The sequence below is a fragment of the Thermobia domestica genome, chromosome 6 (assembly GCF_964235325.1).
Source record: "Thermobia domestica chromosome 6, izTheDome1.hap1.1, whole genome shotgun sequence".
NCBI lineage: Eukaryota > Metazoa > Arthropoda > Insecta > Zygentoma > Lepismatidae > Thermobia > Thermobia domestica.
Genome location: NC_137459.1, coordinates 75731824 through 75868074, shown reverse-complemented (window position 1 = coordinate 75868074; position 136251 = coordinate 75731824). Strand labels below are relative to the sequence as shown.

General features: G+C 36.2%; 1 protein-coding gene across 2 annotated transcripts; it reads right to left on the bottom strand.

Annotated features, from left to right (window-relative positions):
- Window positions 1–52918: 52918 nt before the first annotated feature.
- LOC145688057 (glutaryl-CoA dehydrogenase, mitochondrial-like) lies at window positions 52919–111803 on the bottom strand. 2 transcript variants are annotated; one of them, XM_081761761.1, is made up of 9 exons: window positions 111209–111524; window positions 105046–105081; window positions 100509–100643; window positions 99037–99270; window positions 85665–85794; window positions 70397–70613; window positions 63921–64150; window positions 62174–62334; window positions 52919–53241 (listed from the first exon to the last, which is right to left on the bottom strand). In XM_081761761.1, the coding sequence occupies exons 1-9, from the start codon at window positions 111300–111302 to the stop codon at window positions 53177–53179; spliced, it is 1302 nt and encodes a 433-aa protein (XP_081617887.1). In that variant the 5' UTR covers window positions 111303–111524; the 3' UTR covers window positions 52919–53176. The 2 variants fall into 2 exon arrangements, with proteins under 2 accessions (XP_081617887.1, XP_081617888.1); XM_081761762.1 differs by lacking the exons at window positions 105046–105081; window positions 111209–111524 and adding an exon at window positions 111679–111803.
- Between the last annotated feature and the right edge of the window lie 24448 nt (window positions 111804–136251).

The window sequence follows — 136251 nt, the reverse complement described above, 5'->3', positions numbered from 1 at the left end:
GCAGGGGCGGATCCAGGGGGGGCGATCAGGGCGATCGCCCCCCAGAAGAGGAGATTTTCTTATTTTTTATATATAAATAAAACCCATCCCAAAGTTTGGAGCCCTTAAAAGTAGCAGTATGACAACCCACCGCCCCCCCAGAAGTCGGTCCTGGATCCGCCCCTGGAGTGCAGTGTTTCCAATGCGATGACACAAAAAGTCGCTAAACGAGAAATGAAAATAGGTCCTACTCCAATTTGGCATGAAAAGTCGCTAAAAAATATTCGTCAAATTCCTCGTCTATATGCACTGTTCTCTACTTTGAGATCTACCTAATTTATATGGCTTATCATATTTTCAACAAGGCCAAATGTACTACTACTGCTACATACACACACACATTTTATAGGGACTGTGGTGGCTCAGTGGTAGAGCGTTCACTTCTGGTGCATGGTTCTCCAGGTTCAAACCCTGCTTCCGCCAAATGAACTTTGTGGTGGACAAACACCGGGTGCGTGGAGAGCTCCTCCGTGGCTAAGCGGTTAGCGTACGCGCCTTTGGCGTGGGAGACCCGGGTTCGATTCCCGGCGGGAGCTCATGTGGTTCGGATTCCACGTTAATCAGTAGGTCCACGTCTCATATAGCCTCGCTGCTGAAAGGGACGCTAAACTATAATCAACTCAACTCAACTCAACCGGGTGCGTGGGTTTCCTCGCTTCCTCCCACTTTCTTCATACCGCCGTTTCATTCATTTCTCATCATCACTGTCTCCTTTAGCCTAGTCGGCATGACCGTAGAACGTAAGACTCTAAGATTTCATTTTATTTTCACATTTTCTAGTCACGTTTCTTTCTATGGGCAGGGGCGGATAGGTACTACAATCGGGGCCCACGGAACACTGTAGTACAGGGGGCCTCCGATTCTCCACAATTTATTCATAAGAATATTATTATTTTATTACTTATAAATAATAGCTCTAAAGCTGCAACTTGCGTTCATGTTTAAGAAAAACAAATTTCAGCTTCCAACGTAGCGGTGGATAGGTAATGAGCTATTGAAAAATGTACTACCGGGCGTTTTGTCTCAAAGTGTGGCCGAGCCGGAGTGTGACGTTATACTTCTAAAATGGACGCTAACGTCGACCTCGATGTCTTTTTAGCGCTATACAGGCCAAAGTTCTACACCGATTTTCATGGGGGGTAGCTCATTTTATTTCTTCTGGCTGCTGCACTTGTCTTTTGCATAGATACTTGCCAAATAAATAGTTTCACTACTTCGAAATTAAGAAAACTATGAAAACTAGGGTAAAATTAATCGCTTTTTCAAACTTCAATGGGCATACCGACTAAACTAGTAAATGGGTTTCAAAGCTAGCAAATTGTTGTAAAATTGAGTCTTTTTAAAGGTATGCAGTCAAATATCGACAACGAAAATCGTGTGAGGTATAAAATGTTAACAAATCATTATGTCGATAAATATGTTAAATTAAACAAAAGTTTCCTATAACAGGGTAATTTACAAGTATTTTCGTATTGTAGTGGACTACTTCTTATTACCGTTAAGAAAAAATACCCATCCTAATTAACCAAAAATTAATATTAGTAAATATGTTGGGTTGTAAAAACAAAACAAATAGTAGAATGCTTCAAATACACAAACAGACCCTTTTTATTATTACACAATTGTTTAGAAAGGAAACTGATAATAGAAATTTGACTTATGAGTAATTATCTGAGTCCGACAGTTGCATTTGGTCGTCATTTTCACTGTTGTCACAATGCTCTTCCTCTGCTCCATATTTACACAATTCTGCACATGTAATTGATTGAGCACGGCAATTGCAATTTACACAAATGACAGTACATCGTCCTTTGACACAACCGCAAAGTATTAATATTAAAATAGCTTCTGGAACGCATGATACAGTAAAGGACACTTCTGGATGGTACACTTTTGCCGTAAATTTCCATACGGGTGTACCATCCAGAAGTGTCACTTACTGTACATGACTCATGATAGGAAAAACAAATGAAATCTTTGAGTTTTACGTTCCGCGGTTATGCTGGTTAGGCTAAAGGAGACGGTGATAATGAGTAATGAATGAAATGGTGGAATGAAGGTGGAGAAAACCCACGCACACGGTGTTTGTCCACCACAAAGTTCACTTGGCGGGGGCTGGGATCGAACCCGGGACCCCAAGCACCAGAGGTGAACGCTCTACCACTGAGCCACCGGTTACTATTTGGTACCGAAATGTTTACCATCCTCTTAGGTATTGATCAACATCAATATCATCTCTCTACAACTTATGGTTTCCGAGCTATAGCTCATTAAATATCTAGAAATTGGACATTTTTGGGCCAATATCACGTGGACGGTAAGTCATAGCGAGATGATATTGGTGTTAATCAATACCTAAGTGTATGGTAAACATTTTGGTACCGATATTAATTGGTGTCCAACTGGCCATTGGGCAAACGAGTGGCCAGTTGGACAGTGGCCACCGGTTACTGTTTGGTACTAAAATATTTACCATCCTTTTAGATATTGATCAGCACCAATATGATCACTCTATGACTTACGGTTCACGAGATATGGCTCTTTAAATCTCTGGAAGTCGGCCATTTTTGGCCAATATTTCGGGAACGGTAAGAGTGACGCGAAAAATTTAATCACTTTATCTTATAGTTTTGATGCTCTATCGAATGCAGGGTTCAACATTGAAAAAATCGCAAATGACAGACAGACACAGACAGAGAGAATTCAGTAACGAACATTTTCAGTTCGTTGAAAATAATCAAAAATATTAATATAAAAATATTAATGTCCAAATTATTAAAAAAAAAGTTAGTTATGAAATGAAATCTTTGAGTTTTACATCCCACGGTTATGCCGGTTAGGCTAAAGGAGACGGTGATGATGAGTAATGAATGAAATGGTGGAATGAAGAAAGTGGGATGAAACGGGAGATCCCCGAGAAAACGCACGCACACGATGTTAGTCAATAGTTAGTTACTGCTATAAAACCTCTTGTACACATCCCGTTCTATGCAAAACATAAATAACTCATAGCATAATTGCAGTACTTCAAACTCCCGAACAGTAAATAATCGATTCTCTGATTAATAAATTAATCCACTTCTTCATAGTTTTTGTTTTCTGCATTTGGCCTGTAGTGCCAAGCCCAAGTAAAGAAAGAATACATAAACTTTTAAGATGTTAACTTTCTCATCATTCAATGATATTCCTTTACATACAGTAGAAAGATATCTACGAAAAAATTTCCACTAGAAAGACAAGCAACACAATTCAAACAGACTTAAAGCCAAAGTAAATAAAGGATTGTTTGCTTTATTACACGTGTCGTGCGCTATGTTGAGCTCTGAGTATTACTCCCAAGATATGACAAAATAGGTTGGGAGAGCCTTGTTTAACGCTAAATAATATTGCCGTATTCATTTCATTCTAAAATTAGATGCATCAGATGTATGTGACAGGAAGTGATGTTTCTGTTGTGTCGTTTTTACAAAAGTGGCAAGAGTCTAAAAAAAAGTGCACTTTCACTGAAGTCTCAAAAAAACCGTGCAATGCCTATAGTAAATCTTAGCGCGCGAGGCAGACGACATGCTCAAGCATTTCGAGTGACGTCAATGTACACTTCTCCAAAATATAATTGTATGCCCGAATTTTTCTAACTCCATTAAAATTGTAGGTTTAGCAACAACGCAGTCGACGTAATGGTAGGGGAAGTCAAAAGAAAAAATACTGAGACTTCTCAACACAGCTCACAGTTTGCTGTTTGAAATACTCAGTTCTTTACATCATAGTACTTGGTAAATGCAGAAAACTTGGTTGTAAGTAAAGTACACACGCTTTTCGACCACAATATTCGTTTAAAAAAGGGAGGGGTAGCTGTTAAGAAATTCGTTCTCTATTAATGAAATAGGAATGGAATTTCATAGTTGTTGCGATAACCATTCGTGTTAAGTTCTTGCTTTCAGTGCGGATTGAGTACCTTTGAACCCGGTTGGAATCCCACTCGATGCTCTTACTTTTTCATTTATTTGTGCCGTATTGTCTGTCAAACAAATAAATGCTTGTTTTCTATGGGATAGTATCTTGCCTCTTGCTGCTATAAAAATAAAATACTACACATTACCCCATATCATTTTGCCAGTAGCTTCCTATTTGCTGGTCAGTTAAACAGTATTCCTGGGAATCGTGGCGAAAAATGCATTTGCTTTTTCGTGCATTGTACGAAAAACACAAAGAGTGAACGCAATAAAAACAAGCAAATAAGGAAAAAATACAATACGATGTAAAGTGCTTGGATTCTTCCAACAAATCACTCAATATAGCGCTTTCCTTGCAAGCAGGTCTTGATGGTGTAATAGGTAACACCGTGGGCTTAAGTTCACGGGGTCCTCAGATCGATTCCTCCTGCAGACATACGTTTTATTTTCTTCACAAAATAGAACTTATTTAAAATTATCCAGTTATCCGAGAAGAGGAAATTGTGTAGAAACACAATATTTCACTTTTATATTCATATTATCGCGAAGAAATATGATCATTTCTTGCAGTTCAAACCGTAGACAATAACTTAGTTAATAATGTTTTTCGGTCTTTTTATAAACAATGTCCAGTGCGTTGTCGACAGAGCTCTACACTGTAGACCTTAAAGTCGCAAGTTTCTGAGGAAAACATTGTCCATTTATTATTATTATTATTATTATTATTATTATTATTATTATTATTATTATTATTATTATTATTATTATTATTATTATTATTATTAGAATGACAAAAGAAGGAAAGAAAAGGACACATAGTCGAAGCTCTTGATAGGAACAGAAGAGATATACTTTATATCAGAGTCTTTTTAGGTTTACACATGAACTTAATAATATTATTAAATTTATGGATTGACAGATAGAATTGTTATTTTAAGATAACAAGAAATGGAGTATAAATATTTGTTAGCTGATAGCAGTAATGAATTTTGTTTCGCCGTTCTTCTAGATAGGTTGAGTTGATTTTTAGTTTAACGTCCCTTTCAGCAGCAAGGCTATATGATACGGGACCTACTGATTAACGTGAAATCCCAACCAGATGAGCTTCTGCCGGGAATCGAACCCGGGTTTTTCTAGGTAGGAAGGTGAGGTGGTACCTTGAATAGAATCATTCTTGTGACTAGAGTTGTAAGTTCGATCACTATTTGTAATTTGTGTCATTCCTTTAATGCTTTATCAACATTGCATGTAGCGTTAAATCTAATAATAACTTACTGGCGAAATCACGTGTAAAATTCGAAGACCGATTTAGTTGCGTAAATTCGCACACAGATCGAGGTAACGAAGCTAGAGTAATGTGCGTATGCCTCTGCTCTGGCCTTTCTCTCTCGTAGAGTATTCGATAGCAAGGTGGTCTGAAGATCTTGTAGTCCACGAATCGATTACCGTGCACTCAGAACCATTTTTATTTCTTGAGCACAAGTAGAGAAGGCAAAGAAAGCGAATCGAGATGCATGAAGTTTACAGATAACAAGTAAGACCAAACCAAAGGTATGGGTCATTATGTGATTTGTTTAAAGAAATGATAAAATGGAGGAAAGTTGTTTTGTCTGTCTAGGAACGGAGTATAAATAAAAAAAAAAAGAATCTACACTTCTATGCAGAATTTCTGTCGCATGTCTTTCAAAACTACATAAATAGAAATAACTCTCTTTCTTAGGATAGAAAATGTTAAATGTCTTCTTAGAAATATGCAGAAAAAGGAAACCAATATTTTCAAACAAAAAATCTGCAAAAAATTAAGAAATAAAATTATAATTAATAAGAGTATTCTCCGAAACTCATCGCCAAATTCTAAGTTCCGTTTTCGTAAGCGTTGCAAATTCGCGACGAAATTTACAGAGAGAGAAAGGGAACTTTATGCTTTGTTAGAAATACAACGTAAATCTTTCATAATGTTAGTTATTTTACTTACTGCACAGCTCTAATAATAATAGGTATTAAACATTTTATACGTAAAAAACAAATAAGAAGAAATAAGCCACAAAATATGCCAAACGATCAGGCAGTTTGTGGTAATGATTTCCTGATATGCGTCTACTAAGAGAGCGAGCCTTAACATGCCTTCATAGAGTAAACGCTCCTAAGAGTTCTGTTTTCATCCACGATCATCAGTTCGAATCCCATATCCTGCGTTGACTTTTTTTCTTTAGAAAAGCTTGATTCTGTCAATTTCTTAAACAGCAATATTTTGTTCTAACAATGTTGCTTAGTATTATCGTCTTCATTCTAGTTTATTTGAATATTTCCAAATAATCCAGAATTACGCCCTTTAAATAAAGTATTACAATTACCAAGAATTTTATAAAAAGAGGAAACCATTTCTAATCATTATCCTAACCGGAAGAGGAAACTTATAAACATTTGAAATGGTAATTAACATATGACTAAACTTTAATGAAACATTACTAAAATAAAACATTTACTCCGAATAGTTTCTGCAAGTAATCTGTAGAAAATGGACAGAAATAATGAATATAAACTATTAGTTGTCAATTAAAAGTGTAGTAGCGATAGTTCTAAACCCAAATAGAATATTCACTGTTTGCTTCATGAAAATAATAAACATTTTACAAAAATAATGATCTTTTGGCTGTATCGCATATGTTTTAGTAAATAAATAAATAAATAAGTAAATAAAATACATATTGTGTATAGTTTAATCACCTTGACTCGATAGCTGATTGCGAGGGTGAAGATAATGAATATTACTACAAACCGTTACAAAGTTAGGGGCCGCAGTGGCCCAGTGGAAGGCGGTGGGTGCAGCCTGAGGTGTTAGGCTAGTTTTAGACGGAAGCATTTATCGTAGCAAAAATCGTATCATCGATATCCTACCGTGTAAAGTAGCAAATGCTATAGCATTTCCCATGCCATGGCATATCCTATGGCATTTCTTGTCGATAGAACCTGCTCTATTTCGTAGCATTTTCCCCAGCATTTCTGCTCCGATTGCAGCGCCGTGGTGTGTTAAAAGGAAGCGATGTGTGGGAAATTGAATTGTAGAGAGTAGGGATACTATTATTATGTTGATTAAAAAAATATGAGGAACATCCTTGTTTGTACAAAGTTAAAGCGTGCAGTTTCACTATACGGATACATACAGAAATTCATTTTAAAAAATTTTCTCGTTTCATTTATTGGTGTGCTCTTGCATTCTCCGGTGCAGGTCCACTTTAACAGGTGGTAACGTGTAGTTTTACTATACGGATCCATAGTATAAGTAGTAGTAGTAGTAGTAAGAGGAGGAGGAGGAGGAGTAAGCAGCAGTAGTAGTAGTAGTAGTAGTAGTAGTAGTAGTAGTAGTAGTAGTAGTAAGAATAATAGTAGTAGTAGTACTAGTAGTAGGAGGAGAAGTAAGTAGTAGTAAGAGTAGTAGTAGGAGTACTTAGTAATAGTATCAGTAGCTGTAGGTGTAGTAATAGTAAGAGTAGTAGTAGTAGGAATAGGAGTAGGAGTAGGAATGGGTAGTAGTAGTAGTTGGAATAGGAGTAGTAGTGGTAGTAGTAGTAGTAGTAGTAGTAGTAGTAGTAGCAGTAGTGGGAATGGGTTAGAAGCCCCGATGGGGATGGTTGGGTTCTGTTTTCGATACAAAATGGGGAAGTTACAGACCTGTCAAAATGTTATGGCAGCTTATTGAAAATTACGTGCATTTCAGGTTCGACTTTAATGTCTATATTTCCACATAAATACGCATCTCAGATGTAAGTGCACACCACATTTCCATTACTTATACACTACTCTATTAAAACATTAGAAATTTCTTCTGTAAATTTTAAAATCTATGGATCTGTATAGTATAACTGCACCGTTAAAAGTCCTTTGTATCATAATAACCATATACGAAAACGGGCTTTAGAAGAAATAGTGACTGAAATATCTGTTTTTAGTTTTGGAGCCATAACTGCGCTCTTCTCCAGTGATTTGTTTGCTACGTCACGACAAAATGCTTATCAAAATGGTACCATGTAAAAGCACAATATACTTTTCATGCCATAGAATATTATACGAGATTTTTGGCAGCACATCTGCTACGAGACATTCTACGATAAATGCTTTCGTCTAAAACTGGCCTTAGGCTATGATCCAGGTGAAAATATTGACTTCAGCTGGCTGATAGTCCGAAAAAACTTACTAGAATCACGTTGCCAGGAAAGATTCAATTCTTTCACCACGTGATTATGTTGTAGCAGTTTCAGTAATCGGGCGATACCAGTTATATACGAAAATCACGTTTTCAATTATTTTAATCTAAGATAATTCCTGCACTATACTTAAGCATATTCGAATAGTATAACCATAGGAAAATATAGTTACTCCAAGCTGGAGAAGCTTGGGGAGCCACACACCATATATTAGGGGCTATATATTGTTATATGTTTTTGAGATTGTCGTTATGTGTTTTTGAGATTGTCGTTATGTTTTGTATACATTTTCTTTCGTGAAATCGTATTTGGGATCACTCCTCTACTCTCCACCCAGTATGTCAAAGTTGGTACTGAGTCCAACTCCCTTTAAGCCTCCGTATCGGGACGTCTTAGGCTTTACTGGTTCGAAGATGATGAGAAAGTGCACTAAAAGTCTCAATAAGGGGGGGGGGGAGACTTGTATCTCAGAGGTAGAGCTTGTACTGGAAATCGAAACCCAGATAACTAATGAAGACTGTGAACTGAATCCAAATAGGGAGGAATAGCATGACTAAATTAAAGAGACCATTTCCATTGTTAATTTTATTTATAAGAATAAAAGAAAAATAAAAATGAAAATACAAAGAATTTTACAATTCGGATATTTGAAAATACAACTTTAAAGTATTACTACATGACATGTATGGGCACAACCCCTACATTACAAACTGGGTGCTAGAAGGTTATCACGCTGAGCCGCGACTTATTGAAAGTAGTACTTTTGATGATTCGTACCTGCAACTTGCATTGGCCAAAGGGGAAGTGGTAATTTCCTAAGTGGAAACTTGGTCTCATTTTTTTAAGTCGTAACTTAACGTCAGTTTGTAACAAGTCTCAGGTTGCTCGTCCCATATCGGGAGGGACTTAGAAAAAATAATCACATACCTGATCTTATGATGAGCGTCCGTGACAAAGAGTCAAGTGCACACGTTGAACGCCGGAGAACAACAACCTGAGCTCGGCGAAGGGCCTCGCTTATATAGCGACTTCGTCCCACGCATTTTCTGCTAGTTCTGACGTAGCTCGAGAGCTACGTCACGAGCCTTGACGAGCTTGGAGAAGCTTGTTCACGCGCATGCCCAATAGTGGCCAAGACGTCTAGTTTTTCTATGATTTTCCCCATCACGCCGGGGCGGAAGTATCTATTTTACATTTACTAATACATCTCTATTTCACGTTTAGCTCCAAATACATAATGTTTTATGTACTTATCGCTTGAGTGATGTTTAATAAATTTACAGCCGCGACCCAGCACTTGTGATTTGGGTAAATCAAAGCCAGGGTCATACCACTATTACATGCGTGTGGGTTGGTGTCAATGAGGCATCAGATTGCTAATACAATCAAAGCCTCACCTGACTCCGTTCTCTCTTCCTCTCTTCTCTGCGACACACACAATTAGAAAAGCACGGGCGTCTCACCCCATAATTTGAGTCCGGCTTAGGACTTCGAAGCTTAACTGTGTAACAGTTATCCGCCGACCTCAGTAAAAAAAAAAAATTTTAAAAAAATGTCGAAAGTTATCTTCCTAATAGAATGTATCCAAACACGGAAACGGTTATCCAAGGCAAGTTGCTGGGATTTAAAGGGTTAATATAGAACGGGCCTTACTTAAGGCGCTAAGGGACGAAAAAAAATTACCGAGAATCAGGAGGTTGTGAACGAATGAATTACGAGAGAGTGGAATTGTAAGATTTCATGTCTTTCGACTACACTACGTTTAAATGCTACAATAGTTTCATTAACAAAGTAGTAGATTAGAGAACCATGTCTAATATTACTTTCAGTAGAATAGGTACAGGGTGCGGCACGTAAAACCGGCCCGTCGTAATATTGTGGTATATTGTGTTTTTGGGAACACTTAAATCATCTACCTTCCTACCAAGAAATGGCGTGTCGAGGTCGGGTCGACTTACGTGACCTGCAGCAGTCACGTGCAGCCGCAGCCCGTGAAACTTGTCGAAACCAGTCGAGAAAAAGGCCTCGTTGTGTTAAGCCGGGTGAGTGTCAGTGTGTGCTAATGCCGTATTCGATACCCGAGCGTGTTGCCATTCTTGAAGTGTTCATTCTCACTGGATCTTTTGTGAAAACAAAGAATTTGTTTCGGGAGAAATTTCCAGACGTTCTGTGCCAGCAAAAAGCACCATTCAGGAATTGATTGAAAAATGGCGGCGTACAGGATCGATTCAAAATGCTCCCAGGAACAGACGACCATCTGTCTGCACACCTGAATTAAAGATGCAGGTGGAGGAGATAATGACAAGAAGTCCTCGAAAGTCAACCAGGAGATTGAGTCAACAGGTTCATGCGAGTGAGAGAAGTTGCAGACGTGTTTTACATTTCATTTTATGTGTTCACTTTACGGGCCGGTTCTACGTGCCGCACCCTGTACATAGTATATACGAAGCTGTATGATTTGAAATTTGTAAACTGAAACCTTACAATCATGGTATCCTTCTAGCTTATAATTGCCAAGAGGTTTCGTGTGAAATCAAAAATAGTAGATTTTTTAAACCAATTTCTAACCCTAGTATTAAGCATGAATTTGAACCAATTACGAGTGCAACCGTTAGTGTCATAAAGAAAATTAAGATTTTGTGAATAAACTGATTTGCTAAGTACAATCACATTTACTGGCAATTAATGAGTGAAAAATAGTACATAATTGAATTACAGATACGTGTAACCAATGTTCTTTGTGTAGATAGTCACACGTGTTAAATGTGATTGTCTCAGGCTAATAACATGATTCAGCAAAAAAATAAAAAGATCAAAATTAAGTACACCCAAGAAATAGCGTGAAGCGCTTTAAAGTTTGACTGATCTGTACAACAAAATTACAAGAGCAGTTTCCCTTGTCTATAGTATACCAAATGGGAAACACATAACGATATAGAATAGTACACTCGACCGTTTTTGCCCTATTTCTGAAAACCTTGCGGGGTTGTGCCTTACAATTAGTGAACAAAATTCATTATGTTGTTTCAATATACCATTTATAATTAACAAAGCATAGGCGATACTCTACTTTCCTATGAAACAAGAATCAAGTGAATGTTGAATATTTATGGCATATAAGAAAAAATATAACTTGAAAATTATTTAAGTATAATGTTACATACCTTGTAATACATTTCTTGTAACACAAGAATCGATCGCATGCTGAATGCTTAAAGCGTATATGTAATACAACTTGAATGTGGTATTGTATGTTGAATAATGAGCAACTAACGATTATTAAACAATGCTTACTAAACTTTTCGAGTTCGTTTATAAACATTTGATGTTAAAATTAAATCTAATTTTATCTAAAGAAAAAAAATATAACTATAACATTATTAGCTATTACTATCTACATTGGTTGCAATAAGTGTAATATATTACAATCTTACTGCATAACTCTGTCCTATACCAGTGATCAATGTATATATGAGGAGCTCCAAAGCAAAAAGCGCTAAGCGCCAAATAATTTTTTTTCAGGAGAGCAGAAAAAGTAATAGCGCCTTAACTGTCATGAACTGAAGTAAACTGCTAATGGTAAATGTAAGATAACGTAGTACAAGTTCAGATGGCATGATTAGAAAAATCAGTTATTCAGTAATAGCCGACTTATTGTTAAAAACATTTTGGACATACTGCATTTTGATGCGAACACACTGAAAATGATATATTTGAGACTCTATAAATGAAATACAAAATACATTTAAGCATGTTTTATTTATAAATGCTACACACAACAGTATATGGGATCTTATATAATTCTCTCTCTGTATATATATATATATATATATATATATATATATATATATATATATATATATATGTGTGTGTGTGTGTGTGTGTGTGTGTGTGTGTGTGTGTGTGAATATGAAAGGGTTACACGTCATGAAACGAAAACATACTATTGAAAACAATGTACTCCCATGCACAAAAAAAAATTGCGCGTATACTGTAACTCAAGATTTTTCACATTTATTCCATTTTCCTTACGTTTATGGGTAAAATTCAGTTATTAGTATGTGGAGATAATAGAAAGCAATTCATCTAAGGAGATATTTCCAAAAAATATAATAAAATAATAAAAAATATAAGCAAAAAACAAAATTATGCTCGGTTTTGTGTATACTGGCAACGATGATTTCTAGGGATTTTTCAGTAGCAGATCACAATTGCGGAGGGAATTCAGTAGGGGAATCGAGAAGTTGGATCAAGGAACTGGATAGTGGACTAAAATGTTGCATTTATTGGTTAAAACCTAGTGTGTAGATTGCCTGCCAAATATAAATTAGCTTCTGTAACTAAGATGTCGTACGAAAATATAGAATTAAACAGAAAAACTCTTATCTTAAGGTTCGAAGCGATGCGCACCATGGTTATGAAGATTATTTCTTTAAAAAAAGAGCCAACACAACGTAGCCTCCGTGGTTAGGTGGGTATAGTAGCGGAGTCGTAGTTATTTTATTATTTTGACACCACATCGAATCCCATCCCATCCCATTCCATTTTTTTTACAAAACATTATAGGAAGTGTATAATTTTGATGTTAATAAGAACCGAAACAATATAATAAGGAAATAATTTATTGGTAGTATTCTTTAATCGACGTATTTATTCAGTATTAGAATACGTGTACTATTGGAAACAGTTATTGTTTTCAGTTTATAGTCTTGCATGTTACTTCCCGTTCTTGAACAGCAGACAACTCACTTCGGGTTTGTGTGTCAGGAAGAACATACGCGACCTTGAAAGTCTGTCCAGTCTTACCCCTTGTTACATCGACCTGATGTTAAATGATCGTTTATGTGTGTGTGTGTGCTTGTTTTTTGCTTTTTAGAGTATTGACTCTCTCTCTCTCTTTTTTTTCATATCCACAAGTACAAGAATGCTTTCGTTGAACGTAACTAAATTATACAGATCTATGTAGGGTGAATGTGCCAGTACTCAGCCTTCTAACTCAAATTTTAAGTTCGAATGTCATTTTTGATTTTAATTTTGAACAGAATGAGACTTCTTCATGATATATGTATTCATTATTTAGTCTAGTTTACAATGAAAGGAGTGTTTTTAATGTCATTATTAGGATTTTAACAATATTTATAAATTTCCTAAAAATGCCGAAAAATACCAGTACTCAGCCACTACATTCTAGAACTCAGCCATTAACGAACCTAAAGTCAGCCAACAAAATTTGAAACTAATGATAAAAACAGATGCAATATCATGGAGCGTTTTTTATTTTGCTACATGACACTACAAATATAACAGATTACATTATAATTGTCTAACAAAAAAAATACATTATTTATTTCTCGGAAAAACAGGAAAAAAATTGTATTGAGCGGGCCCTTCGTAAAAATATAAGCAACCATGAAGCTAAAACATTTCAAATAGAACTAAAGTTGTTAGATTATAGCTAAATTTCATGACCAGTATATCGCAATATCATTTGATCACTCCAGTTAAAAGTTAGAAAACGCCAAAAGAAAAAAAACTCATAAAAATATGAAAATAAAATCGAATTATGTCTTCATAAAAATTCTACGAAGTTAGGAATATTTCTCATAGAACTAGAGTAGAAATATGTCACAGCCATCAGTTTATCACCATGTTTGAACACCTTTATTGTTAGAAAACGCAAATAAAGCATTTACTTCTCACAAATAATAATAATAATAATAATAATAATAATAATAATAATAATAATAATAATAATAATAATAATAATAATAATAAAATTATAGTAGTTGTCGTTTCACAAAAATTCCAGGAGGTTGGAATTTTCTTTTTTGCTCTTTCTTTCTTTCTTTTTTCTTTTTTTTTGTTTGGCTTTAATTTCTTTCTTCCGTTCTAAGATCTTGGCTATCATTATATTTCTCCATTCATCTGACGATATGGCACTTGATAATTTATTTTGCTTCGTTGCCTCTTTGAAGTCTTCGCAATTGGTTCTGGCCGAAATAAATTATTTTCAAAATTTGGTGAGACTTGTCTACTGTTATTTGAACTTATTTCGGCAGCTTTATCTATGCCTGTCTATGACTTCTCAATATTATCGTTGCCGCTTTGAACTTGAAGTAATGTACCATCTTCCATTACATTATGGACCAATATTTCAGTACGATCTACTTGACAAGGAAATAGAGAAGGAATATGCGAGGAAATCAGTCAGCCGATACACTGCAATCTTTTTCCAAACGTCTTTTCACTAAGCTATTTTTAATGTATTTAGAGGAGTCTACAGTATTTGCATTGAAGGGATACAAGCCACATTTCCTGAAACCATTTCTAATTGAATCGGAGAGAAAAGAATGGTTTACTGCTGTTGACAAGAGTGAAGAGAAATGAGATTTTGTTACATATTTATGTTTTTGGGCTGGCTTTGCCAGTCATGAACTGTCTTCTTTCATTCTATCTTGAGGGGTTTGAAGACACTAACATGTGCTGGCTGAAGAATGTGTATTGTATTAGGTGGTAAGGCATATAGAATTATTCAGTTTTCGATGCAAAACACATTAAGTTCCATAGTTGGATGTGTGCGATGCCCTTCAGCAAATAAAATTATTGGTCTTTTAACGTTACTTCTTCCAGCCATTTGTTTATACCGTTTACAATATACTCATAAAAAGTATCAATCCTCATCCAGGCCTGTTTCTGATCTTCCCCAAAACCAGACCTTTGGCATACTTTCTATGATGTCAGGCGATGGTTTAACATACGGGAAAATAACCATTGGAAATACAGTTTCGCCTTTTGCCAGAGAAAACTAGAAGAACAGTGATTGTTTGTCAATTGCACGTCGGACTTCATAAACATTTTTCAAACCTTTCGATACGATAACTTTACCAGTTTCGAGACAAAGGCTAAAACTAGCTTCATCACCATTAAAGATTCGGGTGGGATCTTGCAGAATATCGGATGCGTTAATGCTTTGGAGGAACCTCGAGTTCTTTAAACCACTTCCGAATAAATTCTTCGGTGACTGTTGCTCTTGCCTTCGGGAACTCTGCAAACTAATTCTGGGTTTCCTCGTAAGAACAATTTATACCATTTCTCTCCCAGATAGCTCTCTTTGAAAAGTTTCTTCCTATTGTCACTTTTTACAATATTGTATACTGTATTCAATATATCCATTTTATTTTGCCCAAATCCAACTTTGGCTATTTTAGTGTGTTTCGAGAAACATTAAATGTTCCACTAGCTTCACGTATAGTCATTCCATTTTCTACAGCCCTCAGTGCATTGTAGAGAGACTCTTCTAAGTACTGGTGAATTGACCACCGTTTTCATTTCTTAACTTCCATTTTTCTTCCTTTTTCATTCATTTATATTTACTTCCATGAAATGAGTAAGTGGGAACCTGGTTTTAGCAAATTTGGATGTTGATATTTAAAATTGCAGTAAAATTACCAACAGGGCTGACTTTTGGCTTTCGAGGCACCAGTACTCGGCCTTTGCATTTTTACCGGGGCTGACTACTGAAAAAAACAAAGATTTGTGAGTCATGCTGTATGTTATTAACAGAAGGGAAGTGAATACTTGGTCTGGGCATGTGATGGACGAAATTGCACACATATGCGATAATTCCAGTACTCAGCCCCGGGGGCTGACTATTAGAAAATCACTCATTTTTCAATTCCAGTACTCGGCCCCCCTATACAAACGAAATGCTCAAAATCTACAAAAAAAAATTCTGTTTTCATTTCCTTAATATATACAAATTAAAAAATAAAAAGAATATTTATTATTTTTACATTAGATAACAAATACACACTTGTAACAAAAAGTCTCGTCTGTTATTTTTTACGTAGCAGATTCACGCATTACAACATAGTGTCTTCTTTGTCCACCTATTGCTGCGACACTAGGTGACATTTCGGTGTGACATGTGATCGGCTGTGTAGAAGATGAATGTCTAAAAGCTAAGTTTCATATTGATAAGGGTCAAAACGTAACGTTTTCTTATTTTTGTTTCGAAAATGCGTAAGTGGCCGACTACTGGTGAGGGGCTGACTAGTGGCACATTCACCCTATACGGAACACGAATATTTCCAAATATAGAATGAATATGAACGATAATCATACCATATTTCTACATTATATAGTAGCGTGAAAAACTGATATTAAAATGATATAACAAACAGGCATAAGCTTTTTTTTCTAGCATGGCAACACATTAAACGTAACTCATTAAATTTTGGGAATTACAAATTATTACCTTACGTGTCGTTGTATTCCTATTCTTTTTCACGTTCAAGCGACGAAAGAAGAAATTGTAGTAATAGTGATAAAAATCGAATTCGAGATTTCAATGAATTCAAGTTTCACGCCCCCACATATCGAAAAAGTGATTTTGATGTCTGTCCATCTGTTCGTTTGTCGGTTCATCATGCTTTTACATGCATTCAAATAGAGGCCATACTGTTCGACGTATCTGGACCTAAGTCTAGACATGAAGCTTTTATAACACTTTATCGTTTCGAATTCTATATTCTCCGACACATAAAAATAAGGGTAGTTTACTGAAGGATGAAAATTTAAAATAATTAAATTGTTTCAAAAATAGCTGTAAAGATTTTGCTTATTTTTTTACAAATATAGTTTGAATCATTGCTCTGAAAAAATACGTAAGGTGTAATTTACTGTATGGGATGCGTTTTTTCGAACAATTTTCTCAATCACATTTTATAAATAAATGTATCATTAATAACCTAACAATATGACACAACTCGTTCGTCCTGTAAACATTCAGAAGGGTAGTTTAGCCTACTCTTCGACGATTTCCCCATTAGCGACTGACCCAATTTTGTTCATATTTCATAAATAAATGTCACATAAATAACCTAACGATACGGCATAATTCCATCATCCTAAAAAGCTAGAAGTGGTATAATACTTTTCGGAGTAAGATTAACCCTACGATTTTGTGGAGAACGACTCAGGCAATTTTGTTCGTATTTCATAAATAGCATAACTCGTTTGTCCTGAAAAGATACACAAGGGATATTTTATTCTTGGGGATGACGTTTTTGACGATTTCTCAGAAAGTACTCGGACGCTTTTGCTCATAGTTCACATACAATTATTTCCTTAATAATTCTAATATATGGCATAAGTTATTTCTAACAGAAATATGACCAATGGGTACTTTACTTTTGGACATAAGTTGCTTCGAACAAAGTTTTCCAAAAACACATTATTTTATTCGCATTTCCCAAATAAATGTTTCAGTAATAGCTGCAGCCTAACACGAGTCAGTTTAAGAAATTCGAGCGAGAAAATTCAGTGCGTTTCATCCGTACCCATTCTTAAATATATTTTTAAATGTTACACCTAATCACAATTTTCCTAACAAAATCGAAACTTCTATTTAAATGTGCCTTGTTGTTGCCAAATGGTTCAAGTCCATTGGTTCTGGATTTGATTTCCGGTGAGAGCTAGTGTATTTTTATCCAACGTTAAGGTATAAATAATAAGTAGGTGCAAAGAGAAAAGTGTTGAAACAAGCCTAACCAACCTAATAAATAATACAAAGAAATAATACAATATTACGAAATTATAGAAGAAACGTTGTTAATATTAGATATTTGCGTGTGAGATTGTCCAACCGATGACTGTCAACTCCAAAGGTAAGAAAGTGAAACATCCAATACCAGGTTAATCAGTGGTCTCTAGGTTAACCTATCCTACTAGGAAGTGATTGAGATACCAAAAAATGTTGTAATCACTGGGAGACATATTAGGAGAATACATTGAGTGAGAGACTTTAATTCATGAATAGTCTGCACCTTCGTTGGTGTATTGAAGTGCGTAGGTGGTGTGTGTTTAGCACATCGGGTTCCTTTGTTGTTAGTCCCAGCTTTCTAGACCGGATGCAGTTATTCCCGGTAGAAAATACAAATATATATATATATATATATATATATATATATATATTACTATTAAAGTAAATAATTACACTCATTCCCTCAATGTGATACTTGCTTGTTTAATTGTATACAGAGAGCTGATCCGTGGAAAAATCGTTCATAATAATAAATAAAATGAACTCGACAAATATTCTTGTAAATAATAGGTAAAAGTTTGCGTTACACTGTTCATTTTGCTGGGCACGCCAGTGTGCCACGTTATCCGGTTGTGGCACATTGGAATATAGGGTATGGCTTTCTAATTTTTCCCAACTATTTTAACTGCTTCAATTGAAATGAATTTATAATAATAAGAGAGTGAATTTAGTCTTCTTACCATTCGATTTAGAAATAAGGTCCGCTAGAATTGTATATATAAAAAATAATAATACTCAGAATTTTATAGAGTGGTTTGTTTTATTCGAAATGACATACTTCGTGCAACTGTTTGGGTTGGAATTATTTGAAATCAAATCTTTAAGTTTTACGACCCACGGTTCTACCGGCTAGGCTAAAGGACACGGTGATCATGAGAAATGAATGCAATGGTGGAATGAAAAAAGTGGGAGAAAACGGAAGAACTTTGAGAAAACCCATGCACATGGTGTTTCTCCACCACAAAATTCACTTGGTGCGAGCTGGGGTCGAACCAAGGATCCCATGCACTAAAGGTGAACGCTTTATCACTGAGCCACCGCGGCCCCTCTGAAATTATTTATAGGAGAGAGTGACTACTTTTATGAAAACTTGATATCGAACACATTTGTTTAAAAATACCAGCTTTTTGTGAAATATTGCTTAATATTCAGGAAAACCTAAGTCAATAATAAAATAATAATAATAATAATAATAATAATAATAATAATAATAATAATAACAACTATTATTATTATTATTATTATTATTATTATTATTATTATTATTATTATTATTATTATTATTATTATTATTATTATTATCTTAAATTAAAAACTCTCTGGACCTAGTGCATTGGCACAATTCCACGAATCAAAAAGAATGTGTTTACTTATCATATAAGTGTAGAAGGACTTAATCCCTGTTGCTTTCAATATAAAAAGAAAGTGTCCAACTGTCAAATGATATGCTACATAAAATGCCCTATGCAACATAATGTAGTATAGAGTCATCATTCCAGGTTGTCTAAAGAACACTTTCGTTTTAGCAAGAAAGGAAGAAAATAGAAAATACTGAGTTTTAACCTAGTAGAAAGTTTGCAGATTTAAGGGAAAATGCACAGAGTTGTTGGATATAAAATGTAGTTCGGATTAATGGAGTAAGACACCGTAAATATTTTATTGTTTGAAATATACTGGGAGTGACCAAGCCATTACATATGGAAATATCGAAAGAGATACGTTAATGGTGTTAGTTGCAAACTTTTTTAGAAATGAAAAAAATTAAGGAAAGCTCTAAAACTCTGATATCACAGATCCAAATTGACTGACTGTTAAGTAAAACTGCTAAATCTGAGTAAAGCAAAAAAAAAAAAAAAAAAAAAAAGTATTAATGACCTGTGTTAGTTTCAGACATATCATTCTCATATCAAAACTACGATAGAAGTAAATTATGAATAAAGGTGAATTCACAGTTCTGGAATACCAACAAATGATTTTGATAGATGTAACTTTTCAGAAAACTTTTTTATAAGGCTTTAGATTTATTATTATTATTATTATTATTATTATTATTATTATTATTATTTTGTTTGTTTATTAGCTTCCCTATGCCGTAAACGTCGCCAACTTCTAGTGGCTCACTTGCCGGTAAATGGCGATTATCGATATAGCGACGCGTCGAAGGATTGCCGTTAGCGTGCCACTAGTGGCAGGGATTCGTCGAGTTGAACCAGATATCTAGAATCGGGGGTATTGAAGTTACCACAACGTAAGAACGAGGACTTCATTTTGGTCCACGCTCGTTTAATTTGTCACGGAGAATAGTAAAGGGACTAACATGAACTATCGCCAGTCATGTGCATGCGGTTATTATTATATATTATTTTTCCCTGACGAATTGTTATTATAAGGACAATATTTGAGCTCCGGGGGTCAAGAGTAACTCCTGCCTTTACATCATGAAGTGAAAAATCTTGAGGTGGGTGCGTATAATTGTATGATTTTAGTTGGCAACTGTCGCCGATCACTAGCAAGTGAATATGGGAGAACTATGAAAAAAGTAAATAGACGCTTGCCATTTTGTTATAAAATTACATGACGAGTGCATTTGATTTGATTCCGAACAGTTGTCTTCAAACATACACGGTTAAAGAAGCACTCTGATTAGAAATATTAAAAAGACTTCAACGATTTATCACTCTACAAGCTGTGTCTTCATAATCGCCTCCGTGACGAATTCGGAAGAACACGCAATTAGTAACCCTAAGGTTGATGGTTCACGCCCAGCTCAGGGCACTTTCGTTTTATTTTTTTAAAAATGTTTTTAGACTCATCTTGATGCAAAGAAATTACGCATATCGGCGATTTAACGTATTTTAGGGGAATAATTTTGTGGTTCGTTGGCGTTCCGTCGCTTCTCTGCCGGTGGTGGTATAATTTTCAAAACGGAAGTGGGACTAATTTTTGGCTGCGGGACCGCCAATTTTTGGGGACATGTCACTAGTTGCCTATCGGTGGTCCACCGACGCTTACGGCATGGGATTGTCCCCTCACGAGTGAGGCAGATTGTAATCGACCAAGAGTGTTTTGGAAAAATGGGAAACATCTTCCGACTTCGACTTCTGAATAATCCGTTTAGGATCAAGTCGAATCAAGGCTGTGCCACGGGAAGGTAGAACAAGTGAGGCAATCGTTCCAAGCACTACGCTCGGCAGCTTCCGTCTCATTCACGACTTAGACTCTTCAGGAAAAGTAACAAGTTTATTACTTGTAATTTATTCTTTGAGTCAAAGTATTTTGCAATAAACCATCGTTTTGTAAGATATTTTTACGATTGTATACTATTAATTTCGAAAATTGTACTCATAATATAATTTCCCATCATGGATTTGAAAAAATCAAAGTTGGAACAAAGACAGATCTCCGATCCACATGTCTCTTCATGTTTGATATGGAAGTCTCATCTTCATTATTGACCCTTAATTTATTTTAGTCCTAGGCAACGCGATCGACGGGATGGCTCTAAGTGAAAACATTCATTTAGATGGTTAAGTAATCAGGAAATTCCTGCTGTTATTTCACGAAACACAACAGAACTTGAGGAAAAAAAAAAACAATTTTGCTTACCAGGGGGAGGGAGTAAATCATCTGCTTACGTTTGCTTAACTAGGAAGAAGGCAAGGGCGCCGATCCTGGGGGGCCGGGCCCGCTCAAAGCTCATGCAGGCCTCCTTTGTATTTATGAATATACAATATTTGGCATTATTTGAGTGTAATTTGTCTTAAAATTCTCATATATATATCTTCTGCGTTTGAATGCCTCCCCCCCAAAATTTAAAGAGAAATTGGCGTCCTTGGAAGATCTAGTGAAATGAATAAAAATGTGATAACGTAATACTTGAACAACTCTATCTAATGGAGGAAAGTAAATTAGTATTCAACACTTCTTTCAGTTTTAAGCATTTCAAAGATTCTCGTAATTTAGTAGCGTCCCGGATTTGCATTTTTGAAGTACGGGAACTTTATCTATACCTTAACGTGGGAATCGGTTTCGGACCATGCACTTAAGCCGCTTTGCCACAAGAGGCACAAGGAGTTTTTCTTTCGATTTCCTCAGGAATATTGCGAATGGTATAACTTTTAAAACTATGTTTAAAAAAGAGTACACATCGACATAATAAGATGATAATCTGATACCTAGGAAATATATTGAATTGTTTTTAATTTGTTCTCACCCTTCCAAATCAGTACTTATGCTTTTTTTATTCCAGCCTTTTAATATAAGCATTTCAGACTATTGTCTGTTCTAGGACGATACAATTCTAGTTCATGTATATGCTAGCTTTGGAAATACAGTAGAGTTTCGCTTATCCGACATAAACAGGCAGGCATAACGCTGGATAATATGGATGTGTTAAGAAAAGACCTATTAAAATTAAAACTTATGATATAATTTTACATATTACGCATCTAATAATAATGTTTTATAACAAATAACTGCACTGCACTGAATCAGGGACGTATCCAGCGTGAGAGCCTGAGAGCTGTCTCTCTCCGAAACTCAAGCACTTTTTAATAAACTTGCCTTTACCCTTTTGAGGTTCTTTTATATCAGTTTACTAGTAGTCAGTGTCCAAACTTTGGGCAATGTGCTGTTGTCTTGTTATAATTCTAAGAACATACCATAATGCCATTATACCAGGTGCAGTGGCGTATTTAGGGGGGTGGCTTCCGGGCTTAAGCCCCCACGAAATCTTACTTAGTATAGTAAAGTAAATGAAATATCTTGCAGAATTTTCACATTTCCAGGCAAAGCCCCCCCTGAAAGTTAGCAAAGCCCCTCCCGAAACAAAATCGTAAATACGCCACTGACCAGGTGGAATTAAAGAACAGTTTTAAATAGGATTAACATTTCGTTTCCGTTCTGGTTTTAACTTTAATATATTAGAACGATACACTCCATGTCTTCTTGCTATTTTTGTTATGTGATATACGTAGCAGACAGTTTCCTTTAGTTACATTTCTCTCGAAAATATGTTTCATTTTGTTTGTGCTATAATGCAGTTTCCAAAATAAACCGGTTTATAAATGAAAAGTAGGAAAAAGTTTAAGAGAGGTACAGAACTGCTGCATTATTATTATTATTATTATTATTATTATTATTATTATTATTATTATTATTATTATTATTATTATTATTGATATTAAGACCACAACTTGCAGATCTTCTTGCCGATTGGTGCTATTTGCAATGATATATCGGATCATATGGTATGTGGAACAAAGGATGGTCGGATAAGCGAGACCATGGTGTATTGGTGTTTCACGCACCTAAACCTGTAAAATGTTTGTATAAACAATTATCTTTCACTCCCTAGCTAAATTTGTTTGTATGATCACACACCTTGCCTCATAAAGTATAGTCTTTTAAAGAATTTTTTTTTAGCTAAAACCTAAAGAAAAGCCAACTTCAATTTTTTTCTTTTTATTAATGGCAAACTAGTCCACTTCATCACGATAAATCACGTTTGGTACTAAGATGTCTTTTTCTGTCCGTATATATCCTTCACACTTCGTTGGAGACAAAATTGTTTTTTCCCCAAGAAAACAGGATGAGAGAAACTATACAACAACATGAACAGAAAACAATAGCTATTAACAATAGTTCTCTAATACTGGATAAATACGTCATTACAGCAAAATATCAGTAAGTTGTCCTTATTATATTGCTTCGGTTCTTATTAACATGAAAATTATAATGTTTGTAAAAAAAAGAAAGAAAGAAAGAAAGAAAAGAAAAAGAAATGGGATGGGATGGGATGGGATTCGATGTGGTGTCAAAATAATAAAATAACTACGACTCCGCTACTCTACCCACCTAGCCACGGAGGCTCCGTTGTGTTGGCTCCTTTTTTAAAGAAATAATCTTCATAACCATGGTGCGTATCGCTTCGAACCTTAAGATAAGAGTTTTTCTGTTTAATTCTATATTTTCGTACGACATCTTAGTTACAGAAGCTAATTTACATTTGGCAGGCAATCTACACACTAGGTTTTAACCAATAAATGCAACATTTTAGTCCACTATCAGTTCCTTGATCCAACTTCTCGATTCCCCTACTGAATTCCCTCTGCAATTGTGATCTGCTACTGAAAAAAATCCCTAGAAATCATCGTTGCCAGTATACACAAAACCGAGCATAATTTTGTTTTTTGCTTATATTTTTATTATTTTATTATATATTTTGGAAATATCTCCTTAGATGGATTGCATTCTATTATCTCCACATACTAATAACTGAATTTTACCCATAAACGTAAGGAAAATGGAACAAATGCAAAAAATCTTGAGTTACAGTATACGCGCATGGGAGTACATATATTTTTTTTTTGCGCATGGGAGTACATATATTTTTTAATATACTCATTTTGTTTGCTGACGCGACCTTGATTTGGTTTTCTCATCCTGTGTGGTATGCATCACGCCAGACACATTGACATTTTATACCTATACTAACAATATACAGACATTACAAGCTCATTAACGCACTTAGGGATTGAATACAAATAAATATGGAGATACTCTCTATGAGAGGTTCTGCCAGCAAGAAGGAGACTTAATAGTTGAAGACCTGGCCCTATGGTTAGTGTGTTAGTCTATGCCCTAATGGCCTACGCTAATAACAGGTACAAATTCTAATGGTCAGGGGTGCAGTTACATTAACCATACTAGAGTACATGTTTTGAAAGGGACTGTACAAGGAACCGCTATAAAGTTTCTTCGTAATTAGGGGGGATGTATGGGTGGTCTATAGGTTAGTATTGTTAGTAGGGTTATTCTTATTCTTATTATTACTAGTATTAGAAATAGTATTTGTATTAGCAGTTGTATTTTATTATATTTCTCTAAATACAAAACGAAGTCAAGGGGGATTTCTTTGTAGTTAAAAGGAAATCTACGTCGTAAAGTTACAGGGATCGTGTTCCGTCATGTTGGTGGTTCCTGTTGTTTTATAGGTTAGATTTTAAACACAAAAGTTAACCACAACCAAACTATGGTTGTGATAGAGGATTTTACTTTTTTTTTCAACACCGGAAGTATGTTCCGTTCTTTCTTTTAAATCAAATAACCTTGATTGATAACAATCATATGCTTCCTCTGTGGCGAACTTTTCTGTTGTAAACTTTAAACACATATTGTAAGTGACTTAGTTATACAGAGAATAATTCAACATAGATACTAAATACATGGATATATATATATATATATATATATATATATATATATATATATATATATATATATATATATATATATATATATATATATATCCTGTTGTTGAGCAACAGTTGAATGCAGATATGATTAATTTCAATGTGCAGTGGGTAATTCAATAAAATACTTCCTGGTTCTTTTCTCCCTTTGTTTTTGACAAAAGATAAATATACAGGGGTTACAAAAGTTACGGTCTCTAACGTAGTGGAATGAGAATGTGGAGATACGATTACCAAACTCACATATAGGCTTCTTCAATTGTCTGAAACGAATCTTGTGCTTTCACTTGACCAAATAATAGGAATTTGAATTATATATCATGCGACAAATTTCAATGGTTTTGGTACATTATTATCGTGGTTATTACATTGAAATTGAGTTATTCCGAGTAGAGTTTCATGGTCTCTTGACGTTTGCTGTTTGTTTGTCAGTACAATCTTCTTATGATTTGCCACAACGCCGATTGGAAAGAATTTTTATTCCTTTTGCTTATGAGAATTATCACTTGTCCAACTTTTGTGTTTGTTCTGGTACGAGAAGAGTTTTTCACCTGTAAGAAATGAACTGATGTTTGTAAATGGGAGTCTGTCTGTAGATGGAAGAAATTTCCTTGTCACTACAGAAGTTAATAAGTTTTTTTTTTTTTTTTTTTGTGGCACAGAGATGTTCTGTATCCGGATGGAGGTTCGGATGTTAGAGAACTGTTGTCCTCTAATAAAAAGTGATGGATCGCAAAAAAAAATCGATTTCCATATTGTCCCTCTGAATCAGCCCTGGATGGGGCCGGCAAGCTGAGATCTGGATCCTTTGGTATCGCCAGGTACTAGGACTGTGGGGACCTTACTCTAGGCATCACACTGGGAAAGCAATGAATAGAGACCTGAAATCAAAGAGACTATTAGACTACATTGTCATTAATGCTTTACATAATAACCTTGGTTTGTGCGGAGTACTTGTTTATAAGGGATGATCAAACGTATCTTTCTCGGGAGGATAGGTGTAATTGTTCATCATTAATGCATAGCATAGGTATTACTTATGGTGTGTGTCGAGGATTAGGACATTTGAGCATAACAAGAATATGTTGACTTAATTCGGAAAATTGTTTTTGTTTTTAATGGGGCTGACCACACATCAGTTTAGGAAAGGTATAGTGATTGATGGAATCTGCGACGGTTAACAATAATGAAGCTATCTGACAGTGAGAGTCGAACGAGAAAAATGTTTTTATCCAGATGTCCTGAGTGTGCTGTCCACACATCGTCAGAGATTAGGTATAGATACCTGTTTAAATAGTGTATGTGATAATATTAAAATCAGGATGAGATTAAGAATTAATTTGTACCATGAACGAATGGAACCGGAAATCTGGAAATATGTGTATGTGCGCTGACCACACATTACTATTAGGATGTCTCTTGTGTTCAAGCTGTGACTGTGTGCGAAGATAAAGATAATACCACGGTAGAACAAGTTCTTCACAAGATGATTGATTTACTTAATCTGGTCTGTTTCTTCGTGAGTGGAACAATAATGATGGAGGAAAGTGGATTATCAAATATAATTTTCATATACTGGAATGATTAATGGGTGATGAGTCATATGGTGAGTAAATCCAAGGTACTTTACAAGATGGGCAATACCTTGTATGTTATTAAAATGTCGGGACGTAATTGTCTTATTAACATACATTTGCCGTATATTTTGTTTTCAGAAATGGTCAGGTTGAGGAGCAGAGTGTTAAAAGGAAATTTGAGTTGCGTCCGCTTGGCGGAAGTTAGCTAATTATACAGCTTGGTGTAATGATGTGTGGTTTGTAAATTATCAGCTCTGCTTACGGGGTGAATGTTCGGGGGTGAGGAAAGTAAAGGGGACTTAGCAACGCAACTGAGAGAGAATATCTAGTATACTTATTAAAGACGCCCTTCTACTCTACCAGTTCGCCAAGCACTTCAGACCAGGGACATAATAACATTGTCAGATAAGTATATTTGTATTTATTTCTAAAATAGAGAATGGGTGTGCTTTGCATGAGTACAGAAATTGTGTTGTATACGACATTTTATACCTTGAAATGTTAACATTATCTACACTTTTTAAAATTTAATTTTAACAAAGATAAAACTTAACGAGTTGATGAAATGCTTTCAAGTAACTTAGTGAACCATAGGACTGTTAAGCAGATCTTAGATTCAACAAGATTTAATTGAATTTCTTTATACCTTTGCAACCATGCCAGTTAGGGGGTAGTTCCAAGGTATCTTGAAAAGTTATGTCAATTAATTAAACTAAAAATTAAAAAAAAATCCCAAGAAAGCTGATATAAATTTGAAACATGTAATATTTCATAATTGAAATTCATTTCTATTTTCTCGCCTTATTACAACTTGTGTACGTATAGTGTTCAAGATAAGACATATCCCACAAGAGGGCATAACAAGCATTTGAGAAATTCTCAGTTAACGTGCATATTTTTCACAATTGTATGCCGATTTTTTTCTTTTTTTTTCTTTTTTTTGAATAGTGTCTCACTAGATCCTCAATGATACGTTATCTCAATTGCTATTAATTTCTTGAATTAATATTATAGGATTGTTTCTTAAGCTTTGGTGCAACACTGTAAAGTTAATTATTGGCAAATTAGGCCCTCAGAGGAGGAGGCAGTCTTGTCTTGTGCACATTATGATTTGTTCATTATATCTGTATGCCTTTGTAGGTAGCTTAGTAAGAATAACAAAGAAAAAGTGTGAAATTTCTTTTAGAAATAAATTAATAATTAAATGATAAAAATTAATAATGTTTAACTAAAATAAAAAGGAAATTGAATACTCAGTTATCTCCAATGCGCAGGTTCATTCACTTCTCTCACCTGGGCAGGCGTCTGCTGATAGGCTTCTGGAATGAAATTTCTGGAACGAAAAATTCTCACACACAAAATAGTATTGTAGATTGAACCCGGGGACTCGAGTGTGTCTGTAGTGTCGCGAGGTTCTAGTTCCGAGAGTTTGCGTATTTATTTTGAAATGAGTTGTAACCGAGAGTTTCATGTGGTGGAAACATTAGTACTATTTTCTACCACTTATTCATTTTCCTATATTCGTTTCCTGTCTTAGATTTTTTTTTAAATAATCGTCCCTCAATAACCGTTTGTTGCAATATACTGGAGCTGACAACTTAGATATGTTTGTTTGTTAATTTAGAGGTAATTATCAGTCGGCGTGTTATAATGATGTAATATAATTATTAGTCGAAATTTAAAGAACTTGTTAGTTAAAAATTTGCTGGATTTAATTAGTAGTTACATTTATCTATTTCTACACTATGCTAATTATTAGGTATAATAACAAACGAGTTTAAATAAGTTCTTAACTTTGTGTTTCATGTTTTTTCAGCTTGTTGGGGTATACTTATCATCTTTGCTCGACGAACGTGAAGAAAAGAAAAGGGGAGACTTACGTTTCCAAAGACAATGTGGGGAGGTCTCCTGTTACCAGAAGAATTTCTTGAAGGAGAATAAAAAGAGAAAAAGAGGTAAGTACTATCTCCCGGGTTTTTAGTGTAATATACTGGAATCATGCATTTTCAATTACTTCACTTCAAGTTACCAATTCATTTAGCTATTGAGTGTTAACATAGTTTTAGTGCTGAACTCTAGTGTGCAACGAATTCGAGGTTCGTATCCCGGGAGTATCCCATACCGATTGCTATTATCGCTGAATTAAGTGAAAGCCACAACGAAAGATAATGTCCGCAGTTGCAGTTTAACAGTGATTACAAGGGGTGCGTTTTGCATTACCGATAGTTGAAGTCGAGGCTTTTGATAGTGTACTACTTTGTGTGACTTCGATAGCTATGAATTTAATAAGTGTTTCCCTAAGGAAAAACAAAAACGGTGTTTACCAGAGTTTAGAGCGTGTCACGCATACAGAAAGTGCGTGAGTCGGGTTTCGATCTCAGACTTATCTGTTTCCTTTCAAAGTTGGACACGCTTGTGAAAATGCCAATAAGTACCGGAAACTGGGATAATTTTGACAATGATATTAATTGACAATGATATTCCGGGTCTCGAACTCGGGACCCCTGATTTCTATTGAAGGTAATTGATTTTAACCTACTTACACATAACCGATTCGATTATAAACTTGAGCTCGTGCGGAGCGATAATTCAGATATAGGATAAAAGAAGTAATTCATCGGGGGATCCAACCAGAGGTCGTTAAGAACAAATTGCTCAACAGAGACTACGGTGTATCCCAATCGTGTTGAATTGTCGGGCAACATTATTGTTATTATTCGTTTCGTTGTAGTTTCATTCCCTTATCCTTAATTATTTATATATTTTCTCGTTGTAAATGTTGGTGTGTTCTTCAATGTTGAAGTTACGCGCAACTATCATGAGTCCTTGATAGCAGCTGGGTTCACTTTCGTAACCTGATAAGAGGTGATTTGCTTTAGTTTTAACAATGAATGAGAGGCGGGTTTTTAAGAACTATCCGCGAACATTTTAAGAAATTTCATTAAACAAATGATATTCGATTAACTTTTAAGTTTGAAAGAGTACTACTTTTGTTTGTTTGTTTTGACAATTTATTTCACTTAAAATTATAATTAACGTCAAGTTCTTAAATTAATATCCTAAGGTTCGTATATCCCTCTCACGGATTATCTGGCTTTGACTTACCGTGTGTCAACGCTGCTGTGCGCTGTTGTGATGTAATATTACCCACCTATCAAGCAGGGCCGCTTATGGAGGGGGCCACCAAATTTGAAAGTCTCATGACGTATAATTTTTGAGTCTTTTGTTTGGTTTAATCATATGTTTTATTCTGAGTAGAATGAAGTTGGTTTATACCGGATTTATTAAAAACAAGTTGACAGAGCTCGAGTGTCCTTAATATGTGTCTTGTAAATTGTAAAGGATTCTATTATTCGATTATTGAACCTAATTAGGAAAGATGTACACGTAATGATTCTCTTCCAGTGTTTTTTTGTTATTATTATTATTATTATTATTATTATTATTATTTTAATGTGCACGTGATAGCGTGATTTAATACCACTCTGCGTTGTATTATCAGCGTTGTGTGGCTTTTAATCAAACCAAGCTAAGATTTTAACTTGTATCAAGGCAGTTACACAGGGATGATTGAGAAACACGAGTATAGTGGTGTAGTGGTAAGACCACATCTAGGAAGTCACTATAGCCCACAATGATGTTAGTTATGTAACCGTTACTTTACATAACATGTCGATAAGTAATATAACCAAGTTAGTTACAATAATTGAACTGGTAGCGGGTTCGAGCCCATTACCCAATGCAGGGAGGACAGAGAAAAAATGGGGGCCTCGATCTACACCCAATGTTCTTACTTAATACATATGCCAACCTTAACACTAAGTATACTAACATTAATGGTTTTACTAGCAATAGATCAGCTAACATGTTTAACTATTTACCATCCTTGATAAAGTGTTAAAATATGTGGTGTCTGTAACTATTTAACTAGAATGTTAGCAATAAGATCAAGAGGTCGTCATACATAAGTTCAGCTTGCCACAATGAACAAGAGATAGTGATATAATATGATACTACCAATTATTTTGATAAATATCATTAATATCCTTATAACTGAAAACATTATTCTAGAATGAGTATCAGCTTTAATGTTAATATTTGATCATAATTCAACATGGGTTGAACATAACTAAATGTAGTGTAATCTTACTAACTAAAGGTAGCGAAGTATAGTACACAGGTAGCTATTTACATTCTTTAAAAACGAATGGCCGATACATATATAATTGTAAATGTATTATGTACAATATGCGCGGTATGCTAGTACATCGCCGTTGTTTTCCAATCTCTTAGCAATTTTACAGCAGCATAATTTCACTTGTGTTCGCCCAGAAGAGTCGCAGGAAAGTTGCACGTATATATATGGTGTTCACAGCAGCAGAAGAAGCATGACAGAGACTAAGGCGTATATCTCCCTATTTTTATATATATATTTTTCTTTTATTTTGGTATTTTTATTTATTTTTCTATTTCTATTCTTTTAAACTTAATACGCTTCCCGCCTGAACTACGCGGAAAAAATAAAAAATAAAAATAATTGCTAAATAGGGTCAAAACAAAAAAACGGGGCAAGGCACTGGTGGAGTACACAAAGGCAGGTGAGTGTTGTAGCACTCGAAGAGAGAGAGGAGACGAAAGCTCATAAAAGGCTAGAGAAATATGAGCGCCTCTGGCAAAGAGAAGGTAGCATCAACACAAAAAAGAGAATAAGACTGTAGGAGAGAGGGAAGGAAGAAGGAAGGGGGAGGAGGCTGGCCGTACCTAGGGAGTACCAGTTGGGCACGACAACCACGCCATGGACAACATCCCTGGACGCTTCGTCCGTGTTCAGTGGTAGCTCTGGTCCATTCATGTGAGGTGTTGATTTATTCGCCTCAGAAGCGGTCGCAAGGACGTACTGGCTCAATGGTATAGCAGGCGCATTGACCAGTAGTGGGACTGTATAACGGGTGGGGACTGCAATGGCGCCCCCCTAATTACACCTGTCACCAAACAATGGGGTCGTACCCATCTGGTCCCGGGTGCGAGATTGGGGAGGCTACACATCAGAGGCCCCTGAGTCCGGATCCCAGTTACTGGGATTAGGGGAGGGCAGGTTCCAATTTATGTACGAGTTGTGCATACGTTCTAGGGTGCTGTGGCTACAGCGCGTGGGGTCGATCCCATGATGTGCCACCACCGGGTAGGTAAAGTCAATCCCCAACTCCGGATATGCAAGCCAATGGTGCCAGGGTTTGGGGCACACCACTGCCAGGTCCATAAACAGGTGCTTAGGAAGTTTGACCTGGAGCTACTCGGTGGTGGCCTTACCACAAGTAAAAATGACTGTCCTATAAGGGACATGAGTCATTAACCTCCCCAGTACATCCTCTAAGAGGTGATGACCAGCATTAAAGGCGGTGTTGGTAAACGCTTCGTGTATTGCTACACGTAACTGGTTAGCATAGGAAAGGTCAGCTGTGGAAGGGAAAGGAGTAGCTAGGAGGTAATTGTCGAAATCATGGACGTCCGTCCACGGGGGATTCATTAGTAACTAGGAAAGACAATTCATAGGGGATAAAGAGATTGGGGTCCAAAGTGACCCCAGCAATGGAGAGAAAATAAGCTGAAGCGACCGAATGAACATTACCGAGCGGTAGATGTTGCTCTTCCTGGTTACCTTGTGCCATAGCCATGGTAAAACGTAAGATTCAAGATGATACCCTGGAAAGGAATTACGGTCATAGTTAAAGGAGCCTATGTAAAGTCTGGTGGGAGAATCAAGCCCCCTCTTTTTTTACGGGTAGATAACCCAGGACAAGCGTAAAGCGAAACGTAAACATTAACACGTATATCATAAGTAGGAGTAAGTTTGTAGGGGACCAAAAAAATAAAAAAATACTGAATCTGTTTTATGTTCCAGATCAATGCATTCCTAGACACGAAGAGGGAGAGCGGCGAGTTTCCTAGAGAGAAAGAAATAAAGTAACCAGGCGTCGGCAACGGATGGATCCCTGTAATGTGAATGAGGAGTTTGCGGCTGCAACGAAGTATACTTAAAGCCGGAGTTGAGTATACGCGGTAATACAGAGATTTACACGTGTATGTATAAATGTTCGGGATCACTAATAGTAATTTCTCTGTCAGGTATGCCAACACTTGTTTTCCTTATATGTTCTCCGTGTTTGTCAGCATATTGGGAGTCTTATAGGAGAAAAAGAAGGGTAACTCAGTCGTGGCCGGCCACATTCACACAAAGAACAAAAATATTCATCCCAATATGTTGGCAAAACATTCATTTAGGTATCAACTCGACGTAATTTTTCCTGTGACGCGTCTAACATACTTGGTATGGTAGGGCCCTAATTCTAAAAATGACTTGTTTGATCCTCTGATCAGTCTTAGCGCCGCCGACTGGCCTACATGGCCTACTAGTGCCTCTTACGGCATCGAGGTGAGAGGGGGATGGATCCCAAGAAGTAAGAGGAGAATCAACTTTTTGTTTCTGATTTTCGAAGAGTACACTATACAGTTTTTTACATTTTTACTGTTTGTAAGAGATCCCTTCGTTGCTTTTGAAAAAACCTAGGGAGACCCAGTGTTCATACGTGAGATAAAGTGAGACTAACATTATTATGAAAAAAAGTGATAGGAGTTGACCCTAGTGACCCATCCCTCTGTTGCTGGGGTGGAGTTCAAGTTATCCTGAGGGAGGGGATCTCGAGTCATGGCAATATGTATGTATACCTTTAGGCTCTATCTATAGCTATGTATGTACGTGTTCCGGTGTGCCAGAGGTCATGTTTAAATACGTGTACTCCACCTTTTACTGGTCTATGCGATATATGAGATATTCAACTCACTCAACAAATAATATACTCCAAGTTTTTCCCTTTTTTTGGTATGGCATAAGCCGTTGAGGCGACTAGACCTCAGGGTCAACTTATACGATACACTTAACATTCCTCGTCCTTACTATCGCTAGAAACTTCCAACTTCCTTGATTTGTCTCGGGGGAAATACTTCTTTAACCTTTCGATGGTTACAATCTGAGTGTGGTTAGGGTTTGCCACTAATTCGATTTTACAGGCATTTGTGGGAGAAATACTTCTTAGGTAATACGGTCCCATAAACTTTGGTGTCAATTTAGGAGAAATATCCTTCTTAGGTAGATAATCTCTACATAAAACTAAGTCACCAACCTTTAGTTTTATAGGTTGTCTAGTGCGGTCAACCGGTAATTTAGTCTCCTGCTGTACACGCGTCATGGCCTGCTGAGCTAGCTTACGGATTAACTTTAGTTGTTTCTGATGTTCCTGTATTTTTGTAAATTGATACTGGGTGTCCAACTGAGTGGGGAATCTTGCCTTTTGACCAAAGACAATCTCGTATGGGGAGTATTTTCTAATAGAGGAGGTTGATACATTATAAGCATATGCACACAATCGGACATATTCCGCCCACTTAGTAGGCTGCTTAGCCGTGTACTTAGTTAGAAAATTTTCAATGACAGAGTTAAATTGCTCACATAGCCCGTTCGTTGACGGTTTGAATGCTGCAGTTCGAACATGTTTAATGTCAAATAAGTCATTTAGTTCGACCATTATTGCTGCTAGAAAATTAGTTCCCCTGTCCGTTAATATCTCCTTTGGGGGGGGGAACGCGTGATTAACTCGTCCAGGATGGCTCTAGCCAATGTAGGAGCTTTCACGTTTTGAAGCAGTACTAATATTGCGAAATGGCTAAGATATTCTATCATAACCAGGATGCAACTGTAGCCTGCACTACTATGTAGCGGGCCAAAAATATCCAAACTCCAACGGGAGAATAGTTCCTCTTTTACAGGTAAGGGGTGAAGAAATCCTTGTTTCTTTTCTCGAGGGATGTTCACCCTTTGACATTCGTCACAAGAGCGAACATATTCCTTAATTATTTTCCCGATGTTAGGAAAGTAGTAACGTTCGTTCACTTTAGAGTACGTGCGAGAGAATCTACCCCAACTACCACATAGGGTTTTAGAGCACGATCAGTAGGGATATCTTTCTTCTTTTGTATTAGTTCTCTAATTTTATCGTCCTCTCTTTGCATCGTTCTTATATCTATCTTGGGGAATAACACTAGGTTGCACACGTCTACACAATCTTCTTCTTGACTAAATTTGGAGGGTAACTCATCCTTCAACGGACTCTTTGACAAGAAATCTGCGGTAACGTTATTGCGGCCTTTTACATGTTCAATCGTAAACTGGTAAGGTTGTAAACGGATGGCCCAGCGCATAAGACGTGAATTTAGCATCTTATTATTTCTTAGATAGGCCGCAGGCGTCAGTCCGAACAATAAAGGGACGGTCTGCCAATAGAAAGTGGAAGTGCAAAATTGTCTCAGTAACGCCTAAAGCTTCAAGCTCAACCGTGGAACAGTTGAGCTCCGCTGGAGTCAAAGATTTCGAAAAATAGGCTATCGGCTGTTCTTTATTATCTTCCTTGATTTGTGCGACGTATCCACCGATCCCGTCTCGACAGGCATCCGAGTAGACTATGGCGTCCTGAGTCGGGTCAAAGTGTGCGAGGACTGGAGCAGATATGAGACAAGAGTTCAAAGTATCCCATGCCTTTTTCTCGGTTTCTCCAAAGTCGAATTTGGCGTTCTTTTTAGTCAATGAAATGAGTGGTTTTGCGATCGCAGAAAATCCTCGAACAAAAGCTCGGTAAAATGAACAAAGTCCGATAAAACTACGTATTTCTCTGACTGTAGTGGGGTATGGTACCTTTGATATAGCCTCACCTTTAGCGGGATCTACACAAATTCCTCGTCTACCGACGATGTGACCAAGCACCGAGGGTTCTTCATAACCAAAATAGCATTTCTTAGGGTTGAGTATTAAGTTCGCCTCCCGGAGCCGAGATAGAATAATTCTCGTCCTCTCTATTAAAGCTGGAAAGGATGGACCAGTGCAAACCAAATCGTCTAAATAACATATTAAATACTTCCACATGATGTCACCAAAGATAACATTCATCATGTTTTGAAAAAGAGCCGGGACCGTGGTTAGGCCGAATGGTAATCTCAAAAATTCGGATTTTCCCCGGCTGCAGATGAATGCAGTCTTCTCTATATCGCACGGACGGATGAGCAACTGATAGTACCCATTTTGCAAATCTAAGGTATTTATGAATTTGGTACCTGCCAGGCACTGGCACAAAGTTTGGACTTAATATCTTGTTAAAACCTCTGTAGTCGACACATATCCTTGGAGAGCCATCCTTTTTAGGTACTATCACAATTGGTGCCGAATATGGGCTCTTGCTTTCCCGGATAATATTACTGTCTAACATTTTCTGGATCTCTTCTGCGAATATCTCTCTCTGTTTTGGTGTTTCTCTATATGGAGGGTGAGAAACAGGAATATCTGTGATGACCTCCAAGGGGCAAATAAACTTATCGGTAGCCGCAGTAAGACAAGATCTGTCCCAGGTTACAACATCCCTAAATTCCATCAGTAAGTCCAGTAACTGGTTTCTTTCTTCTAGGTTTAAGTTTGGACCAATATTTAGAACTTGAGCTAATTCTTCCTTTGTTTGTGGGACTTTTTGGGGTTGTCCAGAGACTTCCACATCGTCTGTTTCATCTTTGTTAGTAAGGCGTATGATCTGATTAACGGCCTGCACGTCTTTGTCTGTCTCGTCATTTAAAGACTCAACCTGGGGAACAAGTTTCCCTAAATAAAGGTTTTTAGACAAAGTTCTAGTTCAGCCCTGGCCACGGCGAGCAGATAGTGGAAAATCTCCTCGTGAACGCTCACGAGCATTCTACGAGCAAATACCATTGTTCGTGCTTCGTGAATCTTCGGGTTTTGTCCTTAGAGGAGCGGAAGTGTTGTCAACCTTGGCGGTAATCACTAGCTTACCAAATAAAAAAAAAGTATGTATGGTAACTGATTGCCATTTAGTGTATAGTGTTTTTTACAATGTGGTAACTGTTAACTATAGACAACACAAACTGGTAACAGCAATCAAATGATAAACTATGTACGTTCCTTTTCTTCTTTTTTCTTTCCTTTTGTTAAAGAAGGATGTGGTGGAACCAAACCATCGCTTACATTTATAAAAATTTGCCAGTTTGCCCAATGGAAAACCAGTTTTCAATATATATATATTATCAAGTTCTTAATCCGAGTGTGGGTATGTTGTTTCGCTTTTTAGGAAAAGAGATAATCTGTTGATACAAAAAAAATACTGTAGCACTTTTTTGTAATTATCTAAGTATTATCTCCAGAAAATTAGCTTATGCATGTATGTGTGTACGAATAGGCTTAGCAAGGGGTTGGTTGTGGAGATTAGAAGCCACTATTACACTATCAATAGGAAGAATAGTATTTCTTACTCCACTTTTAAAGTGGGGCCGCGGTGGCTCAGTGGTAGAACGTTCACATCTGGTGCTTGGGGTCCCGGGTTCGATCCCAGCCCCCGCCAAGTGAACTTTGCGGTGGACAAACACCGTATGCGTGGGTTTTCTCGGGGTTTTCCCATTTCCTCCCACTTTCTTCATTCTATCATTTCATTCATTACTCATCATCACCGTCTCCTTTAGCCTAACCGGTATAACCGTGGGACGTAAAACCCAAAGATTTCATTTCATTTTTTCCACTTTTAATGTTACTTTGATCGCAAAGAATCAAACAAAATATTAAGAGAGCCAAAGAGATTTTCCATTTTTAAGAGTGACCATTAGTGGGTACCATTAGTTTTTTTTTTTAACAAGGAGTGTCTTTTTAATAAGGAAAAATATATTGTCCCTGGCTGGTTGCTTGCCGGTGGCTTGTTAAAAGTGAAAAAGAATGTTAAATCATATCAACGACTGAAGCTACATGCTTGTCTTTCTTCGATAGTTACTGACTGGTTTTGAAAGTCACGATGTTGTAGGCCTACTGTAATAGCGTAAACTTGGAAGGGAACGTTCCAACTGAATGATACGAACAATTATTCCCAATGTCTTGAACATGAAACGTGGATTGCACGGATAACGCTTAAAGTGGGCTGAACTGCACTGGGATTTCCTTCCGGCAAATTAGTGTTTGGTCGGAACTCAGTTCTTCTGTGTAATTGTCTCTTAACAACATTTGAACATTTCTTTTAGATAATAATATCTAACTAACTCTATGGCCTATGGAACCCGAAGGTTCAATGCGGCGGTTACAACATATTTCCACTAACTTCTGTCCTTAGCCAACTGGATCCAGTTTCTACTCTGTACTCTTATTTCTGAAAGATCCATCTTAATATTGTCTTCCCATCTACGTCTAGGTCTTCCTAGTGGTCTTCTTCCAATTGGGTTTTCAGTTAAAATTATGAAAGCATTTCTAATTTCTTCCATTCTGGCTACACGGAATGGCCACCTGAGCCTTCTACACTTAATGACCCTAACAATGTTAAGTGAGCGGTATAAACTATGCAATTCCTCGTTATGAATTTCCTCAAATCCCCATTTTCATCCGTCTTTGGTCCGAATACTACTACTACTACTACTACTATTATTATTATTATTATTAATAATAATAATAATTATTATAATTATAATACGCATTATTATTATTATTATTATTATTATTATTATTATTATTTTCAACCTCCCGTCGTTCTGCTATCAATCTAGCAACGAAAGGCGTTCACAACTTAGCAAACGTGAAGCGAGTGACAAGTTACAGACCGAGTGCTAATGTAATGCAATGTCACGAATTGTGTAAGCAAGCTAAAAAAAGGCCTGAAACAATTCGTTTCCGATTTTTGCAGTCGTTTTTACGTCTGTAAGCTGACATGTTTAATATTCGTTTCTTTCTTTCTTTCTTTCTTTTTCATTTGTTAGTTACTTCAACGCTAACTGTAACCTCTATCATGCGTCTTCCTAGATCAAAAAACGTACCAATTTTATTTCCTGCAGTGTTCTCGCGTCACTGCTTTCGAAATGGGGAGGGGGAGAGCACACCTGCACATTTCACGCTTGCGTCTGCTCAATGCTTCAACATCGTGCAAATTTGTGACCAGGCTTGGCCGTAGGTTTTTTACCATCATGTGTGGTTGGCAACACTTATCGGATGCAGTGGAAGGGGCGGAGCTACCAACACCTGTGCTCACCTGTTCTTATCTTCGCTCGTTGTCGCTCACGCTTCGGCTCCGGGAGCCAATTCATGGGCAGGCCTGTTCTAGTTCGATCCGAACTCTTAAAAATAGTCAGATTAATATTTCCATTTTCAGTAAAAACTGGTCCCCTGGGGATCAGTACAGGAGTGCCAATACCGAATTCCTTTGGACGGTATGAATTCCCAAATATGCATTTTCCCGGTTGGCGCGGTAATTTCTATGTCATACGAAGCCTTGGATGGCACGCGGACATTTGCTGGAAGGTGCACTTTATAGGTAGTGTCCGGATAGATATCAAAAATTTCGTCGCCCAACCCGAAGGGGTTTTGCACGACCTCTTTCTTAATATGATCCTGAGCAAAACTCTAGGTCAGAGGGAGTTGCTGGATCATTTACACTTCCTTGCGTTGTCAGGTTTTTCAAATGTTTCTGACTGTCCTCTATTTGATTTGTCCTCTACAGGCTCATAAGGCGTCTGTGAGGCCAAGGGTGGCTTTACAGACTGTTGGTTCTTTTTGCTATGTTTTGTGGCATAAAACGCTTTCTTTTTCTTTCTGGGAATAGTCTCTGTACTCGAACTTTCTGTAGATCTAGCTACCAAAGTTCCACTAGGGCCTGGTTGAGGATCAAAGTTGGATAGATTCTTTTCCCCTTTCTCTAAGCCAGGCGAGTTGATAGGTTCCAGCTCAGGAACACTGGGAGATACCTTGCTTTTCTTAGTTCGTTTACGTCTTGCCTTTTCACGCCTATTAACGTTTCCATTCGTTCTATTCGTAGGCTCCGAGGGAAATTTTGTAGTTTCCCTGGAACGCACGAATGCTCGAGATGTAATTTCTTTAGGAGGGAGTTTCTGTCTCTTATCAGCTACACTAGCAACGGGATTTAGGGAATTTCCGGTGACCAACTTTGGAGACGGATCCTCACTTCTGAGTGGGAGGTTCCGTTTCCTATAAGTTTGGTTGCTTCTATGAGGAGGGTTAGAGAAGGCCGGTTGTCTACCATTATCGTCCTGTGCCGATTGGGAATCGTTACACTATCCTTATACTACTGACGGTGGGTATCGTTCAACATGTGTTAAATCTAAAGTATGAATTACACCTTGACGATGCCCATTTGTACCTTTTGGGATTGTGAACCATAGGTCTTCCACATGATTCCCGTCTTTATCTGCTAGCTCCAAATATTTGGAATGAATTGCTGTGACATACTTGTGCAAAAAAAACTACCCCTAAAATAACATCATAGGCGCAAAACTGTGGGTCAACTATAGCTACGTCTAGAAACCTTCGTTTGGTTGTCTTCAAGTGATCCTTGAAACACGCTATTCTCACCACAGGAATGTAATCTGTGGGGTGGGCACCTACCCCGCGAAGCTTTACATAACCTTTCAGTCTCTCAGTTAGTGGAAATCGTGGCGGTAAGAGGGTTTTCGAAGCCAGCAAGATTTCCGACCCTGTGTCAATAAGGCCAGCGGTCTCCTATTTTTATCTTGACTGTACTGAGCTGGGCTCGCCCATGGCCAAAGCCATAGGTATTTTGGTGAGTGTTCCTATACATTTTATAACCCGGTTCTGCTACTACTTCGTCTGAGTAACAAGAACTAACCTGTACAAATCCCGGTCGGGTAATTTCTTTAATGCTTGACCAGTCCAAGCGGTCATTTTCCCAAATTATGTCGTAACTAATCCTGTGACTAACTAACCTTTGTGCTGTCTGATATTTTCTAAGATATTGCATGCACTGTTCGAGATTTTCACAATCATCCACTTCAAGCATCAGCTTATTTAGGACATCTGGTAACAAACTCATTCTAAGCTTACTCACCAGCTCACTTTCATTAATCCAACCTCGTAAAAATTTCACATCCTTTATTAACCTATAAATAAATGCTAAAGTACTTTCACTGGGTTGTTGTTTTCTTATATCAACGTCATATTCTAATCTTGCGGTGTACTCAATACTAGGAAATGCCTTTTTAAGTTTTTCCTTCAACTCGTCATAGCTTAAGGGTGAAAGGTTTGCTATGTCTACTAAATAGAAGGAGAACGCTTCCCCTTTCGAACAACAAGGGAGATAATTTACTATCTCTGGGGTCGACCATTCGTATATGCTAGCCACTGATTCATATTCTTGTAGGAAAGTTTCCACGCACTCATATCTATTACCAGAGAAGGAGGGAATTTCAGCATTTGGATAGATCTTAAATGCTTGTGGTTTAGCACTAATAGTCGAATTTTGATTGTCACCCTCGGGAGGAGGGGTGCTAACTTGGTCCGTTCTAACTGTACCTGTAAATTTAGGTTTTTCAAAACTATATGGTATAGATGGCTCGGTAGCCGGACTAGTTTTAATTTCTTGCTCACATTTTAAATTTATACGAGGCTTATCCTCAGGATCTAATTTTAAAAAGGGCGAAAGATTTGATTTTTGCTAGAGATGCGTTCGAGTCGAGTCGAGACAGAATTTTTCTGACAAAATTCGAGTCGAGACACAGCTCTTCCAATAGAAAAATATATATTTTTCGAGTCGAGACATAACTTTTACGGCACATTTTCGAGTCGAGACAGTCTCAAATCTTGTCTCGTGCGCATCCCTAATTTTTGCTTGTTAAAGTTCTTATCTTCACTTGATGTATGTGAAAGAGTTTCATCTTTCAGATCTAAGGACCTGTCTAAAGAAGCTGAGATGTTGAAATGTTCAGAAACAGACCTATAGTCGGTATCAGTTGCGCTCCTATTTTCTAACTCGGAGGTTTGTTCTGGACTAAATTCTGATGTATAAGATCTATCTTGTTCGCTAAATACTGATCTTTCTGTCTTTTCTCCTTCAGTAAGCTCTAATTTCTCCACCGGAGTCGTGGGTGAAACTACGCTGCTAGGTGGCGAAACAAACACTATCTGTAAGGGATCTAACTTTTCCTCTTGTTGGTATTTTTTCATTTCCTTGGTCGCAGGTGATTCATTAGCCTCATTATAGGAACTAAGTTTAGAACTAGCACTAGCTGAAGTTTGAAATCCAATATTCTTAACACTGTTAGTTTGTTTGTTAGATTCACTTTGGGTTGGAGAGGTTGAGGGATCGTCTCTATTTTCTTCCTCATCTAAACAAATTACTGACGCACAAATTTCCGCGTAATCAAAGATTTTACGAATGTTTATTCTACTCTCAGACCAGGAATCCTTGTCTTCTTCTTCTTTTTCCTCAATGCGCTTCTGGTGGTCGGAATAAACTGAGAGAAAAGCATCATCACGTTTCTTCTCACCGTCTAACATCCTCTCAACTGGAGCAGGGGCGACGAGATCATTTCTCTGATCGGCGTCCTCAGTGGGAGGGTCTTGGTTCACTGCTCGGGGAGTAGAAACCGTAGGAGGGTCCCAATCGTCATATCGGAGTCCTTCGGAGATCCAAGAAGGTTTTGACACATCCTTCCGGGATTACGCAGGAGACTCCGGGCTGTCTTCTTGAAATTCGGCTATTTCTTCGTTTTGTAATTGCTGCAGTTCGTATCCCAACCAATCATCTTTCAAAGATTCACCCCATCTGAATCTGAATTACTAATATCTCCGTTTGACCACCTAACTTTAGTAACTACACTAAGTATGTTATCTATACTGTCCAAATATTGCAGTTTCTCTTGGAGGGTAAGGCTATTTTCAAACATGACAGGGTTGGTCTGAGTAGCTGTTGTCCGAATAACTTTGAGATCACGATCCGTTTCAATCCTGATCATTTTAGGAAACTTATATTCGGTCTGAACGCTAACATCTTTCTTTTGAAAAACTTCCGGTCTGTATTTCCATATCAAAATTCCCAACTACATTTTCCTCAGGTAATAAGTCTTCAAAGGGGGCTGAGGGGTCAGCTTGAAAAATAATACCTAAGTTCTCTTCATCGTCCGCTTGGCGACGAACAACTGTGACCTGTTCTTTCTTGTTCCGTAGTTGTTTAGTTAAAGATCGAATTAAATTTCCTACTGCAGGAGACAGTTCTGTTATTAATGAATGCCTAATCTGGTCTATTAATGATTCATCGCTAGGTTGTGTCAGAGAGCGCAATTCATTTTCATTGTTCTCGTCAGGACTCTCAATTTTCGTTTCCCTTGGTTCGGTTCCTATATTTGCATAAATTGGCTCTTTATCCGTTAAAGTCTGGGGTTCGAGACCAATATTTTTGTAAATTGGCTCGTCAGTCATTAAGGTCAGTGGTTCGGGACCTATGTTAATGTAAATAGGCTCTCTACTCGTTGAGATTCGTGATTCAGTATTTAAGTTGGCATATATAGTTCTAGGGCCGATCTCGGCATAAACTGTTTCATCACTACTACCAGCATAAAAAGATTGGAAGGTCGGTCTTCGCATTTCTAACGGCGTTGTAGGATTTGACAGTTCGTATTTAATAGGAAAATATAACGCTACTGGGCTATCTGGTTCCTTTGAGACACCACTATCTTTATTTCCTGAACTTAACACTAAGTTACTTATTCTATTGTCCTCATCAGTTAACTTATTTTCGTTTAAGGGTCTTTGGTTCGAGGGAACACCAGGTATTACACCTGATTTTGATTCTATCTCAATTGTTACTTGAGGGCATTCGTGACCTGCAGTTATTAATTCTGCGATTTCTAGTTCGTCTTTTAAATTTAATTCATTCACTAGAGTTTTCGGATCTCCCCCCGGTGGGGTTTCGTCAGTATCTGAATTTACATATATCGTCCTAGGGGCTGGTGTTGGTTTACCACTCGAACCAGCACTTAGTACTTCTGTATCATTTCTAGTCGGGATAGGGCTGGACGCGGCGAGCGGTGTTAGGTCGTAGCCACTCGCCGGAGCGTCAGGAGTTTGCGGGCTAGTGGTCGTTGGTTCGAAATGTTTGAGCTGACTCCACGTATCCAAATATCTCGGTAATGGGTTCTTTTTCCAACGGCCAAATTAAGGAGGAGAATGCCCGTGTACTTTCACTTTATTACATTCAATACAATAATAATTATTCCAGCGATCCAAAATATAACGGTGCTTGACCGTGGGTGTCTTAGGACAATGAGATTGCCCTAAATCTAATAGCTTTTCTTTTATTTTCTGTGCAAAACTCATTTTTGATGAATAAACTCTGTTTTTCTAGTCAGTGGCCTCTTAAACAAGGGCAGTGTGTAATCAACTTATTTCCTCTGATATAATAGGAATTTAATCACTGACAGCTACTTCCCTCAGAAATGCTACGTCAATCTTAAGATAATAATAAACACATTATTTCAATGTCTTACTTTTCTTATAAACTTCCTTTGAACTTGAATACTCAACTTCCCTTTCTTTATAAATTTGTTTTTACTTTTTAAAACGGGAGACGGAAAGTGACTAGGTAGTTATTTATTTTAAAGAAAATGTTTATTTGTTCACTTATGGTGATTTTACTTTTTACTTCTATTCTTTAACTTTATTTTTAAATGCACACAGGAGGATTATGAACATTAAACCATTGGATCATGTACCTGCAGATATTTTTTTTTGGTTTGTTGCATTTGCATAAATAGGAGTTTTAGGCAGTTATTCCCAGGCAGCCATCGGACATGCACCCCTAGTACAGGGGGGCCCTGCTGAACCAAGGGGATAAGATACCTGTGATTCCCAAGCTTGCATGTGAAAGGATTTTAGACACTTATCGCCAGACAGACCATCGAACTTTCATCCCTGCGGGCTGTTCTGCTGTCTAGAGATAAACTGCCTGTGATCCTCCCCAAGTAAACGGTAGGGATTTTAGGCACTTATCGCCGGACAAAACTTGACGAACTTTCATCCCGTGAAACGGGCAGTTCTGTTGTCCAGAGATAAACTGACTGTGATCCCCCCAAAGCTAGCAGAAGCATAAGCAGGTTTAGGGTTTTGCAAGTACATGAGACAAAAGCTGAATTCTATCTTAACACTCGCGTCCCGATTTTACATTTCTATCACTACACAAGAAAACGTCGTGAGGTAGACTGAGTCTTGCTCTGCGGAACCTAGCAACTATTCCGCCGACTTATAACAACTTAAAGCGAGAGAAGTTGAGAATAGAAAATTTTCGTCGCTACTTCACTCCTTATACAACGCACTACAAGAGCAGAAGGAGTCATACTTGTATATCAGAGTCATAAGCTGAACACCGCCTAGGCCAAGTACGCCACTGAACTTTAATGACTTTACATAGTACAGATACACCACTTGACTAGTCAAAGAAAAACTTCGCGTACACTTTACACTTTTATATATTAAAAAAATCTTCGATAAAAATTCGCTCGCGATTTGCCCTAAAGCACAACTGGGATTTCTGGTTCACCAATGAAGTGAGCGAGCACGAGTGACTTGTTCAAGGATTCAAGAACACAGTTCGTTACCCGGCGCCTCCACCATAAAACTGTTATGTGTTTTTTGAGATTGTCGTTAAGTTTTGTATACACTTTCTTTCGTGAAATCGTATTTGAGATCACTTCTCTACTCTCCACCCAGTATGTCAAAGTTGGTACTGAGTCCAACTCCCTTTAAGCCTCCGTATCGGGACGTCTTAGGCTTTACTGGTTCGAAGATGATGAGAAAGTGCACTAAAAGTCTCAATAAGGGGGGGGGGAGACTTGTATCTCAGAGGTAGAGCTTGTACTGGAAATCGAAACCCAGATAACTAATGAAGACTGTGAACTGAATCCAAATAGGGAGGAATAGCATGACTAAATTAAAGAGAACATTTCCATTGTTAATTTTATTTATAAGAATAAAAGAAAAAGAAAAATGAAAATACAAAGAATTTTACAATTCGGATATTTGAAAATACAACTTTAAAGTATTACTACATGACATGTATGGGCACAACCCCTACATTACAAACTGGGTGCTAGAAGGTTATCACGCTAAGCCGCGACTTATTGAAAGTAGTACTTTTGATGATTCGTACCTGCAACTTGCATTGGCCAAAGGGGAAGTGGTAATTTCCTAAGTGGAAACTTGGTCTCATTTTTTTAAGTCGTAACTTAACGTCAATTTGTAACAAGTCTCAGGTTGCTCGTCCCATATCGGGAGGGACTTAGAAAAAATAATCACATACCTGATCTTATGATGAGCGTCCGTGACAAAGAGTCAAGTGCACACGTTGAACGCCGGAGAAGAACAATCTGAGCTCGGCGAAGGGCCTCGCTTATATAGCGACTTCGTCCCACGCATTTTCTGCTAGTTCTGACGTAGCTCGAGAGCTGCGTCACGAGCCTTGACGAGCTTGGAGAAGCTTGTTCACGCGCATGCCCAATAGTGGCCAAGACTTCTAGTTTTTCTATGATTTTCCCCCATCACGCCGGGGCGGAAGTATCTATTTTACATTTACTAATACATCTCTATTTCACGTTTAGCTCCAAATACATAATGTTTTATGTACTTATCGCTTGCGTGATGTTTAATAAATTTACAGCCGCGACCCAGTACTTGTGATTTGGGTAAATCATAGCCAGGGTCATATCACTATTACATGCGTGTGGGTTGGTGTCAATGAGGCATCAGATTGCTAATACAATCAAAGCCCCACCTGACTCCGTTCTCCCTTCCTCTCTTCTCTGCGACACACACAATTAAAAAAGCACGGGCGTCTCACCCCATAATTTGAGTCCGGCTTAGGACTTCGAAGCTTAACTGTGTAACAATATATATATATATATATATATATATATATATGGTGTGGGCCATTGCACGCTTACTGACAAACCTCGTTCTGGAAGGCCAGTAACTGCCACCGACATGACTCATCAAGAGGTAGTTGACAATTAGTGTGCGAAAATCGACAAATCAAGCAGTAGAAGATTACCCTGCAACTCGACATCTTTAAGGAACGAGCCGGACTCATAATCAGGGAGCTATTGAAGTACCGTGAAATGTGCGCAAGATGGGTTTCAAGTATACTGATACATGAGATGAGGAAACGGATGTCTGTGGAAAAATGTGCAACGATATGAGGCTGAGGACGATGCTTTCCTATGCAAAATCGGTAGAGGCGGCGTATTGTGGGTCCACCACCATGACTCAACAATGAAGAGACAGTCCATGATGTAAAGTCACAAAGATTCTCGCACTGAAAAAATAATAAAAAATTAAATAAAAATAAAAAAGTCTGTGCATTTGGGGAGAAAGTCACGCTGACCCTGTTTTTCGATGTGAGTGGCGTTGTCTGCACTGAGTTTCTTCCCAAGGGTACCACAGTCACCTCAGAGCGGTACATCGAAACCTTAAAGAAGCTAAAGGTTCGACTGACACGTGTCAACCCTGACAACGGAGCCCCTTTTCTTCGCTATGAAAACGCAAGACCCCACAACAGCAACCTGATCACCGATACAATATTGAAGCTTGGATACACTGTCCTCCAATACAGCCCTGGTCTTGCATCCAGCGACTCACGGAGGGGGGGGGGGGGGCAATCGCCGCCCCCAGAAGAGGAAACTTTCTTATTTTGTATATATAAATAAAACCCATCCCAAAGTTTGGAGCCCTTAAAAGTAGCGGTATGACAACCCACGCCTCCCCAGAAGTCGGTCCTGGATCCGTCCCTGCAGCGACTTTTGCATCTTTCCTAAACTGAAGTGCGTGGAAGTGGATGGTGACCATGTGGAGACGGGATGTTCTAGAACTGGATCCTAGATGTCAAGGTACACGTTATTATATATTTCATTCAGTTATGTTGAGTATATCCCGAAATATTAATCAACAAGCAAAACTTTTCACGCACCCTCGTATAACCAAGTTTTGATAATAGATCACATTCTGTTGATTTCAACACCACTTTACAGGGAGATTTTTCATGTCTAACAGACCGTTTATTATTGGTATATAATTGATATTTATGTAGAATACGTCAGATAAATCATATATATATATATATATATATATATATATATATATATATATATATATATATATATATATATATATAGTGTATAATATAGTCTGTTTATTGTATAATTATAAAGGTATCCAATAATGTTCTGTCACTTTTTGTGAGGTCTGTGTTCAATTGGCTCCCCGGATTTCGTAACGGGGTGAGGGGGGCGTGACATGAAATTCTGAAGGCCCAGGAGCTCGATCGATCTAAACTACTTTCCTGCTTGGTAAAAATTTAGTAACAAACTATGAAGAAATCTCGAGTAAAATAATAATAAAAAGAAGTATTGAAAAAGATTTTACAATGTATTTACGTTCTTCCTCTGTTCATTCAAATATAACAATTTTCCTTTCATTATGACATCAACTATTATAAAAAGTACATATTCACTATTATAAAAAGTAAATACTCAATAATGTTTTGTAAAATATTTTACAATATCTGTATTCCTTTCTCTGTTGAATCAAATGTTAACAGAACTTTCTTTCCACATAAATTTTTGTTTTTATTATTCCGTCAACTACCGTCTGTTCCAAATGACAGGTTAAAGAAGCAGTAGAAAATTGTTTTTGAAATAACATGTTTGATACTGCAAGGATGAAAAATTATGATAAAAGATTTCCACGCTGTTACACAACGCACTATCTTTTCGGAAGCTTGAAATCTCCCTGACTAGTAGCAGAAATTCTGAGAATTCCCTAACTTTTCTCGAAATTTCAAATTCCCTAACTCTTCCAGGATATGTCGCTCACCTCGCCACCATGTATTGCAAGTAATACAAATCTCCTCATAAGAAAGAGTAACCAAAAGCTTTCTGTAGTTTTTTTTTTATTTTAACGCTGATCCTTCTTTTTCTCATTTCATTTTGTTTCATCCTTCCTTATTTTTTTTCATTTCTGGTCTTGAAGGGGGGTGTCCGCACCCCCTTTGGCTACGTGCCTGTAAGGACGGTGGCGAAATACTCAAATACACACCACGTACCGGAAGACCAACACATGTACAAAATGAAGATCTTCTGGCAGCAATTGAAGCGAACAGTGGTCAGACTTGTGAGGAACTGGGACTACAATTGAGGGGTAAATTTGGATAAAGGCGTAATTCTTCAATTTTTCAGGAGAGCAGAAAAACAAACGCTCTTATCCAATTAACCAATGTATTCACACACTATTTTTGGAGATAGGCGTTCGCTACGGAACAGAGATATTACCTTAACAGCACCTAGACACATACTGACATACTCAGAGTTGAAGAATATATATATATATATATATAGGGTGTTAATGAACAATACCGACAAACTGTAAGAGGTGATTCCTCACATCAAAATGAGAGAAAAAGTTCATATGAACCCATGGCGAAAAGTGCATAGTTTTAGAGCTAGGGCTGTCAAAAATCGCGAAAAAGCCAAATTTCAAGAGGTACTATTTCGAATTCCAGAAACTGTGGGTGGCGGTCCTTAGCAGCGTAAAGGAAGCCACGCATACACAATCCAAAAGTGCATATTTCGTCAATTTTCAATAAGTGTATAGGCCATTCCCTACAGAGTGTAATTCTCACGTATGCTCTCAATAGAGTTTTCAGATATACACTGATTTCAAGGAGGGCCCAAAGTAGGCAGGAGGTAAGCCTTCACAACTGTGGACATCCAATGCTTCGGGGGAAAGTCGGAAGTGTTAGGAACCAGCAGCTTCATGTCTTTTTGTGTTCTGAATAACGTGTGATGCGATGTATTTTGTGACGGTGTATTTCACGTTTTCTTCACTTATAAGGGTGAAAGAAAACATGGCAGAATGCGTTCTCCTGAGTACGAGAAACCAGGTTGCTGACGATCCTTAACACTTCCGACATCGTGCCAAAGGATTCCATATTCACTGCTATCAAAGCTTATCGTTTGCCTACTTTGGAACAATCATAAAGTCAGAGCAAATTTCAAAATTCGGTTGATGGCATGTCTGGGAATTTCACCCTGTATGTAATACTCTGTACACCCATTGAACTTTAATGAAATATGCATTTTTGGATTGCGTATGCGTGACTTCCTTTACGCTGATAAGAACCATCATCCACAGTTTCTAGAACTCAAAATAGGACCTATTGAAATTTGGCTTTTTTGCGATTCAGGACAGCCCTAGCTCTGAAACTATGCACTTTTCACCATACGTCCATATGAACTTTATCTCTTATTTTGATGTAAGGAATCACCTCTCATACTTTGTCGGTATAGTTCATTAACACCCTGTATAAAGGGAGTTTGACTACAGCCCTATGATATAAAGTACTCTCCAACTACCTCCATAAAAATTGTTACGAGAGTACATTAGGATTCTAAAACATGTATTTTTGGATAGAGCACATACTAGTTCCTAAGTGAAGTCTTGAGCCGACTACAGTAGGTCCCATAGTTTTGGAGCTATGGACCTTTAGAATTCATTTTTTCATTTTTTCGGCAGCCCATAACACGTAAACGTTAGTGTTTTCGCCCTATGTTTATAGGAACTTTTTGTTTGTTTGTTTTACTCTCAGAAATCACTCCTCCGCTTTTGTACAACGAATTTAGCGCCATTCTGTATATAAAATTTTACCGGAAACAGGTCGATACGCCCTTATCCAAATTACCCCTTCAATTCAATGTGAGTGGAGAAAACACTCAGCAGCACCTCCATCAACTTGGGCAGAATTACAAGTTGGGTCGATGGGTCCCACATGATTTGACTCCGGGCCAGAAGGCAACGCGAGCAGACAGCTGTGTTTCTTTGCTGTCTCGTCTGAGGAAGGAGCCATTTCTGGACAGGATGTTGACATGTGATGAGAAGTGGGTCCTATACGAAGCTCCACGGCACCGTCATCATTGGTTAGCATCCCATGAATCTGTTCCAAAACATCCGAAACCAGCACTGCACCGGAAGGTCCTCCTGTGTTTGGTGGACTGCTCGTGGCATCGTGCATCGGGAACTGCTATCAGCTGGTCAGAGCATCAATGCAACTGTGTACTGTCAGCAGTTGAGCTGTGTTCAAGAAAAACTCAAAAGTCTGGATCCAGCACTTCTGAATTGCAAAGGAGTCGTCCTGTTATAGTTAAACGCTAAGCCCCACGTGGCTAGGATGGCCCAGGACACCATTCTACGGCTTGGATGGGAAACACTATTGCATCCGCCATACTCCCCGGACATTGCACCGTACGATTATCACCTGTGCCGTTCCTTGGACAATCACCTTAGAGGACGCCAGTTCAAATCCCTAGTAGATATGCAAAATGCACTTGATCATCTTCGCTTCACTCTCACCAATTTCTATCGCGATGGAATCCATGGCCTTCCAGAACGTTGGTAGAAGGTCGTCGATGCTGATGGGGACTATTGTTGATCTTCCAGGTACATCTTAGGTGACATATCGATGTTCGAAGGTGGTGGGTGAAAAAGCGACAGAGCTTTCTTGATTATCTTTATAGATGTCAGAAGGGCACCCAGAGATAGACATTTCTAGTTTCTGACAAAATGTTATTCTAAATAAATGAGTTGTATATCGTGATATATTTATTTTAAAGTATGTAACCAATTCGTGTTCGTAGTCTCCGTTCGGGCGGCCATTTATTTGTAACCATCCGGGTGTTCGAGGTCTCTGTTCGTGGTTCTGTCCTCCGTGGTCCTGCCAATAAGTATTCTCCTGAAACCAGAACTTACCTGGATAGGACGATGAAAAACCTCTCCAAGAAGGGGTTACAAATTGTTTCCAAATCGCTCGTCGGTTCGGGTGTCTCGTCTCGAAAACCTCACTGACGATCAGACGGTCATCCAGACCATAACGCACGCAAACACCACTCACACAAACAACGAAAACACACTGGATTAAATAACACTATACTTATTTATTAGAATACTAATATAAAAAAATAACGAAGAGGAAAGGGCACAATACTTAACACAATATAATATGTGTAATAATCTTCATTACTAAAATCACACTTTGCCCTTTTAATGCAATGTAGCCCTTTTTATAACTTTTATATAGAATATTATAATTCACATTTCACTGTAAATGCTTCTCTCACACCATTGACGCACTTGGGGGATTAGCACTGGGGGAAAAGTTGTCTGGATAATCCCACGTAGAAATCCAGTTGCTGCGCCAAACAATCCTGAAGACTTAAGATGAGTCTTTAGTAAAATATCACAGTTTCCAAAGTGGAATGTTGATGTTGGAGGGCGCGTTTAAAACTTTTTTGGCGCACAAGGTTTGAGAACCTGGGACTTCACTAGTTGGGACTAGCCGTAAGAAAACGTCCTTCGCAGGGTTAATAGCTTGTGCCCCTTAACACAAAATCATACTTAATTCCCGACGCAACGTGCGTGGTGGCTGCACGCAATATCGGAGTCAAACTCTCTGAGCACCAAAGCTCAAGGTACGGGTTGCAATGGTCGACTGAAGAGTGTTGGCAGTTCATTCCAAAAATCACTGTTATCTCACCTGTATGCACATGCAAACAGAATGTAGAAAATAATTTATGTTAATTTTAGTCTACTGGTTACGATGCACGAGACACTGCGATAACTCGGGCGTGAGAAAGTACAGATAAGGAACTGCAAAACAACGGGACTGGCGTCACTCCGGTCACTTAAATACCTGTTCTGGTCTGGTCTGCTCTAATCTATTGCAATGTTTCCATAAGAGATTAAAGAAAGCACTTAATTCAGTTCTAAATAACTGCAGAATATATACTGTGCATAATAATAAGTCAGGGAGAAACACTGTGAAGGTTCGTCGCTGACAAATTTTCTCACCAGAAAGCAATGTTTTAAATATATATATGAAAAAACAATGAGAGACTTCATTGTCCAATTGTGTGGGAAAGAAGCAATTCCCACCGAAGAAAGAACTTATTTGCGTCGCAGCATAAAGTATAAATCGAAAAAAATAATGACTGTCTTTACGAAATATACAGAGCGTCCACAAAAATACTTCTATAACCTGGTAGCGGTTATAACTATTACATGCTATTATGTGTATTGTCATATAATGATGGAAAACTGGAATTAAGCATTTTGCCTGTTGTTTTCCGAAATAATAATTACTGGATATTGTCTTAAAACAATACACTCTCCACTGGTCGAAAATTTGTCTACCCCTTTTCCATAGAATCGTTGTCTTCAATTGAAAATAGTTGATAGGAACTAAACTAAGTATACTTTATCTCGAGGTTTTAGATTCAAATCCCATTCTAAATTCCTTCTTATTTTCTATATTAGACTCACGATGACCATAGGCCTAACATGTTACTCAAAGAAATACAATTTGTTTATTGATAAAATTTTATTTCGTTTTCCTTAATCTTAAGTTTTGGTCCATAAAACTTTAATTATGAAAATAACACAAAGATTAAATCGAACATCAGGTACAACAAAATTCATACAAAAATATATATATCTATAATTCATTCAACAAATACCAACAACAATACAAAATAAGTCTCCTGATACATGGAAAGACTTCTACGAGGTACTGGTTTCATTTTGAAGTAGGAGTAGGGCTGTCCTCGCATTCTCTTATGCTTAGTTGAAAGCTTGAATGCCTGTGATCGCTCGTCCAATGATCAGAGCATGAATATCATGCGTACCTATTGAGTATATAAATAAAATGGCACACATTGTTCAATCAAGTTTATAAATACACGAATTTATATATAAGGCACAGCTTACATTCTTTAATTGAAATAAAATTTCTAGCAAATGGAACATTTCAAAACCCTAGCATAAAGACGGCTGATAAAGGCAAATAACATATAATTTATTTAACTATGTCAATTTACATTTCGGAGAATATTTCACTGTGAATTCATTAACATCACATTAGCACCAAAAAGTTTTCGTTTTATACATTTCTGAACTATTGACTATGCACAATACACAGGGTGTATGAAAACTCCTGGTCCATTGTCCTTGGGCGCGGTGGCTCAGTGGTAGAGCGTTCACCTCCGGTGCTTGGGGTCCCTGATTCGATCCCAGCTCGCGCCGTGGAGACTTTGTGGTGGACAAACACCGTGCTCGTGGGTTTTCTCGGGGTTCTCCCGTTTCTTCCCACTTTCTTCATTCCACCATTTCATTCATTTCCCATAATCACCATCTCCTTTAGCCTAACCGGCATAACCGTGGGACGTAAAACTGAAAGATTTCATTTCATTTTTGGTCCATACTCCGTTATGAGTAAAGATACGAAAAACTGGAAGGAGATGAAAGGTGTTGGAAATAAGCGATTTTCAATCTAAAATGATGAGGGTTTCAAATCGCCTCACACTGGCAAAGCGGACAATGTAAAATGAAAAAGCAATATTGCTTATTCAGCAGGCTATTCCCTTGGACCCTCGCTATTATCAATAATATAGCATTGTTGGGAAACTGATTCAAGATGTTGTAGGTTCCCTCACACAACATAGATAGATAGATATACATAGATTTAGTTTCAATTCATTGTGGGCTATACTTCCAAGGCAGCTTTACATGACATTATGTAGAGGGTTTTCCAATAATGATTTTACAGTTAAACTACTAAGTGTTCAATCTGATATTAACAACGCTGGCTCACTGGTAAAATACTCAACTTTTGAAGCTCAGGATCGCAAGTTTGATTCCAGACTATGTGAATTGGTGGTGGACCAACACTATACTATAGCTCTTTTCGACATGCTTTAATTTTTATATCATGAATTTTGCCATCGCTAATTTCTATTCATTACAGTCTTATGGGCATAACTATATTACATTAATTATATCACTGGGCACAGAAAACGTGAAACAACAGAAATCTAAATGCTGAAGTGGCGAAGACTCGAAGCTGTTCTCCCGTTTTACATGCAGTTAAATTACCTAACTACTGACACATTAACTCTCCAGCAAGCTGGAGATCAAAGTCCTGCCAATTCGGCGTCCATGTTTTTTGAAACTAGTAAAGGAAATTAGGAAAATATAAACGAAACATTCCCACCCACATACATTTACTGCTTTGATATAGCAGAAAAAAATAAACAAATCAAAAACTATACGAAAGCTGATCCGTTGCCATCGGAACGATTTACAAACAGCAACATCAAGCCGGATTTCACAGAGGACCAAAACTGTACACTCAAACGTGTATCAGTGTCTCAACTTTTGTAGTGAAAAATATGCCACCGAGAAAGAAGTGCTTTCGGAAAAGGTACTGGCTCTTACCCATATAAGTTTTACCATTACTCACACAGCAGAACAGTATCAGAACAATGGGTTTATGGTGGCATGGACAACTGTTACTGTTGTTATAATTAAATGTAACGCACACTAGTCTCCTGCTCAACCCACATCATCAACAAAATCGCATCCAAAGAGAGCATCAGTAAAACTCACAACACTTCTGCTAAAGATTCGGGATATGGCTGTCTGTGAGAATCCATTACCGCACCGTACGGCTAAACGATTATATGTGACACAATCAACAATGAGTCGTGCAATCCATCACAAATTGAGGCCGAGACCTACCCACAACGCCAAAAGGTTCTACTAGTGCCCCTAGCTGGTGACCGCTGAAAATTTGTTGTGACGATGAACGAAGACTGAATCTATGACTGGAGAAATTCGGGCCATCGCATGGACAAGTGTTCATGAAAAAGACTGATGTAACTTTGTGCGTCAATGCAAAACAAGTTTCTTGAGAGGTTTTATGGTTGTTATTGGCTTTTGTCGGTAGGTTTGAAAAAGAAAATATTAAAATCAATGCTGTTTATGACCAAGAATATGTTCTATTCCAGTTTACACATACGAAATATCAGTATTGTATAACGATGACACCCATCATATGAAACTGCGCCAGGACAAAGCTTCAAGTCACACGACCAAAACATCGCTTGCCTACCGATGCATGGCAGCTGCAATTGGTGTCGATGCTATTCTGTTTGAAGATATTCTCACTAACAAGTCCAGATGATAGTCCCATGGATTATTGTTCTTTTGGATTTCTCAAATAGCACCTTTCACCATGTCAGGTTCAAATGGTAAATTGCCTTTTGAAAGCCTGGAAGCAGGAGTGGGACAATATACCACCAGTATCGCTACAACGAAATCTGCCACAGTGGACAATGTGACAGTGCAAGGGGTCCATCACGTTTTAATCACTTCAAGCATGATCGATGGTGGCGGGATGGAATATCTTAACTCTTTAATGGCAGTGTTGCTCTCAAGCAACATCACATTCTATTGCGTTATCCGCACGAATTATAACTTCAGTAATCATTTAATTAGCATTATTGCTTTCGTACAATATTCAATATACATGATTTGCGGGTCGCTTCTTTAGATACTTCTAATCTTCGTCAACAAGGACAGTGAAATTTAGTATTGTAGAAGCTTTATCTCCTACGTTCCGCGAAAGTTCTTTTTTTTAAATTTTTTTTTAAAATTTTATTTGCGGTTTCTTGTTCTGTAGGAAAATATTTCAACGAAACTGTTGGTAATTACTAAGAGTATTTTTATGATATTTTAGCATAATAAGGCGATGCTGCTCAGTAGCTACACATAACATCTATTTTATGGCAATGTTGCTTTGAAATAAACACCATGTATTTTGTAACCAAAGTACAAAAATACTTTAAAAATTACGAAATTATGACCAGGAAGACATGGTTCAACCATAAAAGCAAACTAAATGTTTTAGTAGTAATGCTATCAATGCTTGCCCATTAAAGGGTTAAGATAAGCAACAACTTCAATTAGTTCCGATCGAAACTGATCAGCCCCTGTATATTTTTACAATAAAACGGACAACACGAGAAAATAAAACACCATTTTTTAAAAGAAGCATCGTATCAACCTATTATTAAAAAAAATACCTTGCAGATACAAAGTGCGTAAAAAAATGTATATAAACTTGAATACATGGTATCTGCTTATGCTTTCGAAGTTTGAATTGAGTTCTTACAGTATGTAGTATGGTGTTTCGTTAACATATATCGGTCTTCTCGTGACTGTAACATGTAATGTATAATGGTGAAACAAAATGATCAATGAATACTTGACATTTGAGGAACAAAACTTTAAAGTGATTATTTCAATTTTGAAAGTATCGCTGAAGTTCAACGTCAGTATAGGTGTGAGTTTGAAACAGGATCTCTTACACGACTGACAATTACATGCTTTGAGACTAGTCTGAGAGTCGTCACAAAGCCTATACCAGTTTAAAATAGAGTTCCGTTCCTTAAATGTCAAATGTGCACCGGTTATTTTATTTCTGTATTATACTTCATAGTTTCATGTAACAGTTGTAAGAAGACAGACATCTGTTGAGGAAACACCATACTTCATATTGTATTGAGCATTCAACTTAAAAACAATACACAGATACCATGTATTGAACTGTATATACGTTTTCATATGTGCTCTGTTTATCACAAACAATATGTAAGAATATATATAAATAGGTGACAAATATAGTGCTTTCTCCACGCTTTTTGCCAAAAAACAGAAACAATATTTTCATACTTTTTGATACTCCACAAATTGTCACCTTGCAGGAAGAGAAATATTGGGAAACCTATAATGAATTCCTGTTTGTCAAGTAACCATGAAATAGTCTCAGGTGTGTCTTAGGCACAGACACTACCTGCAAGTGTTAGATCTTGTTAAAACCAATACAGGTTTAGCCTTTCGTCTGCACACAGGTGCTTATAATGATCATAACACTATTAGGCCTAATTACACAATCAAAACTTTTTCGATAAATTCTTTATTACAATTACCTGCCCTACTCATGAAACACTCAACAACCAATCAATTCAAACACTATCAAAATATGCTTAAAAACCGTGGAACTTAAAAAAAAGAAAAAGAAAAAGAAAAAAAAGAAAGAAAGAAAAAAATCAATACATATGTATAAATATGTCCTATACGATCTTTATACAGTTATGGTAAATAAACACAAAAGTCTTCTTGCTTTTCGTTCTGTTTTTATTTGCCATACGCCTTTGTTTATACTAACATTTGCGTTACCTTAGTATAATGCATCTTAGTACTACACCCAACATGTAAAAGAAAGAAAAATGACTAAAGTGCGTATAAAGATGTTAGGTATGAGAATGCTAATTACGTACAGATTTATGAACGATCGATTATTTAACAAAACCATGTAAATTTTATTTTTCATATTGATAAATTTTGAACATTCTTCTGTGTATCTTGTGCATGCACAGTAAAAGTAGTGTTAAGATAGCTACATATTTAATTTGCCTACATATCGAGAACCACAAGAAACAAAGCACAGGAGAGAGGTTTTCTCGTAAGGGTTATTGTATTTTGTACATAATTGACGTTTTATTTTTTAGCTATTCCACAGAAATAAACTGGTCATCTTTCTGAAATATACTAGCAAAATGTACCAACACCACATACGTTATTTGTCATCAGTAAAATATTTAGGTAACACTGACGTGCTTGTTGGAGATTAAGGTAGTAATTGCTATTATGAAGCACATGCCATTGAAAAAAGTAAGATTGAAGAAAAAGAGGAATTTTAAAATAAATATATATATTGTTGATGTTTATGTATTAAACGATAAGCATAGGTTATGTTTGTGTAGTGTATCAGATTAAATGACATCATTAAGGTATGGGTAGTGTTCGATTAAATATTTAATGTCTTAAATCTACATTTGGCCCACAGGTAAAAGCGATCGTACGCCCTGAAATCGGTCAAATAGTTAGCTTTTAGCAAGTTATTCCGCACCTATATTGCGCACTTTAAAATGTAGTTACGAAGTTTCTTTTGTAGTGAACATCAGAGCTGTAGTCTCAGCTGTAAGTTATGAGGTGGATTGGAACAAAAAGGAAAGATTACAAACATATCAAGGCTTGTTTAAAAATGCAGATATTTCTTTGACATGAAAGGTATTATTCCAAGTTCAATTAGGAGAATCAGTATGGACACTACCGATGGTTGTTATAAATACCAATATGTCAAAAACAAATATAGTCTCACTGTTCGTTCAAAGACGGCAAGGACAGAAACTCATAATGATTTGCAGAGAATACTGTTAGATAAGTCCAGCATTGTATTCTAAGAGTAAATCAAAACGCCTATTTAAGGGAATAAAATCAGCATTCCGGTCAGGCCAGATGTTACGACTGTTTTAGAAGGCTTACGAAATTCCTTACTCGCTGTTAGAACAGTGAATAAGGAAGTGCAATAATTGTGTAATATGGGGATTTTGCAAAAGATTCAGTTTGGGTGGCACCTATGGTGGTTATAAGAAAATAGAATTGAGCACTTAGGCTTTGTTTAACTTTTAAAAGAACTTTGAATTTAGTAACGGAAACGGTAGGTTTTCCTATCCTCAAGATAGAGAATATGCTCAATAAGCTAAAGGGTGCTTCCTTCTTTTAGTCCTATGTCATACTTACTTGCAGCTAGTAGTACAACAGGAGGTACAAAATATTTGGTGATATATACGCCTTGGTGTCTGCATTTATAACGCAGACTGCTTTTTGGCTAGAACTGCTTGGCACAAATTTTGCAACGTTTTACGAACCACATCTTGCAGAACATGTCAGGTGTATCTTATTATCTGAATAAGGTACTGATTTGGGAAGCCACACGAGAGGAATGCTATAATCGTACTGCACAAGTATAGAGACACTTCGTAACTACAATGTTCACGTTAAAAAGCATAAATATATTTTCTTTGTAAAGATCAAATACTTGGGTTACAATATTTCCGTAGAAAGTATAGTACCAGCTTCAGATAATTTAAGACCAATTTTCGAAGCGCCTAGTCCTAAGAATCTGCTTTAATTACAATCGTCCTTTGGAATGCTGAATTTCTATTACAGACAACTTCCTGCATTGCTAATGAACATTCCCTTGTTGTACAGAATGCTTAAGAAGGTTTCACCATGAACATGCTCGCAAGAACATCAGAAATAATTTCAGTTAGAGAAAGATTAAAGGCAAGCATAAGTACTACAACCATTCAATGACAAGGAAAAGATAGCATGACGGATGCTTCTCCGAATGGTGTAGAGGTTGTATTATACAATGAGGTGAACGGGGAGCTCAAAACAATAGCTTCCGCTTTCACTACCTTGTCCACGGGTAAGTCAAACTACTCCTATTTTGAAAAAGAGGCACTTGCACTAATATTGTTGTCCTAAAATTCTATAAATTCGTTTTTGGAGAAAATTCAAAATTGTCACAGATTTCCAACCTGTCAAATAGATATTCGGTACGAAAGCTCCTCCTGATGGTGCCACACCAATGTTACAGAGATGGTTTCTCATCTTAGCGAATTATAATTTTGAAATAGTATAAAATAAAAATGTTAAGGTAGCAAGCTTTTTATCACGACTTCCTTTAAATGAACCTCTGTAGGAAGTTTAATGAGGACTGGAATATGTCAGTGAAATTGGACCCAGATTTTATCAGATGAAGCTATCAATGAAAACACTTTAATTAATGAAGCTGAAGGTTGGGTAATGAATGGTTGGCCTAAAAGATATCCTTCGTATTTCGACGGTTCAAAGTAGACGCCATTCTTCTGAAGATATTTTCAGTTTGAGACTCATAATGAATGTCTTCTTTAGAAAGAAGTAGTAGTTTTGTCACAAAAGTTAAGAAGTTGTATTTGAGAAGATTGCACACGGATAATTTGGGTCTACATTTCACACTTCAGTTGGTTACATCAGAGGCATAGTGGCTGGGTATGTCAGACGATATACAACAAATGGTGCATACAGTGGTTAAGTGTGTTGTACGGTAGCAAGTAGTTCTTCGCGCATTAATTACAAACCTTGGCCTGACTGACATGAGCCATCAGAGAAAATATATTTGGATCATTGCTAATAAAACTCCAACTGGTTCATGCTAATTATTCGGATTTATATTTCTTATGATCGATACCTTTACGCAATGGATAAGAGTACGGAAGGTTAAGTTCACCAATGGAAGGGAAACTATTTTCAATTTAGAAAATATATTTCAGTTAACTGAGTTTCTTAAATCGTTAGGGTGTGTGTAAAAAAAAAAAAAAAAAAAAAAAAAGTGCTGAGTTAAGATCATACTGTGAAGATAGGAGAATTAAACAGTTATTCGCACCTCTATACTCGCCTGTTAGTAACGGAAGCGCTGAAAAGACTGTGCAGTGGATTAAGAAGTCTTTGAAAAACAAGTTTATTCAGAATAATTACAAAGTGAATTATGCTATATTGGAAAGTTGAATAGCAGAGATGAACTATTCAGTTTTGAATACACCTACTAAATGCCTAGGACGGTTTGCAGCTTCTTTGCTTTTCTCTAAACGGACCAAAGAGTCCCTAATATGAAAAGAGATAAGAGTAATCTTAAGGAAAACTAGGCTGGAAGGCCCTACAAAATAATACATTCTGCTGCTAATAATATAACGGGTGTATCAACAGTTCGGGACCATAAGTCAGCTCCGTTATGAGTAAAGATACGAGAAATTAGAAAAAGAGAAAGTTGTTGGAAATATGCGGTTTTCTATCTAAAATGGAATTTTTCAAATAGCACTACATGTTTGGGTTCCACATTGGTAAGACGCCCTATATTAAATGAAACTGGAACCCTGCCAATTTAGCAGACTGTTCTCTTGCAACTTCACCATAACAACAATACAACATTGTTTAGAAACGGATTTGAGATGTTCTAGGTTCCCTTACGCAACAATGTGCTCATTCACCCTGTCACTTTTGCATGCGCTTACGTTCCGTTCGTACCACGTGCTAAACTAGAACCAAAACTTTTCCATTTAACATAAGAAGCGCCTTACCACTGTGGAGTCCAAACGTGTGGTCTGGTTGGAAAAAAATCCTTATTTTAGATTAAAAACCAGGTATTTTTAACAACTTCCTTCTTTCTTTTTCATTTTATCGTATATTTACTCATAACTGAGTTGGCTTATGGCCTCGGGCTTTTGATATATCCGGTACAGGAAGATATGGAATTATGAGTTAGAAATCATAGAGCTGAACTACCTAAATTTGTTAAGGTAACATTTAATAGATTGACAGGAAATAATAATTTTTGAATTTACATTAAATGATTAAATAAGGTATAGACATCAAGTCAGGATTGTAAATGACAATAAGTTTTTACATAGTGACTTTGTATGATTCCTTCTACAGTGGATTATAGGTTATTGAATGATATGAGTAAGACAGAGATTCCCTAGGTAAGAACACTTCGCAAGAAAATGAAACATACAAACAGAAAGTTGGTGAGAAAGAAAGTAAAGGAGATAGTCTGAGAACATCAAAACCGCTCAGGAATCCACATAGTAAGATTGAGTTATTAATACTTAATGACTTTTTTTTTCGACCAAGGGGGAAGATGTTGGACGTTAAGGTAATAATTGCTATAATGATGCACATACCGCTAAAAAAAGATGCAAAACTGAAGAAAAGAGGAACTGTAAAATAAATATATCGTTAATATAATGACACATCATTAATATATCATTAATGTATGAATAGTGTTTGATTAAGTGTTTCCAGTCCTGAATCTAGTTCAACAGTACTCACCTTCGTATGTATTAACAACCTCCAAGTTTGTTAGATGGCGAATAATGTGGTATTCATCCGAAATACCGTTTCCTCCCAACATGTCTCGGGCAACTCGAGCAATTTCTAGGGATTTTCCACAGGAGTTTCGTTTAAGAATTGATATGAGTTCTGGTGGAAGTCTGAAATAGATAATAAATCTCTACTTAATCTCGTTTCTTACGAGTAATAATTTAAATATTACAAAAAAACTTGTATAGTTGTACTTGCAAAATATACCAAAATACATTTTCAAAGTTGCTACATAGAAATCAGACATGTTTTGCTCTATTTAAAAATACACTAGTTTTGTAGCCATTGTCACTTGGAAAAGCAACACAAAGCTAATTGTATAAGGGAGATATTTTTCCAACCTCCGTTAAGTCACCAGAAAAGAACCACGTGAGATAGCGAAATACGGATAAGCCAGATCTGTTCACTGGCGGTAGCACATCCCTATACTAAAATACAGACTCTGCCGTGCAGAGACTGTGGAGTAGCGAGCATGAAAACATATTTAGTGAAATTGAAGCGGCCGCTTATTGTATAGTATGTTACATAATTAGATTTCTCCAGACGGCAGATGAGAGTTTGAGTACGAAACCTCGCAGTCACAAACTCGTGGTCCAAAATCTCGCCTGGTCAAAACGTCTGACCGAAATTCGCAGTTCACTTTCACCAAATAATTTAGCTAAAATAGATTTGATGATTAAGATTTCTCCCAATTTTGGTTTCTTTTAGATTGTATATCCATTTATTTTGAACTGCCAATTTTTCGCTTCTATGTATAAACTAAGCATTTTTAGATTCTTCTCAATCATATTATTATTATTATTTTGAGCTCAGAAACTTTTATATATACTGTTATGGCGTAGTTCTGTCTGTACGAGATTTTGGCCTACGAATTTTGGCCCAGGAAGTTTTGGTCCGCGACATTTTGGGCGGCGAGATTTCGCCCACACGAATTTTTGGCTAGTCGAGATTTTGGTCTCTGAGGTTTTGAGTCACGAGATTTTGGCACACGAGGTTTCGGCTACACAAGATTTTGGGCGACGATGTATTACCCGCGAGATTTTTTCCGTATATGGGGTTGCAGAGTTCCTTGAAATTCCAAGATCAGTTACTTTAGAAACCATTTTCTACGCCTTTCGCGAACCATGTTATTCAGCAAGATCGTTTTCTACTACAGATTTCTGCACTTTACTACTCTCGTCGAGTACGTCGATAAGTTTTTCTTTAAGCTTTCTTTAAACTTGTAGTGGACGTCCGTAAGTCTTTCTTTAAACTCTCTGTATCACTTGTGTGCACAGCAATCACTTCATGTTCCCATCATAATCTTGATCATTCGCCGATGAATTGACGCTGTATTGTGCCCTTCCGCCTGCAGAAATCGGATCACATCATGTAGTGGACCTTGAAGGACGCTTCGATTGCACTCGATACCGTATCACGCTCACTATTCAACAATGATTGAACGCTAAAGTATAGGAAATGTGCAATCTCAATGAATAGATTTGGCTAATCAACATTTCACCATCTCATTTGGTTTTCTTGTAACTTAACAGAGACTGAAAAAAAAAAAAAAAAATCATAACTGCCATCTAAAACATCCATAAAACTTACCCCAGGCATCAGTCTTATTACCTTAAGAACTACCAATATAGAAGGGCTTGTAAAAACTAATGATTTCTCTTCTAACTCATAAGAGAAATTAAACCTGGTAAATCACCTGTTCTCATCCTTTAGTTGAGCAGCACGAACACATGCTTGGAGTGCTAATCCAATCTCTGTTAGCATATCTGCCATTTTCTTTTGCATCAACTGAGTAGCTGCTAATGGCCGACCAAACTGTTGTCTTTCTAACGTGTACTGTCGAGCTGTATGGAGACAAAACTCTGCTGCACCCAATGCACCCCAAGCAATTCCAAATCGGGCGTTGTTGAGACAACTGAACGGACCCTGAAAAACAGAAATCCTCCTTCATTAATCGAACAAGTAATGTTCATAAATCAAGTTAATACTAAAAAGGCATTTGGAAAAATACTGACAAAACAAGTGGGAACACCCAAGCACAAAAAGTGATTGGTATGGTTTAAACTAGAGATGCAAGGGCTCGGAAAAAAAACGGCTTTTTTGGAAAAATCGGTTTTTTCTGCCTCGCTTGGGAAATTTTGGGCTTTTTTGAAAATTTTGCTTTAAACTGATAATGCAGACTTTGTTTCGCTTCTCTACAACAAAAAGCTCATTTAACTAGTGGTTGATGCAGATAATAATATGAAACCTCGAAAATAAACCATGAATTTCAAAAAGATTTTTTAAAATTCTTAACATATTTACATTATGAATTCCAAAGGATTAACCAACATATGTAATAATATTTTAACCTCTTATATACAATAAGTACTTAAAAAATGATACACAAATAACTAGCAAAATTGTATGTAGTGTTTTTACTTCAAAATATCACACACCCTCTTTTTGAAGCAAAATAAAGAAAAAAACATGAGAGAAATCTGCACACCAAGAACTTCGTTTCGAGTGGATCTGTACATTCTTGAAATTTTTCAGTTAAGTTTTAACTTTTATCTACATCGTATGAATATTTCGAACAAATTTTTCCCTGATTGATCACATACGTAATAATCTGTTACCACCTATCAGATACTTCGGATCTGCAAAATCGGTAAAGCTCCAAATTCTGTAATGCACTGACTGTTCCTTAAGCTTGTTCAGAATCTGGAAAGTATCGAATTTTCTGTTCATGGATCATATACGTAATAGACGGTTCATCTGAGCGTATGGTTTCCTAGGCTCTAGAATATATAACCACCATCACGGTTTACCCAGTTCAGAATTTTTAACAAGAAAATTCAACATATCGTTACGAACCTTTTTTTTTTTTTTTTTTTTTTTTTTTTTTTTTTTTTTTTTTACAAAAAAGAAAAACTATGGAATACATTTAAAAAGAGTGGAAGAATCAATCACTGTTCCAATTCACAAGAAAGACGACAAAATTGATTGTAATAATTATCGAGGCATTTCTCTTAACATTCTATGAATAAGATTGACTCCATACGCAGATGAAATTATTGAAGATTATCAGTGTGGATTTAGTCGAAATCGACCAGATATTTACCATTTGACAAATACTCGAAAAGAAATGGGAATATATTACCCAGTACATCAACTGTTTATTGATTTTAGAAAGGCTTACAACTCGGTTAGGAGGGAAACATTCTTACAGAATTTGGAATACCGAAAAAGCTAGATTTGTTAAGTGTTTAAATGAATCCCAGAGTAAAGTCCAAGTAGAAAAATGCGAGCTTCCACGTCGAGATTGGCCTGAAACAAGCATATGCGTTATCCCCGTTATTATTCAGCTTTGTTCCGGAGTACGCTATAAGAAAAATCAAAGATAGGAACCAGGACCTAGAGTTGAATGGTATTCACCAGGTTATGGTGTATGCTAATGATGTAAAATCTAATAGGAGAACAATCGAAAGAAATGCAGAGGCCTTATTAAACGCTGCAGGGACATGAGTAAATGCAGAGAAATCTAAATACAAGGAAGTTCACAAGGATCGTAATATGGCAAATTATGAATGCGTTAAAATATCAATTAATACTTTCGACACAGTGGATACTTTCAAATATCTTGAATCAGTATTACCAGACCAAAATCATACCCACAAAGAAATCAAATGTCGACTGAAATCAGGAAATTCTTGTTATTATTCAGTTCAAAATATTTTGTCGTCGCGGAATTCTGTCAAGGAATTTAAAACTTAAAATATATAAAATGATAATCATGCCTGGTATGCTTTATGGTTGTGAAGCATGGTCGCTTACGCTGAGGGAAGAACGCAGACTGAAATTATTTGAGAATAAAATTCTGAGACGAATATTTGGACCCAAGAGGAACGGGAATGGGGAATGGCGGAAACTGCATAAGGAGGAACTACATAATTTATACGGTTTACCAAACATCGTTAGAGTCATCAAGTCTAGGAGGCTCAGATGGGCAGGTCATGTAGCCAGAATGGAAGAAAGTAGGAACGCTTTCAAAGTTTTAACTGGAAATCCAATCGGGAAACGTCGATTAGGAAAACCTAGGCCCAGATGGGAGGACAATATTAAGATGGATATAGCAGAAATAGGAATACAGAGTAGAAACTGGATTGAATTGGATAAGGACAGAAGTCAATGGAGAGCTTTTGTGGCCATAGAGAAAGAGAGAGAGAGAGAATACATTTAAGTTAAGCACAACAAACATGAGTGAGTGGTTAGCTTTCGCGCTTCTATCGTGAAGTTCGGGATTCAACCCCGCATTCGACCATTTTGACAAAAGTTTTCTTAATTCCATCTGTGAATGTAGAGATAGTGCGTGTACTGTGTGTCCTGGCCGACTTCCTTTCTAATCGTTTTTAAATCTTTGTTATTACTAATTACCAGTAGTGATGGATATGCGAAGAGGGTTAGGGTGGGGGATGTCTTTCGGATTGAAGCCTCTACCCCGAAATTACGGAATTTCTAAAACAAACTAAATATTAGTTTTGCCTTTACTCATAAACTTCAAGCTGTCTTCAAATAATAATAATAAAAAAAAGGAATTTTTAGAAAAAAACAGCATTAATAAGAAAAGCCCCTCTCAAAATACTTTTCTAAATCCGCCACTGATTATCAGTATAAAATGGTCTTCAAGGTTGTATCTGGAAGATTATAGCTGAATATACAAACGAAACGAAATATTTGTTATGCCTGTACTCATAAACTTAAGCTCCTCTTAAATAAAAGTTAGGAATTTTTAGAAAAAACAAACATTATTCAGAACAAAAAAACCTTCCAAATATTTTTCTAAATCCGATACTGATTATTTCTATCAAATGGTATTCAAGATTGTGTCCGGAAGATTATTGTTAAAATCATTGCACAGCTACAGTATAACGGAAATGTGGAAGTACGCTCTGATGGATATATTGAAAATCATAAGTTTAATTATATGCTAGAAGCTAGAGTACTAAGCTCTAAGAAATGAAACGCGGATGACTAAAAAGAAATGATCTAGAGAAGAAAAAATATCGATAATTCAGAAGTTAAAATAAAGTTAAATAGCTATTAAAATTGCCCTCAAATACTACGTACTTTATGTTTACTTAAATTCATAAACTATTTGCTCCATCCATTATGATGGTGAATTCCACAGCGAAATATGGCATTTAGGTCATGAAATCTTATTTAACTTTAGAGTATACTATAAGAAAGCTATTCAAACAGAAAAATCATGAAAATGAAAAAAGCCAAAATTTCCAAAATTCTCGTTTTTCCCCCCCCCCCCAAAAAAACAGCTTTTTTGCATCTCTACACAAAATAATGATTTTAAAGGTCACTAACAAATTTACGGGTACAATCCACACTGTCATCAGCAGCAACTATCTAAGTTTCTCATGCGCTATCAGACGTTCACTTCTCACGGTTAATGCTATGCTCCAGTTTTTAAGGTGGTGTCGCTACAGACAATTACAGCGGTTATGTTACACCAAACTTTTAATGAACTTAGTTACCGTGTAGATTAGGGTACACATATTGGAGGATTGTAGTTAACGAGTAAGAAATCTGGACAATTGCCACCACTGAAGATGTATGTTGTGATTGTGTTCGTAAGGAATACATATATTTTAAAAATTAATATGTAAATTCACGCTTTTCTCTATGTACGCACTGTATATAAAAGGATAAAAATGGGTAATGTCTTCATTATAGTAAAACTGGTATCTTTGTGACCAATAGTTTTGAAACTTTCGAAGTTTGTTCTTATTATAGTTAATGGTTTATTTCTGTACCAAAATATGATATTTTAATTAACACTTTTACATTCAATAAAACTTAAAAAATCTGAACTTCGAAGAGAATTTTTCTTGAAAATATGTTGTTACGCTCAAAATGTCCTACCCAATGATGTAATGATAGAATTTTTGGAAGGCATATGATCGTCTGTTTTTTGAAAATATAGCGTATACACTCGTTTTTTTGTAAATATAAAATGAGTATTCACTGGCCTATAAACATATCAGGTAAGTATACACTCCATTACATCCTTGTCCCACCCTGACTTTGTTCTTTCAACTGTGATAAGAGCGGTATAAGGTATCCTAAGTAATGTTCAGTTGTTAACTCTAGTATACCAAATACCAGTCAAACTGACCGAGATCTAGCTTTGTATATACAGTAGTCATACTATAACCGTCACCAGGTTATAGAAGTATTTTTTTGTGGACGCTCTGTATATTTTGGAAAGACAGTAATAATTTTTTCGATTTCTACTATATTCTGCGACGCCAATAAATTCTTTCTTTGATGGGAACTGTTTTCTTCCCACTCAATTGAACAAAGAAGTCTTTTATCGTTTTTTCATATATATATCCGAAACGTTAGTTTGTGGTGAGAACGTTTCAGTGAACGACGAACCTTCTCAGTGTTTCTACCTGACTTATTAATATGCACAGTATATATTCTATGGCTATTTGGAACTGAATTAAGTGAATCTTTCAATCATTTATGGAAATACTAGTTAAACAGATGTTCGACAGCCTGAACGACGCCAGCCACTTCGCTTTACCGGTTCGTTATCTGTACTTTCACACACCCGAGTCATCGCAATGTTTTGTGCTTCGTGGCCAGTGAACTAAAATTAACATTAATTCTTTTCCATATTCGATTTGCATGTACACTCATGTCCAAAATGATTGTCCCATATCTATAACTATCTTCTTCTAAGAATATAATTTGATAATGATTTTGCAGGGTACTTTTAATAATGATACTATTTGTATAATCGGGAAATGTATGTTTGTGGTAAATTTCATAGGAAAAGAAGTATAAATACGAAAATTAGAGTGAGTAAAACAAAATGTTGCTAAATGGACAAGAAAGTTTTATTTTCGTTTTATTGTTCTTATTTACTGTTCTTTTGACATGAAATTTACCACATACATGTCTCTGATTATTACACATACTAAAATCATAAGAAATACCGGGAGAATTCGTTATCAAATTATATTCCTACAACAACATATTTGTAGACATGCGACAATAATTTTGGACATGGGTGTACATACAGGTGATTTAACCTGAGTGCTTTTGAGAATGAACTGCCAACATTGATTCTTCGACCAATGCAGCTCGTATCTCGAACCTCTAAGTTCGAGGAGTGTTACTCCACGTTTCGAGGCAGCAACCACGCATGTCGCGTCGACCATCAAGTATAATGTTGTGCTAAGGGGCATAAGTTATTAGCCGGTGAAGGATGTTTTCTTACGGCTAGCCCCAATTAGTAAATCCCAGGTTCACACACCTTGTGCGTACCAGTTATAACGCGCCCTTCAAAATTATCATTCCACTTTGGAGACTACGCAATTTTGCTGAAGACTCGTGTCAACTCTTCAGGATTGTTTGGAGCAGCAACTATATTACTTCGTGGGATTATCCCGGCGACACCTTTCCCCAGTGCTAATTCCCCAAGTGCATTAGTGATGTGAGAAAAGCATATTTAGTGAAATTATTATCATAATCTTCAATTCTAATATATAAAGTGACCGTGGGCTATAATGCAGTGACAAAGTAAAGTGTGATTTTATTAATGGAAATAATTATACTTGTGCAGTGTTAAGTGTTGTGATCGTTTCTCTTGTTCATTTTTCTCTTTTAATAGTATTCTAATAAATAGGTATAGTGTCATTTAACCCAGTGTGTTTTCGTTGTGTGTGAGTGATGTTTGTGTGAGTAATGGTCTGGATGACCGTCTGATCGTCCGTGAGGTTTTCGAGACGAAACATCCGAACCTCTCGGTGCCTAATGCTCATCTCATCATTGAGACCGACGAGCAATTTGGGAAGAATTCTGTAATCCCTTTTTGGAGATGTCCTTCAACGTCTTATCCAGGTAAGTCCAGGTCTACGGAAAATACTCATTGGTAGGACAACGGAGGACAGAACCACGAACAGCAACCAGGCGATTACAATACAATACTTAGGTAACGTTTGCAACATGTGATTGAGTGTATCAAACAATATATTTAACCGAAACAAGAATACTTTTCAGTAATATCTCAATTACTTGACAGAGTTCATTCAAAGCAGGTTAGTACTATGTAATTATTTCTTGTGACAAGGAAAGCAGTTTACAATAGAGACCGAACTTCCTACTTACTTTCAATCCTGAGACATTAGGAAGAACATTTTCTTCGGGAACTTCAACTCCATCCATATGTATCATTCCTGTGCATGACGCTCGTAAACCAAATTTACCCTCAATCTTCGACGTCGATAAATTCTTTGCTCCTTTCTCAACCAGGAAGCCTCGGATACGATTGTCTTCGCACTTTGCCCAAATCAAAAGAAGATCAGCTACCGGTGCATGTGTAATCCTGAAATAATCAACGATATAGAATATGATTACAATTAGTTCTACGAAAGTTCTGATCCTTCGTGGAGATATACAAGGTTGGCAGAAAGCGACTCCGTACTTCAAAAGTTTATATATTTGTAAAGTTATTAGATGTGAATGAAATGCCACTCTGATGTTGGCGGGAAACTCACCTCAGCAACACAACACAGAGAAGGACTGTCAAGCATGCAACGTCGCAAACTGTACAAGTCCAACAAATAGGCTGAGGTACCCTGACAGTCAGGATGTACTTTGTAGTTGAAACGAGTCGTATGATAGTGCACCATGAAGAACACACTATTATTATTATTATTATTATTATTATTATTATTATTATTATTATTATTATTATTATTTAGTTTGGTGTCCAAAGATTATACACTGAGGCTAAGGAAGACGGCCGTGCTGATGATAAACGAACTGGTGTAACGAAGAAAGTAGAAGATCAAGATTGAAACTAAATCACGAATTTGTTCACCAAAACATACTTTTGTTGATTTTTTAAATTTAGATTCCTTACGTTTGTTTGTTTGTTTTTTTTTTTTAATGAAATAAAATATAAAAGATGTTTTTAACTGGCAAACTCCGTCTTCGTTAGCCTGCAGGGCGCAAAAGTGGGACGTTAAACTTAAAAAAAAAAGAAAAAACCTTTCCGCTCATTTTTTACTGGTAAACTATGGAGATTTCAGGTTTATTCTATCTGTGTTGTTCTCCCAACAAACAAGAGGCTGTCACAGTGACCTTTCACAAATAATTGGACGAGAGAAAGGTAATTATGATAAATTTTAGTACGTATTTCTTGTTAAGCATCATAATCAGTAAAAAGTCAAAGTATAAATTTTGCACTGCGTTGCACAACGAGTATATATTTAAAAATTATACAAAAATTTAATACAAGCTTTATGCTTCTTTCATCGTAACTTTCTCATAATGAGTATCAATATCTTTTGCTTTAAAATCGCAAAATTATTTAAGGTATACTTGCGTGTCAAGCATGAATTTTGTATGAATATAAGAACTTGATTTCAAGTTATCTGCACTCAGTATGACAAAAATAATACCATAATATGTAAGATCTTCTAGTAGCAAGATGTTTCTAATCAAGAATGTCTTTTTCTTTTAAAATGTATTTTTCATTTTTTTCTTCCTATTTACAGTATTAAAACTAGCTGAAATGCTCGTTCTAATCACAGACAGAATAGGTTTATGGAAAATATATGAAAAGTATATTTTAATCCGCTTTCTCACGCCCTTATTATGCGTATTTGAATCGAAGTAGAAAGACAGAAACCCAACTCGACCAAATACTACGTATCCTCAAAAAATCATTTCAAAAGGTGTGGCCGTCTGCAGGAAAAATATAGAAATTTCCACCTTTTCTCGCTATAAGCGGAATTTCTGAAAACACACGTCTCCAATTATTTTTAATGAGGAGTTTATATAACAAGTTTCAGTTTCGTAACTTTAGAGGCTCCTGAGACACTATACTTTTGACATAAATCACAATCCACTTCTCTCTTAGGATATGCATTTTAATCAAAGTGATATGATAGAATCCCAGTTTAAGGTAGTACTACTTATGTTTTACAATTCATTCCAATCGGTTCAGTTCGTTGTATAAATATAAACGTTCCTGTTATGGTGAAAAGGCTATGAATTGTAATACCACGATATGTACAACTCTAAACTAAAAATTGTGAGCATTTAATGTTATACGAATTCAAGCTCTCTCCTCAAGTCTCCTGTACACTATGAAATGATTAAATCAGTACCTTGTCTAAATTCTTGACCCATTAACTGTAATATATATATATATATATATATACTTTGTTTAAACTTGCATGACTAAGGTCCATCATAAAAGTTAGGATGCGAGTTTCAGCATTACATTCGATTAGCGTCCCAGTTTGGATGGAAATATAGCATTTTATTCCTGCTAATGAAAATAAATTTGATTTCAATCATGGATTTTAAAATAAATCGTTCGATCTAAATCATTTTGATTAAAATCAATCAAGCCTGGGGGAAACTAGAAAACTCGTACACATGATGTTTATTCAGCGCAAGACCAACCTCACGAGACACCGCCCCTCCCCCAATTTTTCTTTACAAATTGAAAGTGGGGCATTCTGCTCAGCAAGAAGTAAAGAACATTAACAATGCATTTTGGTAAGAAGTGGCGAATGAACACGCCTTTCGGCGTTGGTTTCTCAAATTTTGTTCCAGTGACACTGACCTGCAAAATAAGCGACATGGGCACCTGATCAATATCAGGTTCAACATCGTGCAGGAAGACCTAGGGAAAGTGTTCATGCAGTTGCATACAAGTTAGGTGTACACCACATCACTGTTATTCAGCGGCTTCGCGCAATCAATAAGGTGAAAAAGCTAGGCTCATGGGTACTACATGAGTTGACACTGACCAACAAGAATCGCCATCTGGAGGTGGGCAGTTCTCTGAGTGTAAAGAACAACCGGGGAAGTTTCCTGCAGGAGATTGTTACTTTAGATGAAAAATGTATCTGCTATCGTAAACGGTCACGACAATTGTTGTATCGTGATCAAAGTCTACGACAGTTTCTTAAACCACTTTTCCACTCACAGATTATGTTGCTGGTGTGGTGGCCTATAGTGGGAGTAATGCATCACGTCTTCTTTGGGCGAGGTAAAATCATCAATGCAGACCGCTGAAATACACCGCAGACTTATCCGTAAGTATATACCAATAGTCAACAGACATAGTATCTTCATATTGGACGATAATGCTCGCTCACATATTGCGCATATATATGCAGTATCAAACCCTTCTTCAACCACCATATTCCTTCGATGTCTCTCCCACTGACTACCATCTCTTCCAGCATCTATAGCATTTCTTGAGAGGGCTCGTAGACTTCTCTGATGAACGAGCAGTGCAACGTGCGGTTCAAGACTTCTTCGCATGGCAGACTCTATATTTATTTCACCATGGAATCCAATTATTGGCTGAGCGATGGCAAAAGTGTGTGGGTGAGACGGCGCGACTATTTTGATTAACCAGGTATTAGAGTTTTCATTTTCCTGGCCTCTTAAATAACGCACTTCGGAGTGGACATTTCATTTGTACCAACCTATTACGTACTCCCATGCGCAAAAAATATTGCGCGTATACTGTAACTCACGATTTTTCGCAATTATTCCATTTTCCTTATGTTTATGGGTAAAATTCAGTTATTAGCATGTGGAGATAATAGAAAGCAATCCATCTAAGGAGATATTTCCAAAAAATATAATAAAATAATAAAAATATAAGCAAAAAACAAAATTATGTTCGGTTTTGTGTATACTGGCAATAATGTTTTCGAGGGATTTTTTGCAGTAGCACAGCACGATTGCAGAGGGAATAACTTTAGTTGAATCAAGGAACTGGAAAGTGGACTAATATATTGCATTTATTGGCTTAAATCTAGGGTGTAAATTGTCTACCAAATATAAATTAGCTTCTGTAACCAAGATGTTATACGGAAGTATAGAAACAAAGAGAAAAACTGTTGTCTTAAGTTTGGAAGTGACATGCTCTATAGCCATGAGCATTTATTTGTTAAGAAAAAGACAGGCAACAAAAGGTAGTCTGTGTGGTCAAGTGGGTAGAGTGGCGGACTAGTAATTCTTATATTGTTTTGACACCAGATCGAATCCCATGCGATCCCATCCAATTTTTTCTTTAAAAAACATTGTAGAAAGTGTATAATTTTTATGTTAATAAGAACCGACACAATATAATAATGAAATAACTTTTTGTTTTTTCTGATGACGTATTTATTTAGAATTAGTGTATGCTGTTGTATAGCTTCTTTTATTATCCTCTTTTCTTGAAAAAAAAAAAAATGTCTCCAATAAAGTATGAAAAATATATATAGACAGAAACAGACATCTTAGTATCAAACGTGATTAATCGTGATGAATTAAACAAGTTTCCCGTTGTTAAAAAAGAAAACTATAGAAAATTATTGAATTTGGTCTTTAGGTTTTTAGCATGCTATATATATTCTTTATAAGACTACACTTTATAAGGGAAGATGTGCGATCATACCCACAAATTTAGCTAGTGAGTGAAAGATGTTTTCGGCACAAATATTTTACAGGTTTAGGTGCATGAAACACCAATACGCCATGGTCTCGACCTTCGTTTATTCCACATTATTATCCGACATATCATAGCAGGTAAAAAGCAGCATCAATTGGCAAGAAGAACTGCAAGTTGTGGTCTGTTTTCGATGCTCCGGACTCGATCGCCTAGCACGCCCGTCTATACCATGACTCATACGTCTATCATTCAGTGCAGGCACGTATCCAGCTTTTCTTTTCGGAGGCACGAATTCTCGTAAGCATGTAATTCTAATGTTTCAAAAATATCAATAATAATAATAATAATAATAATAATAATAATAATAATAATAATAATAATAATAATAATAATAATAATAATAATAATAATAACAATGCAACAGTTCTGTATTTCTCTTAAACGTTTATTACTTTTCATTTATGAACCGGTCAAACTGCATTGTAACACAAACGAAATCAAAAAATATTTTCTAGAGACATGTAAGGAAAACTGTCTGCTACGTATATCACATAAAAAAATAGCAAATGGCTATGAGTGTATCGTTCTAATACAGTAATGTTATAAACAAAACGGAAACGAAATTATAATCCCATTTAAAAGTGTGCTTTAATTCCACCTGGTTTCAATGGCATTACGGTATATTCTTACAAGTAACACTCCGATTTTGATAAAATTTGGCAGGTAGATACTACACATAAAATAAACGAATACATGTTTCTTTTTTTCTGCGGAAAAACGATTTTAGGGGGCAAAAGCCCCCACCCAAAATTTTGAAAATTGACGCCCGAAAGGCAAAAACAAGTGGACCAAAGTGAACGAAATTGTGCACAGATATGGCAGACGTAAAATGAAGGAATACGTGTTTTGTATTTTCCTGGAAAAAACGGTTAGGTGGGGCACAGACTCCTCCAAACCTTTGATCATGAAATATCAAAAGTGCTAGTAACAATATGTCAGATGTGTGTAAAGGACGAAGAATTCCAACGACACTTTGTGTATATACGATACGCAAAAACTAAACGAATACCTGTTTTTTTTTTTATTTTCTGGCGAAAAAATGGCTTTTGGGGGCAAAAGCCCCCATCCAAAATTTTGAATGTTGATGCCCGAAAGGCAAGAAGAAGTGAATCTAAATGAAAGAAATTGTGCCCAAATATTGTAGACGTAAAATGAGGGAATACGGGTTTTGTATTTTCCTGGAAAAAAGAAAAGAAAAACGTTTGGGTGAGACACAGACCCCTCCAAAACTTTGATCGTGAAATATCAAAAGTGCTAATAACAGTATGTCAGAAGTGCTTAAAGGACATGAAGAATTGGAACGACACATTGTGTAGGGACAATACACAAAAAACAAACGAATACGGTTTTTTTTCTGCGAAAAAATGGTTTTAGGGGGAAGAATTCCCCACCCAAAATTTTGAAATTTGAGGCCAAAAAGGCAACAAGAAGTGCACCGAATTGGATGAAATCGTGCACACATATTCTAGACGTAAATTGAGGTAACTGTGTTTCGTATTTTCCTGAAAAAAAAAAAAAAAACAAAAACAAAAAACAAAAAAAAAAAAAAAAAAAAAAAACGGTTGAGTGGGGCACGGATCTTCTTAGCTGGTTATTACGAAATATCAAAAGTGCAAATAAGTATACGTCAGAAGTTCCTAAAGAGTATGGAGAATTGCAACGAAACTTCGTATAGGGACAATTTGCAAAACAATAAATGAAATGTGTTTTAATTTGTACGGAAAAACAGTGTTGGAGCCTAGAGCCACTCCGAAAAAAAAAAAAAAAAATATTACCGTAAAAGTGCAGGAAGGAGTGGACCGAAGCAAATGAAATTGTGTGTAGATATTGTATAGACTGTATGTAAAATAAAAACTTTCGTGTTTTTAAGATGTCCCTATCAATTTTGGCACATCAACAGCAAACAGGAAATTAATCGGCACGTGTTTTTGTTTATGCGGAAAATCATTGTAAGGGTTAAAGTTGCCTCGTGAAATACTATAAAATACGCTATACTGTTTGTGATTGTTGTTGATCTGCCAAATTTGAATAAATCTGATGGAGACACTTGTGAAACAGGAGAGGCTTTATTTATCATATCCAATATCTATAGACAATTTCATTGGCTTCGGTCCACTCCTTCCGACACTCAACACCACGGTCCACTCAACAGTATTTTTCTTTTCAGGAAAATACGAAACACGTATTCCCTCATCTTACCTCTACAACATTTGTGAACAATTTCATTCAGTTCGGTCGATTTCTTCTTCCCTTTCGGGCGTCAAATTTCAAAATTCTGGGTAGGACCTTTTGCCCCCTAAGACCGTTTTTTTCACAGGAAATAAAAAAAGCCGTATTTGTTTATTTTTTGCTTATTGTCCTAACACAAAGTTTTGTTCCAATTCTTCATGTAAATTTGGGAACTTCTGACACTGTTATTAGCACTTTTGTTATTTCATGATCAAAGGTTTGGAGGAGTCTGTGCCCCACCTAACCGTTTTTTCCAGGAAAATACGAAACCCGTATTCCCTCATTTTTCGTCTAAAATATCTATGCACAATTTCATTCACTTCGGTTCACTTTTTCTTACCTTTCAGGTGTCAACTTTCAAAATTTTTGGTGAGGGCTTTTGCCCCCTAAAACCGTTTTTCCACAAAAAATAAAAAAGCACTTATTTGTTTACTTTATGTGTAGTATCTACCTGCCAAATTTTATCAAAATCGGAGTGTTACACTGGGGAAGTGTTACTTGTTAGAATTATAACAACAACGCATTGCCCACAGTTTGAACACTGACTCAAAGTAATCTGATATAAAAGAACCTCAAAAGGGAAAAAGTAGGTTTATTAAAAAGTGTTTGAGGTTTGGAAAGGGACAGCTTCCAGGACCTCACGCTGGATACGTCCCTGAGTCAATGCATTATATTTGTTTCTTACAAAACATGATTATTAGATGAGTAATATGTAAAATTATATCATAGTTTGACTTTTAATAGGTCTTTCCTTAACACACCCATATTATCCGGCATTCTGCCTGTCTGTTTTATGTCGGATAAACGAAACTCTACTGTATTTCCAAAGATAGCATATACACAGGGGCTAGCGGTCTGCACGGGCCGGAATTTTTAGAACGGACCCTGCCCGTCCCCTTTAATTTATAATCTATAGGCATTAGCGGATTAAGGGCGGAGCCAATGGAGCCCAGGCTTCGGGACCCCAAGCTCAGGGGGCACTTTAAAATCCCTCTGTTTAACAGTAAAATATAGTAATCAACTTATATTATAGGCTCCAGACCGATGCTAATTTTTTTCCGCTCGTTACGCTCGCGGTATCGCTAGATTTAAGTCTTTCCATCAGCAGCATTTAACTGTTAATAATGAATGCAATTATTTAATTGTTAATAATGGATTTAACTAAACTAATTATTGTAAACTTGGAGCACATTCAAATATTACAGCATAGTTCTCGGTAGTTCCATAAACCTATGAGGCTGTGGAAGGCAGCAAAGAAAATTTATGCACTGGAACTATTCTTAACATAGGGCCCCCTTAAAATAGTCGGCTCTAGGTCCCCAAAAGCCTTAATCCGCCCCTGTCTATAAGCAATATTTCACGAAAAGCTGGTATTTTTTAACAAATGTGTTTGTCATCAAGTTTTCATAAAGTAGTCCCTTTCTCCTTTAAGCAATTTCAGAGGCCACGGTGTTTCAGTGGTAGAGCGTTCTCCTCTTGTGCATGGAGTCCTTGGTTCGATCTATGCTCGCGCCAAGTGAACCTTGTGCTGGACACTGTGTGCGTGAGTTTTCTCGGGGTTCTCCCGTTTTATCCCACTTTCTTCATTCGACCATTTCATTCATTTCTTATCATCACTGTCTCCTTTAGCCTAGTGTGCGTGGGTTTTCTCGGGGTTCTCCCGTTTCCTCCCACTTTCTTCATTCCGCCATTTCATTCATTACTCATCTTCACCGTCTCCTTTAGCCTAACCGGCATAACCGTGGGACGTAAAACCCAAAGATTTTTTTCCTTTAGCCTAGCCGGCATAACGTGGGACGTAAAACTTAAAGGTTTCATTTCAAATCATATCAATCAAAAAACAGTTGTAGGAAGTATGTAATTTCGAATAAAACAAACTACTATATACAATTCTGAGTATATTATTCTTTTATGAAATTCTCGCGAACCTTATTTCTAAATCGAAGGGTAAGAAGACTAAATTCACTCTCTTATTGTTATAGATCCATTTCAATTGAAGCAGTTGGAATAGTTGGAAAAAATTAAAAAGCCATACCCTATATTCCAGTGTGGCACAATTGGTATAACGCGGCACACTGGTGTGTCTAGCAAAGTGAACAGTGTGACGCAAACTGTTTCCTATTATTTGCAAGAATATTTGTCGAGTTTCTGTTATTTATTATTATTATTATTATTATTATTATTATTATTATTATTATTATTATTATTATTATTATTATACATTTCTTAATAGGTTGATTGCCACGTGTATGGAATTCCATACACACGGCTCTCCTGTGCAGCAGAACGTGATGATTTTCCATACGCAAACAATGTAGATATTCCAAGTTTGTTGTGTTCGTTTTATAGGTGTGTATGTAATTAGATACATATGGCGTAGAAATCAAAATTTAATATCCATGCCACGTATATGCAAAACCATACACAAAGAAATTTATGGACAAAGACATTGAGTTTCAGTTTATCGTCTCGTTCAGCAACGAAGCTATATGAGACTTCGGCCTACTGATTAACGTGGACTCTAAACCACGTGAGCTCTCGCCGGGAATCGAAGCCGTGTCTTCCACGCCAAAGGCGCATACGCTAACCGCATATCCACTAAGGAGCTCATGAACAGAGACATTTATGGGCTAAAACAAAGGCGAAAACAAAGATGTGTGATGTGATTTTGAGTTTATCGTCCCTTTCAGCAGCGAGGCTATATGAGACGTGGACCTACTGATTAAAGTGGAATCTGAACCACCTGAGCTCCCGCCGGCCAAAAACAAAGAATGTTAATTTCAATGCAAACCTATGTAGGCCTACGGACTTCAATATTCGCCCTCAAACGAAAGTGAAGACTATCCATGATTCGCAGTATTAAACTCTCTCTCACCTCTGTATTCTCCTAACATGTCTCCCAGCGATTACAACATTTTTTGGCGTCTCAATCACTTCTTATGTTAGTAGGATAGCTTTACCTAGAGGCCACTGATTAACCTGGCATTGTATTTTTCACTTTTTTACCTTCGGAATTGACAATCATCGTTTGGACATTTCAGTCGCACCTACCTAATATTAACAATGTTTCTACGATAATTTCGTAACATTGTATTATTTCTTTGTTGATTAGCTTGGTTAGGCTTATTTAAACACTTTTTTTCTTTGCACCGACGTGTAACATCTCTTGGACGAAAATACACTAGCTCTCACTGGAAATCAAATCCAGAACCAATGCACTTGAACCATTTGACCACAACAAGGCACATTTAAAAAGAGGTTTCGATTTTGTTCGGAAAATTGTGATTAGGTGTAACATTAAAAATACATTTAAGAAAGGATACGGAGCAAACGCACTGTACTTTCTCGCTTGAATTTCTTACACTGACTCGTGTTAGGCTGCAACTATTATTGAAACATTTATTTGGGAAACTGCGAATAAAATAATATTTTGGAAAACTTTGCTAGAAGAAACTTCAGGCCCAAAAGTAAAGTACCCATTGGTCATATTTTGGTTAGAAATAACTTGATCCATATATTAGAATTATTAAGGATATAATTGTATGCGAACTATAAGCAAAAGCGTCTGAGTAATTTCTGAGAAAATCATGATAAAAGTCACCCCAAGAATAAATTATCCTTTGTGGATCTTTTCAGGACAAACAAGCTATGCTATATTGTTAGTGTTTTCATAAAACATTTATTTATGAAATACGAACACAATCGCCTGAGTCGTTCTTGAGAAAATCGCAGGGTAAAACTTACTGTCAAAAGTATTATACCACTTCTAGATTTTCCGGATGAGGGAATTATACCATATAGCTAGGTTATTTATGTAACATGTATTTATAAAATATGAACAACAAACATCTCCTGAGTTGTTTTTAGGAAGGTCATCGGGAAAAGCTTACCCCCAAAGGTAAACTCTTCTATCTGTAATTTTGACAGTATATCGAATAATTTTTAAGCAAATCGTCGGGAAAAATTTCACTGTCAAAGTAAACTCTCTCTTTTGGATTTTTCTTTTCGGAACAAGCGAGTTATGCATATTGTAAGAGTGTTACAGACAATATTTTTACTGAAATTAGAAATTTGTCTCAGTTATTACTGAGAAAATTGTCAAAAAAAAAAAAAAAAATTCAACCCTTGAGAAAACCACTTCTTCTGTATGTTAACGGAATAAACGATTTATGCTGTATCTTATTTTATTAATGAAACATTTCTTTACGAAATATGAACAAAATTGCCTGAGGCATTAATGGGAAAACCATCGGGGGAAAGCTCACCCTAAGAGTAAACTACTCCTTCGAACGAGTTGTCATATTGTTAGGTTATTAATAATACGTTTATTTATGAAATATGGTTGAGAAAATTGTGGAAAAAGAACGCATACCATACAGTAAATTACACCATATATATTTTCTCAGAAAAAATATTCATATACGGTGGATATTTGTTAATAAAATATATATTTATAAAAAGTAAATAAAATCGTCACAGCTTTTTTTTCTTGAGAAAATTGAATTATTTTAAATTTTAATCCTTCAGTAAATTACCCTTACTTTTAGGTGTCGAAGGATATAAAATTCGAAAGATAGTATGTTATTAAAACGTTATGTCTAGAATTCGGTCCAGATACGTTGAACAGTATGGCCTCTATTTGAGTGCATGTATAAGCGTGACGAACCGAGAGACGAATAGATGGACAGACATCGAAAAATAATTTTTTCGATATGTAGGAGCATTGTAGCTTGAATTCATTGAAATCTGGTATTCGGTTTTTATAACTATCACCACACTTTCTTCTTTTGTCGCTCGACTGTGAAAACGAATAGGCCTATACCGACACGTAAGGTGATAATTTGTAATCCCAAAAATTTAATTTGTTATGTTTAATGTGTTGTCACGCTAGAAAAAAAAAAAAAAAAAAAAAAGCTTATGCATGTTACATCATTTTATTATCAGTTTTTCACGCTACTGTATAATTCGGTATGATTATAATTAATATCCATGGCATCTTTTGGAAGCATTCGTGTTCCTCACAAATAGAGCTGTTAATTTAGTTTTGTTTAAAGAAAGCATCCTTTATTTCCTTACACAGACTTATGATTGCATTTGTTGCACTTGTGGATATGAAACAAAAGGAGAGAGAGAGAGAGAGAGTCAATACTCTAAAAAGAAACACACACACTGGAACACTAGAACAGTAATTTAACATCAGCTTTTTTTTTTCTTCATGACAACGAGCTATCGCTGTGACTGTGTTCGCCACGCTGTGTGTAAGGCAGCAGGTCGCGCATGTTTTTTTTTTTTTACTGTTCCTGACTCACAGACACTCGCAGTGAGTTGAAGTTACTTCTGCTGACGGAGAGGGAATGATTAAGCATATCATACCATAAACTGAAAACAATCGCTATTAGTAATAATACACTAATTCTAAATAAATACGTCATCAGAAAAAACAAAAAGTTATTTCATTATTATATTGTGTCGGTTCTTATTAACATAAAAATTATACACTTTCTACAATGTTATTTAAAGAAAAAATTGGATGGGATCGCATGGGATTCGATCTGGTGTCAAAACAATATAAGAATTACTAGTCCGCCACTCTACCCACTTGACCACACAGACTACCTTTTGTTGCCTGTCTTTTTCTTAACAAATAAATGCTCATGGCTATAGAGCATGTCACTTCCAAACTTAAGACAACAGTTTTTCTCTTTGTTTCTATACTTCCGTATAACATCTTGGTTACAGAAGCTAATTTATATTTGGTAGACAATTTACACCCTAGATTTAAGCCAATAAATGCAATATATTAGTCCACTTTCCAGTTTCTTGATTCAACTAAAGTTATTCCCTCTGCAATCGTGCTGTGCTACTGCAAAAAATCCCTCGAAAACATTATTGCCAGTATACACAAAACCGAACATAATTTTGTTTTTTGCTTATATTTTTATTATTTTATTATATTTTTTGGAAATATCTCCTTAGATGGATTGCTTTCTATTATCTCCACATACTAATAACTGAATTTTACCCATAAACATAAGGAAAATGGAATAATTGCAAAAAATCGTGAGTTACAGTATACGCGCAATATTTTTTGCGCATGGGAGTACATGCTAAATTGAAACTTACGTTTCTAAATTTATTATGTATGTGATTATTTATTCTTTTATCTTTCTTAGTTTCATGTTTTATATTATTATTTTTTTATTCTTTGTCTGAGATGAGAGATGGCTAGTCGGTTAACCATTAAGGGAAGAGTTGAAATTACTGCAAGATATAGTGTGAGGTAATATTTCGTCCAGCTATAACGACGATGGAAGAATCTACGTTGTAGATATGCTCTTCTGAATCCAAAATCAATCACATCAAAAACTTGTCACGAAAGGTTAATGGCTACCGGTAGTGTATAGACGCTCATAGATATGACTTCCATGTCACAGTCTGAGGAAAAGTGACGGCATTGAGAAATGTGTTCGGTCGAAGCTCTTTCCAAGTCCACAAGGTGGCTCACAAGAGAAAGTGCTTATATCCCCTATGCTATGCATGTTGTCCTACATAAAAAATTAAAGTGACAGAAACGATCATGAAAGTTTCATTATGTCCAACAATTGTTCCTGGAAGACTGTGGCAGGCGTGCGGATGTTGTGGAAGCATATTTAAATAGAACGATGTGTATGTGGATCTGTTTGACAATATTCTTTCGAGTGATCAGGTTGTGTTCACGTAGAGGGTTCGTTGACAGATGTAACATTTACTACTGAGTACATGAGTATCCAGCAAAGAGGGTTTAAAGGATAGAAAAAGAGAAAGTGACAGTCTATTGCGGTGCAACTTCTCGTATATTTTGGCTTTGGCTACTGCGAGATACCATGAACACTTAACGTTCCGTGCAAATACTACGAAACTTTGTGTAACCAAAAATTGTGAATGGGAAAAAGGTACGCGAACTGATGTGATGGTAATCGTCCAATCTTGCCTGACCTAATGGAAACTGGCTCATGAATATTTTCCAGGGGACCACAGAATGACCAGCACGGAACCCAACTTCATCTCTTGTGATTACATTTCATGCTGGTGGGAGGAAAGAAATAAATGTATTGAAATAAACTTAAGACTCTTGAAGAACTTTAAAACAAAATGCGTTAAGACATATCAGGTGGACCTACTGATTTTCTAAGGCAGGCAGTAAAAATGTTTCAGTTCCGTTGGAGAAATGTATCGAAAGTGCTTAAAGCTAGATCGAGATGTAACTTTCGATGTAATGACAAGCAATAAACAACAGAAGAGAAAGAAAAAAAAAATATATGAAATTCTAACTTGTACACTTTAGGAAACATAAATAAATAAATAAAATTAGGTTACTTTCTTAAATACTTTCCGCACACCCTATAAGTTTCAGAACGATTCGATAGAAAAGATTTTCTCACATTTTTTTTTTTAATTCTATTTTAGCTTATGTCATATTTAGATGTTTGACCTGACATTTTTCTCTTCTTTCGTTTCAATGTATTGTTTTCTTATACCAATGAGAATATCAAACAAAAGGATTTTATAAATTAATTGAAATTACGCCAACCCTCATAATATTTTAGAAACTTACCATAGAAAAATATTAATTACGTCAACTCTCTTAATATTTTAGAAACTTACCATAAAAAATATTAATTTGTTCAACAGGCAATGAAGTTACCCATTCAAACTTTCTGCATTCAGAGGGTAAAATTCATAAATGCTCCTACTTTTTTTCTTTCTACTTCTTATTACTAGTATTATAGAAAACATCGTTTTCGTTAGGAGGCTCAGTGGTAAATTCGAGGAGTCCCTTGGTTATGTGAGCCTGTGGTGGACAATATCCTGTCTGAGTTTTCTCGTATTTTAGCATTATTTCACCAATTAGTCTATTGTAAGTAAATTTAATTTAGCTTCATCTTCTAATTACCCATTGCATTCTGCTTCACACAGAATTTATTTTTTCTGAAACAAAAAGCCTATCTGTCATACTACAACGGACTGGTGCAAATTATTAAATGGAATATTATCTTCATAATTACACGCGTGGTGATCAAGGAAGCAATTCTGCACTTATATAAATGCTAATAAATCATTTGTCAAAGTATTTTCCCATGAATTTCGTACACAATAACAGTTTCAAAATATAAGAATGAAAGAAGAAATAATATTTGACACTTCAACTTGCAGTATACAAATATTGGCGGTCGGTGTAAAGGATAGTTTGTTAACATTTTTGAATAGCTATTGGGAGTTTCCGAGGTGGATATGTTTTCCCACATTTTTTTTTCAGTACCACCAAGGTGGGTACCATTAATACATACATATCTTTTGATAAAATGAAATATTTCAGTTTAACGTCCCACGATTATGTCCTTTACGCTAAGGGAGATGGATAATTAAGGCAAGTAAATAATGATGGAAAGTCCGGTGGAATGAGAATATGCGAGGAAACGGGAGTACCCCGGGAAACCCACAGACACGATGTTGTCCACCCAAACCACATTTGGCTTGGAATCGAACCAGGGGCCCCACATATCAGAGATAAGAGCTCTACTACTAAGCCACCGTGCTTCCTGATTTCCTAAGAATTTATTCCTTTTTCCCATGTTAATGTCAATATGACCTTCCCACAAGTACTAAATAAAAATTATATAGATATAAGTTACTTACCACGTTTTATTTCCAGTAAGTGTATATGATTTAGAAGAAGGAGAGTATTTAGCTCGTGTTTCCAATCCACCAGCATCACTCCCGTGATTAGGTTCAGTAAGACCAAAGCATCCAATCAACTCACCCTTTGCTATTTAAAGAGAAAATAAGAGAAAAAAAAGAAAACATAGATAAAACATCTCGGAAATGCTGCTCTTGATAAGTAAAGAAAATATTAAGTACTAGGCAAGTAAAGTACATTTTTCAATTTCGCTTTTCTCTCTAAGATACAAATGTTACATATTTTTTTCGTAAACGTCTGGTTGCTTGATTTTACAAGAACTAGATTTCTTATAGAATGAAACTCAAAATAGTAATAAACTCACAAATTTACTTGAAAAAGCTAATTTAAACCTTTCCTACATTTTCGAAGTCCTGTTTTTTCATTACAATGCTGAAACATCATATGAATAATATTACGTTGAAAAAAAAAAAATAATAATGAGATTGCCTGTTCCTCTAGTAGATAGTCGCAGATACTTGTATAAATCACGTGTTTAAACCTGAAGTTACAGAATAGTAGACTTCTGTATTCTTTCACGCCTAACGTGAACAATTTCATCGTTATAGCGGATGAAGATGATGTTTCTATGAAATTACGGCAGAATAGTGTATTTAGATTCGGGGTCAAGATGAACTCACGTGGCAAATTATGTCAGGAAAATATAACTACTGTCGTAAGAGTTTTTACATTTCACATTGTCATTACACCGAGATCATCTGTATGACTTCTTACTAACGTGCATGCGAAGCATTTCGACCGTTTATCTGTTTAATCTATTCAAACACAATGCCAAGTGCAGATGAAAGTTTTTATAACGTCAAATTTCCCTATTTTTTGACAAATTTGTGCCATGGTAGTTCTTGTCTGCAACCGCTTCACTCACTCGCATGTTCCTGTGCTCGAAGGGCTTTCACTACCAAATGCCAATGTATGGTTAATCGTTTCATTACTGTATGGTCGATGTAACATTTGAAGACTGCCATTATACTCTCTTCCAAGTTTAACGGAACACAGTTCTACCCAATTTTCCTGGGAATATTTTTATTACAATAGTTTGAATTTTTTCACTACCTGCGATGAAACGAGAGGGGGAAAAATATGGCAATTGAACCGCAGAATCAGATAGTCTATAATTTTCTTCAACACTTGTATACAACAATGTCACACCTATCTTCAAGAAAGACAAACAAATCTCATCACTTTTCAACCACTCCTCATTCTAATTCACTGAATTAAAACTTCTTAATGCACTGATAAAAAATACCTTCAATCAACATTCATCTACAATTAATATTAGCAAATCGAACGATTGTAACTGTTAAAAATATCTGTCACTGTTGGGAGTATGGGTATAACCTTCAGGATTGGATAGATTAGAGTTTAGGGTCTTGTTCAGCACCGAGGCTATATGAAACGTGGACCTACAGCTTAACGTGGGCCCGAAGCACATGAGCTCCCGCTGAGAATCGAATCCGGCTCTTCGTGCCGCAGAAATCACAGTTAGGAGAACAATAGATACGATCTGCTAATTAACAATGCGTATTGTACAAATCTAATATATAAATAAGCAAACAATATTTTGTAGCAGAATAAAAATCCCACCCCTCCCCTAAGATGCACCGTAAAAGTGAAACTCAGGCCCGAAACTCATCTATGTTGAACATTTGATCGAGATCGATCTCGTAATTCAAGATTTATTAAGTTTATATATCATGATCGAAAAGTTTGCAACACTGATCTGTGTTAACCGTCTCTTTTTTCTTTCTTTTTATTATTGCCTCCAATGATATCCAATTTAGGTAATTCGATTTACAAAAACGTAACGTTCTCTTGGGTTGGCAACAATGTTGATCCAGTGATATTCGTCAATACACGGGCAGGTGTCCTCCTTTCTCTAATTGCTTCGTGCAAAGTTTCGTTTCTCTGTCTTTTTTGGTTTCTCCGTTATCACGGTTCGACATTGTAAATTATATTATAATGTGGAAAAGTTATTTCATGACTTTGTTGTGAAGTCGGCACGGGTTAACGTTCTCGTAGGTAGCTGCTAATTCACTAATGCGTGTTTACGGTCACACAGAACATATATATACAGAGTGGCCCAAAAGTAGGTATACAGATCTGCATCGTTCAAATATAACGTTTTAATTGATTAAGTTAATGAATTTATTTGCTTCAATTTTTTCCGAGCTTAAGGTATAAGTGAAAATAAATTAAGAACAAATAATGAAGAAACTAAGTTAACCTTTATGCATAAAAATAAGTAAATGATATAAAATGCCATGATTCAATCAGTGTGGGACTGTATACCTACTTTTGGGCCACCCTGTATATATATGTATACATACCCCTCCTCCTCCCTTAAATTGTACGTCAAAGTAAAATGACAAAAATCTTCCCAGGCCCAAACCTCATCTATGTTGAAAATTTGATCAAGATCGATCGAGTGGTTCAAGAGTTATTAAGTCACATTGTGACACACATACACACACATATATATATATACCTCCGATTGCTCGGCCTACAGCCTCATATTTCTTATGTATCAGCCTTTGCATTAACAGTGAATTTAGTGCATTTGCTCTTCATATTTCCAGAATTTGCCCAGCTGGAGGCTTCGCCCCCACATGTCCACCTTTGCTCGGCCTACGACCTCGCACCTCTTAAACCCACAATTCTACTGAATTTCAAGTTTCTTTTCGTATTTCAACTATCTAAAAGATAAGATTTTGTATCCCAAGAAAACGCCCATTTAAATAAAAATTAAAAACATTCACTTTTGACAATTTTTCTGTAGTTTAGTCCCGGAAAGCTACAATCGCGCCAAATTTCAACTTTCCACGTCAACCAGAAGTATCCCTTTAATTTATGTCAGTTCATTTAGTTTTATATATAGTTAGGATAGAATATATATATATATTAGAGATAGTACCGAACAACATTTCTCCCTACAGTTCCAATTGTATTCTCATATCATTAATCACTGCAATTAGTCTGGAGGAAATCCATCGAAACTAAAAATTTCAGTATGTCTAATGTTTCTCGGTGGCTTTTACCTAATTTGAGGGTGCTGAATCTGAATCTGCCGAGTGTACAAATGTACACCTTGAGCGTTTCGAGTAATTCAAGATGGCGACTGTAAAATTAATAGGAATATTTTTGTATATTTTATCAAGATGGGTATCAAATTATATGTTGTTTGGGTTGCAGATTCCAATAATAATGTCAAAAATGTTATGAAATTGATACAAATCGAGGTATTCAATGTGGCAGCCAATATGGCGGCCGTAAAATTGACAAGAATATTTTTGGAGTATTGTATCGACATGGGTATCGAATTATATGTTTTTTGGGTTGCAGATTTCAATAGTTAGTTCAAAAATCTTATGAAATTGATAGAAATCAATATATTCAATATGGAATATTCAGATTCGCGACCCTCGAGCTAGGTACATACTTAGAACAATATCTGTTACACTGAAATTTTGGATTGGGTGTTGATGCTTTCTCCGTCACCGCAACTCACCTTGTTTGCGCTCCAGAACATTTTTTCCACATTTTGGGCTTTTCTATATTTATTTACAAAACCATTCCTTTCTGTGTGCAAAAGAAAACAAACAACACAAGCTTAGGTTTGAAGATTTTCTTATATTTTTTTCCTGGACGTTTTCTTAATCAAGAATTATGTTGCTGGCCACATTAATGCGAAATATGTACATTTACAATACAAAATACCGATGTTTCTATGTTACTCCGCAACAAAATAATAAATATCACAGATCAGTCACTTGTCAGTCTTCGTCAGAAGAAGTATCCATGTTTTCGTCTTCTAGATTCCTAGTATTTTGACGTGTGAAGATATTCTGGCATCGTTTAGAGGCTGACAATTGCAGAAGTCAGTGCAGCTATTATGATTTTCCGCACAGCCACAACGTCCTTTACACATGTTTTCAGAAGAACAGCCGCAATTCACCATCTTTAAGATGTCTTTCGGTGACATCACAGTTCTTGGTGGTACAGTAACTGGTTCCAATGTTTTGTTCAACTCATCACGATACCACCCAAAATGTGTCGCATCCATGTCTGGTGGGTCTGGTTTATCTGCTTGTTTCCAAATACAAGCCTGGAAATGAGCTCATGAGCTCTTTTTACATTTTCAGAGAATGCCTCCGTAGTTGGTGGCAAGCTCTTCAATTTCGGGATATGTACGGCAGACTTCTTTGACAATTTCTTCAGCCAGACATCTCTTTTGACATCAGACATTGTGGGGCCAGGTATCCTACTACCATATAAACTCAGTTGCCTCCTGAATCACATCTGTAAGTAGTGATGTCTTATATCCAAGCTTTTGAAGCTCCTTCCCACTTTGTAGTACTTTCATTGCCTTCTGCTTTCCAATGCCATAAAGAGTAGGAACTGTATCGCAGCCAAAAAGAGAATGAAGTGCTAGTTAGTTTGAAACAATATCACGGTGTTTGGACACAGACAATCCAATGTCAATAACTCCTCTATGACTTTGAGTTGCCTCCATAAAAATGTTACAAGTAAGTTTATGTGTGTGGTAGTGGTGCATTAGTAGAAGAATATCCGTGTCATCACTAAGTACATTTATTGTACAATTTCTGTCCAGCTGATTGGCTACCATCACTACTTGTGTGATAAATGACATCAGCCTCTTCGTGAGTGTTTTTCATATCTGGACGTTCCTTGATACAATCAGCAGTTATTTCTGTTGTAACATCTTCTGGTCCAGTGATAAATAGATTTTTGGTGGAATCTGATGGCAACCCTTCTGTCATTAGATACTTGCAGATCAGCTGTACTAGTTGTACCTTATTCTTCGTAACATTCAGCACAACTTCTTGGGAGGGCAAGGACGTGTTGAAAGACAATTTATGATACCTGCTACACATTGATCCTGTTCTGATGCTTCTTATTCCTCCTTTGGTGCTGTACTCCTTGTATTTGTCAAATATCAGGTACACGTTGCATTTGTTCAATTTTTCAAGCACATATGACCGATACAATTTTATGAAGTCAAGAACAGTTCCGTTAGATGGCCAGTTGATCACCCACAAAACAGCACAACCATCAAGTATGATAGCACCTTCGTGCTTGTACGATCTCATAGACTTCTCTATCTGTAATATTTGTTTCAGTTTTGACTTAATTTTGCAGAACCTGGAAGTCCCATATTCATCAAACAAAGATGTGGGGACAGCGGCAAGCTCATATGGAATCACTCCTTTAGCATCAATATCTCTTGTAGATGTGAGACACATTGCACGCGTGTACAAGAGTTCTGTGTCAATGACACCTATACTAGCTGTTCTTTTGACGTCATCGCAGGAAACATTATGAACCATTGTTTAGATTGGATCGTGAAAACCAGTTGGTAGTTTTTCTTCGTAAGAACACAACGCCTTCTCACCTATCTCAACAGCATTATCAACATTCACTTTCTGGAAACAAATTTTTCCTGTCAAAATATTCACAATGGTTTTTGGGTGATCATCGGTCTTCAAAGGATCTATACAATGAGACAACTTTTCCTTTAACTTAATTCGGTCTGCAGCATCTCCTTTTACTCGAGATGGCATTCCTGTCTTATGCTTAGTTATTTCCATATCTCGTCCAGCATCTCTCATGACATAAATGTCATTTACTAAACGACTGCAAGTGTGAAGGCTGAAAGCCCATCGCTTCACTGCTGATGGATTTAGTGTAAGTCCGATTATTCCTCCTGGTCCATGGCCATGACGCATAAATGTATTCTCAATGAACATGTCTGACCATATAGCATTCCAGATACCTGGTTTGTGACGCAGAAAATGATCGCCTTTCATAAATCGTTCTAGTATTTCACTTGGAAGTATCTCTTATTCTGTTTCTGAGATATTTTTCCTAAATTCTATGAAAATACTGCCATGTGTGAGCACAAAATTAAGATTTTACGATTTATTATTACTCATGTCAGTAAACATTTTTTTCAAAAATAGGTTTCAGAAATGACAACATAAACTTCTTTTGCAGCCGCCATATTGGACGCCATATTGAATATCTTGATTTGTATCAATTTCATAACATTTTTGACTTTATTATTGGAATCTGCAACCCAAAAAACATAATTTGATACCCATCTTGATAAAATATACAAAAATATTCCTGTCACTTTTACAGCCGCCATATTGACCGCCATCTTGAATTACTCGAAACGCTCAAGGTGTACATTTGTACACCCGGCAGATTCAGATTCAGCACCCTCAAATGAGCTAAAAACCACTGAAAAACATTAGACATACTGAAATTTTTGGTTTGGTCCAAAAGTAGGGTTTTTCCTCCAGACTAAATTGAGGAGTTTGATGCAATAAGGGCGTGTCAGAAATATGCAGTTGGAGAAAAACGACGTTGGAAATTTAAGTAGTGTTTTTTTTCCTTACATAAAACAATGTAATATGCAGTATTTTATTCCGATATTGAATTGAAATGTTACCAGGAGGCTAAACAAGCATGGCAAAAGCCACAAATGCGTTTGATGCAAAAAGGGCGTAAACTCACTTACGCCCTTATTACATCAAACTCCTCAATTGTTTTATTACGAAATTCTAGGAATCGGTAGTGGCATTTAGATTCGCTATAAATAAATAAGCAGCGCAGTAAATGTTCTTTTTCCCGACAAGTGTACACGGTTCGGTTGCCAACTTATATTACTTCTTCACTAATAGTCCTACTTAACTAATCAATTTACAAATTCAAATAGAAAAGAATAAAAATCTCGAAATGGAATTTAAATAAGATACTGAGCTTACTGTGGACAAGATGGTGCTAATGTCCCAAATCTCAGAAGTATATGGTTGATTGCTTGAAAGGGTGTGGCTGGATACGTTGAGACCGAGGTCTTTTGCATCCTCCTGCGACACATTAAAACAAGAAAGGCAGGATAGAAAAGAAGGTAGAAAGAAAGTAAATGCTGTGACAAAAATAAAACCAACGTGGTAACACAGATAGGAGATGGATAAAATGAGAAATAAATTAAAATGGGGAAAAGCTCTCACAGAACAGTCAAGACTTGGGCATGTTGGAGGAATGAGAATCATCTGAGCATTACCACCAAACAAAGTATGCAGATTTGTAGGTAGTTCAAGGCGAGCTCGCTCAGGAGCAAGACGCAGACGGTCCACCAGAAGATGGCAAATGCTGAGGAATTCACCACAAAGGGTGCAGGAAGGTAGATTCTGGCTACACATCAGATAGCCATGAGTGAGGTGACTACGCCCGATACGCAAGTGTATGTTTCAAATGACAAGCAGCATAACCTTGAGTAAGCTTCACGCGGCGTCCAATTGGCTTTGAGCGGGTTGACAAGTCGCGACTAGCAGTTCTGTACGCTGACTTCTCGCGCTACTGCGAATCTTAACAATACCAGAGGCGCTTATTAGAAATATTGTATTAGCACATTAACTGATCACTTTAGGAAGTAAAAAAAAATAATTACAAACATATATGTGAAAACTACGTCTTTTATGTCAACTGGTTGTTATGATACACACTTTTAAAGGTTTCAATATAAAACAATTAGTAAAACGTGCGTTGAGTCCCGCGTCTAATTTCCAGTGGATTTTTGTTTCGATTTGAGAATAGAACTCACAACTTTTACTACAGAATAATCAGGGGTGTAGCCAGCAGTTGTTCTAGGGGAACATTGCTTTCAGGGAGAGGCAAGCTTTTCACATATTAAAAGAAGAACAAATGAACTCTTTCAGAATATGAAAACATTTTTACTCACCATACATACCTACATACATACTATACACATATTATATTTTCACGATGATACTTTATCAAAAGACGGATCTTGACAGTACTGAAGTTGAAAACCGGATTGTAAGAGATGAACTAATAAGCTATTCATAAGAAAACAAATGCTGTTTATACCAGTCTGTTTATCTGACTTTGTTTATGTGGGTTAAAATAGTAAAGGAAAAAACTCGAAAAACTATCAACTCAGATATTATGCAATAATATAGTAGTGAGTTTATAGTGCGCCCGGTTAGAGAAATGATAATATAAAGTATATGATTAATTTTAGTTCTTTTAATTAGGTACAGAAACTGTATCGATGTTTGATTTTTTTTTTAATTTTCATATTTTATCATAAACGTCCCTCATTTGCATTAACTATTAAATAATTTTATTAAACATATAGCAGACGAACCTCATTTTGGAGCTGGAAATAGTTAAGACAGACAGGGCTACCATTTCCCCGTGGCTACATCCCTTTGCAATCTGATTTATATACGCCTAACATCGTAAGAACAAAGTATGGAAGTTCGCAATATTGTTCTGAAATTAACTTCAAGATAGATTCTTCCTTATTCGACAGAAGAAACGCAGTATGTTTTCTGTTTCTTTTTTTCTTTCACGTTTCACTACCTTATTATGTGCAACTTTTATTCCCTCCTTCCTCCTCTAGAAGGGATTCAAAAGCATCAGGCGTCTAAATGGTGTCATAAATTATCGTGACCCAAAACAAACTCGAGCATATCGAGTTGCTTAGGAATCAGACGGATTGCTTTTGTGACACCTACACCACGTCCAAGAGTGTTGTTATGAAAACTGATAAGGAAACAAAGGGGCTAGTTATGAAGGAACGTAACTTCTCTTCTAGCATAAACATAATTCGTAAGTGTCTGGGTTGCTTTCTTTCGTGGTGGTTCGTTTGTTCTCCAAAATTATAGTTGACAATGTATTTAAGCAAACCGAGTACAAGTGTGGAGTTCTCTTTTAAAAAAAAGTGCTACAAAGTCAAGTTCGAAGAATTATTTTTCGTGTTTACAATTTTTGGAACCGATAATAATAAATGTACAAGACTCAGATTCAAACAATAACGAAATATTAACTGACATACACAATAGTGAAAGTAGTGTTGAAGACGAGTGTTTAGCATTTTCACTGGAAAAGTTAACAGGTAAATAATTTAGTTGCTATATATACTTCTAGGATGCACAGTCAAAATTCTTGAGTTTGCTGGAATAGTATATTTCCATTGTGAATAATGTTGCCAATGTATGTGTCATAATCTCAACTGGAGGAAGAGCGAGAAGGGAAAGGGAAGTCCGCAATCCGGCAACACCGTGCGGAATATCGCACGCCATTGGCTACTGCCCGTGATGCTTTACATCTGAAACACACAATAATCATCTTTCTTCGAGCCGTAAAGTACGGAAACTCGTGGCCCAAACGCCAAACTAAGGCTTGACAATATGCAGTTTGGTATACAGATGATGATCCCCGTCTGTCTGCCAGCGCTGAAGAAGACGGTCAATTACAGGACGAAGATCAGAGCTGGGGAATGATGACTGGGAAGTAGGTTTTGTAAGAGCAACCGCCTTGGCAGCATGGTCAACAGAATCACTGCTCGGGATACCAACATAACTTGACACCCAACAAAAATATACTTCACACCCTGCCACACGTAAGCTGTAGTGAGAAAGGAGGATCTGATTTGAACGAGTGAGTGCACAGTCGACACATCAGTAGGGTTATATAAAAAGCTACTGGAATTAGGGTAGGAGAACATAACGAGGATGTCGTCGACGAATATTCTGCAGTCTGCAAGATAGCAACTAATTCAGCAGTGAATGCCGTAGAGAAAGGATGGACTTAGAAAGTAGCACTACAATCATCCGCAATGAAAGTACAACCAAAAGAGTCTGCATGCCCCGAAACATCAGTGTAGAAGACGGTGCAGTTTCGGTACTGATCTAGAAAAGAGAATAACTCCTGACGAAATTCTTGACTGCTGGTTACAGAATTATTAAATTGCGCTAGATGAAAACTGATGACTGGTGTAAGAATAGCCCACGGAGGAATGAGCAGGAAGCCCAATTGGGAAGTGCAGGGACGCCCTACTTCAAGAGAAGCCAAAAGTTCCATAGCACGACTGTAGAAAAGCCGAGTAGCAGTAGATCGTGCTTTATAGCGGTCATAGCAAGCACCAGCTTCAAGGATGAAGGCCGAAGGATGGTCAGGTAAGCACAGACATGAATATAATAACGCAGGAGCAGGCGATCTCGACACTGCAGTGGAGAAGGTTCATGAACCTCAACATAAAGAATAGGACTAGGGTTAGTCCGGAATGCTCCAAGGGCCAAACGAAATTCAAGATGAGGAACAGTATCCAGGTGATGTAAGATGAAAGGTTGAGCAGAACCACATACAATAAAACCATAATCCAGTTTCGAGCTAACGAGGCTACAGTACAGTCGCAGCATCACCACCCGATCATCAGCCCATGTAAGATGAGAAATTAGACGTAATAAGTTCATGGATCGGAGACAGCGGTACTTCAGGTAGCGAATATGAGTACCCCAGGCAAGACTTCTGTCAAACTACAGACCCAGAAAACGAACGAAGTCCACATAGGGCAGTCGAGAACTGCCAAAGAACAGCTCAGGATCATAGACACAGTGACGGAGCTGACAAACATGAACACAATGTGTTTTGGTGAAAGAAAAGGTGAAACCAGTACTGGAAGACCATCGGTGAAGGCGGTACAGCGTCAAGTGCAACTGTCCAGTAATAGTACGAAGATCACCAGAGCGACAGTAGATCATAAAATTATCCACATAAAATAGTCCATGAACACCAGTGAAAAGCTGCGACGCCGCCACAGCAAAGTGACACTCAACACACTGTCCTGTGGAACTCCATTCTCCTCTAGAAAGTGAGCAGAAATAGTAGATCCAAGCCTAACTCGGAAATATCGGTTTTTGGAGAAAGTTCTGGAGGAAAAGAGTCAAGTTTCCATTTAAGCCCCAGAAATGCAGTTGGCACAAAATGCTATAACGCCAAGCGGTGTGACAGGCCTTTTCTTGATCAAAGAAGATAGCTATCTGATGACCTTGATGGCGAGAGGCATCCTGGATAGCACTTTCAAGATGAACCAGATTAGTTGTTGAAGGAAAGAGTCGAAACCCACATCGGAGATTGGAAATAAGCCCAGAAACCAGACTAAGCGAGTATGCTCACCTTCTACAAGTTTACAGAGGCAGCTAGTCAGGGCAATCAGGCGTGACAGGCTTCTGCTAGACATGACAGGCTTCAAAATAGGAATAATATATGCTTCACGCCAGGCAGCAGTGAAAGCGGCGGCTTCGAATATGATTAAACAGTTCAAGAAGATGTTGTTTGCCATCTGCAGGAAGATGCTGAAGCATGACATAATAGATGCCACCAGGCTCAGGCGCCGTGTTCTTCGTAGAACGCAAAACAGTATAAAGTTCAGCAGTGGTCAAAGACAAATTGTAAGGTTCAGTATTCCAAGAGCGGAACTGAAGTGGTGTATGTACTTTTGATACTTTGTTTCTGAGTGAGGAACTCCACTGATTAGTGAATAGAACTTGAGACAGGGGCAAAATGAAATCCGAAATCAGCGACAATCCTGTGAAGATCAGTGACCACGACAAGGGCAGGAACTGCAACAGAAGAAACATTTCCCTGGAGATGACGAAGTTGCGACCAGGCGGCAGACATGGAACTTCTAACAGTAAGAGATGAAACAAGTGCGCCAGCTATGACGTTTAGCTTGTTTATTCAGATGCGCGAAACATGAGCACAAAGAAAGCGAAACTGAGCCAAATTATCATCTGTTGGAGCATGATAAAAAGTACGGAGAGCTCGGCGTCGGGCCAGTATACAGTCGCGAATCTCCCAGACCACTAGGGAACTGTTCGTTTATGTCGAGAATTCACATAGATAGGAATCTAGTCAGGTGCTGCTGACAGTATACTCCGCTGGAATGCCACACAATGGTCATCAACAGAAGAACGAAGTTCTAGAGCTCAGGGTATATGAGTTGCAGCGCGTCAGGCCTAACGTCACTTGACGGCAGGCAGCTGAAGCTAGTAGATTTGAAAAAAAGTGTTGGAATACCTATAATGATGCGTAAGACATTACGTCGTGAAGATGAGTGAACTTACTGCAAAACTATGCTACATTTTACAATTTCATTTCAATGGAAGCGCAAATGCTGCGAAGGCCTGTGAAGAAATTTGTGCTGTTTAGGGGCAAGATACGTTATTTAACGAAACAGCCAAACGATGGTTCAGTTGCTTTTATTTTCAAAATTTCGATGTCCAAGACGTTACTCACAATGGGCGATCAATCAAGCAACAATCGATGATTCGAGCAAGACCAGCATATAAGCAGACATGACACCACCAATGACCTAAACATCCATCATCAAACAGTGTTAAGCCATTTTAAAAGACCTGGCTACATAAGGAAAACCGACGCTTGAGTGCTACTGATCTGACTCAAAAATATTTACTCGATTGAATTTCTATCTGCGAATCTCTATTGGGACGTAACGAACTCGAGCCATTTCTGAAGCAGTTAATCACGAATGATGACAAATAAATACCCTGCAAAAACAATGTGCGAAAAAAGATCATGGTCGAGGAAATGAGAAGCTCCACAGTCTGTTGCAAAGCCCACACTGACGTCCAGGAAGGTTATGCTGTGCGTTTGGTAGGACTGGAAGGGTATCATTCATCACGAGCTGCTTTTGCAGGGTAGAACGATAGACTTGGACCTGTACTATACATAATTAGCGCGACTGCACCTAGCAATTTAAAAGAAACGGACGGGACTGCTCAACAGAAAGGGTATCGCATGCCATGCTGACAATGTCAGACCGCATACATCTTGAAACAGCAGTTAGAAATTGGAAATTTTAATGCCCCCCTTGTATAGCCTGGACCTGGTACCGTCAGACTATTATTTGTTTCGGTCTCTGCAGAACTCCGTGAATGGGTTGTTAGTTACAAACGAGGCCTGGGGAAACAACATGTCACAATTTTTCACCCAGAAACGATGGAACTTCTATATCTACGGAATTATGTTGACGCTGGAAAAATGGCATGTCATCGAAGAAAACGGTAAATATGTGGTATTATAATGTTATTTTCAAATTACAATAAATGTATCCTCAGTTTTGATCTCCAAAGGCTGAATACTATTTAATCCAATTTCAATGTTCTTTCCAGTAAGTTAGGAAGATTGAAATTGAGTTGATTTTGAATTTATCGTCCCGTTCAGCAGCGAGGCTATATGAGACGTGAACCTACAGATTAACGTGGAATCCGAATCACATGAACTCGCGCTGGGAATTGAAGCCGGGTCTCCCACGCCAGAAAGATTGAAATTATGACAGAAAGTTCTCTTTTCTCATAATTTCTCTTAATCTTATCCAATGCCTAAGATTCTATGCGAACAATGTTGCTCAAATCTATAAAATTCAGATGGGTTACTTCTAAACTCTGACATTACCCAAACGAGGAAGATATTTTTGTTTCTGTTCTTCTGATCCAAATGCGTAGATTGGGTACATGACCAGCGATGACTGAACACTAAACGACGAACGATAGCTGCTATCCACTCTTTCCAACTCTCGTGCGACCAATCCATATGCAGTAGAAGAAATTCCTGGACAGCCATAGCCTTTGATTGTTGCACCAAGAACTCCAAGCTTTCCCATTTCAGGTAAGAGATCTTTATCATGAACTGAAATGAACAATACCTTACCAAGTTAAATATACAGCTTGAGGAAGCATGTTTTCATACACCAATTGCATGAACAATTTCAGCTTTAAAATCACAATTTTCATAAACAACTCAAAGTGTTCAACGATTGCAGAAAGATGTCATTCTTCATTGCTTTTATCAAAAATTTATTATTAGTAAACACTGCATTTAACATTTAAGCTCAAAACATATTTAACAAGTTTATTTTATGTACTCTCCCTTAATTCTTATTCTACATAGGCATTGCTATCTCTTTCTTCCCTTTTTTGTTTTTCCAAAATCTGACTTGGTCCAAATCAAGCTTTAATGGCTTACAACTTTGAAAAAAAAAAAAAAAAAAAAAAAAAAAAAAAAAAAAAAAAAAAAAAGTGTACACAGGAAAGTATTTCACATATACACTAAATAACTCAAATAACTCAAGAACTTCTTCCATGCCAAGTTTGGTCAGGATCGGGTGACCTTTGTAAATCGCTTCATATATATATATATATATATATATGTATATAAGAAATCAAACGAAGGACGACAATAATACACAAACATCATATATCAAAGATAAAACTAACGGTTTTGGTCTTGTAATTACGCTACCTTTTTTTTTTTTTTCAAAAACTTATCACGCTAAAAAAAGAAAAAAAGAAAAATTAATTTATGTAACAAAGCAGAATGTAGCAAAAAAAGAAAAAAAAGATAAATACAATAAAAGCCATATACCTTGAGCAAAATAAAAACACTAACTGTTGCACATATTACATTGTTAGTTTGATTCCGAAGTTACGAAGAACACGTAAATAGTCAGGAAAGTAATTATTCTTCGCTTTGAATGTCATTAACGCCATCAAAATCTTCTCAACAAAACATCCTGGAGATTGGGTATTTGCAGAGATTGTATCACTGTTTATAAAAACTCTGTATCCTTATGGAGATTTGCGCCGATATCTCAATTCTTAGGATGGTTTATCTTAAAGACGTACAAGGTAAAATGCCATTAATTAAAAACGAAATGTAATGTATTATATTTTATCGAATATAAACTAGAGATTCAAATGCCCGCTGCAAAAGCCTCATCAGAGAAATCATAGCATATAGAATATAAGTTATGTTACAGCTAACTAAGAAGAATAGGGATGTGTACAGAACACCACAATAATCGATTTACAACATAACAGAACACTACAACATATCTAATTACTCTAGCCTATATTTTTTATACTTACCTTCATTCCTATTAGCAAGAAGAATTCTAGGCATCAATTGCTTTTGACAATAGTCTCGGACGGAATTTCGTATAAGGACTTCTTCCTCCTTTAGCTGCGATTCTAAGTCAAATGGATCCTCCCATGAGAAAGATGCTACAAAAAATTAGTTCGAAATGTTCATTGTTTGAAACGCAAACCAGTATTGGATTGAATAGCTACATACTTCAATATTATCTCCCAGTGAACAATCCTGTTTGTTATAGTCTTGTTTACATGGAAGCCAAAATACAGGAACCGTACACAATTTCGCAGCAATTATGAAAAAAGATTATGACATAACATCGCTAATATATTATAAGCGTTGAAAAGACACAAGCAATCAACTGCGCACCAAACAGCTCCTGCGCAACAAACATGTCCAGTCTGTGAATATTTTAATTGAAAAGAACAAAATAGACTACGTGAAGTCAAACAAGTTCTTAGGAATTTCGTTAGATAAAAATATCTCCTGGGATGTGCATATAACTAAGCTTAGTAAAAAGATAAATCAGGATTATTTCGTAATTAAAGTAATTAAAAAGATGTTAAAAAATTCTACTTTAAAAACAACTTACTTTGGATTATTCCAGTCGAATTTAACATATTGCACTCCTACTTTCTTTCATTCTAGCTACATGACCTGCCCATCTGAGCCTCCTACACTAGATGACTCTAACAATGTTTGGTAAACCGTATAAATTATGCAGTTTGTCATTATGAAATTTCCCCCATTCCCCATTTCCGTTCCTTTTGGGTCCGAATGTTCGTTTCAGGATCTTGTTCTCAAATACTTTCAGTCTGCTTTCTTTTCTCACAGTGAGCGATCATGTTTCACAACCATACAGCAGAACAGGCATGATTATCGTTTTATATATTCCTTGACATAATTCGCAAAGACAAAAGATTTTGACTTGAATAACAACACGAATTCCCTGCTTTTAATCAACATTTAATTTCTTCGTGAATATGGTTTTTGTCTGTTAACATTGATCCTAGATATCTGAAAGTATCCACTTTGTAGACAGTATTATTTAATATTTTAACGCATACATAATTTGCCATATTACAACCCCTGCGAATTTCCATGCATTTAGTTTTCTCTGCATTTACTTCTAAGCCCATGTAACTGCAAGTTTTTAATAAAACATCTGGATTTCTATCTATTGCTCTCCTATATTTCCCTATCATATTTACATAATCAGCATACGCCATAACCTGGTAAATACCATTCGGCTCTAGACTCTAGTTGCTATCTTGAATGAATGAATGAAAATGGCTTTATTGAAGCGGGCGAGTGTCAGCCATGGCTGCTCTATCACCTAACCTCTGATTTTTCTTATAGCGCATTCCAGAACAAAGTTGAATAATAATGGCGACAACGCTTCTTCCTGTTTCAGGTCATTCTCGACGTGAAAATTCGTGAACAAGTATTTTCCCACTCAAACTTTACTTTCGGATTCATTTAAACACATCTTAATTAACCTAACTGGCTTTTTCGGTATCAAAATTCTGTAAGAATGTTATATAATGTTTTCCTCCTAACCGAGTTGTAGGCCTTTCTAATCAGTAAATAACCGGGGTATTGTACGTGTATTCTAATTTCTTTCCGTGTATTTGTTGAATGGTAAGTATCAATATCTGGTCGATATTAGATCGATTTCGCCTAAATCTGCATTAATAATCTCCAATAATTCACCTGCATATAGGGTCTATCTTGCTAACAGAATGTTCAGACGATTTTATAAGATGTTGACAGAAGAGAGACACTTCGATAATTATTACCATCAATTTTGTCGTCTTCCTTGTGAATTGGAACAATGATGGTTTCCACTATTGTGGAAATTCATGGGCCGCGGTGGCTCAGTGATAGAGCATTCACCTCTGGTGCATGAGGTCCCTCGTTCAATCCCAGCTCACGCCAAATAAACTTTGTAGTGAACAAATACGTGTGAGTGGGTTTCCTCGGGGTTCTCCTGTCTTCCTCCCACTTTCTTCATTTCACCATTTCATTTATTTCTTATCATCACCGTCTCCTTTAGCCTAGCCGGCATAACCGCTGGACGTAAAATTCAAATATTTCATTTCATTTCTTGTGGCAATTCCTCCTTGTTCCAGATAAGGAGAATGAGCTTTTGTATCTTGTTCCACAATTTCTCCCCTCCAGCTAAAATTATATCAGCTGAAATTTCGTCTACACCCGGAGATTCATGTTCCTTAAATTTCTTTATAGTAATTCCTCTTTCTGTTCGGTTAGGCTCTGGTTTTGCTGCGCTGCTGTGTGAATTTCCGTTTCTGCACGAACATTAGTTTTTGGTTGCATGCATTAGTTGCAAATTGACAAAGAAATCTTTCTATCTATTCAAATGATGTCTGTGCCAGTGAGAATTGTTCCGTCGGCTTTCTTTAATATATATGCACGAAGTTCATAGCGTTTCTTAAAATCGCTGATTCCCTTATACATATCCCGAATGTTTTTGTTTTATTATTATCTTCAAGTTCATTAATTTTACTTTCAAAAAATAACGTTTCTTTGTTTCAAAAGTTTTGGAACCGACTGATGTCAACATTTTGGTTAGTTACATCGTTCGGATTTTGTTGCCAACGCAATTTTGTTCGGTTTCTCTTCTCTGCTAGTTTAGTCCATTCCTGGTCGAACTATGGTTTGTTCCTAGTATTCCCGCGTGCCCCAATTTTTCCTAAACACAAACAATTTGCTGAGCAAAACAATATATTCACATTAAAAAACTATAAACGGACAGTTTCAACACACTATGTAGTTTTTTAATATGAATATATTGTTTTCCTCAGGAAATAGTTTGTGTTTAATTACATACAAGCAAAGCTTCTACTTATGGAAAATGTTACAATATTTCTTTTGTTGAAATTTTAATGCTATCCCTAACTTCAAGTTTCCTCAACATTAGTGCATTCCGAACCTTCTAAAACTGAGAATTTATTACACTTCAATCTGGTATTCCGCTCTCATTTGGCTTTCTTTAAATTAAACCTCTCCTTTTTTAGATCTTGAAAATTTCCTTTATTCTGACTTAAAGTATGTAACTTCAACAAATTTCTTAGGTCTTCATAAAAGTAATACTCTTACCTGGGATACACACATAACGTCGTTAGCACAAAAACTAAATAAGGTTTTCTATGCCTTGAAAGTTGTTAAAAATATTTTAAATATAAATAGCTGTAGAAGCATTTATTTTGGTATTTTTTCAATATTTGTTAATGTACGGTATTATCTTCTGGGGAAATGATTCAAGAAGTAAATTAATTTTCCGTATTAAAAAAAAAAAAAGTTAGAGTATTAGCCAATGCGAGAGTAAACGAACCATGGAAAGAACTATTTATAAGACTACAAATATTACCACTGCCATGTCTTTATGTGTTAGTTATTAATTTTTACGCGCCAGAATCTTAATACATTTTTTTTGCCAATAAAGGAAACTTTCATTGTCATAACACTAGATACAGGGATCTCCACATTCAAAATCACCATACATCATTGTTTCAAAACGGTCCCATATACTTAGGTCCAACATTATTTAGCAACCTCCCTAAAGATATTTGTAACATTAAATCAATGAATGTATTTAAATCAGTTACAAAGAAGTATCTATTGGACAATTGTTTTTATTCAGTAGATGAATACCTGTCTGCTAAATGTAGCTTTAGATTGTATAGTGTAAGTTTGTCTCATATAGCATGTCTCATATTCTGTTTCGTTATTGTTTTTTAGAATGTAACAACTATTTCTTTGTATCTTATTTATTGACATGTCCGATTCATACGTTCGTCTTTCTTCGAGCTTCATGTATGGCTATGGATGAAAATAAAATAAAATAAAATAAAACGAAATTCAACGTTAATCTCTCTCTCTTATTATCGCTTCTACCAGGTAGTGATCAGTGTTAGTCAGCTTCTCTAAACGACCGAACATCAATTATGCTAGATTGTCTTCTTCTATCTACTAAAACGTAATCAATTTGATTGTGTTTTTCCATGTGGTGAGGTCTAAGTATATTTATGGATGTCGCGATGTGGGAATTTTGAACTCTTCACGATAAGGTTTTTGAATGTTGAAAAGTTCACGAGTCTAACACCGTTGTCATTACTTTCCTTATGCAGACTTTCACTCTATAATCGGTTTGAAAGTATCTTTTCGTCCTACCTTGCATTGAAACCTCCTAATAGGATTTTCATATGGTATCTTAGGAGTTGGTCAAATAACCGTTCTACTTCTTCGCCTCCCTTCACCTAGCTTCCATATTTCCATATACACTTTTGAATCACAGAAAAAGAACCCTGCCATGCTAGCTTCGTAGCTCTTCCTAATACGGATAGGACTTGCATCTTCTTTGCATATATTCATAAGCTTCGTCCAATTTCTATGAGGCACTAATACCACTTCCCTTGACTAAGTAATGGATTCATGTATTATTCCCTAAATTAATATAAAAATAAAATTTAAAGAAAGTAAAACTTAAAAATTCTATATCGTGTGACTCACCTTTAGTGTCAGCTGTTTTCGAAGATGATGATAAATCTGATCATGAGTTGAGGACAATGAACAAGTTATTCCGAATACAGTTGAACTTTATTTCAGACTCTATATTAGTTATTTGCTTTTAAGAGTATTACATCATAAAAAAATCACACCTAAATGAAGATTATATGTTAACAACTAAGTGAAACACTGAATAATTTCAATTTTATTTAGATTACACATTATTTTATTGGACTGATCAAATCATGTAAATTTATTCTAAAAACTGTTGCTGGCGACTGTACATAAAGAATTACATGCACATTATTTTATTGCTGTGGCAAAATATTATGCAACAAAATTATTGTTACAATTGGAGTGCGAAATAATGAAGAAATAATTTCTAAATTTCTATCATTGGTTATATTCAATTATATTATTATTATTTTTAAAAATAATTTGGCAAACCAAATCGTTCTACTTTACGTATAGAAAAGTTATACGTAACGACATGTTGAAATAGTATTTGACTTCTTGTGAACACATGAACATGTTTAGTAGAAAACAAATATATGTTATCGACCTTCTCTTATTAAAAATATAAACGTTTTACAGAGTAGTAAATAATTAAATTTATTATATTTTATGCCGCACGCATTAAGCCGCAGACAGAAAAGGCTAAGAAACTGAGTTACAGAGGAGATCTTCCAGAAGATGACGCGAAGGGAAGTCTCAAAACAGGAAAATATTGAAGAAGTCTATAAGATGTGGAGGAAGTTTTATATCATATTACGAAGGAAAAAAGGAGGAATTTTACATACGAAGATGTGAGAACACAGAAAATTTCGAAAGAGGGGAAATATGAGGAGATATACAAGTAAGCGAAACGTATGCAAACTCAGACGAAAGAAGGGGTCAACGTAATGGAAGAAGAAAACAAAGGTTACGAGTCATAGACGTTACACCATAAAATCGATCATAGAAGCCACTGGACACGAAATTAAGTCACTGCAGCTACATCTATGGGAAAAATCGATCATATACAAATTACAGGCATATCCAGTCATAGTCACTACATGCCATAGCAGCTACACCACGCAGAGAGTGGCTCCGCGTAGCGTAGTAGCTAACGCTCTCACCTTCCGTGCGAGCGGTCCCGGGTTCGATTTCCGGTAGGGGCACTCGGTCGAAAAAGTGTAAGCAGGTTTTAGGCCAGACATCCTGAATGAGGTTTTTCCTGGGTTTTCCTCATTCACACCAGGCAAATGCCGGAGTGGTACCTAGCTTAAAGGTCCCAGACCGCTTTTTCTTTTCCCAATCTTTTCTTCCTTCCCTTTTCCCGGATAATGTGCTCACCGAGGTGACGGGCTAAATGGCCTTAGATGCCGAAAGCCCAGAAATCTAAATCCTACATCCTACCACGCAGAGAGTTCAAAATTTGTCAGACAAGCTACTGGTTACTGACGCCATTGGCCATAGACGCCAACAGACACTGGTGTCACACACGCGCAAAAGTACCATAATTTTTTCATGCATACCATAGTAGCTTCTCAGCCTTTTCAATCATTCGAAAGTATTCTGTAATGGAAGTTTTATTATTAGACTAATAAAAGTGGGGAATTAAATTAATATTAGCAGCTCCAGTTGATATTGTCCCGGGGCAGAAAATAACAGACTTCTGCTAGGTGATCACTACTAGCTAGCTTTGGATCTATTCTGATTTAGGGCAAGGCGAAGGAGTAGGACCCATACAAAATGCATCTGTAAAAGCAGAAGAGTTAGCGACGGTGTGTATACTCGTAAAGGAACATTTGTTTGCGTAAGGATATAACTGGTGATGCTAGCATAACCTTGACACAAAGGGGGAAGTCGCTGTAAGTTTTTCTGACATTAGAATGTGATTGCTGTAGACCTATGTCTTATGTGTGAATAGTCCTATGAGGGCATCTGCATTCTATACCTCAGCCCGCATTGTGAGAGTTCTAGTGGAGAGTCACTAATAGATTAAACCTTTTTAAAATATTAGATCATTTCTGCAAAGAAACAATGAATTTACACTCTGGCAATACTGCATGTTGGTCGGCCTCAGTGACCAATGGCTCGAATGACTAACCTTGAACTTCCTATATAATATAGCTGTTAGGTATCAAAGTGAATGTAATGTGACTTGTATGATCGATTTCTCTTACAGATGTTTCTGCACTGACTGTTGGAGCCTATGACCAGTGGCTTATATGGTCACTGGTTTGTACGACCAGTGGCGTGTATCCAGTTGCATCTATGATCGGTTTTGTCATGTGGGATCTTTGACCTGAATCCAATAAAAATGGGAAAAGAACGAGCGAAATTAAAGGTTTCTGGGAGATAGAAAGAACGTATTCAGGATATGTATGAAGTAGTGGGGTTATAGATGTTTAAGAGTCACTACAGTTAGCAAGAATGATGAATGTTTAGTATACTTTGGAGCGTGTTTGAAAAAGCTATATCTGAGACGAGGAATTAAACCGGAATAGATAATATACCAACCGAATTTATTAAGAATATGAGTAAGAAGAAAGACAAGAAAGAATTTGTCTGGCTCTGTAATTAAATATATAAAGGGAGAGTAGCTAAAAGATCTACTCAAGACAACAGTGATACCGTTGACTAAGAAATTGAAAACCAGAAAGAGGTGACAACTATAGATCCATCAGTCTGATGTCGTATGCAGCAAAATTTTCCTCTAGACTGAAAAGATTGTACGGAAAAACAAAAAAGGGAGTTGAGGTGGAACCACCGAGATTTTGAGAAGAAGAGCACGTGAGGTGCTATTCATGTATTATGAGCAGGGTTGGCAAAAACCATGGTTTTTATTTTAAAAAAACAACAAAAAAAAAAACGTTTTTTTTTGTTTTGTTTAAACCAGGTTTTTATGGTTTACATGATTTGCTCTATATATTTATATCATATATGGACAGGAATAAGTTTGTTTCGCCTTGATGTTATTATGCAACAACCGGGTTATGCTGGAAGGGGTCACATAAGCTAAAAGCGGAATAAAAACCGCTTCTCGAGCTACATCCGAGAAAAATTGTCCTCCATTTGAACTCAGAACCAGGACTAATTGGCCACAAATGCGACACGTCTGCCAACTCACTCACGAAGGAATCCTGATAATAATTAAAAAACGTTGTACTGATCTTTACATGCTTCTTAATATAACTGTCAAGAGTCATTTCAGAAGGACAAAAAGATAAACAGTTGCACAAGTGAAACCATTACACAGAATTACATATGAACAATTTCAAAGTACTACGGAGTACAGAAGAACTAATTTAGTTCAAGTTAGTTAACAACGACTTTTATTGGTCCAAATTAAAGAAATACACCGACTTAATCTGCATATCAATAAGAAAAGTGAATAAAGATACGAATTATTTGAGTCCACTTTGGCTCAAACTCATTTATACATAAATAGATACCAAAGATACTTATTTCACTAAATGCCTCTCGTGGGGTCTGTATGACCCCCCCCCCACACACACACACAAAGTACGGCATTTTCGATGTATTTTATCAATAGTAAACATTGAAACGAAACAATATTTAGAATTTTTCTTCGATTGCAATTACATAACAATAATAACAACTACAAAAAATCACAAAATAAACTTGTAAAAAGAAGTTGCTTTTGTAGTATAATCTTTTTGAGTAATGAATGGGGAATTTAGGTCTGAATATAATACGAATAATATACGGGAGTGAAACGTGATAACCCACAAATGTGTGTTCATCAAGATTTTACAAACACTTACACTTTTACGAACATTTTTTTGTTTTTTGGTTTAAACCAGTTGGTTTTTTTGAAAAAACCAGCTGGTTTAAACCTTGGTTTAAACCAGCCAACCCTGATTATGAGTAATCCCGAAATATTATAAAGAAAGTATATTATGTATGTAACAAGGAAGAATATACTGTCAAGTAATCTAGAAAAGGTTATTGACCGATAGACTGGAGATTGTCAATGGGAATCCTAAAGTAGCTTGGATTGAAAGGTGTAAAGATTCATAAGAACCATGATGCACCATAAGAAAAGAAAAAACACGGAAGAGTACAGTTGGAAGGGGAGTTCGACAGAGATAGCCTCTTACCAACTCTGTTTAATTATTATCTAGAAAATGTACTGAAGTAGGGTCTAACTAACTAACTAACTCTATGGCCTATGGAACCCGGAGGTTCAATACCGCGTTCACAAAAGCTCTGCACTGACTTCTATCCTTAGCTAACTGCATCCAGTATCTACTTTGTATTCCAATCTCTGCGAGATCCATCTTAATATTGTCCTCCCATCTGCGCCTAGGTCTTCCTAATGGTCGTTTTCCGATTGGTCTTCCAGACTTGGAAACGTTTCTACTTTCTTCCATTCTAGCTACATGACCTGCCCATCTAAGCCTCCTAGACTTGACGACCCTAACAATGTTGGGTAAACCGTATAAATTATGTAGTTCCTCGTTATGAAGTTTCCGCCATTCCCCATTCCCGTTCCTCTTGGGTCCGAATATTCTTCTCAGGATCTTGTACTTAAATACTTTCAGTCTATGTTCTTCCCTCAGAGTAAGCGACCATGTTTCGCAACCATACAGAACAAGGCATGATTATCGTTTTGTATATTTTAATTTCTTCCCCTAAAGACATTCGTAACATACGAGTCAATGAATGAATTTAAATTAGTTGCAAAGAAGTGTCTATTGGACAATTGTTTTTATTCAGCAGATGAAATACTTATCTGCCAAATGCAGCTTGTAGATCATGTAGTGTAATTTTGTCTCACATAACACCGTAGTGTTATTGTTTTTTAGTATATAATAACTATGTCTTTGTATCTTATTTATTGAGGTGTCCGATTCATACGCTCGTCTTTCTTCGTGCCTTATGTATGAAAATCAAATGAAATGAAGTGGTGGGAGAAACAGGGGAGATTAAGAACATTAAATGTAATGAAAAAGAGGAAGAGAAACTGGCTGGAATACTGTCTGAGGAAGACTTGCACTATTGAGATGTGTGACAGATGTCGTGAAAGGAACAAATTAATTATCGCATACCAAACTAAACAAATAAGCATTGTAAGTTTTAACCTCACCACTGATCAAGATCATAGTATCTTCAAGGCATTACTGCTGTATCGCCGGACCAATTTGAAAATCGAAAAGTACCAAAATGTACTGCATTCGGTTATATTTGGTTGGATTACATTACGTTACGTTAGATCACTTTATTAGGCGTGTAGTTTTACTATACGGATCCGTAATATAAGTAGTAGTAGTAGTAGTAGCAGGAACGGGTTAGAAGCCCAGCAGGGGTTTGTTGGGTTCTGTTCTCGACATGAAACGGGCAAATTAAAGACTTGCCCAAATTTTTCTGTGCATTTTACAGTCTATGGATCCGTATAATAAAACAAGTGTACCTCTCCGCGAAAATGTCCATCCGCCTCCACATACAGTGCCGCTTACAACATCAAAAACACTTAGCAATTTTATTATTCCCCTTACCTGACTTTCACTCATTCTTCCTTACAAACTTAAATAAATTCTCCAATTTACCTGGTAAATTTCCTAAAACTGGTCCAGCGATACAGCAGTTAACCCCATATCCAATCATAATAGCAATTCGAACTAGTGAATGAGTAAAGAGTGACGGTGTTTTATAGTAAGGCTTGGTTCTTCAATTTTAGAATAATCAAATAATTTGTTTGTAATACTTTTCATGTAAACTTCTCCGAAAATGTTTATTTTTGAATGAATTGTGTACAATGAACTCTTATAAAAAAAAAAAAAAAACTGTAATTATTAATAAGGTATGTCTGGTGGACCCCTAAAATAAACCTGTACATAAGACTCATCAATCTTATTTGAGTTTCTTAATGGAATAGTTAGTATCATAAGCACACTTTTTCGGTTAATAATCACCAACTGAATTAGCCTTGCACCTCTACACACCATTTCATATCTGTAATACAAATTGCAAGTAGACAACAACTAATTAACTGAACATATATTTAAAATGCATTGCGAAAGGTGTGTAACGTTATTTTACCACTAAGGACACATTAAAGTATATCGAGAAAAAAAAAAAAAAAACTTCGTATGCAAATGTTATTATCTTGTGACCTCCTATCGATATATAGTAATAGTATATGTTAAAAGGATACATGCTTTTGAAATTACATTTCTTCCTCCGTGCTGTCTCGAAGATGATAAATTACGTGAAAGGCAAACACTCAACGTACGTAAACTACCGGCCATGATGAATAGAATGTGAATATTCACATACTTGCTAAGAAACTTACATAGTCACCATGTACTTTGAACACATGGAGATTCACAGAGCCCCGCCCACCGAAGATAGGAAGAATTCTCATTTCTGAATAAGGAAACAACCGGAGATAGATCCAAAAGAAATTTATTATGGCAAAATGGAAAGCATCACTTATCTTCATTTCATAATTCATGAGCTAAATTATGATCCCCTCCCTGATTAGCCTAACACAAAACTGATCCTTAAGTTCAGTGTTCAGGCAGTGGTAATTTCGGGGATGGCCCACGTCAATTCCCCTAGAGCCATATTACTTTTTACGCTCCATGTGGGTTAACAGTGTTATCGCACATCTATTTATCTCACCTTCTATATTGAAAATCCCTCCAGTGAAAATCTGATATCACCACTGGGTTCGAGTCCTACTGAAGAGCCTGGACGTTTCTACCTGTATTCGATGTAGGCTATGTGTTTGTAGCGCTCTCTAATTAGGTATAAAAGACCAAAAGCCCCAGTGAGGAAACACAGGAAACTGAGATGTGATCGGTTTACTACTTAACAACAAAAAAACATATCAAACCGGCTACGAAGTGTGGCATTTGTGCACGAGGTCCTGGGCTCGAGTTGCAAGTTGAGTTTAGCGTCCCTTTCCGCAGCAAGGCTATGTGAGACGTGAACCTACTGACTAATAGTGGAATCTGAACCTCATGAGCTCCCACCGGGAATCGAATCCGAAGCTCCCACGCCAAAGGCGCATACGGTAACCGCTTAGCAACGAATGAGCTCTCCTGGGTTCGATTCCCAATGGAAGAGCATCAAATGCACTACGGCCCAGATCCCACTCGTATGGATCGTCCCCTTTGGGAGCCGTTCAGGAGCGTCGTTTCAGATTTTGCTTGGGGGGGGGCAAGACCCCTTTATATAAGTAAAATTTCCCGTTCTTCACTGTTTTACTACTATTCTATTTATAAAATCTATATAAATCTCAAACTCAGGGGTAGCAATTGGCCCCCTAAATGACGCCCCTGGATCCGTTACAATATAGAGCACTAATTACATTAATCCCGTTCCCTCCCACTTTTTTCTTTGACCATTTTCATTCATTTCTCATTACCACGGTCTCCTTTAGCCTTACCCGGCGAAGCATGGGATGTAAACCTCAAAGTTTCATTTCATTTGTTTCCTAATGGCACTAAGAAAATATGATTTCGCTGACTGATGGTTGAAAATCACTGCTACATACCGTCACCACTGACAAAGGACGTAAATATTAATTAACCAATCAATGAAAAGAAGTTAACTCATGTAGAAAACCGAACCGAAGAAAGCCATTAGTTGCATTTATGTTTATCTTAATTCAAATAAAGATAAAAATAAGTTATTTATTAAGACACCATGAGTTTGCTTTTAAAGGATACTGCAATGAAATGGTAGAACAAAATCTCGGATAGGCCTATATCCAGAGCTGATACGAAACTAACTGAACATTCTGAAGCGCCACTCTGCGTGACTGTGGCCTATAAGCAAAAATTTTATTAATTTTCTTTGTAATTGAAATTCAACAATCGTTAAATTCTAATTAAAGTTATTGCAGATATACTGGGCTGGGAAAAAGAGAGCCTGTGGATCGCATAGCTAACCCAGGGTGCGAAATCGTTTACTACTGTGTGCATTGGCGTCTCTGGCATGTAAAATTTGGGGGGGACATCAAAGGAAATGATCTAACTGCTAGTGAGTATCTAAATAAATTAAATTAAAATAAAATATTGAATATTTCGTATTTCAAAATATTGGGGGGGACGCGACCCCCTCGTCCCCCCCGCCAGAGACGCCCATGACTGTGTGTATGTAAGTGGGTAGGGGGGAAGGATTTCAGCGATCCACATTAATAACTTTGCTTAACATGTGAAGTCGAGATTCCATTCAAATATCCAAGATGAAAGATCCGTGTATTATTATTATTATTATTATTATTATTATTATTATTATTATTATTATTAATAATAATAAAATAATAATAATAAATCTTTCAAATCAGTCGTCATTGTTGTTGTCTACTGTATTGCGTACACGTTTCGATGCGCATAATCTCAATTAAAATCCCGGTGAGAGCACAGATTTTCCTGAGTTCATCCATCGAAAGGAGGAAGCCTGGAAACCGATGTGCTAACCAAGCATTACCCAATTGAAGTGCACTATCTGCCCGGCCATAGCCCTCCATGAACTATTGTATCGGAAAGTACATGTTTTAGGCTATCTATTTATGAAGCTCCCTTTTCCTCACAAAGTGCTATTTAGTGTCCTACTTTATGGCTCAGATATGCGGTCATCTGTTGGCCTATAAGTTTAAATACTACCATATAAGCCTATATTGTATTATTAGCAGTAGTTATGTTCTCAAGGGAGTCGGAGATTTTAACACCCGTTAAGCAAGATAGTAAGTAAAAAGGAACATTTATCACACATACAAACATTTGAAATTATTTTCGAAGCTTGAACTCCACCCCTTGATGAATTTCTGCGTACACTCCTGATCACAAAGAATATTAAAATAACACACACACACACACACACACACACATATATATATATATATATGTAGCATTTAAGTTTTTAATACAAATACATAAAAGCACAATAATATGAGTATTCTATTATTGGGTTAATGTATGTATACAAGTCTAAAATATACTTTTAAATAACGTATCTTACCTTAGGAAGAAAAAAAATTAACTTCTCCGCCTTACTTTCTTTTCGTGTGTAAAGAGTGTTCGACATCTCATCTCCATAAGAAGCCCAAGTATAAGCAGCAGTAATTAATAGTATCCTATATATTAAAAGGTAGGCCATGTAGTTTATAAATAATTATCAGTAAAGATTCAAACGTAGAAATATTTGTCAACATACGGTTTCCTTCTATGCTCTTAATTTTATGAGCAACACTGCATCCACGTTCACAGACAGCAGTTGACAGCGACACAGAGCGCACTTTCCATGTTAATACTTTAAGGATTGCAAAATCATATACGACTGAGAACTGAACTTGTACTCTCTCCATTGTGGTGGTGGTACTGCAATATCAGGAGAGGGGCGGACGCAGAAATTTCTTGAGGGAGACGCAGTTCCCGGAGTAGAGAATTTTCATACATACCGTATATCGTTTGTTAACGAATACGCTACAATTCGTAATACTCTGGAAGGAAACACTATTTTGAATACACTACACACTCTGTAAATGGATTATAGCTTTCCACGTTCCAAAACTGAGATTAAGAATTTGATTGCAAATAAGCTTTTTTTTTTTTTTTTTTGTACGATTTCATGAATAAAAAGGACGTATTTGCACTTTGTGCTATGTATGGAGTATTGGACTGTGGGTCAATCCAAATGAAATCGACCAATGGTTGGTGACAAAATTTAGTTTTTGATTATGTTTTTTTTTTTTTTTTTTACCTAAGTTTGTACCACATTCTGGGAGTTGAAAACGAGTATTCGTTTATTTTTTTAGCTTCACAGGTTTTGTCGTAGTGTCCATTTTGTATAGGCACCTGAGCCTATTTTGAACTTTTCAGAGGATTCCGTTAACGCTGTAACTTTTTTAGATTTTAAAGATAATGAGTTCAAAGCAAAACCATATGAAAGATAATGGAATGGAAAACATTTTGTGTTCTGTGGACATTGAGACGTACTTTAGAACATCGGAGAAAAGTGCTCTGAACTTTTATGTTGGATACCTAAAAATGCCCGTTTTCGAATGTATACACGACTCCAAAAGTGCATTACCACCTGCAATTCTCCTCTTCCTGCAATAGCAGTCAACCCAAAAAGCTCGGCGGTTGGGTCGGTTCCGAATTCGAAAGGCGCTGGACCAAACCTCAATTTTGTATATATTTATATCAGTGTGGCAAACTGCAAATAAGGGAATAAAACAAATTGTTAAAAATGACATTAATATTATCGTGACGGAGATGGATGACATCAAAAGTAACAAAATGATCTTACTTAAGCAGTTCAAACAAGATGAATGGCAAGAAACATATATAAGAGGAAAGCATTTCTCTCCTCACCTCCCAAAAAAAGAATCTCATAAAAAAGAAAAAGTTACATAAAGTTGCGTAAGTTTTAATATAAAAGCCCCACTCTATATTGTGAAAGTTGACACCCGAAACGCAAGAACAACTGAACCAAAGTCAATGACATTGTGCACAGATATTGTAGACGTAAAAAGAGGGAATACGACTTTCGTATTTTCCTCGAAAAAAAAAGGCTGGGTGGGGCACGGACCCGTCCAAACCTTTGATCACGAAATATCATAACTGCTAGTAACAGTATGTCAAAAGTGTGTAAAAGACATGAAGAATTGCAACGTAATTTTTGTATTGAAAATACGCAAAAACTAAAGAAATACGGGCTTTTTAAATTTTCTGCGGAAAAACGGATTTAGGGGCAAAAGATCCCACCCAAAATTTTGAAACTTAACGTCCGAAAGGCAACAAGAAGTGAACCGAAGTGAACGAAATTAAGCGCAGATGTTGCAAACGTAACATGAGGATACGAATTTTTGTATTTTCCTCGAAAAAACGGTTGGGTGGGGCGCGGATCCCTCCAAACCTTTGATCACGCAAAATCAAATGTGCTGGTAACAGCATGTCAGCTGTGTGTAAAGGACATGAAGAATTTAATCAAACTGCGTGTGTGGACAATACGCAAAAAATAAAAGAAAACATTTATTTAAATTTTTTGTGAAAAAACGGTTTTAAGGGGAAAAAGCTCAAACCAAAAATTTTGAAAGTTGATGCCCGAAATGCAAAAGGAAGTGAACCGAAGTGAATGAAATTGTGCACAGATATTGTAGACAAAACGGGGAATCCGCGTTTCGTATTTTCCTGGAAAGAACGGTTGAGTGGGGCACCGATCCCTCCAAATATTTGATCACGAAAAGTGAAAAGTGCTAGTAACACTATGTCAGTCAGATCTGTGTAAAGAACATGAAATATTGAAACGAAACTTCTTGTATGGATAATACACAAAAAATAAAGAAAAACAGGATTTTCTATGTTCTTCGCAAAGACGGTTTTAGGGGGCAACCTCAAAATTTTGTAATTTGACGCCCGAAAGGTAAGAAGAACTGAACCGAAGTGAAAGAAATTTTTCGCAGGTATTGTAGATATAAAATGTGGGAATACGGGTTTAGTATTTTTCTGGAAGAAACGATTCGGTGGGGAGTAGAATAGACCGTAGTTCCCACCAACTCAGTCCGCAAATCTCACCAAAATGGGCCTAAAATCTGCCATTTTGTACAAAAATTCACCCACAGACCGCAAATCTCACCAAAATGGATGCAAATTTCCTTCATTCTCACAACAATTGATCAACAGTACGAATTTCTCACGAAAATGGATGCAAATTTTCTCTGATATGTTTTATCATATATTTTAATACAATTTATGTTGATTTATACAATTTATGCTGATTACTTACCGTTTTTCCCCAAACCTTTAAGAAACTTTTTTCTTCCTTTCTTATTTCTCCCTCAAGTGGTGAAAAATAACTGAAGGGACTTCAGAAGATGACCACAGAGGTCTTTTTTTGTTAATCTTGAACACAGTTGGTCTTGGTATTCAAGAAACTAATTCTAAAGAAAGAAGACACATATAATGAAAGAATGGGATGTCGTAAGGTGAGGTAACCATAAGGGGAAGGCGGAAAACAAAGGATAAAAAAGTAGTACTTGGTGGAGAATGTCCACATTCCAAACGACGGGATACCATTGTTAAATCAATGGGAAAGGTTTGAATTCGAAACAGAGAAGCATTGTGTAACACTGACATAAATTGGAGCTTTCTAGGATTATTACAAAAGAAGATACTGTCACTTGAAAGTGACATATAGGTTTTGGTGAATGCTGTAGTTGTATGGGTTAGAAAAGAGTATTTTAAACATGTCAAATAACTTAGTTTTATGTATTTAGAAACATGGGAAATGTCGATAAAGAACAATTGTTAAAAGACAGCTAAATGATAGCCATGATCTGTAGGGGAGAGTGAAAAGAGGGAGAAAATCCTTTGAGGTCAAGTAAAGAAAGGAACATAGACACCTGCTTGTATGTGTGTGTTCCAGGTTCTTGGGGAGGCGAATTGTAATGTCTTTTTTTTTAATTGAGGCTGTGACTTGCATCCTATGGAGAAATAGAACTTATTATTCTGAAGGACAGAGATTTTAAGAAACAGATAGTTAAATGTTACATGTCACTTTGTGAAGGTTATTGCATTGCCACATACTGTTGGAGCAGACATAGGATTGCAGGGGGAAGTGTAATGTTCTTTTGTGAGCAAAGGACCACTTTTTTAATTGGCGTGCGACTTGTTACGCATTTCTTAAGGACCTTGCCACATAGAGGGAGAGAAAGAGTGACCCTTCTTACCTGAGTTTCAAAGGGAAAAAAGACTGAATGAAATCTTTACGTAAGGCAACTTTCCCTTTTTTTTGCTTTTGGAAGAAGTCTTCAAACAAGATTTGTTTAAAGTATTTTTTGCATAAATGATTTTATCCTTTTAAAAACTAGATTATTGAATTAATTATTTATGAATATTAATGAGATGGTAATGAATATTAATGAGGTGGTAAAGAAAGGGTTAGAAAGAATGATTTTTTGTGTTTTTCGTATATTTAGAGGTATAATGGGATATATGTAATATAGAGTAGTAATATTCTACATAAATGTATCAGAAATTGGGGAGGAAATGGGCGCAACTCTAAGAAAGTATTTTATGTATTGATATGGTATTTTCAGTAGCTGATATGGGATTTTAGCATAGAATATTGTCTTTTGGATACTGTATGGGTCTAATGGTGTACGAAGCTTAGACGAATGACAAATTACATGTATATATGAATATATGATTAGTTTGTAAGTGGGTACATGTATGTATGTATATTGGTTTTGATATCGGGACAGGAATATATGTACCATATTGTAGACATATTATCTTTCGTTTTCATGTAAGTGTTTTAAGCATGTGTTGTTGGGTTGCGTTACTTTAGGGGCTATACTAGGCTGGATGCAAACACCTGAAGTGTTTCTATTGTATTAATATTGGTTTGTATTGTAGGGTTATATATTGGGACTTTTTATACATGTAGCCTTATTTTAACGTAATGTAGAGTTGTATATCTTGTTTTGATGATATGCTAGGTTGCATAACCCCCAACTTTCGATTATATTGTAGGCTTATATATTGTGATTCTTTATGTATATAAGTGTTTTAGATTACCTTGAATAGCATGTTAGGATGTATATATTGTGATTTTTACGTACGTAGATGCTTGTTAGACATGTTCTAGTGGTATTTTAAGCACAAAGGATATCAATGTGGTATAAGCCATTTACTTATAGATATCTTTTAACTAGAGTATTGTAATGACATATATTGCTACCTTTACTTAATTCCAAGATGATTCTTCACCTTGTAGAAGACATTACGGCGTCAACATGGTTTCCAAGGTGAGATGATTTATTGTAGGAACATAGAATATGATAAATACGTATAAATAGCCTTATATGAAGCATACGTATTCTTCCTTTATCTTATATAGAATACACATACTTCGTAATATATCAATATTTGTTTGGATATAGTCATTGGAATAAACATAATATCGTAAATTGTAACGCTTTATTGTATTTATATAGTGTACAATATTCTATTTCCAATAGTGGCATACATATATAGATATATTTAAATAAGATATTTACTATACTTACAATATTCTTCATAACTTATTCCCATATTTACATTATATATACGTAGAAGTACCAACACATAGGTCTTGTGAAAACTTATGGACATATTTGATGATATTATGACTATGTTACGACATCATGGTACCCTTAGACAGTCTACTATTTACATATTTACTTACATATATACAGAATACCAATCATTTAACACAGTTAATACTTTGATAACCATATGGCAATGTTCTATAGTCAGTAATACTGTTATGATTTAATCGTCGTCTTTTATTTTGAACTTTTTGATGTGTTTTAGTTTCAGACTTGGATACGATGACAAACCCAGGCTTACGAATAATTCTTTCTGGATTGTGTAACTGTTTTTTCTCAGCTTTATCCCCAACTAGTTGATAAAAATGATCAAAGTTAATTTCTTGTAGTGTACGATGATTTAAAGTTATTCCTCTAATTTTAAATACATAATCTACTTTACCTGTTTGAACTTCTTTCATTCTATAGGCAAAATTTTTTGGCCCTAAGCCTATAAATGCATCAATTTCCCAGCCATCAGGAACTTCAATAGTTAACTGACCCAAATAGGAACCCAAAGGAAGTGGAGGCTTTTCATTACGTCGTTGTACAAACATAATACTATCAGTGTCGCAGTACAATACACGATCAGGATGTACAGCTGTTAGTAACTCGTCAAGTTTTAGACGCGCCCACGAGGTGATGAAGGCTGCAAGGACAACATTGGAAAATTTCCATGGTTTGTTTTTGTTCTCAATGTTTTTATATGATACAATGAGATGTTGCTCTCCAATAGGCAATACAGTTTGTACCTCATATTGTGGTGCCCATAGATAACTTAAAAATTTTTCTGGAGTATCTACAATTACAGATTGAGATAAATCTGTTTGGTGTCCCCATTAGCCGTATAAGGAATTGAGAAATATTTTGGAAATATATCTTAGACCAGGATTTGATTCAATGTTATTTTCCGTTAACTGAATGCATTCATGAACATAATAGTCTGCAATATATTTCTCTTGATCTTGTTTAGTTTTGCACCAGCTAGGAAACTCTGAAGACTCCTGTTTCATTTTTAAGAAGGAATTGACAATCTTTAAATAGGTTATTTTCTGATCCAGATAATTTGAATTCCCAAATTTCAATAATTTGTAGAATTTTGTATCCGAGATTTAAAGCCACATGAAGTTCAGGAGTACAGTATGTACCAGTAAGGACACGCTCAGTATCATTATGCATGCAATTGTTGGCACTTTGTTCCATACACGTACGGCATAACCCAAACAAAAGGCGTTCATTACATGTATATGGTAAAATTGGAAAATGTCTTTGGGAGGTAAGATACTAGATTTGACTAATCCATGAATACTTTGCACTTGTGGAAAGTCAGGCCCCTTGTATATTATAGGTTTACTTATAGGCAATGGCTTACGTGCCATTACCCAGGGGTAAAGACTAGTAACATCATAATATGCCACAAACTCTTCGCTGGTACATTCGTACAAGGCATTAAAACATTCTGTACGTCCACCATGAAAACTATCTTTAGGTACCAGATGATCAACAAGATCATGACACTGTGTTTGAATAAACTGTTGTAATTTTTTGTCATTTTTTACCATGTGGTCCCATTCACATTCCCACATTTCAATGACATTAAGATTTAATTTTTTAAGAAATGCTATTTTTGTGGTGGTGTTTTCATACCGATCTTGTAGTGGTGTACCTTGCTTAGAGGTAGAGGTAGAGGTAGAACAAAACAAATATGGTTATCACTTACATATGTATAACATGTTTTACAGTAACGTTCACCACATTCATGTTCAGACTTGCGTGAACGCATGTCAATCATATCACCACATTGGACACAAATTTTCTTTGTTTCGCATAAACTTTTTCCGCAAACATTTATCGTTTTATGATTGTCAAAACATTCATCCTTAGAAAACAGTCTATGACAATCAATGCACTCGAGTTTAATATTATTATCATTATTACAAACATTGTGATACTTTTCACACATTGGACATTTGAAGTTACACTTATGATTTTCGGTATGATGATAACCTTCCAAACAATACTGACAATATTTTTTCTTGTTTAATAGTGTTGTAATACTAGTAATTAATTCATAGTGCCCCTCAGTATAAAAAATTAAAATTTTCTTTGATGCATGTATTCCAGGATAAATTATATTGTAGTTTCGAGTTAAACGATTTTTTTTCGTAAACAACAATTTGATAATGAGGCGCTAGCTTATTTTGAAACTTTTTTACATCATTAATAGTACATCCATCATGGATTTCAATGTCAACTTTAGCACTGACACATAAATCCTTTGCTTGTTTCATCAATCGTTCAGGATGATTTTTCAATTGATATACAAAGTTATAACGATGATCAGCCCTACCCATTCCAAGAATAATACTTTTAGGAAGACAATACACATCCTTTTGTACAGGAATAGTACATTGATGCATGTGTGTTACAAGATCAACATATTTTGCTGAACCCATAGTTCGTCCCCTACCTTTACGTGAATCAACAATATGAATTTTGAAATTTACTTTATCACCTAATAAATAATTTTCATTACTATTTAAAACATTTTCAATATTACGAAATAAAATGTCGGAAGTTAAATTTGACTTTTGACGCCACGAAATGTATATTGGTTTATTAATCGTAGAAGCAGAACTTTCTATTGTTATACCAACATACATATCATCATCGGCATCATTTAACACATGATCCTTTACAAATTCAAATAATAACTGAATATATTTTTCAGGATCATCTATTTCACTAGTGTGCATACGTTCAATTGTAACTTCCTTTCCTGTAAGTCCAAAATAAGTATAATGTTTGGTTGTACTATTAACAATACGAAAATATTCATTTGTTTTACCACTCTCACACATGGTAGGTTGTGATACAGGATACAGTATTAGTATTAGGACTTGGAAAGTTTATAAAATTTTCCATGAACACGGTAAAGTCATCTGTAGTTAAACTATCAGCTTTTCCTTCAGACACAAGTTCCATAAACTTCTCACGAGCTAAATTCTTTATATTATCTTGACGAAAGAAGCCTACATGATATAAATCAATAATATCTTTTGCAGACTTACATTTTTTCAAAACATGAGGATCACAACCAAAATGCATAAACAACGCCTGCAATAGCTTGGAATAAGCTTCATTGCTTACCCTTGCACCCGTAGCATGACATTGTGTTATCACTTCCCGTGTAAATAAAACTTCGTTTGGATTTTCATATCCACGTGCTTCTTGTGCTGACAACATGGTACAGATGACAGACTGTCCATCCATTGTATTATTAACACACTAAATATGTAAATGCAATTTGAATTATTGTTTCTTATACAGTAAATATTTACACAATGATGAACTATAAATAAATTAATAGTTATTTACTGTACACAGAACTTTGATAATTGTTTTCACAGTTTTTTTAAAATGAAAAGGTTTCGTAAGTAGACTTTTATGATATGATTCACAATGTGTTGACCAAAGATACACTTTTTAAGAATTTTTACACTTACCAGTAAGTATAATAATAAGACTTTCCCGAACTTGTTTCAGTTCACAACAGATTTAGTTGTAAGTTTACCGACACTACACTTGAAAGCTTGTCGGGAATTGCACTAACACTTGCCGTTAACTACAATCATAAAACTTCCCGTAACTTTTTTAGTTTAGTATCGATGCACATACACTTGCCACTCACTAACTATATTTTAGTTCACCGAAGATAAACTTCTAAGTTTATCGGTTAATCCTTTAGTACTTTCCGATAATTGTAATTTACAAATTGCCGTAATGAAATTGTTTTAGACTAATTACAACACGCAGAGTAAAAACAGGAAGTGTGTTTACTTTTTCATTGATTGTTCATTATCAACACTGATAATTGGAAATTGCAAGAACTCAACACGAAGATTTCCGAAAATTGCCGAAGTTTCCCGAAGTTTTCCGAACATTGCCGAACCTAATCGAAGATGAACATGAGAGTTTATCCACAATTCCTGTACATGTTGGTTAATGTACCACACGAATAGTTCCGAAAATTGCCGAACTTAACCGAAGGTGCACATAAGAATGTATCAACAATTTCTGTACACGTTTAGTAAATGTAACTTTCAAAAGACTTGTAACTTTAAAGATCACCAAAGATATACTTCAAAGTTTATTATTAGATGTAACTTTGTACCAAAATTAATTGTAATATGAACACAGAGTATAATAATAAACAGCTTTACTTTAACACTAGTAATTTTATAGTGCGCGGCGCGGCTTGCTGCGCTGGATTTATACTTTCAAAATTTAATCTCGTACCCAAAGGCATTTAGTTTTGTAATCTAGTACCCAAAGGCATTTAGTTTGTAATCTCGTACGCAGGTGCTTGAAAATATTTTAAATTAGTAACAGTAATATTACGAAATGTATTATAATTTACTCAAAGAATTTGTAATTATAGTATTAAAGTTTGTAACACTTCAAACAATTATAGTTGCTTATTTTTTGTATGCTCTTCCATTGTGTTACCGAGTTTAAAAATTCCTTTGTTAGTAATGCTAGGAATTTCTTTTGTTTGCCTTGCTGTAGGTGTTTAATCCGGTTTAAACTAGTTTTATTGTTTTTCTTTGTGAAAGACCCATTTGCTGTGCAAACTCGAAAGAGAAAGGATGTTTTGAAAATATTAAAAGTTGTGTCAACCTACAAATAATTCCGATAGAAACTGAAAGTAACATAGTTGCAATTATTTTATTCGTTCGCTTCATTAGAAGCTCAACTTATTTTTTGTTAACATTGTTGAATGTCAACATATTAAAATTGTTGTAAAGTTATAAATAATTTTTTAACAGAACACTCATAGAGTGTGATCGTATTTAAATTGTTGTGCAAAATCGTAAGAGCAGTTACGCTGTGAACTTGTAAATAATTCGTTTGTTACACAAACTCAAAAAGAAACTACGTTTCGAACTTGTAAATAACTCGCTTCCATAGAAATTTTACTTGGATCGTTTGCGGTGCAAACTCCTTGTTAAAATTAATTTTGAAAATATTAAAAATTGTGTGAACTTACAATTAATTCCGATAGAAACACAAAGTAACATACTTGCAATTATTTTATTCGTTCGCTTCATTAGAAGCTCAACTATTTTTTTGTTAACAAAACATAAACTTGAACATTAGAAAGTTATTTTTAACACGACACAAGACAATTAAACTTAAAATTTATTACATGAAACTCTTTGATTGTTAAATGGAGAAGTAAAATTTAAGTCAGTGTTGCAATTCAATGCACAAACTATCAGAAAAAGAACAAGTTTTGGAAAAAAGTGCAGAAACAAAACTTAAAACACAATGTTGCAATCTAAATTGGAAAAGAAAATTAAAAATACAACTTACAAACAAAATGTAGAAACCGAAAATAAAATTGCAGAAGCAAAATTAATACTACAAGTTTAAAAATTGAAATTGACATGAAAATACAGAAACAAAATTAAAACAACGCTACAATCCAAATTGCACACAAAATTAAAAGTACAAGTTCCCAAAAGTAAAGTGCAAAAACAAAACTTAAAACACAATGTTGCAATTGAAAATACAGAAATTAAAAAATAAAAAATACAGAAAAAAATTAAAACTACGAATTAAAAGATGCAAAACTGATAATAAAAAAATACAAAAACAAACTTACATCACAATGTTGCAATCCAAATTGGAAAAGAAAAATTAAAAGTACAAGTTTAAAAATTGAAACATGCAAACTAAAAAATAAAAAATACAAAAACAAACTTAAAACACAATGTTGCAATCCAAATTGCAAAATGAAAATAACAAGGAGGAAAGAAATTAAAAAAAATGCAAAACTGAAAACGAAAATACAAAATAAGATTAAACCAATGTTGCAATCCAAAATACACAAAGGAAAATAAAAATACAAACATGAAACATACGAAACTGTAGAATATGTAGTAGAATAGTAGTAGTAGAATAGACCGTCATTATTTTAATAACATGACTTTGCACCAAATTTGGTGAGATTTCCGGACAAAGTTGGTGAGAACTACGGTATATTCTACTACATAATGTTTCGTATATGTTTTATGTTTGTATTTTTAGTTTCCTTTGTGTATTTTGGATTGCAATATTGTTTTAATCTTATTTTGTATTTTTGTTTTCAGTTTTGCATTTTTTTAAATTTGCTTCCTTCTTGTTATTTTCATTTTGCAATTTGGATTGCAACATTGTGTAGTTTAAAATTTTTTGTTTCTGTATTTCTAGTTTTCAGTTTGCATTTTTATTTCTTCACTTGTAATTTTTATTTTGTTTCGGAATTTGTAATGTAACATTGTGTTTTAAAGTTCTACTTTTAATTTTCTTTTGCAATTTGGATTGCAACATTGTGTTTTAAGTTTGTTTCTGTATCTTTTTATTTTTTAGTTTGCATGTTTCAATTTTTGAACTTGTACTTTTAATTTTTCTTTTGCAATTTGGATTGCAACATTGTGATTTAAGTTTGTTTTTGTATTTTTATTATCAGTTTTGCATCTTTTAATTCGTAGTTTTAATTTTGTTTCTGCATTTTTTTTTACTTTCTGTATTTTCAATTGCAACATTGTGTTTTAAGTTTTGTTTTTGCACTTTACTTTTGGGAACTTGTACTTTTAATTTTGTGTGCAATTTGGATTGTAGCGTTGTTTTAATTTTGTTTCTGTATTTTCATGTCAATTTCAATTTTTAAACTTGTAGTATTAATTTTGCTTCTGCAATTTTATTTTCGGTTTCTACATTTTGTTTGTAAGTTGTTATTTTTAATTTTCTTTTCCAATTTAGATTGCAACATTGTGTTTTAAGTTTTGTTTCTGCACTTTTTTCCAAAACTTGTTCTTTTTCTGATAGTTTGTGCATTGAATTGCAACACTGACTTAAATTTTACTTCTCCATTTAACAATCAAAGAGTTTCATGTAATAAATTTTAAGTTTAATGGTCTTGTGTCGTGTTAAAAATAACTTTCTAATGTTCAAGTTTATGTTTTGTTAACAAAAAAATAGTTGAGCTTCTAATGAAGCGAACGAATAAAATAATTGCAAGTATGTTACTTTGTGTTTCTATCGGAATTAATTGTAAGTTCACACAATTTTTAATATTTTCAAAATTAATTTTAACAAGGAGTTTGCACCGCAAACGATCCAAGTAAAATTTCTATGGAAGCGAGTTATTTACAAGTTCGAAACGTAGTTTCTTTTTGAGTTTGTGTAACAAACGAATTATTTACAAGTTCACAGCGTAACTGCTCTTACGATTTTGCACAACAATTTAAATACGATCACACTCTATGAGTGTTCTGTTAAAAAATTATTTATAACTTTACAACAATTTTAATATGTTGACATTCAACAATGTTAACAAAAAATAAGTTGAGCTTCTAATGAAGCGAACGAATAAAATAATTGCAACTATGTTACTTTCAGTTTCTATCGGAATTATTTGTAGGTTGACACAACTTTTAATATTTTCAAAACATCCTTTCTCTTTCGAGTTTGCACAGCAAATGGGTCTTTCACAAAGAAAAACAATAAAACTAGTTTAAACCGGATTAAACACCTACAGCAAGGCAAACAAAAGAAATTCCTAGCATTACTAACAAAGGAATTTTTAAACTCGGTAACACAATGGAAGAGCATACAAAAAATAAGCAACTATAATTGTATGAAGTGTTACAAACTTTAATACTATAATTACAAATTCTTTGAGTAAATTATAATACATTTCGTAATATTACTGTTACTAATTTAAAATATTTTCAAGCACCTGCGTACGAGATTACAAACTAAATACCTTTGGGTACGAGATTACAAAACTAAATGCCTTTGGGTACGAGATTAAATTTTGAAAGTATAAATCCAGCGCAGCAAGCCGCGCCGCGCTCTATAGAATTACTAGTGTTAAAGTAAAGCTGTTTATTATTATACTCTGTGTTCATATTACAATTAATTTTGGTACAAAGTTACATCTAATAATAAACTTTGAAGTATATCTTTGGTGATCTTTAAAGTTACAAGTCTTTTGAAAGTTACATTTACTAAACGTGTACAGAAATTGTTGATACATTCTTATGTGCATATTCGGTTAAGTTCGGCAATTTTCGGAACTATTCGTGTGGTACATTAACCAACATGTACAGGAATTGTGGATAAACTCTCATATTCATCTTCGGTTAGGTTCGGCAATGTTCGGAAAACTTTGGGAAACTTCGGCAATTTTCGGAAATCTTCGTGTTGAGTTCTTGCAATTTCCAATTATCAGTGTTGATAATGAACAATCATTGAAAAAGTAAACACACTTCCTGTTTTTACTCTGCGTGTTGTAATTAGTCTAAAACAATTTCATTACGGCAATTTGTAAATTACAATAATCGGAAAGTACTAAAGGATTAACCGATAAACTTAGAAGTATATCTTCGGTGAACTAAAATATAGTTAGTGAGTGGCAAGTGTATGTGCATCGATACTAAACTAAAAAAGTTACGGGAAGTTTTATGATTGTAGTTAACGGCAAGTGTTAGTGCAATTCCCGACAAGCTTTCAAGTGTAGTGTCGGTAAACTTACAACTAAATCTGTTGTGAACTGAAACAAGTTCGGGAAAGTCTTATTATTATACTTACTGGTAAGTGTAAAAATTCTTAAAAAGTGTATCTTTGGTCAACACATTGTGAATCATATCATAAAAGTCTACTTACGAAACCTTTTCATTTTTAAAAAAACTGTAAAAACAATTATCAAAGTTCTGTGTACAGTAAATAACACTATTAATTTATTTATAGTACATAATTGTGTAAAATATTTACTGTATAAGAAACAATAATTCAAATTGCATTTACATATTTAGTGTGTTAATAATACAATGGATGGACAGTCTGTCATCTGTACCATGTTGTCAGCACAAGAAGCACGTGGATATGAAAATCCAAACAAAGTTTTATTTACATGGGAAGTGATAACACAATGTCATGCTACGGGTGCAAGGGTAAGCAATGAAGCTTATTCCAAGCTATTGCAGGCGTTGTTTATGCATTTTGGTTGTGATCCTCATGTTTTGAAAAAATGTAAGTCTGCAAAAGATATTATTGATTTATATCATGTAGGCTTCTTTCGTCAAGATAATATAAAGAATTTAGCTCGTGAGAAGTTTATGGAACTTGTGTCTGAAGGAAAAGCTGATAGTTTAACTACAGATGACTTTACCGTGTTCATGGAAAATTTTATAAACTTTCCAAGTCCTAATACTAATACTGTATCCTGTATCACAACCTACCATGTGTGAGAGTGGTAAAACAAATGAATATTTTCGTATTGTTAATAGTACAACCAAACATTATACTTATTTTGGACTTACAGGAAAGGAAGTTACAATTGAACGTATGCACACTAGTGAAATAGATGATCCTGAAAAATATATTCAGTTATTATTTGAATTTGTAAAGGATCATGTGTTAAATGATGCCGATGATGATATGTATGTTGGTATAACAATAGAAAGTTCTGCTTCTACGATTAATAAACCAATATACATTTCGTGGCGTCAAAAGTCAAATTTAACTTCCGACATTTTATTTCGTAATATTGAAAATGTTTTAAATAGTAATGAAAATTATTTATTAGGTGATAAAGTAAATTTCAAAATTCATATTGTTGATTCACGTAAAGGTAGGGGACGAACTATGGGTTCAGCAAAATATGTTGATCTTGTAACACACATGCATCAATGTACTATTCCTGTACAAAAGGATGTGTATTGTCTTCCTAAAAGTATTATTCTTGGAATGGGTAGGGCTGATCATCGTTATAACTTTGTATATCAATTGAAAAATCATCCTGAACGATTGATGAAACAAGCAAAGGATTTATGTGTCAGTGCTAAAGTTGACATTGAAATCCATGATGGATGTACTATTAATGATGTAAAAAAGTTTCAAAATAAGCTAGCGCCTCATTATCAAATTGTTGTTTACGAAAAAAATCGTTTAACTCGAAACTACAATATAATTTATCCTGGAATACATGCATCAAGGAAAATTTTAATTTTGTATACTGAGGGGCACTATGAATTAATTACTAGTATTACAACACTATTAAACAAGAAAAATTAATGTCAGTATTGTTTGGAATGTTATCATCATACCGAAAATCATAAGTGTAACTTCAAATGTCCAATGTGTGGAAAGTATCACAATGTTTGTAATAATGATAATAATATTAAACTCGAGTGCATTGATTGTCATAGACTGTTTTCTAAGGATGAATGTTTTGACAATCATAAAACGATAAATGTTTGCGGAAAAAGTTTATGCGAAACAAAGAAAATTTGTGTCCAATGTGGTGATATGATTGACATGCGTTCACGCAAGTCTGAACATGAATGTGGTGAACGTTACTGTAAAACATGTTATACATATGTAAGTGATAACCATATTTGTTTTGTTCAAACGGCTATAATGCAACATGTAGATACCTTTTTATACATTATCTTTGATGTAGAAACAATGTTGCTTCCTAAAAATGAACAGAGAGAACAAGAACATCACGTAAATTTCATAAATTGTATTCATGCCTGTTACAAGTGTAAGGACATGAAACTTGATTATACATGCTTTGTATGCGGAGATAAAAATGGATTCCGTTCATTTGAATTCAACAACATTGACGGATTTGTTAATCATGTATTAATAACTTGACCTATGTTTAAAAAAAGTCATTGTACTTTCCCATAATGGCAGTAATTCTATATACTTTAACTGTCTCTAAAAACATGTCTAGATATGCTTTCTGTCGTTATATTATATATATGTATATTTTAAGAACATAGTTAAGAAATAACCTAGGTATTTAGTTACCAATTATCCATTAAATGAAAACAAATCAACTTGGAACTTTCGATACCTTTTATTGTAATGAATTATAGTTCTTTTCAGAGATGATTTCAAAGGTCCTGGGTACATAACAACGGTAGTACAGAGTATCAAAGATCCTGGGTTCTAGGATCGAGCTGTCCAAAACATAAAGCATTTTAACCTAGATTGACAGCATTAATATATAATATATACATTACACAATGTAATTATAAGTGTATACAAAGAGTCATTCGCCTTGAAGACGAAATTCGAGAGAAAGCGATATTAAGCTCCCTTTCTACTCCAGAATACACTTGGCCAACGTCATAATGAGACCTAGTTAACTCTATCTTGCAATATCTTAATTAATAAGTTATGCATACTTGTAATATATGACTTATTGTACTTACATAATTACAACCATTCCTACACTATATAACAAAATGTAACGACGAGTAAAGCTCGCGATTACACAAAGTGACTTCAACACAAGTACACTTTGGCCGAAAGTTAATTTAGCTAGGTGATACAAGTCTCGGAGCTGATTATTTACTTGCCCTACAGTCCTCGGATGGGTCTTCGCGGGTTATGAAGCGCGATAGACTGTGCGGAGAGATCCAGCTCACGTATGGGTCTGAATCGTACTCAACCTCGAATGAATCGAAACAAGTCATTATAAACCATCTCAATTCTCTTTCACATTACAAACCGTAACTTTGACCCAACTACGTCATAGCCCTGTATCCTATTCCACTTTGGCCACAATATTATTTTTGATATTTCTAAACTCGGTCACCGCTTTCCATCAATCTTGTAATGAGGACACTTAGTTATATTTCCGTTGAAGAACCTATTTCTTCTGCTTCTTTTGACTGTGACGTCACTCAAAGACTGTTAGATTTTCTGTGCAGTGGCTGTTAATAGTTTTGCGAAGAATTCTCTTCCGTGTTAAGGACAGTTATTGCTTTGTATTCTTTCTATTGTTCACTAAAGTTTTTAATGCCTCCCTTTTAGATTTTTTTTGAATAAAAAAAAGAAATAAATTTTTCTGGATGTCGTCCCTTTTTCTCCACTGGAACGTGGTACTCCCATGCTAAAGAAATACACCCGGTCAACACTGAAATGTATGACAAAGTTCTTGTTTCTGGATGAGTACCATGACTGTAGTAGGATGCGATCACAGGTTTAGCGTTATTTTTGTTCCTCAAGTGTCCATGTGCACTCGGTTGAGCAACGCAGTTCACCATGAATGTACTGGTACGGTTCTTGGAAGTAAAACGCTGAGTTTCTAGGTGAGTAGGCATATAGTCAAATAAGACGGGAGGAAACACTTTCACTTATAATCACTAAAAATCAAAACACAAAATTCTCACTTAACACCGTCACTGTTGGCCGTTTCTCTCTCTTTGGACAAGTTAGGGTCTATGAACATATGTTGCCAAAGTTAAAACTTGTGAAAGAGAATGAGTAAAAGAAAAAACATCTGTATGCAATGCTACAGAGGAAAAAAAAGGCTTCTTTTATATTCAGTATGAATATTGAAATTCAATGTTTATACAATCAGAGTCACGAAAATGGTTGTGATAACTCATGATTAAAACCTGAAATACCTTTTTTCTGAGAGCGAGAACACTGGTCTCGAACACCATATAAAACAGTAACTCATGTTCTAATATTTACATGTAGTGAAAATGAACGTTGGCCGTGTATAGGGAGTTTTGTACAAGCATACTCTGTAAATTGATATCTGTAATTAACCTTAAATGTTACATAGTGAAAATTTACTACACTGATTTCAGTTGCAATGAGATATATGACAGACAAGTGTTCTTACAATAAATTGTTAATGTTATTTGTTCTCTATTTATGCAAGCACCATAATGTCAAATATTCTCATCCTCCATATCGATGTTTCCGTAACCCTTTGAAAGCTGATTCGTGCTCCAATCTCTCGTAGTATGTCTCATCATGCATTTTTTTTAATAGTTGAATGGCATGAATGCAACTGAGGGAAATGGAACGTGGGGGGCTTGATACGAAAACATGAATTCTTAAAAGGCATAGATAATTCCATTTTTGTAAATTTTTATCCCCCAACAAAAATGAATCCCGACACCAACTATATACAATGTTATTCCGAAGTAAAATATCTCCAATCAAGCATAGAGATGTCATCTGGTAGTGGTTCGTCTTGAGTACTTGTAACGCTATCAGTGGCAGAGTGTTTTGGTGTTGAAGTAGTTATCGGAATAGGCAATCTGCTTGGGGTGGTGGAAGGAGAAAGAGGGAGAGGAGTTTGGCTGTCGGATTGATCGGGAGATTCAGACAAAGAAATCTCTTGTATCGGAGACAAATTGCGTAAGGCTTGTCGTTGAATTTCATCTGCACCATTGGTATCGTGAATGGTGGGACATGGAGCATACCTTGACTGTAATTGTCGTCAGAATAGGCTCGAATTCCTATGTTTGGTACAACAGTAACGAAAATAACAGAATAATATGATAACGCTAATCACTAGTAAGACTAACATTACAATTGTGATAGCAAGTCCTATTCGGTATGATGTTCCGGTAGAAGCATGGCTGATCGTGAGGGTCGAACAGAGGACCATCAAGATAAATTCCCTGAAAGAAAAAGAAATATGTTTCAGGACGGGGTCGTGGAATGAAAGTTATGGGTAAAACGTAAAACGAAATTCTGACTTTTTCGATTTTTTTTTGAAAGATCTGTTCGATGGGAAGCTTTGCTGAAGAACAAGGAAAAGACAGCATTTCCATGAATGCGGAGGTCATTGAACGAAGCATAGGTCATTGCCAATTGCAACAAACTATTTGGAGGAAATGTATCACCAGGCTTGCAAATCGCGAGCAAAGAGAAAGTTTTTGATAACGTAGTGGACAGCATAGGGCAATCATGCGAAACACTACGAAAAACTAGAGCAAGTTTGACTGCAACGCTGGAGGAAGTACTACACTCGTCTAAGTTTGGATAAGGAAAATAGTTTCTCCGTGGTTAGTGCTTCGTGTTACACGGTAAAACGTGACAATTTAATCTGTGAAATGTGTGTAGTGAAGTCGTTGGTAGAGTTGCAAAATGACTACATGGAGGTTTTCCGTGGGTTTTCTTGTGGAGGAAAGAAAAATTTTTTGTTAGTATGTGTGTGTGTCAGTTAAAACCCTATCGAAGCGTTTGGAGGGGCGCATCGAGAATTTCAAGAGAGGGGTCATCAGCATGATCATTATTTGTGTGTGCAGATGAAAGGTAAGTGTGCTGCAATGATGCTATTACTTTGTTATATCCCTGATACAGAGAGTTTGAAAGAAACAAATATGAATTTTTCGTTTCGCTCATTTTCTTTGTCTGAAAATGGGGTGAAGGGGTGAAACATACGTGATTCGAGGTTGCACTGAACGCATGTTTCTCGTCTCGTGGGCCATTCTAATGTCAAAAGGGATCTAATGTTGAGTCCTTGAAACAATTAAAAGAAGATTTCACAGCAGGGAGATGGGGCCTTTCCATCCCTGCTAAGATCCAAAGTATTCGTGTTTTTTTTTAAACGGATTGTGAGAAATATGATTGTGAACAAGGAGTCTTGCTAACCACGGTGTACAGCACAATTAAACTATTTTAAGTATTGTTTGTATTTTGTCACAAACTCGGGGTTGGGTTGGTCGTCAGGGACGTACAGTTTCATGCGTGCTTTGGTAACAGGTGTTTCTTTTCCCTTGGAATCCTGCAGTAAGTAACTGTTTTCATCAATCGATGAGATAACAGAATACGGCCCTTCAAATTTAGGGGCTAGACTTTTGCACTCATCTGCTTTGGTGTATAAACGTTCTATAACGACTTTCGTACCCGGAAGAAAGCTGGTTGGAGGCTTTTGTGAATGCAATTTCGCTTTTTGCCTTTCGAAGATTTTATTTCGCTTATATAACACATAGTTTCGTGTGTCTCTGAGACGTGTTAAGCGTTCCTCATTTCCGGGCTGGTCAGCAGGGGCGTTCAAAACACGATCAATAGGAAAAACTGGCTCTATGCCGTAAACTACTTGAAATGGGCTTATACCAAGTTCTGAAATCGGTGTTTTGTTCACCGTTTGGGTGGCGAGTTGTAAAAAACGAGGCCAGTCTGAGTGAGAGTCTTTTGTAAGAAAACGCAACGCATTTTGAACTGAACCGATTCTGCTTTCGGCATAACCTAAAGAAAAATGACCTTTCGGAAGCACGTATTTCACTGTAATACCCAAACTATCTAGAAAATTCTTAGTTTTCTGACTTTTATGGCTAGATTGCTGGTCGAGATACAAAACAGATGGAACAGAGAAAGGCGTTATGATCTTGTCCATAAGAAATGCAATGAACTCGTCACTGGTAGGCGATTTTACAGGGGCTGTTATACATATGAGGAAGCGTGACATGTGGCGAGATAGAAATATTGGTAGTGGTCATCTTTGGATGGCATTAGCTTACCACATAAATCAATCGAGAAGCAAGAAAAGAGGCTGTGACTGGGTAATTGTTGCACATGCAAATTAAGCGGAGTGTATGCTCTTTTATACATGCTGCAGTCATGACAGCGTTTTAGCTTATGAAATAGCCACTTTTTCATGTTCGGGAAAAAATATTTCGATTTGAGCACAAGATACATTTTCTGAAAGCCTACATGACTTAACACATTTGAATGTATTTCTGTGAAAACAGAATTACGAAGGCGTGTAGGAATACACAGAACTTTTCTGTCTTCTGGTATTGCTTTGATACGTTTGTATAGCAATCCTTTCTCTAAAATGTAAGCGTTTTTCCATTGTTTGTACTGCGGGTGTTGCTTATCTTCAGTTTCTAGTATTTTTATAATTTTCCCAAAGTAATTGTCTTCTCGTAATAGTGAACCAATATCAGTCGTTCTATCGAGTGCCAACATGTGTAGTGGATGCAGTTCTGTAGCGGCGTCCTGTAATGTGTCAGCAGTGGCGGGGAGAGGATTTCTTGACATGTGATCAGCAAGTCCATTCTGAGTTCCCGCTATATGTTGAATTTGAAATTGAAAATTTGAGAAATAGTCACGCCAACGCTGAAGTTTGCTGCTTAAGTGATTAGACTTTTGCAGGGCTGTCACGGCAGTACTATCTGTATACACAGTAAACGGTTGACCCACTAAATACTTGTAAAATTTCTGCAAAGAAAAATACACAGCATATACCTCAAGTTCGTACGTGGGGGGAGGGGTTTTTCTGGGGGGATGCCTGCTGGAAGCATACATCACTACTTTCCACTCTTTTTCACCGATTTTTCTCTGTAGTAATGCCGAGCCGACGCCAAGCAGAGATGCATCACAGACTATAGCGTGTTCGGTATTGCGTGTTGTGTACATTTGTAGGAGTGGGGGAGAAGTCAATGCTTTGCGCATCTCTTGGTACGCAAGCTCACAAGCGTCATCCCAATGAAGTTTACGAGGATTTCCTTTGAGGGCGTTGTACAAAGGCGCCAATTTGAGGGAAATATCCTTAAAGAAATTCCGAAAAAAATTTATCGAAGCGAGCCAACTTCGAAGTTGTTTGACAGTTTTCGGTTTTTCAATTTTGAGAATCGCGTCAAGTTTATCAGGATTGGGACGAATTGTTCCGTTGTTCACAATGTAACCTAGACATTTTACTTCATGCACACCAAATTGCGACTTGTCTAAATTGAAAAGCACGGAATATTGCTGTGCTGCTTTGAGCACTTTTTCAAGCGTTTGAAGCATTTCTTCAAATGAATTTCCGATTACATACATGTCATCTACGTACAAAGCAACGCGAGAAGAATCTATATCTTCAAAAATTTGTCGTAATATACGTTGCAAGTATATCGTGGAATTTTTATATCCCATTGGCAATTTCCGTAGTTGCATTTGTGTTCTAGGCAATTCTAAGCTAGGTACACTGAATGCAGTAAAAGGACGATCTTCTTCGCGAAGTGTTACTTGAAAAAAAGACATATGTAAGTCCAATGAACAGATCCATTTGGCGTCAGATAGTTTTTCGAGAGAATCCTGAACCGAAATAATAGGATCATTGATACTAATACAATTATCATTCAATTTTCTCAGATCCATTACACAACGAACCTGTTTTCCACCTGGTTTGGGAACAAATAAAACATTGTTGCGTACAGGACTGTCGGCATACTCTAAGACTCCTTGGTCTAGAAGTTTAAGAATTTCATCTTTCGCTTGAGGCCGAAGCCTGTGAGGAATTGTATATGCGACAG

Coding starts and splice junctions, on each gene's coding strand:
- LOC145688057 (XM_081761761.1), bottom strand. CDS start 111,302: ATGGCCGGTAGTTTACGTACGTTGAGTGTTTGCCTTTCACGTAATTTA. Junction 99,271..100,508: donor TCTTGCTAATAGGAATGAAG/GTAAGTATAAAA, acceptor TGTTCATTTCAG/TTCATGATAAAGATCTCTTA. Junction 53,242..62,173: donor GGTTGTTAATACATACGAAG/GTGAGTACTGTT, acceptor TATACTCAATAG/GTACGCATGATATTCATGCT.